This window comes from Oncorhynchus mykiss, chromosome 3, assembly GCF_057628025.1.
Source record: "Oncorhynchus mykiss isolate SJ-2025 chromosome 3, ASM5762802v1, whole genome shotgun sequence".
NCBI classification, from domain to species: Eukaryota; Metazoa; Chordata; class Actinopteri; order Salmoniformes; family Salmonidae; genus Oncorhynchus; species Oncorhynchus mykiss.
Genome location: NC_143024.1, coordinates 51,406,164 through 51,550,342, shown reverse-complemented (window position 1 = coordinate 51,550,342; position 144,179 = coordinate 51,406,164). Strand labels below are relative to the sequence as shown.

Sequence of the window (144,179 nt, the reverse complement as noted above, 5' to 3'; positions counted from 1 at the left end):
GGAATATGAACATATAAATACATGGATGAGCGATGACCGAGCGGCACATGCAAAATGCAATAGATGGTATAAAATACAGTATATACATATGAGATGAGTATGTAAGATATGCAAACATGATGTGGTATCCCAGGAGGTCTAACCTGGGTAGAGGGGAGGTACGTGATGCAACGTTGTCTCCCTCTGCTGGGAGTACACGAGCTGGGCACCCCCAACACGGATGGCTCAAAGTGGAGGTAATTAGGAGAAAGTGCCAACCAGCCGTGGAGGCCACATAAATGGAGCACTGTGGCACACCGTGAGAGAAAACCGTGAGGGACCGACACAGAGCCAAAGCTGAGAAGAAGGACTGAGCCAAACCTATGTGATTTTCTTTGTTATGTTTATTTTATGGTCTAGTAAAGTTGTGTTTGCTGACAAAAACCTCCCTGTCTCTGTGTTAATCTCTGCAAGCTCAACCCAACACCCCAAGGGTTACCACAATTATTAAAGTGACTAGTGATGCATTTATTAAAGTGGCCAATTATTTCCAGTCTGTGTATGTAGTCAGCAGCTTCTCTGTGTTAGTGATGGCTGTTTAACAGTCTGGCTTCGGCATTGAGATAGAAGCTGTTTTTCAGTCTCTCGCTCCCAGCTTTGATGCACCTGTGCTGACCTCGCCTCCTGGATGTTAACGAGATGAACAGGCAGTGGCTCGGGTGGTTGTTGTCCTTGATGATCGTTTTGGCCTTCCTGTGATATCAGGTGCTGTAGGTGTCCTGGGGGGCAGGTAGTTTTCCCCCGGTGATGCGTTGTTCAGACCGCACTTGCGGTGCAGTTGCCATACCAGGCGGTGATACAGCCCGACAGGATGCTCCCAGTTGTGCATCTCTAAAAGTTTGTGAGGGTTTTAGGTGATAGGCCAAATATCTTTGCGCCTTCTTCACCACACTGTCTGTGTGGGTGGACCATTTCAGTTTGTCTGTGATGTGTACGCCGAAGAACTTAAAACCTTTCCACCTTCTCCACTCCCTTTCCCTTCAATGTGGATAGGGGGGTGCTCCCTCTGCTGTTTCCTGAAGTCCATGATCATGTCCTTTGTTTTGTTTTGTTGACCTGGGGTGAGAGGTTGTTTCCTGACACCACACTCCGAGGGCCCTCACCTCCTCCCTGTAGGCTGTCTCCTTGTTGTTGGTAATCAAGACTACTACTGTTGTGTCATCTGAAAACTTGATTGAGTTGATTGAGTTGGAGATGATTGAGTTGGAGGTGTGCATGACCACGCAGTCTAGGGTGAACAGGAGGGGGCTGAGCATGCACCCTTGTGGGGCCCCAGTGTTGAGCATCAGTGAAGTGGAGATGTTTCCTACCTTCACCCCCTGGGGGCAGCCCGTCAGAAAGTCCAGGACCCAATTGCACAGGGTGGGGTTGAGACCCAAGGCCTCAAGCTTAATGATGAGCTTGTAGGGTACTATGGTTATAGCTGTAGTCAATGAACAGCTTTCTTACATAGGTATTCCTCTTGTACAGATGGGATAGGGCAGTGTGCAGTGTGATGGCGATTGCATCTTCTGTGGACCTATTGGAGCGATATGCAAATTGAAGTTGGTCTAGGGTGGCAGGTAAGACTAGTCTCTCAAAGCACTTCATGACAGAAGTGAGTGCTACGAGGCGATAGTAATTTAGTTCAGTTATCTTTGCCTTCTTGGGTACTGAGACAATGGTGGCCATCTTCAAGCATGTGGGGACAACAGACCGGGTTAGGGAGAGATTGAATATGTTCGTAAACACACCAGCCAGCTGGTCTGCGCATGCTCTGAGGATGTGCCTAGGGAAATCAACCAGCCTTGCGAGGGTTAACACGTTTAAATGTCTTCCTCCTGTCAGCCACGGAGAAGGAAGGGGGAAGGGGCCGCAGTCCTTGGTAGCGGGCCACGTTGGTGGCACCGTTTCCTCAAAGTGGGCAAAGAATGTGTTTAGTTTGTCTGGAAGCAAGACGTCAGTGGCCGTGACATGGCTCTTTTTCTTTTTGTAGTCAGTGATTGCCTGTAGACCTTGCCACATACTGTACGTCTCGTGTCTGAGCCGTTGAATTGCGACTCGACTTTGTACCTATACCGACATTTAGTTTATTTGATTGCCTTGCGGAGAGAATAACTACACTGTTTATATTCCGCCATATTCACAGTCATCTTTCCATGGTTAAGTCACAGTCGGTACAATATCTCCAATGCACTTCCTTATGAACTCACTCACCGAGAATCCGCGTATAAATCGATGTTAATCTCTGAGGCTGCCCAGATCATTTCCCAGTCTGCGTGATCAAATCAATCTTGTGTGTGTGTGGATTCCGATATGTCAGACCAGCGTTGAATAGTTCTTGTCACGGGCACATCTTGTTTGAGTTTCTGTCTCTATGATGGTAGTAGCAAAATGTAGTCGTGGTCGGATTTGCCGAAGGGAGGGCGGGGGAGGGCCTTGTATGCATTACGGACGTTAGAGTAACAATGATCCATTGTATTGCCCTCACGAGTGCTACAATCAATATGCTGGTCGAATTTAGGTAACCTTGATCTCAAATTTGCTTTGTTAAAATCCCCAGCTACAATAAATGCAGCCTCAGGATATAATTATTTCCAATTTGCAAAAAGTCCAGTGTAGTTCCTTGAGGACCGTCGTGGTATCGCCTTGAGTGAGGATATACATGGCTGTGACCATTACCGATGAGATTTCCCTTGGAGATAATATTATCGGTCAGTTGAACAAAAGGAATGGAGTTCCGGCTGCTGCCTTTGCTGGATGACATGCCTTCAACAATCAAGTAGTTGACTTATTGTCAACTACTTGATTCACAGCAGCTCTCTTTCTCATTGGAGGTATTAGACCATTCTCCTTGTATGACTGGTGGAGAAGAGTCAGGTGTGTTCTACTGATGCTGAAAGACAAACTCCAGATACTAACGTTACACACACCTCATACATGTAAGTTAATGTTAGCTAGCAAGCCAGCCATCTAAACTCGGCTAACATTAGCTAGCTAACAGAAAGCTTTAACTTGGTCTTTTGTTTAGACATGTAATGTTAACGTTAGCTAGCTAGTTAAAAAATGAACTAAAATCCCTATCCATAGAGTAACGTAACCATCGAACTCCAGCTGGCTAGCTAACAGCAGGCTTTAACTAGCATTACAAACCAATTGTCATAGCTAGCTAAAGTTAACCAAATTAGGTTCAATGTTAGATTCTTACCCATATACATGGATGAAAGCTTCACGGCAGACTGCAGCCCCTATTATTAAATAAGATGTCCTGTGTCGTTTCAGTTTAACTTGAACAGTATGTTTGGCCCGTTGTGTCAAGTCACTCTGGTTCACACTGACCCTGTGCAATGCCATAAGAATCATCAGATCTTTCTCCCTCTCTGTCACCAATGCCATGGTTGCCTTTAGTTTGAAGATGTAATCAGGAGACATGTGTTTTATACAACAGCCTTCTGTGTTCTCTTTTCGACTCCCATTTGTCTTCAAACTCCTTATCATTTGGGGCGGCAGGTAGCCTAGTGGTTAGAGTGTTGGACGAGTAACCGAAAGGTTGCACGATCGAATCCCCGAGCTGACAAGGTAAAAATCTGTCGTTCTACCCTAGATCAAGGCAGTTAACCCACTGTCCCTAGGTCCTAATTGAAAATAATAATTTGTTCTTAACTGACTTGCCTAGTTAAATAAAGGTCAAATATATATATATTTTTTAAATCATACCAGACATTCCACAGATTTCAAAACTCTTCCATGACAGCAACACTGTTGATTGTAGCCGTTTCTTCTATATCACTGTCATCAGAAGACTCAAATGTTTTTACCTAAATCAGGGATTTCCTCGTCTGATTAATTTTCATTGTCAGCGAGAGTCAGCATGGCACGATCGTCCTACAGAAAGTAGTCCATCACAAACTTTTCCCACTGACCTTTGTTGATACTGCCTCATAAATTCAGGGCAGTAATGTTATTGAGAGCAGTAGGAACATATTTTCAGTTCTCCATGGCTAACGTTATATCTTTTGAAAAAACTGCAATAGAAAGGATTATCTACGCATTACGACCAGCTCATTTTATAGACACAAGATGCTACACCGCAGACCAATCCAAACTCATCTCTCGGCATGTCCAGCCAACTCATTATCTCAGCCAATCATGGCTAATGGGAAGGTTGCCCCGTTTTTCTGTTGCTAAACCAACTAGGCTCGTAATTTAACAATTGTATTCGTCTTTACAGATGGCATACAAGTTTGATATTAAGGCAAATTAAAGTTCACATGTTCGAGAAGGCATTTCTGCCAAAAAAAACGCATTTTGAAAATATATTTTTTACATTCAAACGGCTCTCCTGTGAAGTCGTGACTTCCGACATACGCCTATTTTTCTGAATCGGATCACATATAGATAAATATATAGCTTTGGCCCTAGCTAAGTGCAGGAGCAAACTAGCCCAACCTTTACATGATGTCAATTAAAACATTTAGAATATCAGCTCATGCCCTGAATTGACATGTAATGACTGACTCTGTTTTCTACCAGTCAACATCACCAATGACTCTCTGTTTATACCTGCCAGGGAGGAAATGGAAGAATGAGAGGGTTGGTGGAACAGACATGAGGATAAGACAATGAACCGTACTGTCTCTGATTGTATCTTTGTTAATTTTCTCACATCTTTGTATCCTTCTCACACAATTTTCAAAGAGGGGACCCAACTCTACTCATGCCTCCTCCAATAATTTATTAGGAGGAGGAAAGACGAATTAGGACTAATATCTATTTTTTGTTTTGTTATTCTGTTATTCTTTCAGGTGATCCAAGAAGACCTGTGGGTTATTCCAAACAGTCCAAGAACTGGGAAGAGAAGAGAGCGCCTGAAGAGAAGACATTCAACTTTAGAACCCGATTGGTCCAGCAGTTTGTCAAGCGGTGGGAAGATGAATGGAGTCATATACAAAGACCCAGTCTTCAAATTTGACACACCAGACCAACCTACCAACTTTAACCTTGTTGAAACTCCTGTAACCAACGAGGAGTTGGTGGAATAACTTTTCACCCTAATTGTGTAACTAACTGGCCTAATGATGTTGTGGAACGTCATCAAAAGCATGTCATGCAATCATTGGGGTTGTGTGCAATAGGACTGCTATGTAGACCACCCGGAACAGCACTATTCTCCATCTATGGGGTGTATTCAATCTGGTAAATTCATGGGAATAGAAATCAGAATGACTAGAACGGGCTTTGAACCGCTAACCCTGGTAAACTCATGGGTACATTTGCAATGGTGCCTGGTATTGTCTTGAAATCAAATATTATTGGTTGCAAATGCTTTGTAAACAACAGGTGTAGACTAACAGTGAAATGGTTACTTATGGGCCCTTCCCAACAATGCAGAGAGAAAGAAAATAGAGAAAGTAAAACACATAATAATTAAAATAGTAAATACACAACTTGGCTATATACACGGTGTACCAGTACTGAGTTGTGCAGGGGTACGAGGTAATTGAGGTAGATATGTATGTATAACTAGGAATAAAGTGACAGATAATAAACAGCAATAACAACGTATCAGTTAAGAACAAATTCTTATTCACAATGACGGCCTAGGAACAGTGGGTTAACCACCTTGTTCAGGGGCAGAATGACAGATTTTTACCTTGTCAGCTAGGGGATTCAATCTAGCAACCTTTCGGTTACTGGCTCAACGCTCTAACCACTAGGCTACCTGCCACCCCAATCATGTGATAATTGAAAAAGTTTGTGCAAAAAGGGTCAGTGCAGATAGTCCGGGTAGCTATTTGCTGAACTATTTAGCGGTCTTATGGCTTGTGGGGGAAAAGCTGTTAAGGTTCCTGGTGGTTTCAGACTTGGTGCATCAGCATCGCTTGTCGTGCATGATGCAATAATTTCCATAGTCATGTAGAATGTTCATTCAAATCATGCTAACTGATATGGCTTATGCAATGGATTGTATTTTTTGTAATGTCAGTTGAGTTGATTCAACAAATCACAGTACAGATTGATGGGTACACTCCCTGCTTTGCTCCTCTGGGTACACTCACAATGGCCGTCAGTACACTCATTATGCCATCATTGTCTTGAATGGGAACACCCGTTCTATTCAACAAGGGGATTCGATTAATCTGGCCCGGGTAAGCGTGTTTTGCACCAGATAAAAGTTTGATAGCCCTTGGAGAAATGAGTAAGATTCTGAGGGAAGATCTCAGTTGCATACTCCTTGCAACTTCTCTCCACGTGTCCTTTCTCAAAACACATTGGATGAGAAAGACAAGCCAGGATGCGAAGAGTATGCAATTGGGATCTTCCCTGTGATTCACATGCAAAAGTGATTGCTTTTGACAAAAATGCTCTACCTTTGTTCCCAATGAAAACTATTTAGAAAAATCAAACATATAATTTATGTAATAGATGTATGTTTCTGGATGATGCACCATGCTGCCTTGTTAACAACATGACCAAGTGGTGCTGCTTTGTTGACAATATGACCGCTCCTTCCTTACCGCTTTTACCTGTTCACGTCGGTGCTCAGCATAATCAAATCCGCCAATTCTGTTTCTATTACCCCACAGTTCTCAAAACTTGTACCTGGAGAGCTACCGTCCAAAATGGGTTTTCAATCTAACCCAAACCTAGTCAAGCTCACTCGTTGGGAGTGAAAACCTACAAGACAGTTGCTGTCCATGAACATGTTTGTAAATCCCTGGTCTAATGCTGAATGATAGTGTAAATGTAATTGTAAAAGGGTTTGTACAGACAATGGAAAGTCAATTTCAACGACTTTCAAGTACTTTTTCAAGCACTAATATTCAACGTGTAATTGTTGCTATTATGCAACTGTTTCTAGTCGCCACTAGATGGCAGTATATCGCCACAACCGTCATGAAAAAACCCACCTAATTTACTACTCATCATTACCTTAAAGTTCTACTCAGCAAAGTAGTTTCACTACTTATTACTACATACACGAGTGGTAAATCAGAACTTATGATGTTGACTGGTTTCCTTATATGAACTGTAACTCAGTAAAATGTTTGAAATTGTTGCATGTTGTGTTTATATAAAATCGTGTTTATGTTTAAATTGTCTTTCTATTTCAAAATATTTGGTCCCACAGGCTGTCCCAACACATAATTACATGAAAGTGAATTGTGACAGTGGTGTAAAAGGCCTTCAGATGACTGTGAAATGTTGTGTGCTATACCCATTTGAAGAGAAAAAAGTTATTAATGTGTTTGATAAGATTAAAGACTCTCTCAGGTGACCCAATTTACATTTTAGGGGACCCCACATGGGTCTCCCCGCTTACTCCAATGCTTCCTTTCTGTGTCTCCTTTGCCTCCTTCATTTCAGCCTGACTCACCACTGTCTGTCTCACTATTCTCTATAAAGAAAAAATGTTCATTATGAGAATTTATAGCAGCCTATCTTTTGATTATAGCTAGCTAATTTCAGTCAATTGCTCCTGCTGGGGTCAGGCTCTGTACAACGTTAGCTTCTAACTTAATCATTTTAGCTATCTGTCTAATAGGCAGAGCCCTTGAGATACATATCTCGCTAGACATCTGACTGAAATATCAGCGACTACCAGTTGCACACTCATTTTCAGAGAGTCGGGGGTGGAGGGGTTGTTTGGGGATGTCTGTTGACACCACAGGAATTGAGGGGTGTTAAAATAATTCCCATTGTCAGCGGCATCTCTGCAACTTGCCACTGTAAATCTGGGCTGAGGTAGTTTGTTTCACCTCTCTGCCTATGTCGTGGGTGGAGTTTCCCGTTGGACAGAGTGGTGAATGAATGCGCTGTTAACAAGGCAAATCCTGTGGAGCAGGCGAACATAACGAGCGTACATGAATCAGTCATGATTCCCCTCATTCGCAGAGGTAGGCGCGATTAGAACTCAGATCATGAAGCCTTCTTTGCGTTGATCAAAGCTGAGAACGCAATCAGTGGGTAAACGATAATTAACTAAATAAAAATGAGAGTAAACGCTATTTCAAAAATAAAAAGGTGCGTAAACAGTGTTTACGTGCGTTTACCCTCCACTAAATCCCTGGTTGGTTTTGGCAAAACCCATTCATGAACATCAATTGACTCTACATTTGCCCAGCATTTAGCTATCGATGTGACGTTTGGCAGCGCCTAATCAGTCAGTTCTGTACCTCCCTGGCTGAGTGAAAGAGTGGATGCGAGCCAGAATGCGAAACACGTGAATAAATACAATTTCTGTAACAGGTTTTCAGTCAGAGAAACAAGAAACAAAATGGTAGGAATTATGTTGCAACTTCAGCATGGACAGCGCGATAAACACTTGCTGTCCTGTGATGCCTGCTCGCTGCAACAATGAGGAGAGTCAATGTGTGCCAGTCACAGACACTTACGGTAAAATAAAAAAATACAAATGTACACAGCGTGTCCAACTGGGATTTTTGGGTTGTCTTGGACAGCACTAATAAACACACCAGTGTTGCTAACTATTCAGTGAGATCCGCTATTGGCTCCTTGATTTGTCGCTAGAAGTCGCCTTGCTGCGGATTGTGTATTAGATGGGATTTCGCTAGTGGTTGAATGGGGAATTGGGTTTGCCAGGAAAATGTTGTCTGAGATTGAAGCAGTAACCAAGGTGGGCGGGGCTTAGCAAGGGGCTAATTACAGACTGCAATTACATGTTGTTCGTTTAATGTAACTATGAATTATTACAATTAATTTATGGAACGCTGTTTGGGTCTTTCAGAGTCTAAGAAGTACACGTCAAATAACACTTTCAAGCAAGCTTGTTGACCAATCAGGACTGAATATGATTGCACGTCACATAAGAATTTAACAAATTCCCTACATTTTTTACGTAGTTATTACACATGGATTACACCATCACTCATATTTTGTGTGTCACAGCGATTCACCGAGTGATTCACATTAAATCAGTTATAAAATATCTGTAGCAAATTGAGTTACAAAACCATGATGCATCAGTCTGAGGACTAAGATGTCTTGTTGCTTTTTTTGCCCGAATTTTTTACATTTTCAACCCAAATTCTCATTACTGAAATGTGTCTGAATTAAATACTTAGTTTTTTTTTTAAAAGATACTGTATAAACTTATTTGAATAAAACAGAAAATAAATTGTCCGGGTTGGTCCCTCTGGGGGTCGAGGCAGCAGGCAGGGCACTCTGGCGTCACCCAAGGTGAGTCTGCACCACTCTCATCCAGAGTCCTCTGTTGTCCAACTGTTTGTACCTGTTTGTTTTCCTGATTTTCCCCTGCATTCCCATCATAAGGCTCTCGTCGATTTATGATCCCAATTATCCCTGTGGCTAGACCTTTCCCAGTGCACGCTCTGGATAGTCAACCATTGGGGTCCGGGCTAATCAGGGAAGCCACTATCTCCCTGGCCATGGTGATGCAGGGGAGTCACAAGGAGAGAATCAGTCTCTTTCTTATTGACTCTCCTGCGTTTCCCGTGGTACTGGGCCTTCCCTGGTTAGCTCATCATAACCCCACTATTTCATGGCAACAGAGGGCTCTCACGGGGTGGTCGTGAGAGCTCAGGGAGGTAGGTAGGGGTTTCCGTCAATGGTGGAAAGTCCAGCCCAGGTCTCCACTGTGCGCATCCCCCCTGAATATGCTGATTTGGCTCTCGCCTTCTGTATAAAGAAGGCGGCTCAATTACCACCCCATTGACGGGGGGATTGTGCGATAAATCTCCTGGTAGACGCTGCACTTCCCAGGAGTCATGTGTATCCCCTGTCGCAAGCAGAGACGGTGGCTATGAAGACATATGTCTCCGAATCCCTGCATCAGGGGTACATTCGGTCATCCACTTCACCCGTCTGCTCGAGTTTCTTTTTTGTGAAGAAGAAGGATGGAGGTTTGCGCACGTGCATTGATTATCGAGGTCTCAATCAAATTACAGTGAGGTACAGTTACCTCTTATCGCCACGGCGATTGAGTCAATGCACGGGCGCGCTTCTTCACAAAACTGGATCTCAGGAGCACATACCACCTGGTTCGTATCCGGGAGGGAGATGAGTGGAAGGCGGCGTTTATGTTCCACCTCAGGGCATTATGAGTACCTCGTCAATCCTTTGTAGACAAGATTTTCAGGGACCTGCACGTGCAGGGCGTAGTGGTGTATATTGATGACATTCTGGTATACTCCGCTACACACGCCGAGCATGTGTCCTTGGTGCGCAAGGTACTTGGATGACTGTTGGAGCATGACCTGTACATCAAGGCTGAGAAATGCCTGTTCTTTCAGCAAGCCGTCTCCCTCCTAGGGTATCGCATTTCCACATCAGGGGTGGAGATGGAGAGTGACCGCATTTCAGCTGTGCGTAATTGGCCGACTCCCACCACAGTAAAGGAGGTGCAGCGATTTTTAGGGTTTGCCAATTACTACCAGAGATTTATCCAGGGTTTTGGTCAGGTGGCTGCTCCCCTTACCTCACTGCTGAAGGGGGGTCCTGTACGTCTGCAGTGGTCAGTTGAGGCGGACAGGGCTTTTGGGCAACTAATGGCTCTGTTTAACTTGGCGCCAGTGCTGGCCCATCCTGATCCCACTTTGTCGTTCATAGTGGAGGTGGACGCGTCCGAGGCTGGGATAGGAGCGGTGCTCTCAGCTCTCCTGTACACCACCGAAGCTCCGCCCCAGTGCCTTCTTCTTGAAGAAGCTCAGCCCGGCAGAGCAAAACTATGACGTGGGGGGAGCTCCCGGTTGGCTGTAGTCAAGGCCTTGAAGGTGTGGAGACATTGGCTTGAAGGGGCTAAACACCCTTTTCTCATCTGGACTGACCACTGCAATCTGGAGTACATCTGGGCAGCGAGGAGACTGAACCCTCGCCACGCAAGGTGGGCCATGTTTTTCACCCGTTTTGTTTTCGCCCTTTCGTACAGACCAGGTTCCCAAAACGTTAAGGCAGATGCACTGTCCCGGCAGTATGACACAGAGGAGCGGTCCATGGATCCCACTCCCATACCCGCCTCTTGCTTGGTATGGGAGCTGGACACGGACATTGAGCGGGCGTTATGTGCAGAGCCCGCTCCCCCTCAGTGTCCAGCTGGGTGTCTGTACGTTCCATCTGCTGTCTGTGACCGGATGATTGGGCCCACACGTCACCCTCCTCTGGTCATCCTGGGATCGGTCTGACAGTGCACTGTCTTAGTGGGAAGTACTGGTGGCCCACTTTGGCTAAGGATGTGAGGGTTTATGTTTCCTCCTGCTCGGTGTGCGCCCAGTGTAAGGGCTCCTAGGCACCTGCCCAGAGGTAAGTTACAACCCTTACCCACAACGGCCGTGGTCGCACCTGTCGGTGGATTTCATAACCGATCTTCCACCTTCACAGGGTAACACCACGATCCTGGTCGTTGTGGATCGTTTTTCTAAGTCCTGTTGTCTCCTCCCTTTACCCGGTCTCCCTAGGAGGCCCTGTTTACTCTTCCGGCACTGTGGGGTGCCTGAGGATATAGTGTCTGATCGGGGTCCCCAGTTCACGTCGAGGGTCTGGATGGCGTTCATGGAACGTCTGGGGGTCTCGGTCAGCCTTACCTCAGGTTTTCACCCCGAGAGTAACAGGCAGGTAGAGAGAGTTAACCAGGATGTGGGTACGTTTCTGAGGTCTTATTGCCAGGACCGGCCCGGGGGAGTGGGCAGCGTAAGTGCCCTGGGCAGAGATGGCCCAGAACTCGCTCCACCACTAACCTTTCTCCCTTCCAGTGTGTGTTGGGGTATCAGCCAGTTCTGGCTCCTTGGCCTCAGAGTCAGACCGAAGCTCCTGCGGTGGATGACTGGTTCCGGCGCGCGGAGGAGACCATGTCCATCTTCAGCGCACCATGCTGCGCCAGAAAGTTGGTGCAGACTGTCACCGCAGTGAGGCCCCGGTGTTCGCACCGGGGGACCGGGTCTGGCTCTCGACCCGGAACCTGCCCCTTCGCCTGCCCTGTCGGAAGCTGGGTCCGCGGTTTGTGGGGCCATTTAAATTCCTGAGGCGAGTGAACGAGGTATTTTATAGGTTACAGCTTCCCCCCGATTACCTCATTAACCCCTCATTCCATGTGTCTCTCCTCAGGCCGGTGGTGGCTGGCCCGCTCCAGGAAGCTGAGGTGCGGGATGTTCCTCCACCCCCTATGGACATCGAGGGGGCCCCGGCGTACTCCGTTCGATCCATCCTGGATTCGAGACGTTGGGCGAGGGGCCTTCAGTACCTCGAGGACTGGGAGGGGTACGGTCCGGAGGAGAGATACTGGGTTCCGGAGGAGGATGTGTTGGACCCTTCTATGCTGCGGGATTTCCACCGTCTCCGTCTGGATCGCAGTGCACCTCGCCCTCCGGGTCGTCCCCGAGGCCGGTGTCAGCTCGCTGCTGAAGCCGCGCATCAAGGGGGGACTTCACTGCTACCAGTTACGCACCCCTTACATGAGCTCAAAACTGCACTGAAAGTAAAGGGGCTGAATAATTTTGCACGCCCAATTTTTCAGTTTTTGATTTGTTAAAAAAGTTTGAAATATCCAATAAATGTCGTTCCACTTCATGATTGTGTCCCACTTGTTGATGATTCTTCACAAAAAAATACAGTTTTTTATCTTTATGTTTGAAGCCTGAAATGTGGCAAAAGGTCGCAAAGTTCAAGGGGGCCGAATACTTTCGCAAGGCACTGTATGTATTAACTAACGCTGCAAAATGTACAAAATGTGTAAGAATATGTCAAAACAACAATATACACTGAACAAAAATATAAACGCAACATGTTAAGTGTTGGTTACAAGCATTTCGCTATACTCGCAATAACATCTGCTAAACATGTGAATGTGACCAATACAATTTGATTTGATTTGGTCCCATGTTTCATGAGCTGAAATAAAAGATCCCAGAAATGTTCCATATGCACTGAAAGCTTACTTCTCTAAAAGTGTGTGCACAAAGTTGTTTACGTCCCTGTTAGTGAGCATATCTCCTATGGTAAGATAATCCATCCACCTGACAGGTGTGGCATATCAACGGATTAAATTGCCTGATCATTACACAGGTGTACCTTGTGCTGGGGGACAATAAAAGGCCACTCTAAAATGTGACTTTTTGTCACATAGCTCAATGCCACAGATATCTCTAGTTTTGAGGGAGAGTGTGCAGTTGGCATGCTGACTGCAGGAATATCCACCAGAGCTGTTACCAGAGAATTGAATGCTCATTTCTCTACCATAAGCCACTTCCAACATCGTTTTTAGAATTTGGCAGTACATCCAACCGACTTCACAACCACAGACCAAGTGTATGGCGTTGTGTGGGCAAGCAGTTTGCTGATGTCAATGTTGTGAACAGAGTGCCCCATGGTGGTGGTGGACTTATGGTATGGGCAGGCACAAGCTACAGACAACTAACAAAATTGTATTTTATCAATGGCAATTTGAATGCACAGAAATACCGTGATGAGATCCTGAGGCACATTTTTTTAAAGGTATATGTGACCAACAGATGCATATCTGTATTCCCAGTCATGTGAAATGCATAGATTAGGGCCTAATTAATTCATTTAAATTGACTGATTTCCTTATATGAACTGTAACTCAGTAAAATCTTTGTAAATTGTTGCCAGCTCTTATATTTTTGTTCAGTATATAATATAAATTGTCCTTATTATTATTTATTGTACTACTGTTGTTTTATCTATCAGAAATAAAGAGATAAATAAGATTTCAAATAATCTATACAAGTGTGCAAAAAAGACAACAGTGTGCAAAATGTCCTTTGTCCTTTGGTTCAATCATGTCACATACAGTCATATACAGTACATCATTGGTCCAAGGCCATCATCGTCACAAGCACCTCATCAGCACAATTTCAGTAATGTTAATTTAATAAAAAATGAAATGAAGATCTTGGTCCGTCCCTCACCAGAACACGTACGTTCCATTGACCTCCAAGTCAGGGTAGCTCTGGAGGCCTAGGTCTGTTAGATGAGAAACCGGGTCAATATGAGTGGATTCTTCTTCAGCTTGTCCATCTTCCCTCTCTGCTTCTTCTTCCTCTTCCTCCTCAGTCTTTGCTGTGCTGACAATTTCTATGTCAACTGTCTCACATTCCACACTGGGCTCTATGAAAGTACTGTGCCACTGCCAACAGAGAGATAGAAAGGTAAGAGGTTAATTGAGGTACTGTAGGTCGCTACAACTCTTGTGCAACTCTGTAGAACTTAAACTCCATATGAATGGTGTTAAATAGATGTATTGTGAAGAATACCTTGTTCATACAGGTTTTATGACTGCTTTACGTATACCCCTCAAAGTAAAGGTAAGGTAAGTGTTTACCAAACTATATTATCAACTATGAATATAACTTCAGTCTGTTACCTGAAACTGGTCCATACTGAAGAGAGTTTCACAGGTGTGTTTGGGGTCTGGGATGTGAGGTAGGAAGAGTCTTCTGACCCTGTTGGCAAACAATTATTGCATTATGATTATATGTATGTATGACCTACTCAGGATCTACACAATTCCAAATTGCTCTTTAATCGTTAGCATATCATTGCAGAATAGAATAGACTTGACCACTTGCCTTTTCTGTGAGAAAGTGACTATCAGCAGGAAACAGATCAACAAAGGTAAAATGGTCACAACATAAACAATGGCATTTATCTCTGTGGCGCAGGGACCTGTTGACAGAAAGAGTATGAGTATTTGAAAAAGTCATTTTAGCCTCATTCATCAAATATACTACTGTTCCCTTATTTTGTTAATGGGCTAAACAATTGACCTATGGTTAAATGTGAGAGAGTGAGAAATAAAAGGAAAGTGAGGGGGAGAAGGAATGGAACATAGAAAGCCAAAGGCAGAAAGAATCGCTCTACCTGTCTCGGTCTCATTTCTCCAGTATCTAGTTGGTGTCCATCCACTCCAAGTCTTCAGGTCACCAAACAGACAGTCGTATCTCATCCGTATCCTGAAGTAATATCTCCTCTTCCTGTCTGGCTTGTCCACCTGGTAGGAGAACTCCTTCAGTACAACAACCTGTTCAGAATCAAACACAGTAATATACAGTGCATTCGAAAAGTATTCAGACCCCATTACTTTTTCCAAATTTTGTTAAATTACAGCCATGCACACAGTGCCTTGCAAAAGTATTCACCCCCTTGGCATTTTTCCTATTTTGTTGCATTACAGCCTGTAATTTAAATAGATTTTTATTTGGATTTCATGTAATGGACATACACAAAATAGTCCAAATTGGTGAAGTGAAATAAAATAAAATAACTTGTTTAAAACCTGTTAAGGATATGGCAGACATACGCCCCCTTTGGAGAGATTGGGTACCCCTAGTAAACTGGAAAAAAAATCTGTCAAAAATTGCTAATATATGCAAATAAAAATTATTATTGGATAGAAAACACTCTAAAGATTCTAAAACCGTTGGAATTATGTCTGTAAGTATAGCAGAACTCACAGGGCAGGCATTCTTCCAAACTAGTTTTTGTGGCCATGAAAGTTGGAGCAACTTTGACGTCATGGCCCCCACCCTTCCCAACCAGCTATGATTCTGGGGACACTTTCTATCTCTTCCGCTAGATGTCCTCTTTCATTAGAGCTTCAAATCGTTCAAATCCCGCGAGAATTGGTGCGTGCCACGAGAGAATAGGCTGTGCGTATGGGCGCGAATTGGTCGCAGCCATTCCTTTGTTTCCAGCACTCAAGAGAAGGGCAGACGATGGCCGATTGAATTGAAGTTTGTTTTGCATGTCTAAAACATCATAAAGCTTGCTTCTGCACTTAGTTTGACCTGTTTAGTCGACATATAATGTGTAATTTTGAAGTTTTGATGCGCAACAGAGGACGTTTTGGGTGCATTTCAGCTGATGTTATTAGCAGTAGCTAATACAAAGACGCAAGACTTGAAACCAAACGATGTATTGGGTAAGTATGAAGCCTTCCAGAACATTCTGAACGAAGACCATCGAAGGTAAGGGAATATTTATGCTTAAATCTGTGTTTCTGTTGACTCCAACATTACGTGGAAATGTAGCTTGGAACTGAGCGCTGTCTCAGCATATGGAATAGTGTGCGATTTCTGTAACGTTAAAAATAAATCTAACACAGCGGTTGCATAAAGAAGCAGTGTATCTTTCTAACTATATGTAGAACATGTATATTTAGTCAAAGTTTATGATGTCTATTTACGTTATCTTGCCGCGCTACATAGATTTCCTGCGGGCATTTTTGAGTAATTTCTGAAGGTGAACTCACTGTAAATGGACATTTATGGATATAAATGGCATATTATTGAAAAGAAAAAATATGTACTGTGTAATATGTCATATTACTGTCATCTGATGAAGATTTTCAAAAGGTTAGTGAGCGATTTATTTTTTAATCCTGCGTTTGTTGATTGCATGTTTTGGCTATTGAAATGAGCTGTGTCTGGTGGTGGTTTTACATATATATGTGCTATGTTTTCGCCGTAAAACATTTTAGAAATCTGACTTGCTGGCTAGATGAACAAGATGTTTATCTTTCATTCGAGCTATTGGACTTGTTAATGTGTGGAGGTTAAATATTTTTAAGAATATTTTTGCGTTCCATGCGCCACCGTTTCAGCTGAACGTGGGAGGGTTGATTCCCAATTGGGAACCAGTATCGTAGACAGGTTAAAAAAATTCTAAAAATAAAAAAGAGAAAAGAGGTGTGTGCATATGTATTCACCCCCTTTGCTATGAAGCCCCTAAATAAGATCTGGTGCAACCAATTATCATCAGAAGTCACAAAACAAATTAAATAAAGTCCACCTGTGTGCAATCTGTGTCACCTGATCTGCCACATGATCTTAGTATGTATACACCTGTTCTGAAAGTCCTAAGAGTCTGCAACACCACAAAGCAAGGGGCACCACCAAGCAAGCGGCACTATGAAGACCAAGGAGCTTTCCAAACAGGTCAGGGACATAGTAGTGGAGAAGTACAGATTAGGGTTGGGTTATAAATAAATATCCAAAACTTTGATCATCCCACGGAGCACCATTTAACCCATTAATAACAAATGTAAAGAATATGGCACCACAACAAACCTGCCAAGGAAGGGCCACCCACAAAAAATCAAGGACCAGGCAAGTAGGTCATTAATCAGAGAGGCAACAAAGAGACCAAAGATAACCCTGAAGGAGCTGCAAAGCTCCACAGCAGAGATTGGAGTGTCTGTTCATAGGACCACTTTAAGCCATACACTCCACAGAGCTGGGCTTTACGGAAGAGTGGCCAGAAAAAGCCATTGCTTTAAGAAAAAAATAAGCAAACACATTTGGTGTTTGCCAAAAGAAATGTGGGAGACTGACCAAACATAAGGGAAATGCTATGTCTGGCACAAACCCAACACCTCTCATCACCCCGAGAACACCATCCCCACAGTGAAGCATGGTGGTGGCAGCATCATGCTGTGGTGATGTTTTTCATGGGCAGGGACTGGGCAGCGCTAAATACAGGGAAATTCTTGAGGGAAACCTGTTTCAGTCTTCCAGAGATTTGAGACTGGGATGGAGGTTCACCTTCCAGCAGGACAATGACCCTAAGCATACTGCTAAAGCAACACTCGAGTGGTTTAAGGGGAAACATTTAAATGACTTGGAATGGCCTAGTCAAAGCCCAGACCTCAATCCAATTGAAAATCTGTGGTATGACATAAAGATTGCTGTACACCAGCGGAACCCATCCAACTTGAAGGAGCTGGAGCAGTTTTGACTTGAAGAATGGGCAAAAACCCCCAGTGGCTAGATGTGCCAAGCATATAGAGACATACCCCAAGAGTCTTGCGGCTGTAATTGCTGCAAAAGGTGTCTCTACAAAATATTGACTTTGCGGTGGTGGATGGTTCTGCAGGCTCAAGTTTTCTATTTTTTTGTCTTATTTCTTGTTTGTTTGACAATAAAAAATATTTAGCATCTTCTAAGTGGTAGGCATGTTGTGTAAATTAAATGATACCAACCAATCAAACTCTATTTTAATTTCGGTTTGTAAGGCAACAAAATAGGAATTATGCCAAGGGGGTGAATACTTTTGCAAGGCATTGTATTTGGGGAGTGTATGTAGTTTCTCCCATTCTTCTTTGCAGATCCTCTCAAGTTCTGTCAGCTTGAATGGGGAGCGTCGCTGCACAGCTATTTTCAAGTCTCTTAAAAGATGTTCGATCTGGTTCAAGTCCGCGCTCTGGCTGGGCTACTCAAGAACATTCAGAGACTTCTCCCGAAGCCACTCTTCTATTATCTTGGCTGTGTGCTTAGGGTCGTTGTCCTGTTGGAAGGTGAACATTTGCCCCAGTCTGAGGTCCTGAGTGCTCTGGAGCAGGTATTCATCAAGGATCTCTCTCAACTTTGCTCTGTTCATCTTTCCCTCAATCCTGACTAGTCTCCCAGTCCCAGCCACTGAAATACATTCTCACAGCATGATGCTGCCACCACCATGCTTCACCGTAAAGATGGTGCCAGATTTCCTCCAGACGTGACATTTGGCATTCAGGCAAAATAGTTCAATATTGGTTTCATCAGACCAGAGAATCTTGTTTCTCATGGTCTGAAAGTCCTTTACGTGTCTTTTGGAAAACTTCAAGCGGGCTGTCATGTGCCTTTTACTGAGGAGTGGCTTCCGTCTGGCCACTCTACAATAAATGCCAGATCGGTGGAGTGCTGCAGAGATGGTTGTCCTTCTGGAAGGTTCTCCCATATCCACAGAGAAACTCTGGATCTCTGTCAGAGTGACCATTGGGTTCTTGGTCAGCCCCCTGTCCAAGGCCCTTCACCCCCGATGGCTCAGTTTGGCCAGGCGGCCAGCTCTAGGAAGAGTCTTTGTGGTTACAAACTTATTCCATTTAAAAATGATGGAGGTCACTGTGTTCTTTGGGATATTCAATACTGCAGACGTTTTTTGCTAACCTTTCCGAGATCTGTGTCTCGACACAATCCTGTCTCCGAGCTCTACAGATAATTCCTTTCACCTCATGGCTTGGTTTTTGCTCTGACATGCACTGTCAACTGTGGGACCTTATATTGAGAGGTGTGTTCCTTTTCAAATCATGTCCAATCAATTGAATTTACCCCAGGTGGACTCCAATCAAGTTGTAGAAACATATCAAGGACGATCATGGAAACAGAATGTACTTGAGCTCAATTTTTAGTCTGAATACTTATTTAAATAAGGTTTTTCAGTTTTATGTTTAATACATTTGGGAAAATTTCTTAAAATCTGTTTTTGCATTGTCATTATGGGGTATTGTGTTTAGATTTATCAGATTATTTTTGAATAAGGTTGCAACGTAACAAAATGTGGAAAAAGTCAAGGGGTCTGAATACTTTCCGAATGCACTGTAATTCATATCTAGTATCTGTTAGTATCAATATAATCTATTTTCACATCTTTACATAAGCTGGCAATGGCAAGATATCTGAGCCTCTATATTGGATTTTTTAAAAACCCTTTGGCAGTGTGTGGGTATTTATCTTTCTGTTCGAAACTTATGCACCTGTGACTGACCGTTTATTAGGGACTGAGAAAAACGAGCAGACAGCAACCTTCTGTTTCTATGGTAGCAACCATTTTACTTTCATTAGCTATTATCCTACTATAGCTAACATGCGTCCTAAAATAGTTTCTCTCTGTAGAAACTTACCTGCCAGTCCGTGTCACAGTGGTTCCTGTATTGTAGTGTGCTCTCATAGCAGTGGTCTCCTACTACACGGTTAGGGTTCCTCCACGACACAAAGACAACATCAGAGCTGTCAGATAGGTCCAAACAAATTTTGTTTGGGTTTATAGCTGGGGAAAAAATGTTGTCGGTCACTTTTAGGGTTATATAAAAAGGTTAAGGTCCCAAATAGCTTTAATACCCTGTCAGTTTGGAAGAGGCCTCAACAGTCCAGTGTTATGGATAGGATCCGTAATAAATAATATATTAATTTAGGATATGAGAAAAAATGTATGCATTATTATGTAATTATGCTGTAGTTTGGCTATGCATTGTAAGACTTGTCATAACCATGTGTGACCCCCTAATGTCTAATTGTCATCTGGTAAGGATCCTGATAAATGGCAGCCATTTTTTATCAGTCAAAAATGCCCTTCATATAGAGACATAACATATATTATAATACATTATTAAAACACACCCAATTGTTGTTATTAAATAATTGCTTGCAAAAAAGTTAAGAAAGCCATATACAGTGCCTTCGGAAAGTATTCAGACCCCTTGACTTTTTCCACATTTTGTTAAGTTACATCCTCATTCTAAAATTGATTAAATAGTTTTTCCCCTCATCAATGTACACACAATACCCCATAATGACAAAGCAAAAACAGTTAGTTTTTTATCGGGTGTGTGCTTTTATAGAGAGCTGTGTGCTTTTTTTCATGCTCATTAAACCATTCAGTTACCACTCGTACCATGTGGATGTGGCAGTGGTGTAAAGTAACTAAGTAAAACAATGTTGAAGGGTTGTTACACATAAACGTACAACGCTTGATGTCAAATATGGACCTTCTGGATGTCTGGGTGCATGAAACAAACCCTGACATTCTGGTTCTCACAGAGACCTAGCTAAACGGCTCAATCATGGAGAACAACATTGAAATGGACATTGCAACATTTTCTATATATGTGCTACACTTGTAGCATAATGTTCCCTAAGTGTCACTATTCCCAACAGGTTTGAATGTTTGGTTATAGAGGCCTTGTTTGTATGCACTTGTTTGTAGCAGGGATTTATCACCCTCCTTCTGCACTGGCGGATGCTGTTTGGCACTATCTTGGAGTATATAAAAACTCTTCTGTCATCTACATTATTGCCTTATTCTAAAATGTACTAAATAAAAAAATCATTTTCAATCTACACACAATACAAAGCAAAAACAGGTTTATAGAAATTTTTGCAAATGTATTAAATATGAAAAACACTTATTTACATAAGTATTCAGACCCTTTGCTATGAGTCTCGAAATTGAGCTCAGGTGCATCCTGTTTTCATTGATCATCCTTGAGATATTTCTACAACTTGATTGGAATCCAGATTGAACTCTTTGGCCTGAATGCCAAGCTTCACATCTGGAGGAAACTGGCACCATCCCTACAGTGAAGCATGGTGGTGGCAGCATCATGCTGTGGGGATGTTTTTCAGCAGTAGGGACTGGGAGACTAGTCAAGATCAAGGGATAGGTGAACGGAGCAAAGTACAGAGAGGTCCGTGATGAAAACCTTCTCCAGAGCACTCAGGACCTCAGACTGGGGTGAAGATTCACCTTCCAAAAGGACCCTAAGCACACAGCCAAGACAATGCAGGAGTGGCTTCGGGATAATAAATGTCCTTGAATGGCCTTGAATGTCCTGAATGTCCTTGAGTAGCCTAGCCAGAGACCAATCAACATCTCTGAAGAGACTTGAAAACAGCTGTGCAGCTGACGCTCCCCATCCAACCTGACAGAGCTTGAGAGGATCTGCAGAGAAGAATGGGAGAAACACCCAAAATACAGGTGTGCCAAGCTAGTAACATCATTTCCAAGAAGACTTGAGGCTGAAATCGCTGCCAAGGTGCTTCAACAAAGTACAGAGTAAAGGGTCTGAATACTTATGTAAATGTGATATTTCTTTCTTTATACAGTGGGGAGAACAAGTATTTGATACACTACCGATTTTGCAGGTTTTCCTACTTACAAAGCATGTAGAGGTCTGTAATTTATATCATAGGTACACTTCAACTGTGAGAGATGGAATTTAAAACAAAAATCCAGAAAATCACATTGTATAATTTTTAAGTAATTTATTTGCATGACATAAGTATTTGATACATCAGAAAAGCAGAACTTAATATTTGGTACAGAAACCTTTGTTTGCAATTACAGAGATCATACGTTTCCTGTAGTTCTTGACCAGGTTTGCACACACTGCAGCAGGGATTTTGGCCCACTCCTCCATACAGACCTTCTCCAGATCCTTCAGGTTTTGGGGCTGTCGCTGGGCAATACAGACTTTCAGCTCCCTCCAAAGATGTTCTATTGGGTTCAGGTCTGGAGACTGACTAGGCCAACTTGAGACCTTGAGATGCTTCTTACGGAGCCACTCCTTAGTTGCCCTGGCTGTGTGTTTCGGATCGTTGTCATGCTGGAAGACCCAGCCACGACCCATCTTCAATGCTCTTACTGAGGGAAGGAGGTTGTTGACCAAGATCTCGTGATACATGGCCCCCTCCATCCTCCCCTCAATACTGTGCAGTCGTCCTGTCCCCTTTGCAGAAAAGCATCCCCAAAGAATGATGTTTCCACCTCCATGCATCACTGTTGGGATGGTGTTCTTGGGATTGTACTCATCCTTCTTCTTCCTCCAAACACAGCGAGTGGAGTTTAGATCAAAAAGCTCTATTTTTGTCTCATCAGACCACATGACCTTCTCCCATTCCACCTCTGGATCATCCAGATGGTCATTGGCAAACTTCAGACGGGCCTGGACATGCGCTGGCTTGAGCAGGGGGACCTTGTGTGCGCTGCAGGATTTTAATCCATGGCGGCGTAGTGTGTTGCTAATGGTTTTCTTTGAGACTGTGGTCCCAGATCTCTTCAGGTCATTGACCAGGTCCTGCCGTGTAGTTCTGGGCTGATCCCTCACCTTCCTCGTGATCATTGATGCCCCACGAGGTGAGATCTTGCATGGAGCCCCAGACCGAGGATGATTGACCGTCATCTTGAACTTCTTCCATTTTCAAATAATTGCGCCAACAGTTGTTGCCTTCTCACCAAGCTGCTATTGTCCTGTAGCCCATCCCAGCCTTGTGCAGGTCTACAATTTTATCCCTGATGTCCTTACATAGCTCACTGGTCTTGGCCATTGTGGAGAGGTTGGAGTCTGTTTGATTGAGTGTGTGGACAGGTGTCTTTTATACAGGTAACGAGTTCAAACAGGTGCAGGTAATACAGGTAATGAGTGGAGAACAGGAGGGCTTCTTAAAGAAAAACTAACAGGTCTGTGAGAGCCGGAATTCTTACTGGTTGGTAGGTGATCAAATACTTATGTCATGCAATAAAATGCAAATTAATTACTTAAAAATCATACAATGTGATTTTCTGGATTTTTGTTTTAGATTCCGCCTCTCACAGTTTAAGTGTACCTATGATAAAAATAACAGACCTCTACATGCTTTGTAAGTAGAAAAACCTGCAAAATCGGCAGTGTATCAAATACTTGTCCTCCCCACTGTGTATATATATATATAAATTGGCAAACATATCTAAAACCTGTTTTTGCTTTGTCATTATGGGGTATTGTGTGTAGATTGATGAGGGAAAAAATAACTATTTAATCAATTTTAGAATAAAATAACATAACAAAATGTGGGAAGAGTCAAAGGGTCTGAATAATGAGATACAATATTTAATTCTATTATAATATCTGTTTATAAACTTACCATGAAAAAGTACCATGATGATTTAGTGTCCATATAGCTGTTATATGATATTTGCACTGCTACTAAGTAAGTTCTCCAGTATTTCACCCGCTAAAACCTCCCCCCATCCCAAGTTGGGTTGTCGTCCCAGGGACAGGCAGACCACCCCTGTCCACCTGGATCCTAGGGCCTTTGAGAAATGGGGACCCATCCTTTAAAAAGAGCACACAGTGCCACTCACAGAACAGAAGCAGATTAACTGCCAACATCATTTCCAACGCCCTCCTCGATTGTATTGTATACAGTTATTTAACAAATACAGCTATACATATTTAAAAAATTGGCATATCTTAATCTATTTCCACAATTAACACAATTATTCATAATAATGTAGACAGTTCATATGAAAGAGTTGTTACCTAAAACTAGGATTGCCATTACAAAAATTACATTTTGGAAAGCAATTATTATTTTGGCGAACAACTATTGTGATTCATCCTATATCCAAACACCATTACCCCATAGCAACAGATGCGGGATACACACACCACTCATACACACTCCCCACCCTTCCCCCCAAAACGACCACAAGCTCAGATGTTCAACAGATGTTCCATCCCCAAGCTTAACTGAAGAGAAGACGATGTGGAAATGCATATACAGTTGTAGCTGTTTGGGAAGGAATGCAAAATTGAGAATGAATGGGGAGATTTGATTAACCAATGTCAAGTCCTAGCTGATGGAGCTCAGATACACCCCTAATTACAAATCATTTGCAGACTGCAAATGGACCGCAAGAAGCCCAAACAGATACAATTTTTTTTTAAACAAGTCAAAATACATTTCCATTGACTCCTCAGATACCCTACAACGTAATCAAACTATACTATTTCATACGGAAAGAATTATGTTCAATAGGAAACCGATATTAGCAGGTGCATCTTGTCTTCATCGCGCGCATACATGAATTTCCAAAAGTGTGTCCCAGTACTAAAACGAATTATTCTTACTAATTTTGGAAGAAACAAGCCTGAATCCTTGAACATAGAGTGCTGACACCCTGTGGAAGCCATAGGAATTGCATACTGGTAGGTAGATTTCATTATTTCCCATTATAGCTGTAAGAGCTGGTCTCTCAAAAACAAACATTTCCAGTTGGTTTTTCTTTGGATTTTCTCCTACCATATCTATTGTGTTATAGTCTCATATATTATTTTAATATTTCTACAAACTTCAAAGTGTTTTCTTTCCAATGGTACCAATTATATGATATATGCTTCAGGGCCTGAGCAACAAGCAGTTTACTTTGGGCATGTCAGTCAGGCGGAAATTGAGAAAAAAGGACCCTAGCCTGAAGAAGTTAACCTCTTGGTGTTAGGGGGCAGTATTTTAATTTTTGGGAAAAAAACGTTCCCGTTTTCAACGGGATATTTTGTCAGGAAAATATGCTAGAATATGCATATAATTGACAGCTTTGGATAGAAAACACTCTAACGTTTCCAAAACGGTAAAGATATTGTCTGTGAGTATAACAGAACTGATGTTGCAGGCGAAAGCCTGGGAAAAATCCAATCGGGAAGTGCCCCAGGTTTTGAAAGCGCTGCGTTCCAATGACTCCCTATTCAGCTGTGAATGTACCATCAACGAGCTTACGCTTTCTACGTATTCCCCAAGGTGTCTACAGCATTTTGACGTAGTTTTACGCATTTCTGTTGAAGAATAGCTGTAAGGCGGCCACATTGCGTAAGTGGTCACATGGTGGCTCCGAGAGAGATTCTCGTGTAAAATACAGAGGTAGCCATTACTCCAATCGGTCCTAGTGAAAAACAAATTGTCCCGACGGATATATTATCGAATAGATATTAGAAAAACACCTTGAGGATGGATTCTAAACAACGTTTGCCATGTTTCTGTCGATATTATGGAGCTAATTTGAAATATTTTTCGGCGTTGTGGTGACCGCAATTTCCGGGCGATTTCTCAGCCAAACGTGAAGAACAAACGGAGCTATTTCGCCTACAAAAATAATATTTTGGTAAAAAATTAACTTTGGCTGTCCACCTGGGAGTCTCGTGAGTGAAAACATCCGAAGTTCATCAAAGGTAATTTGATTGCTTTTCTGATTTCCGTGACAAGGTTGCCTGCTGCTAGCAAGGCATAATGCTATGCTAGGCTATGATAAACTTACACAAATGCTTGTCTAGCGTTGGCTGTAAAGCATATTTTGAAAGTCTGAGATGACAGGGTGATTAACAAAAGGCTAAGCTGTGTTCCAATATATTTCACTTGTGATTTTCATGAATAGGAACATTTTATAGGAAGATTTATGTCCGTTGCGTTATGCTAATTAGTGTCAGATGATGACAACGGTCCCGTTCACGGGATGTTCTTCACTACAGGTTAACAAAGTTTAGCGGTAGATTTTAGGATTCCTTTCTCTGCATGTTGAACAAGTGGATTACTCAAATCGATGGTGCCAACTAAACAGACGTTTTGGGATATAAAAAGGATTTTATCTAACAAAACAACATAACATGTTATAGCTGGGACCCTTTGGATGACAAATCAGAGGAAGATTTTAAAAAAGTAAGTGAATATTTAATCGCTGTTTGTGAATTTATGAAACCTGTGCCGGTGGAATAATATTTGTATGTAGGGCGCCGTCCTCAAACAATCGCATGGCATGCTTTCGCAGTAATGGCTACTGTACATCGAACTGTGCAGTTAGATTTACAAGAATTTAAGCTTTCAACCGATATAAGACACTTGTATATAACTAAATGTTTAATATCCATCATTTTTATGATTATATATTTGAATTGCTCGCCCTCCAGTTTCACCAGAAGTTGTCCCGCTAGTCCATATTATGGCAAGAACAGCTCAAATAAGCAAAGAAAAACGACAGTCCATCATTACTTTAAGACATGAAGGTCAGTAAATCCGTAAAATTTCAAGAACTTTGAAAGTTTCCTTCAAGTGCAGTCACAAAATCCATCAAGCGCTATGATGAAACTGACTCTCATGAGGACCGACACAGGATAGGAAGACCGAGTTAGCTCTGCTGCAGAGAATAAGTTCAGCCTCAGAAATTGCAGCCCAAATAAATGCTTCAGAGTTCAAGTAACAGACACATCTCAACATCAACTGTTCAGAGGAGACTACGGGAATCATGGTAGAATTGCTGCAAAGAAACCACTACTTAAGGACACCAATAATAAGCAGAGACTTGCTTGGGCCAAGAAACAGCAATGGACATTTAGACCGGTGGAAATCTGTCCTTTGGTCTGATGAGTCCAAATTTGAGATTTTTGGTTCCAACCGCTCTGTCTTTGATGAGATGCAAAGTAGGTGAACCGATGATCTCCACATGTGTGGTTCCTACGTGAAGCACGGAGGAGGAGGTGTGATGGTGTGGGGGTGCTTTGCTGGTGACACTCAGTGATTTATTATGAATTCAAGGCACACTTAACCTGCATGGCAACCACAACATTCTGCAGGGATACGCCGTCCCATCTGGTTTGCGCTTAGTGGGACTATAATTTGTTTTCAACAGGACAATGACCCAACACACCTCCAGCATGGTTAAGGTCTATTTGACCAAGAAGGAGAGTGATGGAGTGCTGCCTCAGTTGGGTTGAGATCGGGTGATTGTGGAGGCCAGGTCACATGATTCCATGTGTTATTTCATAGTTTTCTACAATGTGGAAAATAGTAAAAAATAAAGAAAAACTTTTGACTGGTACAATACACTGAGTGTACAAAACCATTAGGAATGCTCTTTCCATGACATAGACGTAGATTGACCAGGTGAATCCAGATAAAAGCTATGATCCCTTATTGATGTCACCTGTTAAATCCACTTCAAATTAGTGTAGCTGAAGGGGAGAAGACAGGATTTTTAAGCCTTGACACAATTGAGAAATGGATTTTGTATGTGTGCCATTCAGAGGGTGAATGGGAAAGACAAACGATGTAAGGGCCTTTGAATGGGGTATGGTAGTAGGTGCCAGGTGCTGCTGGGTTTTTCAACAGTTTCCCGTGTGTATCAAGAATGGTCCACCACACAAAGGACATCCAGTCAACGGCAGGCCAGTGGTCAAAAGCGGGTCATTGATGAAAGGAGGCTGACACATTGTGCAGAGAAACAGACGGGCTACAGACAGTCAACCGACAGTCCAGTACATCACTGGTGCCCAAAGACCCATAAAAGAATGTACAACTCATCGTACCTTGACTTGAATGGGTTATGGCAGCTCACAACCTTACAGATTTCCACTTTCAGCAAAAATCAATAAATTGCGGTTGCAGTGGGCTAACGAACAAAAACGTTGGACACTGGAGAATTGGAAAAACATTGCCTAGTCTGATGAATCCCGGTTCCTGCTGTTTCACGCTGATGTGAGGACTAGAGTATGGAGAAACCCACATGAGGTAGGTGCATACATCATGCCACCTGTCAACATTGCAGGCTGCTGGTGGTGGTGTGATGGTGTGGGGTGTGTTTTCATGGCACACATTGGGCCCTTGATAAAAGTTGAGCAACGTTTTGAATGCCACAGGATATCTGAAAATCATTGCCAATCAGGTGCATCCCTTCATGGCAGCAGTGTATCCATCTGCAAATGGATTGTTTTCAGCAGGATAATGCCCCATGACAGTGAATTCAGCTTAATGCAGTGACCTGCCAGGTTACCAGATCTCAATCTAATTGATAATCTGTGGGATGAGATGGAACATTTCAGAGTAGAGATCCACTACCACTAACGTAAAGGATTTTTTGATTTTTTTTCACCCAACTTTTAACCAAAATCTAAAGACATGGTGACATTTTTTTGTTGATATCATATTGAATTCATGTTAGTTGACAACTCAACCAAATGTAAATCAAAACTAGACATTGAAATGATGTCTGTGCCCAGTGGGTTGTCACTTTGTAATCATGAACCTTTAATTGTACATACCTGTCTCTGTGGCTGTGTTTGCCTTGGGATCCTAGGACTCTGCTGCTTTTGACATACATTTACAATAAGTGCAAATATTATTTGTTTTCTTTCAAATATTTTGAGCGTGTTGAGCCTTGCACGTTTGGGACTATTACATTGATTCCATTGTGCCGGGCAAGCTCAATCAAGCTCAGCAAAGATACAGTATTTGAAAGAAACTGTATGCTATTTGAGCCCAGGTATGCAATCCGCGATCATAAACGAGAGAGGGAAAGGAACTCCTAAAGAGTTTTGGAAAACAGACTTGTGTATTTTGTTTGGAGATGGTTTGCTGTGGCAACCTGATATATTTTGCAGGTAACTAATTTTGTGTTAACTACTGTGCACATTATTCCTAAAGACCATAGCTGATTCTTACCATGGCACAGTATAGAGTGGCACCAATGTGTGAATATTTACATGTAATTACATCATAAAATGCTAATTATGAACGGTAACCTGATAATTTACAGTAAAGCACCTCTTACCTTCTCTAATGGACTTTTGATGATCTAATGGTATTCTTCTTTCTTTGGTCTTCTTTGGATGGTCTTTCCTAGCTTCGGAGCAGAGCACCAGCATAGACAAGAGCCAAGCGAAGAGAGCACTGGTACACATGGCATGCTACCCTAACAAAATCTTCCTACACATACACAACACTCCACACACACACCTGCCCCCCTTACTCTGCAGATACACACTCCTGAACCCTCTGTATGCAGGCACAAACACGTGAAGGCACCTGCCCTCTACTCCTAAACAAACTCTCTGTATCCTGACCGTTAGATTCACAAACACACACTCAAAATCTGAGCTACTGTCACTAGTCCCCACAGAAGGACACAGTCTCAGCTACTGAAGTCAGTGTCAACCACATCAAGACACCTCCACCTAACTCAGAGGTGGCTCATATTCTGACGTGTGATGCCTCACCAGTCAAATGTCATATTTAATATTTCCCCATGTCTCCCACTGCCTTCCTGTAATACCAATGATGCTACAGTGTATTCCTGCTCTTCTGCCTATAAAAGGGCATCCGTACCCACACACAGGGGTCTCCCCAGATACTTGATGCCCACCTTGTTACCCCCCACCAAAGGCTGGTAGTAGGGGAAAAATGTGTTAGTGTTAGAGGTAAACAAAGGCACAATAACCTTACAGTGATTCGACGTGTGACGAGGCTCTCTTCTTCGCTTACAAATAACAGTATTAGGGGCAAAATGACCCCTCAAAATTAGGGGTCAACGGGATAGGACACAAACCATTTTGATTTTATATTGACGCTTTGATGTATCAAAGCTCCCCTAACTTCTGCTCTCAAGATTTTCAATCACATAGCTGAATGGCAAAGGTGTAGATACTGTCTGAGTTTGGTGTACAGAATATTATAATACTGCTCCAATTAATGTGATTCTTGGGTCGTCTTGCGTAAATTCACCTCAATATGAATTTTCTTGACAAAAATGTTTGCTTGTTTTCTTATCTCGTATGAGACGTGTGTGTGTGTGTGTGTGTGTGTGTGTGTGTGTGTGTGTGTGTGTGTGTGTGTGTGTGTGTGTGTGTGTGTGTGTGTGTGTGTGTGTGTGTGTGTGTGTGTGTGTGTGTGTGTGTGTGTGTGTGTGTGTGTGTGTGTGTGTGTGTGTGTGTGTGTGTGTGTGTGTGTGTGTGTGTGTGTGTTAGATGTGGTCCAGTAATCTACCTGACCTGAGCAGACTGGACAGTCCGCGAGTGAAAAGTTTGCTCTCCATCACAGCACTACTGATATGAGAGATATCGCTGTGGGAGTGACCATGGAATGTTATGGGAGGGAACCTACTGAGTAAAGTATTTGTTATTTACTTTTTGCGAATCAAATGACTGCAAGGCTTGGTCCAGGAACTTGTGGTGTGCTAGCAAAAGCATTCCCCTTGGCCTCAAAGAGAGACAAAACTACAGGTCCTACCATAGCTAGCTATGGCTTCACTGAGGAGAAGAATGACTACACCCTTTAAATCGGTGGTCGATGTGTGTTGCGCTTGTGGGGAATACTATCCCAATAAGAGTTACAAACACAATATCTTTAATGCCAAGATGTTGGACCGATATGACAGAGGTGTACAAGACAAGTGAGGGAAGGTGTTGTGGAATATGATTGGTTGGTAGATTTAGCCGATTAAACCAATTCCTATCATGGCAGGAGTTTCACAAGTCTTTCTTATTGGCTAACAAAGGCCACGTCTGACGCATTGGTCCACCAGTTTCTCCTCACAATTGGGGCGGAAGTGAGTCTAGGAACAAGATTATCGATATGCTAAGATTCCATTTTTTGTACAACCTCAAATATATATGATCGAATTCACAGCTAGGCAATTTTTTAAGAAGCTATTGATCCTCTGTGGCTAATTATAGGCATTTTCATGATGTAGTAGATAGCAGATAGCAGTAACTCTATAACTTTAGCAAATTTATTTCAATTCATCAAGGGTGCTGCAGCTCCTCCAGAACCCTTCACGCGGCTATGATTCTATAAGGAAATAAATGATGAAGTGCAACGCTGTAGAGATGAGAGTTGTAGGCTCACGTCTATCACAACATAGACAGATCATAAAAAGTGCATTTCAAATTGGTTCTGGAAAGAAGCAGTCCAAAATGGAGAGGTGCAGGATCCAGCTCAAATTAAGCACTGGGAAAAGCGCGATTGCACATTCAGGTGACACCTTCTCAGTATGGATGAGTAGTATGTTAGTATTTGTTGCTTACTGCATACGTTTTCACTAAACAGTATGTTCTAAATAGTATGTAGTAAAATGAGTACACAGTATGCAGTTTAAATAAGTAGTAGGCAAGACAGATTTCAGACACCACCACTGTGATATGGCTGCACAAGCAGATGCTACCTACAATTGTGCTCAAAGCTGTAAAATCACTAAGGCATTTTTATCCTCATTTGAATGAGTATGATAGTAATCATACATCGACATAAAAATCATCCTTATCCTCTTCAAAAATGTCTTTAAATGTTTTCAATTATGATTTTTTGTTCCATGACTGATAACACAATGCATGTTCACCCTGGCCACCCATTCTCAATCAAACCATCAACACTCGGATGGAAACCAAACAATTCCAAAGGCGCTCGTGATCAAATCAACAAGAGGACAACAATGGAAATACGTTTTTAAATGTTTTTGTGTTATCCTCAAGGAATTTTAAATGCATTGCATGTTTAGTTTTTTTGGTCAAATAAAAACATTTCCCCACAGTTTCCACAGCCACTAATTACAGTTGACTCTTTGACATGCAGGAGGCTGAGTGTGAACCGTTTATCTCCACAGCCCATCAGACAGTTCTGTGAACATCTCACCTCAGCCAGACAATAACATTACTTAGAAGCTGTCCCCAGTATTAAGAGGAGGAAGAGGGGGGAAGACAGAGATGATAGCCAAGCTCTCTTTCTCTCTTTCTCTCTCTCCCCCTCTGTAGTAATGTGGTCTGGAAATGTGCCTGTTGTGTAAATGCATGTACTTAGCATTTGACTTCTGTGCATTTAACTTCTGTTTGGTAGTGTTGAGGATATGTAGATCTGTGTTGCTGTAACAGAAACCACTACATGGTATTGCAAATTTTCAAATTTGACTTCTCTGGGGTCATCTATGGGAATTGTCTTTTTGGGCTAGATTTCAGCTAAACTGCAATACTGGAGCTAGCCTGTAGATGCAGTGGAAAGCGTGCTTCCAGACCTGAACCCTGGGGCCTTCCTTCCTGCACTTTCTATTACACACTCACTGGCTACTCTTAGTTTCCACACTGGACTGTGAATCCAAACCAAAACATACAAACAATTGTGACAATTTAAAATACCCAAAATGTTTTTCCAGTTCAGCACACCTGTCTCAAATAATAAACTAATCATAATCGTCCAAAAAGATCTCAATCAAGTTGAAAACAATTAAGAGCTAGGCTGGAACAAAAACAGCCTTGACTCCTCAGCCTTGACTCTCTACTCATGGTACTCCTGGGCTGGGCTGTGGGTTCGGGATGAGAGGCGTCAGACACTCACAGACAGAACAGGTCAACGTAGGGAGGGGAAGGAAAGCAAAGAGTCAAAGAAAGAAAACGGAGAGGATAGGTAAAGTCTTTGAATCCCGCAGACTTCCTCTCCTCCTCCACTCCTCCACTGCATGCATCCTCTGGGAAGAGATTGGAGCCTGTGGTGAGAGCAAGGTAAGACAAGGCCTGTCAGGAACAAAGCTCCAAATTCACATGATATGTTTAGCTAAAAGGGTGAAAGAGAAAATGAATCAAAGATTTGGCAAGATAAGAGACGACGGAACAATAAAGACAAGGCATTTGCCGTGGGACCGGCAGGAGATGAACATCATTTATAAGTTGTTCTCTGGGTGGGGTGGGGGTTAAAAATAGTATGGGGGTTAAGAGCAGGGGTCAGCGTATCACAGCGAGAGAGCTACTGCCTCGTCTGTTTTAACCAGCAGCATTCTGTTATCTGTGGCTGAGGGCCACCAACTTCACTTGCACTTGCACAAAAACAGATTCACAGTGCACTCCGTAGCCAACATAAATATCTACTCAACACAAACCACATAGGCTAAGTTGTCTATTTGTTTTGTGGTATGCGAAGGGTTACGAATGTTCTTGTGAATTATTTGAAAGGAAATTACATCCTGCCAGATGTAGTAAAAGAATGCTGTTCATACATGTAACTATAGATTTGAAAAGTAGAATATTGTTGCCTATTGATGTAGTTCTCCGCATACACAGTAAAATTCACCATCTTTGATAGAGATCAGATTATAATCATTGTCATGGGAACAGTGACGTCATGACAACTTGTGTTTAGTGTAATAGTTCCACAGGTGTCAACCACAACCCAGACCACAGGTTCCTCTCAGCAGACAAGACGGAGCTCGAGTTACAATATACGTCAATAAAAAAAAGAACAAAAAAAAGCCTAGAACAAGTCATATCTGTTGCTGTGTTTCCTTCCGTTATTGGGGGAGGACTTACATTTTTGGCAAAATATCCAGAAAAAAAGACTAATGATACAGTGCCTTCAGAAAGTATTCATACCGCTTAACTTATCCCCTTTTCTGACCAATCTCCACACAATACTGCATAATGACAATGTGAAAACATGTTTTTAGAAAGGTTAACAAATTAATTGAAAATTAAGTATCTAATTTACATAAGTATTCACAACACATTGCTATTGATCCTTCTTGAGATGTCACAACAACATGATTGGAGTCAACCTGTGGCCAATTCAATTGTTTGGACATTATTTACAGTATAATTGGCTCATTCATCCCCCTCCTCTCCCCTGTAACTGTTCCCCAGGTTGTTGCTGTAAATGAGAATGTGTTCTCAGTCAACCTACCTGGTAAAATAGCGGTAAAATAAAATTTGGAAGGAAACACACGTGTCTATATAAGGTCCCACAGTTGACAGTGCATGTTAGAGCAGAAACTATACTATGAAGTCCAAGGAACTGTCCATAGATCTCCAAGACAGAATTGTGATAAGGCATATATCTGGGGAAGGGTATGAATCAATTTCTAGTGTGTTGAAAGTTTCCAAGAGCAGTGGTCTCATCATTTAAAAAATATGAAACTACCCAGACTGCCTAGAGCGGACCATCTGACCAAACTGAACAACCGAGCAAGAAGGACCTTGGTCAGGGTGACCAAGTGTAACGGATGTGAAACGGCTAGCTTAGTTAGCGGTGCGCGCTAAATAGCGTTTCAATCGGTGACGTCACTTGCTCTGAGACCTTGAAGTAATGGTTCCCCTTGCTCTGCAAGGGCCGCGGCTTTTGTGGAGCGATGTGTAACGATGCTTCGTGGGTGTCAGTTGTTGATGTGTGCAGAAGGTCCCTGGTTTGCGCCCGGGTATGGGCGAGGGGACAGTCTAAAATTATACTGTTACATTGATGCTGTTGACCCGGATCACTGGTTGCTGCGGAAAAGGAGGAGGGTTAAAAGGGGGGTGAGTGTAACGGATGTGAAACGGCTAGCTTAGTTAGCGGTGCGCGCTAAATAGCTTTTCAATCGGTGACGTCACTTGCTCTGAGACCTTGAAGTAGTGGTTCCCCTTGCTCTGCAAGGGCCGCGGCTTTTGTGGAGCGATGGGTAGCGATGCTTCGTGGGTGACTGTTGTTGATGTGTGCAGAGGGTCCCTGGTTCGCACCCGGGTATGGGCGAAGGGACGGTCTAAAATTATACTGTTACACAAGAACCCAATGACCTCTCCGACAGAACTGGAGAACAGAAGGACAACAATATCTACAGCACTTTACCATTCTGGCCTTTATGGGGGAGTGGCCAGACAGAAGCCACTCCTGAGAAAAAGGCACAGAGCATAAGGCAAAATGTTCTGATGAGACAAACATTTTACTGCAAAGCACCATGTCTGGGGAAAAAAACAGGCACAGCTCATCACCCGCCTAACACCATCCCTACCATGAAGCATGGTGGGGGCAGCATCAGTGCAGCAGGGACTTGGAGACTGGTAAGGATAGAGGGAACAATGAATGGATCCAAATACAGGCAAATCCTTGATGAGAACCTGCTTCAGAGTGAAAGCAACATTAGAATGGGGCATAGATTTACATTCCAACAAGACAATGGCCCCAAGGTTACAGCCAAAGCAACACAGAACAAGAATGTGAAAGTCCGGGGCCCAGCCAAAGCCCAGACTTGAATCCCATTGAAAATCTGTGGAACGACTTGAAGATTGCTGTTCACTGCCGCTCCCCATCTAACTAACAGAACTTGAGAAAATCTGCAAAGAATGGGAGAAAATCACCAAATCCCGATGTGCAAAGCTGATACAGACATACCCATGATGACTCAAAGCTGTAATCGCCACCAAAGGTGCTTCTAAAGTATTGACTCAGGTTTGACTACTAATGTAAATGAGATATTTCTGTATTCCATTTTCAAAAAATTTAATTGTGATGTATGGGTAATTAATGTTACTATTAGGCTACATAAATAACTTAGCAGTTTCTAAGTCAAATGATGTAGGTTAGTAGAGCGTTCAATATGTGTATTGTGTGGTTAAGGCAAAATGAGTATGTGAAGCGGTACGAAAACGATAAAACATGTTCCAATTAAAGCTCTGAAAATATAAACCAATTGGCCCAAATACTGAAAGGCAACTATTTTCATTTTCCATCCTATAGTCGAAGTGACAGCAATGAATCAATGGCCAAAATAATGAGGGGTAAAACTGGTGATTATATTGAAAGCACAAAATTAAGAAATACAGTGCTTTCAGAAAGCAGTCACACCCATTGACTTTTTCCACATTGTGTTGTATTACAGCCTGAATTTAAGATCTTTTGTGTCACTGACCTTTGTCACACAATACCACAATGTCAAAGTAGAATTCTTACAAATTAATAAAAAATGAAAAGCTGAACATTTGGACTTATTGTGCAATAATAGTGTTTAACATTATTTTATGAATGACTACCTCATCTCTGTACCCCACGCATAAAATTGTTTATAAGTTCCCTCAGTCGAGCAGTGAATTTCAAACACAGGTTCAACCACAAAGACCACAGAGGTTTTCCAATGCCTCGCAAAGGGCACTTATTGGTAGAAGTAAAAAAAAATGTAAGCAGACACTGAATATTCCTTTGAGCATGGTGAAGTTATTAATTACACTTTGGATAGGGTATCATAAACCCATTCACTACAAAGATACATGCTTCTTTTCTAACTCAGTAGCCCGAAAGGAAGGAAACAGTAAAGAAATTTCATCATGAGGCCAATGGTGACTTTAGGAGTTTAATGGCTGTGTTAGGGGAAAACTGAGGATGGATCAACAGCTTGTAGTTACTCCACAATACTAACATAATTGAAAAGAAGGAAGCATGTACAGAATAAAAATATTCCAAAACATGTACAGAATAAAAATATTCCAAAACATGCACCCTGTTTGCAACAAGGCACTAAAGTAATACCGCAAAACATATGGAAAGGCAATTCTCTTTTTGTCCTGAATAGAAAGTGTTATGTTTGGGGGCAAATCCAATACTGAATACCACTCTCTATATTTTCAAGCAAAGTGGTGGCTATACCATGTTATGGGTATGCTTGTAATCGTTAATGACTGGGGAGTTTTTTAGGATAAAAATAAATAGAATGGAGCAGAGCACAGGCAAAATTCTAGAGGAAAACCTGGTACAGTTTGCTTTCCGCCAGACAATGGGAGATGAATTGAAAATCTATGGCAAGACCTGAAAATGGTTTGTTTTGAAAATAATAATGGCCGAATGTTGCACAATCCAAGTTTGGAAAGCTCTTACAGTCTTACCCACAAAGACTCACAGCTGTTATCGCTGCCAAAGGTATGTATTGTAAGCTAAAATGTATTGACTCAGGGGTGTTGAATACTTAACTAATGAAGATATATTAGTGTTTTATTTTTCATAACATTTTGACATGTTAGAATTCTTCTTCCACTTTCACATTACATAGTAGATTGTTGACAAAAAAATGACAAATCCATTTTTGTCCAAAATGTTGAAAAAGTCAAGGGGTGTGAATACTTTCTGAAGTCAAAACACACCTAACACACACAAACACACACTCCTCTCCACCACAACATGCAAGCTGGTATGATTGACAGTCACAGTGAACATGTTGCAGCGTATTGTGTGTGTGTGTGTGTGTGTGTGTGTGTGTGTGTGTGTGTGTGAATGAGTGGAGATTGGACCAAGTCTGTCTGCTGCTAGCTGAGATTGCCCCCGTGAGAGATCCAAAATAACAAGAAAGAGGCCCTCAGTGGGTCGGATGAAAGCCTGTCTCCAACCATTTCAGCACGGAAAGAAACGGAAAGTCCCCTCCTCTACTGTAGGTCTGACTAACTGACATCACACTCATCTTTAAGGAAAGGAAAGAGAGGAAATCTCTAGTTATCTGTTTGACTATGATGCGGTTTTCCCAAATACAATGTTACCTAATGAGATAATATCAAAATGAACACTCAATTCTCTCCATTTACTCTATTCTATTTTTCACATGTTCCATCCTACATGAGTGAGTGGGTGAGTGAGTGAGTGGGTGAGTGAGTGAGTGAGTGAGTGAGTGAGTGAGTGAGTGAGTGAGTGAGTGAGTGAGTGAATTGAGAAGGGCTCTAGCTATCATCTCACTTATACTCATTGTTTGCTGAAACAGTGGTCTAGTCAGTAATTATTTACAGTTGAATTCAGAAGTTTACATACACTTAGGTTGGAGTCATTAAAACTCGTTTTCAACCACTCCACAAGTTTCTTGTTAACAATCAATAGTTTTGGAAGGTTGGTTAGGACATCTACTTTGTGCAGGACACAAGTAATATTTCCAACAATTGTTTACAGACAGATTATTTCACTTATAATTCCCTCAATCACAATTCCAGTGGGTCAGAAGTTCACATACACTAAGTTGACTCTGCCTTTAAACAGCTTGGAAAATTACAGAAAATGATGTAATGGCTTTAGAAGCTTCTGATAGGCTAATTCACATCGTTTAAATCAATTTGAGGTGTACCTGTGGATGTAATGCAAGGCCTACCTTCAAACTCTATGTGCTTGACATCATGGGAAAATCAAAAGAAATCAGCCAAGACCTCAGAAAGAAAATTGTAGACCTCCACAAGTCTGGTTCATCCTTGGGAGCAATTTTCAAATGACTGAAGATACCACGTTCATCTGTACAAAAAATAAAACACACGTATAAACACCATGGGACCACGCAGCCGTCATACCGTTCAGGAAGGAGACGCGTCCATCTCCTGGAGATGAACGTACTTTGGTGCGAAAAGTGCAAATCAATCCCAGAACAACAGCAAAGGACCCTGTGAAGATGCTGGAGGAAACAGGCACAAAAGTATCTATATCCACAGTAAAACAAGTCCTATATCGACATAACCTGAAAAGCCGCTCAGCAAGGAAGAAGCCACTGCTCCAAAGCCGCCATAAAAAAGGCAGACTACGGTTTGCAACTGCACATGGGGACAAAGATCGTACTTTTGGGAGAAATGTCCTCTGGTCTGATGAAACAAAAATTGAACTGTTTGGCCATAATGACCATTGTTATGTTAAGAGGAAAAGGGGGACGCTTGCAAGCCGAAGAACACCATCCCGACCGTGAAGCACGGAGGTGGCAGCATCATGCTGTGGGGGTGCTTTGCTGCAGGAGGGACTGGTGAACTTCACAAAATAGATGGCATCATGAGGGAGGATAATTATGTGAATATATTTAAGCAACATCTCAAGACATCACTCAGGAAGTTATAGCTTGGTCGCAAATGGGTCTTCCAAATCAACAATGACCCCAAGCATACTTCCAAAGTTGTGGCAAAATGGCTTAAGGACAACAGGGTCAAGGTATTGGAGCGGCCATCACAAAGCCCTGATCTCAATCCTATATAAAATTTGTGGGCAGAACTGAAAAAGCGTGTGCGAGCAAGGAGGACTACTAACCTGACTCAGTTACACCAGCTCTGTCAGGAGGAATGGGCCAAAATTCACCCAACTTATTGTGGGAAGCTTTTGGATGGCTACACAAAACATTTGAGTTAAACAAGTTAAACATTTTAAAGGCAATGCTACCAAATACTAATTGAGTGTATGTAAACTTCTGACCCACTGGGAATGTGATGAAAGAAATAAAAGCTGAAATAAATCACTCTCTCTACAATTATTCTGACATTTCACATTCTTAAAATAAAGTGGTAATCGTAACTGAATTTTTACAAGGTTTAAATGTCAGGAATGGTGAAAAACTGAGTTTAAATGTATTCGGCTAAGGTGTATGTAAACGTCCGACTTCAACGGTAGGTGCCTTTTTGTTCCATTTTAAAGAATGATTAGACAATTTACTAATTGATTGTCTAAAAGCACACATGAATAGCAGTGATACTGTAGTTAACAAATTATTGTAAAAAACTGTTGATCATCACACATTTATTTGAATTGATAGTTTAGTCAACTCTGAAAAATAGCACAATATAGTACGACATAATAATAATTGCACAACAATTAAACAAAATGGGAGTAGACAGACAATCTCAAAATGTATATTTTTTTTAGTCCAGATCCCGAGTGGCGCAAAGGTCTAAGACATAGCATCTCAGTGCTTGAGGCGTCACTACAGACACCCTGGTTCAAATCCAGACTGTATCACAACTGGCTGTGACTCAGAGTCCCACAGGGCTGCGCACAACTGGTCCAGTGTCGTCCAGGATTGGCTGGTGTTGTAAATAACAATTTGTTCTTAACTGACATGGCTAGTTAAATTAAATAAAGAAATCAAACGCTCTGTTGCAGCTGGCTGCAACCGGGAGATGGCACACAACTGGCCCAGAGTCCGGGTTAGGGGAGGGTTTGGCCGGCAGGGATGTCCTTGTCCCATCGTGCTCTAGCAACTCCTGTGGCGGGCCAGGCGCATGCATGCTGACACAGTCGCCAGGTGTACAGCGTTTCCTCTGACACTTTGGTTCAGCTGGTTTCCAGGTTAAGCGGGCATTGTTGTCAAGAAGCAGTGCGGCTTGGCTGGATTGTGTTTCAGAGGACGCACAGCTCTCGACCTTCCCGAGTCCATATGGGAGCTGCAGCGATGGGACAAGACTGTAATTACAAATTGGATACCACAAAAAGGGATACAAATGATTTATTGTTAACCATATTTGTGTAAGAACTTGTTCCTTTTGAGGTTTACATTTTTTGCAAAGAGAAAAATAGCACTATATTGGTGAAGACATACTGTATATTGGTGTAGCTTCACATTAACTCTAAAATATCCACGTTGCTGTTTTCTTGGCCAACATTGCCCTCATGTGGGTAAACTATGGGGTGCACTAAATGCCTCACTACTCAGCAACAAAACAGGTCCATGTGTCTATCTATACTGCTCAAAAAAATAAAGGGAACACTAAAATAACACATCCTAGATCTGAATGAATGAAATATTCTTATTAAATACTTTTTTCTTTACATAGTTGAATGTGCTGACAACAAAATCACATAAAAATGTCAATGGAAATCAAATGTATCAACCCATGGAGGTCTGGATTTGGAGTGACACTCAAAATTAAAGTGGAAAACCACACTACAGGCTGATCCAACTTTGTAATGTCCTTAAAACAAGTCAAAATGAGGCTCAGTAGTGTGTGTGGCCTCCACGTGCCTGTATGACCTCCCTACAATGCCTGGGCATGCTCCTGATGAGGTGGCGGATGGTCTCCTGAGGGATCTCCTCCCAGACCTGGACTAAAGCATCCGCCAACTCCTGGACAGTCTGTGGTGCAACGTGGCGTTGGTGGATGGAGCGAGACATGATGTCCCAGATGTGCTCAATTGAATTCAGGTCTGGGGAACGGGCGGGCCAGTCCATAGCATCAATGCCTTCCTCTTGCAGGAACTGCTGACACACTCCAGTCACATGAGGTCTAGCATTGTCTTGCATTATAAGGAACCCAGGGCCAACCGCACCAGCATATGGTCTCACAAGGATCTCATCTCGGTACCTAATGGTAGTCAGGCTACCTCTGGCGAGCACATGGAGGGCTGTGCGGCCCCCCAAAGAAATGCCACCCCACACCATGACTGACCCACCGCCAAACCGGTCATGCTGGAGGATGTTGCAGGCAGCAGAACGTTCTCCACGTTCTCCAGACTCTGTCACGTCTGTCACATGTGCTCAGTGTGAACCTGCTTTCATCTGTGAAGAGCACAGGGCGCCAGTGGCGAATTTGCCAATCTTGGTGTTCTCTGGCAAATGCCAAACGTCCTGCATGGTGTTGGGCTGTAAGCACAACCCCCACTTGTGGACGTTGGGCCCTCATACCACCCTCATGGAGTCTGTTTCTGACTGTTTGAGCAGACACATACACATTTGTGGCCTGCTGGAGGTAATTTTGCAGGGCTCTGGCAGTGCTCCTCCTGCTCCTCCTTGCACAAAGGCAGAGGTAGCGGTCCTGCTGCTGGGTTGTTGCCCTCCTACGGCCTCCTCCACGTGTCCTGATGTACTGGCCTGTCTCCTGGTAGCGCCTCCATGCTCTGGACACTACACTGACAGACACAGCAAACCTTCTTGCCACAGCTCGCATTGATGTTCCATCCTGGATGAGCTGCACTACCTGAGCCACTTGTGTGGGTTGTAGACTCCGTCTCATGCTACCACTAGAGTGAAAGCACCGGCAGCATTCAAAAGTGACCAAAACATCAGCCAGGAAGCATAGGAACTGAGAAGTGGTCTGTTGTTGCCACCTGCAGAACCACTCCTTTATTGGGGGTGTCTTGCTAATTGCCTATAATTTCCACCTATTGTCTATTCCATTTGCACAACAGCATGTGAAATGTATTGTCAATCAGTGTTGCTTCCTAAGTGGACAGTTTGATTTCACAGAAGTGTGATTGACTTGGAGTTACATTGTGTTGTTTAAGTGTTCCCTTTATCTTTTTGAGCAGTGTATATACCTTAGGGATCCTATACTTGATATGGTGTACTGTAAGTACACCAAGTAAATATCAGAAAATAAAGTGTGAAATGTCATAAAAGTCCACACAAAAGTAAGTACCAGTTCCTACCAATTCAAGAGATTTTCTTCATTTATTACTATTTTATACATTGTGGAATAATAGTGAAGACATCAACGCTATGAAATAACACATATGGTATCATGTAGTAAACAAAACATGTTAAACAAATCAAAATATACTTTCTTCAAAAGTAGCCACCCTTTGCCTTGATGGCAGTTTTGCACACTCTTGGCATTCTCTCAACCAGCTTCACCTGGAATGCTTTTCCAACAGTCTTGAAGGAGTTCCCACATATGCTGTCACTTGTTGGTTGCATTTCCTTCACTCTGTGGTCCAACTCATCCCGAATGATCTCAATTGGGTTGAGGTCGGGTGATTGTGGAGGCCAGGTCATCTGATGCAGCACTCCATCACTCTCCTTCTTGGTCAAATAGCCTTTACACAGCCTGGAAGTGGGTTTTGGGTCATTGTCCTGTCAAAAAACAAATGATAGTCCCACTAAGTGCAAATCAGATGGGATTGAGTATCACTGCAGAATGCTGTGGTAGCCATGCTGGTTAAAGTGTGCCTTGAATTCTAAATAAATCACTGACAGTGTCACCAGCAAAGCACCCCCACACCATCACACCTCCTACTCCATGCTTCACGGTGGAAACCACACATGCGGAGATCATTCGTTCAACGACTCTGCGTCTCACAAAGACATGGCGGTTGGAAACAAAAATCTGAAATTTGGACTCTTCTGACCAAAGGACAGATTTCCACCGGTCTATCGTCCATTGCTCATGTTTCTTGGCTCAAACAAGTCTCTCCTTCCTATTGCTGTCCTTTAGTAGTGGTTTCTTTGCAGCAATTTGATCATGAAGGCTTGATTCGTGCAGCCTCCTCTGAACAGTAGATGTTGAGATGTGTCTGTTACTTGAACTCTGAAGTATTTATTTGGGCTGCAATTTCTGAGGCTGGAACTTATCCTATGCAGCAGAGGAAACTCTGGGTCTTCCATTCTTGTGGCGGTCCTCATGAGAGCCAGTTTCATCATAGCCCCTGATGGTTTTTGCTACTGCACGTTCAACATTTTTGACATTTTCTGGATTGACTGACCTTCATGTTTTAAAGTAATGATGGGCTGTCATTTATCTTTGCTTATTTGAGTCGTTCTTGACATAATATGGTCTTTGTCTTTTACCAAATAGGGCTAGCTTCTGTATACCAGACACAATAAGGAAAGAAATTCCACAAATTAACTTTTAACAAGGCACACCTGTCAATTGAAATGCATTCCTTCTGTGTTATTTCACAGTTTGTCTTTTCTACAATGTAGAAAATAGTCAAAATAATGAAAAACCTTGGAACGTGTCGGTGTGTCCAAACCCTTTGACTGGTACTGTATGTAATTACACATACACACTGAACAAAAATATAAACGCAACATCTAAAGTGTGGGTCCCATGTTTCATGAGCTGAAATAAAATATCCCAGAAATGTGGGCACAAAAAGCTTATTTCGCTCAAATTTTGTGCACAAATTTGGTTACATCCCTGTTGAGCATTTCTCCTTTGCCAAGATAATCCATCCACCTGACAGGTGTGGCTAGGGACAATAAAAGGAAACACTAAAATGTGCAGTTTTGTCGCACAACTCAGTTGGCATGATGACTACAAGAATGTCCATCAGAGCTGTTGCCAGATAATTGAATGTTAATTTCTCTATCATAAGCCACCTCCGGCGTTTCCAACCGGCCTCACAATCGTAGACCATCTGCAGCCAAGGATCTACACTTCTTACCTGCGGGATCGTCTGCGACCAACAACCCGGACAGCTGATAAACTGTGGGTTTGCACAACCAAATAATTTCTGCACAAACTGTCAGAAACCGCCGCCAGGAAGCTCATCTGCATGAATTTTGAACAGACTGCAGTTCGGCATTGTAACCGACTTCAGTGGGCAAATACTCACCTTCGATTGCCACTGGCACGCTGGAGAAGTGTGCTCTTCACGGATGAATGCCGGTTTGAACTGTACCAGGCAGATGATAGACCGCGTGCGTGTATGGCATTGAGTGGGCGAATGGTTTGCTGATGTCAACGTTGTAAACAGCGTGCCCCATGGTGGCGGTGGGGTTATGGTATGGGCAGGCATAAGCTACGGAAAATGAGCACAATTGCATTTTATCGATGGCAATTTAAATGCACAGAGATACCGTGACAAGATCCTGTGGCCCTTTTTTGTGCTATTCATCTGCCACCATAACCTCATGTTTTTGCATGATAATGCACGGCCCAATGTCGCAAGGATCTGTACACAATTCCTGGAAGCTGAAAAAGTCCCAGTTCTTTCATAGCCTGCACACTCATCAGACATGTCACCCAAGTTTGGGATGCTCTGAATCGACGTGTATGACAGTGGGTTCCAGTTCCTGCCAATATTCAGCAACTTCGCACTGCCATTGAAGAGGAGGGGGTCGACATTCCACAGGCCACAATCAACAGCCTGATCAACTCTATGCAAAGGTGAGTCACGCTGCATGAGGCAAATGATGGTCACATCTGATACTGATCCTTACATTTTTTGAAGCCATCTGTATTCCCATTCATGTGATATCCATAGATTTTGGCCTACTTGATGTATTTCAATTTCAATTGGAACTGTAAAATCTTTTAAATTGTTCCATGTTGCAGCTATATTGTTGTTCAGTGTACATGTATTCAAATATCTGTTTTGATGAAACAAAAAAAAATCCACAGAAACTTTGATTTCACAATTTAAGCAGTATCATGGCTTCCATGAAAGGTTGGTTTCTGCTGCTCTGCATGCATGCGCTCCTAAACCCATGTCCATACAGAAGGTGGATCCTGTCCCTCTTCTCCCCTTCAGTCTAGAACAGCATGTTGAGATACTGGAGATTCGTGTAGGTTCCACCCACCATGGTCTCTCTCTGCTATGATCAAAGCACCTCCCGGTCCAAAATACAAGGCCATTTTTTTGAGTTTGACTGGGTACTTTATCACTTTATCCAGAAACGAACCCATTCATCGTGCAGGCTTTCCAACTCAACACTTAAATGAAAGTTTCAATCAATAAACCTATCTCATATCAAATCAAATTGTATTGGTCACATACAAGTGTTTAGCAGATGTTATTGCGTGTGTAGCGAAATGCTTGCATTTCTAGCTCCGACAGTGCAGCAATATCTAACAATTTCACATATACCCAATACACACAAAAAAGTAAAGGAATGGAATTAAGAATATATAAATATATGGATTAGCAGTGTCAGAGCAGCACAGACTAAAATACAGTATATACATATATGAGTAATGCAAAATATGTAAACATTATTAAAGTGACTAGTATTCCATTTATTAAAGTGGCCAGTGATTTCGGGTCTATGTAGATAGGCAGCAGCCTCTAATGTGCTAGTGATGGCTATTTAACAGTCTGATGGCCTTGAGATAGAAGCTGTTTTTTAGCCTCTTGGTCCCATCTTTGATGCACCTGTAATGACCTCACCTTCTGGATGATAGCAGTGTGAACAGGCAGTGGCTGGGGTGGTCCTTGATCTTTTTGGCCATCCTGTGACATTGGGTGCTCAAGGTGTTCTGGAAGGTAGGCAGTTTACCCCAGGTGATGTGTTGGGCAGACCGCACCACCCTCTGGAAAGCCCTGCAGTTGCGGGCAGTGCAGTTGCCATACCTGGCAGTGATACAGCCCGACAGGATACTCTGAATTGTGCATCTGTAAAAGTTTGTGAGGGTTTTTAAGGTACCAAGCTAAATTTTTTCAGCCTCCTGAGGTGGAAGAGGCGCTATTGCGCCTTCTTCACCATACTGTCTGTGTGAACCATTTCAGTTTGTCAGTGATGTGTATGCTGAGGAACTTCAAGCTTTCAAACCTACCACTGTTGTCATCTGCAAATTGATGATTGAGTTAGAGGCGTGCGTGGCAACACAGTCATGAGTGAACAGGGAGTACAGCAGTGGGACTGAGCACACACAGGGCCCCTGTGTTGAGGCTCAATGAAGTGGAAGTGTTGTTTCCTACCTCACCACCTGGGGGCAGCCCGTCAGGAAGTCAAGAACCAGTTACACAGGGCAGGGTTCAGACCCAGGGCCTCGAGCTTAATGATGAGTTTGGAGGTGTTAAATGCTGAGCTATAGTCAATGAACAGCATTCTTATACAGGTATTCCTCTTGTCCAGATGAGATGGGGCAATGTGCAGTGTGACGGTGATTGCATCGTCTGTGGATCTATTGGGGTGGTAAGCAAATCGAAGTGGGTTTAGGGTGACAGGTAAGGAGGTGGAGGTGATATGATCCTTGACTAGTCTCTCAAAGCACTTCATGATGACAGAAGTGAGTTCTAGATAGTCATTTAGTTCAGTTACCTTTGCTTTCTTGGGTACAGGAACAATGGTGGCCATCTTGTAGCACGTGGGGACAGCAGACTGTGATAGGGAGAGATTGAATATGTCCTTAAACACACTAGCCAGCTGGTCTGCCCATGCTGTGAGGATGTGGCTAGGGGTGCCGCCTGGGCCGGTAGCCTTGCGAAGGTTAACACGCTTAAATGTCTTACTTCGGTCACGGAGGAGAGTCCAGTCCTTGGTAGCGGGCCGCGTTGGTGGCACTGGGTTTTCCTCAAAGTGGGTGAAGGAGTTTAGCTTGTCTTAGCTCATCTTAGTTTAATCAGGTGTGAGTGCTGGGCTGGAGTAAAATCCTGCACACCATAGCTTTCTGAGACCAGGATTAGGTGATCACTGCTCTACACAGTTGCATTAACATTTAATGAAATGTTAATATTACAACATTGTTATTCAAAACACGGGGACAAATCAGATTTCAGACAAGCCCCGCAAAAGCAGAAATACTGCAAACACATGGTTACAAATAGTGTACACAGAAGAGAGAAAAAAAACAACAGCTGAATTATTTCAGACAAAATATTTATTTCATTATTGAAACAATTCAGACAGGAAAATTGTCAAAAGGCAAACAACGAAGTGTTGTGGTGGTCTCAAAAGTCTCACAATGTTGGGAAAGCGGTCAGTTAATTATTGTTGGTTGTCTTTGCGGTCATCAGCTGTCATGACAGTTTTATGCTACCAGCTCTCATAGTCTCAGAATTAGAAGTTCATCCATGTTTCTCAAACGTCAAATTTAGAAGTTGTTCCAACTTTTTGAAGTGATTAAGGTCAAATTTAGGTATTAACTCTGAATTGTTATGGTTAAGTTCAGGCATTATCTCCAAATGGTTAAGGTTCGGGATAGGCTTACGCTCATCCATCATCCCCAACACCCTTAGTACAGCGTTTCCCAAACTCGGTCCTCTGGACAGCAGATTAAAATGATCAAAGCTTGATGATTAGTTTATTATTTGAGTCAGCTGTGTAGTGCTAGGGCAAAACTCGGTCCCGAGGACCGAGTTGGGGAAACCCTGGCCTACCAAAACCTACTTGAAGGTAAAGGCACTCACTGTTGCCACCAGTGGCCGGTTTCCACATCATCTCCCTGCGTCCTCAGAAATGGACGGACATCGAATACTGACTTATATCACAGGTGACCTGGCTGGCTTAATGACAGAGACTTCAAGGATTACTGTGAGATCAAAGTCAGCTGCATAGACATACCTCTGATAGTCTATATTGCAGTGTTTGAAAGAAATGCCGTCAGTGTGGTCCATTGAAATTCACAACATTGTGGTCCATTTTTATAATGAATTAAAAGTCAAATTAAACTGTCTTGGTCATTGTGGGGAACAGTAACATGTCTCACAGCCAAGGGAGGTGGCGGCTCCGTAGTCACAGAATCTATCATCCAAAATAAACCCCTAGCCCCATTTCCCCAACATTTCCTGACCCCTTTGAAGATCAACATGAAATGGATGGGTAAAAGTAATATGGAGTGAGGCCCTGTTTGAACAGTTCTAAAAAGAGTCCTTCCTTCCTACCTTTCTTGAAGTAATCGTTGATCTGACATGACAGGATGGCTGTAAGCAGTTTGCGATCAGTAAACCTTTAGTATTTAAAAACAGGGCCTCAGTGTCTATTGGTTGGGGCAAGAGCTTGATTCTAGAATGGGGAGGCATTTAATTGATTTATATTCTTTATTGGTTTCAAGGTTGTTTGTCTCCAAGTCACTCAGTGACACACAGGATGGCATCCAGGAGGTTGTGTGTGTGTTTGACTTGTGCTGCGGTGAAGCCGTGGCTCTTCAGTAGGAGACTGTATTCGGAGGCGCTCCTTTGTCTCCCCTCGGTCAAACTGAGGGCCTGAAGTAGGCCTCTGCTCGGCCCCTTCCTGTCCTCATCCAAAAAGATCTCACTCACCAGCACGCAGCAGCCTGGGACGGAGATGGCGTACACAGGATGTATGCATTCATATTTAACGTTGTGTATACAATTAGTATTTACATTAGCATGTGAAAGTCACATTCATAATATGCAATAAAGGTATTTTGAACTACGATACACAAATTGGACTAGTCAATTGGTCGTTTTTTTAATAAGGCAAAATTGTAGTATTTCTTAAAAGCAGAAACAGTCAGGTACCTAGGCTAGTCAATGATGTGTGCCCTCTGCTTTTCACTTTTGATTTGAAGAGTTTAACATGCAACTTGCACACTGTTAAAACACTACGCTGTTATAACCTTGTGGTTCATTCCGTTTAGGCTTGAGCCAACTCCTCTGTGTTCATTCAAGTTCATTAGAACTTGCCTAATAAACTTTTGCTTTTTGCACACTTTGGTGGGGGCAACATAACAGAACAAATCATCGCGTGACTCAAAGTTTACTTTGACATGATGGTTGTTATTACCAATGTTTGCGTATATGAAAGCATTTGCAATGCAAATGTCACAATCTATTTCACTGACTAAAATGTCAACACTAAGACATTTTACCGAAAGATTTTCTGTTTTTATCAGGCCTGTCGTGAGTTTTTTTTATGGGTCAGGTAATTCATCCACATAAAATTGTTGGATGGAAATGTTCATTCTGTTGCTAAATGTATGAGTAATGTATGGCATGACAACAACAGATGAGTTGGCTTTGGCACATACAGCATGGGACCAGGCTAACTCTTTACACAAGCACAAGTGATACACAAAAAAATGTCTAGCCAATGTGTGAATCATTATCCTTATCAGGGTCAGAAATCGGAATCCAAAAATAATATATTGTTTTTCACTCTTACCAGGATTGCATGCTTTCGCAATTTTACTCAGCAAAATGTGTACTTTCTCATCCGACCAGTCGTGGAGAATTCTTGCCAATATGTATACGTCTGCCTTGGGAATCTCATCTTTGAAGAAATCTCCTGTTCAGACATTAAAAAGAAAAACCATTCATTACATTTTACATGTACCCTGACAGAAAACAAATTCATGATCAAAATGGCACTTATTGCTAAATGTTTTTTTTGTTAAAACATTTTTATTATGAACACAACAAATACAAAAAAACAGAAATATACAAACAAGAGTACATAAACCTAACAGACATGGGTATTACATATCAAGATTCATTTTCAATATGTTAAATACTTTTATGGTGCGTATTGCTTTTTACATTTACTGATAATTTCAAAATAATATTTCAATTCTATCTTAAATAATGTGAAAAGGGGTTTGTTCTCTGCCCACTTCATTTTATGGACAAAGAATCTTCCATGAAAGATAAACAAATTAACACTAAAAGTTGAATCAGGATCCATATAATTTGATTCAAAATAAAACATAATATCAGAGTCTTTCAAATTAACATTAATAGTTGTTTCTTATAAAATAAAATCTTCTGACATAAGAGCAGTCCCAAAATAAATGGTCAAGAGTCTCTGGGTCACAATCACAAAATGCACATTTGTTATCAATAGCTATTTTAAATCTGTGTATAATAAAGGTCTTTACAGGGTAGATTCTATGAATGAGTGTGTATGATACTTCTTTCACCTTATTAGATATACAATATTTACCAGATAACAACAAAACTTTGTTCCTGTTCACTTGTCCTAGGGCTGCATTCCAGTACATTTTAGCAGAGGGAATAGTAACATATTGACATAGTTTCCTTATATACCTGTTATTACATTTATAGTTTAAAATGTAAATTCCTTCTAGTTGTATTGAGGCTACAAAATCCTCAACAGTTGCACTTGGAGTACTGTTATATTCTCCTAAAAGAAGAATAGCACTTTTAGGGACAGCTCTAACAACAATTTGATACTCCTCAGGAGTGAATGTAACATTGTGTGTTCTAATAAATTCTGGATAATCATATATATATATATATGATATATATATACATATACATATATACATATATATATATATATATATGATATATATATACATATACATATATACATATATATACATATATATATTTATATATATACACACATACATACATACATACACATACATACATGTATATGTACATATATATATATATATATGTACATATATATATATATATATATATATATATATATATATATATATATATATATATATATATGTACATATACATGTATGTATGTGTATGTATGTATGTATGTGTGTATATATATAAATATATATATGTATATATATGTATATATGTATATGTATATGTATATATATATATATATACACATACATACATATATACATATACATACATATATATTTATATATATACACACACATACATACATACATACATACATACACATACATACATATATATGATAATAATATTGACCAAAGCCAAAAAATCAAAGAGTCTCAAAAATAAAATAATGTTCAACTGTATCAAATGCCTTGTAAAAGTCTACAAATAAAAATAAATCTATCTTCCATAATGTGCTCATTGTAGTCTTTCAAGTCCAATATTTTACATGTACGTCTGCCCTTCATAAAAATAGACACAAGACTTTTGGAAGTCTTCATCTATGAATTTTGCAGTCTTTGACAGAGTCTAGAAAGGCAGATATGTCACTAGTAGGGCAGGCATTACTGGTATAAAGGTTACCATAGAATTCTGAAACATATTTTGAAATATCTTTGGGGTTTTCATTTTCTTTGCCATCTATGTTGAGCTTATGAATAGATGTAAATTCAGAATTCTTTCTTTCTAAATTGTAAAAGTATTTTGTATTTTTTTCACCTTCCTCCAACCATCTCTTTCTTGATCTTACAAATGCCCCTTTTGCGTTCTCTTCATACAGTCGGTCCATTTCTAGTTGTAAAGAGAATAACTGACCCTTTCCCTCTTCATCAAGGTCTTCCATAGAGATTAGAGAAAGGATTTCCTCACCAAGTTTATCTTCCCTCAATCTTTTAAGTTCAGCAATTTGTTTACCTCTCTTCATGGCTGTTTGTCTTATTTCATACTTCATTAATTCCCAATATTTCCCATAAGACTTAAATAGTTGGGCTTTCCTCCAATTGTCTTGTATAATATCTTTGGCATCCATCTTGAAATTATCATCTTCCACCAGTCTACTATTGAGTTTTCAATAACTCCGATTTGGTTTAACTTCAGATCCATTCATATTTAAAGATAAGAATATAACTTTATGATCAGTAAGAATTGATGGTTCAATTGACACCTTGACTACAGAATTATCTAATGAATTAGAAATCAACCAGAAGTCAATTCTTGACCGTCTGGACATGTCCTTGTTACTCCAAGTGAATTCCTTTTTATCAGGATATTTAGATCTCCAAATATCTACTAATCCAAGACCAAGACATAGGTTATTAAACTCAGGATTAACTATGCTGGATCTGTTAGGAGGGGGATATCTGTCATTAGATACAGAATTAAAATCTCCACCTAAGACAATTTTGATATCCTGAAATAAGGTCATCGGTAGTAAGACTCACCACTCTGGACGTTGGGTAAATTTCAAAGATATTTCAAAATATGTTTCAAAATTCTATGGTAACCTCTATACCAGTAATGCCTGTCCTACTAGTGACATATCTGCCTTTCTAGACTCTGTCAAAGACTGTGCAAAATTCATAGATGAAGACATCCAAAAGTCTTGTGATAAAATTATTTATATTAATGAAAAAAAATAAAAAAATGTATCGGCAAGTTAAAAGAGAACAAATCTCCAGCAAATGATGGCATTTCGTTGGGTATTAATTTCTTTTTCAAATTCTTGAAATAATATCCTGTTGTTTTGTTTGTTGTTGGATGCATAAATATTCCCTAATAAAAACATTTCACTGTTGAAATTTACCCAACGTCCAGAGTGGTGAGTCTTAATACTGATGACCTTCCCTTTAAATGCACCTCTTAAAATTGCTACACCCACAGAGTGGTTGTTGCCATATGATAACTAGATATGGTTACCTCATTGATTTAAAAAAAAAAAAAAATAGATCGGAAGAACAAGCATGAGTCTCTTGTAAAAAGTAAAAGTCTGCATTAAACCATTTGCAATACAGGAAAATAGCCTTACGCTTGAGTAAATTTTGAATACCCCTGACATTAATTGAACAAAGAGATAAAGACAAACTTCAACCAACAACCTTGTTATGCTAATATAAGCTTTTCCTAAGGATATGTAACTCAAAAGGATTTCCATCCCATTATTTAACCTCTCCAACAAAAAATAAATATTGGTCATAAAGTTACCAAAGTATTCTTACTCCCACAAGGGGGAGACATTGTGTAGATTTTACAATAGGCAGTTATTCACCTATAGTTAGTGTTTAGCTTACCAGTTCTCAGGTCTCATTCAAGTGTTTGTGTACATTTTTATAATAAAAGGCTGCTTTTCACCTGGTAATCAGTTTTTTGACCTGACAGTTCTGTCCGAGTTAGACTCTGGCTCTCACTCAAATGTTCTGATTTGGCCGCATTTCTTTCCCATCGATGATCACTCTTGCACCCATAGAAAAATCAGTTTTCTCTGCCTTTCGAGCTGCAGCCACCATCGGCCACAGTTTCTCTCTTGTCAGTTTGTCCGCTGAGGTCAGATCCTCCATGAACCTCAATTTTTGCTTGATGAGGAATTCACAATTCTTCGCTCGCCTCCAAAGAAGATCCCGTGTAGATCTGTTGGTGAACCGGATGATGGCCGTCCTCGGTCTCTTGTCTTGATCCTTAAGTCTTCCCAAACGATGGACGATGTCTACATTTTCCTGAAGTTTGGCTTTTGATTCAGGAATGACAGCTCCACAGATGTCAACAACTCTGCATTTGATGTCCTCACCTGCCTGCTCTGGAATTCCATGGAGCCTCAGGTTCCACCTGCGCTGGTATCTCTCCGCCTCATTCACCTTTTACTCGAGTTCAGCCACCTTCTTTTCATTTTCCTGGCAGATAACTTCCACTTTCTTCATGTCACTTTTGAGGGTTTTCACTTCTCCAAAGAAAGTCAACAGATTTTTTAATGGCCCTAATTTTCATCGTATTCTCCCTAACCATGAGCTCCAAGCCATTTGCCCTTTCATCTATCTTTGCTGTCAAAAGCATTACAATATTGTTTTGCATCAAGAAATGACATCATGACCTCATCTTTTTCCCCTGGGGCTTGACTGGAGTGCCGGGGTCGTAAGGTAAAGGCCTGAGCTGGGTACTGGAGGTGCGCAAGTTGTGAGCATTGTTGCTCACCACATTTTCATCACCCATCATCACATTTTCATCACCCATTGCAGTATTTCCCCCCAGTTACATTCTGAAGAGGAGTACCCAAAATCATACTGAAGAGGAGTACCCAAAATCATACCATCTTTTGTGGTTAATTGTCCATCTGACGATCTTTCCATTTCTTTCCTTTTGGTTCTGGTCGTGGCAGTTTCCATGTATGTTCAACAAGCTAGTTTGAGAGCTAGCTAGCTTATCAGGCTATCGAGTGTTGTTGCAAACTTTGTTTTAGAGGTGAATAACTTGCAGAAAGTAATCAATTACTTTGGTAAATAAACTAAACCATATTCATAGAGTTTCATGACCGTAGAAACAATCCAAAACAAATGATCTGCACTGACCACCATCTTGCGCGCCCAACGCTAAATGTTATTGTGCATCGACAGACCACATTACCCATGATGATAACAGTATTCTAAAATCCATTCCACCCGCTGTAAGTCATTAAACAAACCTGCTACAAACGATACTCTGTCATCTGCGTCATGTGGCCGGAAGTGACTGCTCATCTCAATGACTTCGGGTAAGTCGAACATGGTCACAGACAACCCCGGGTGTGCTTTGGCAAACTCATACGCCATGGCCCCAGTGCATCCTAGGTGAAGGAAAAAAAACACTGATGATTGGTATGGATTGATTCTGATAGGCTACACCCGATTCCCTATTTAAGGGCATACTTCTAGCCAGAGGCTTTCTAATGTAAATCACATTGAAGATAATAACGGAAGGGCCATTTGAGATTTTACTACAATATTGTAGCAACACAATGTGATGGCCATTTTAAATGGAATTGAGGTTCAGGTTACTATGACCTCACCTCCCAGGTCACAGGCCGTCTTATATTTGGAGAGGTCAAAGGCCGTCGCCACGTCTCTACCAGAAACCTTTGCGATGCTGTGCATGGCCTTCATGAATCGCAGCTTCACTTCATGTCTGCTGTAGTAGGCATCCTATAACAATGAACAACAAGGACGAAAACAAAAACAGTTACCACTCCAATACTCAGTTCTACAGTGAGAAAACAAATCATTAGGAACACTTTCCTAATATTGAGTTGCACCCCCTTTTGCCCTCATAACAGCCTCAATTTGCCAGGGCATGGACTCTACAAGATGTTGAAAGCATTCCACAGGGATGCTGGCCCATGTTGACTACAATGCTTCCCACAGTTGGCTGGATGTCCTTTGGGTGGTGGACCCTTCTTGATACACACAGGAAACTGTTGAGCGTGAAAATCCCAGCAGCGTTACAGTTCCTAACACAAACCGGTGCACCTGGCACATACTACCATACCCCATTCAAAGGCACTTAAATATTTTGTCATGCCCATTCACCATCTGATGGCACACATACACAATCCATGTCTCAATTGTCTCAAGGCTTGAAAATCCTTCTTTAAACTGTCTCCTCCCCTTCATCTACAAGGATGAAGTGGATTCAACAAATGACATCAATAAGTGATCATAGCTTTCACCTGGATTCACCTGGTCAGTCTATGTCATGGAAAGAGTAGGTGTTCTTAATGTTTGTATATTCAATTGTTTACTTATAAACAATAATACAAAACCATTCTATCTAGTGTTAACTGGAGAGCTGCATTGACTGTACATTTGAATCCCAGTTTAGTGCCTTCACACCTGATACAACTAATCAACACGTCTCCCACACCTTGACTAGCTGATTCTGCTAAGCTTGAACAAATAGCTGCCGCACTGTGGCTCCCCAGGAACAAGACTGATCTGTTGAATAATTACCAAGGTAACTGGAATGTGACATGAAACTTGAGATTGTTATTACCTGGAAAAGGTTAGAGGTTTTCCCGAAGGCCTTCTCGTGCTGGTTGGTACCCTCCCTCACAGCAGTCTCCAGGTGGGTGAAGAGAGGCCACACCAGTTCGTTACAATGCTGGATGTACCCCTGCAGAGAGAGGGGACCGTCCGACAGCAGGAAATGCCTGGACATCGCTGTGTTTGTGTACTCTAGGGAGAAATTGGCATGTCAGAAGGCATGTCATAAATCACTCCTTGACACACACAGCTTAGACGCCATGAACAATGTCTAGGAAAAAATAAAGAATATGTCTAACAGAAGGAAACAAATTATAGAGGGAGACAATGTGAGAAATTGAGACAGTATACCTTTTCCCGTTCTTTGCAGGAGTCCCAGAGAGACGCAGGCCTCCAGCAGGCGTTCGGTCCCCTTAATAGATGCTTTGATCTCCTGGGCCACATCCTCAGCCTGCAGCTCCCCTTTCTTACTGCTCCTTAACACGTCAAACACACGCAGCTTGGATGCTGTGAACAACACCTAGGATACAAAACAAAGGGAAAACGTTCAATGCGAGACTAGAGAAAGAAGAGGAGTAATAGAAAATTCCAATTCATGTTTTAACCTACCTCAAGCAAAAGTAGTTTGATTAATAAGCCTAAAATTAAACTTCCTGCAACCTCAGCTTGAACATGACTACATGAACAACATAAAACCTAGCTGTATGGGGAATTAAAACACAATAGCAAGGAACTCAATGTTTTGTTATAGTATATACAGTTGAAGACGGAAGTTTACATACACCTTAGCCAAATACATTTAAACTCAGTTTTTCACAATTCCTGACATTTAATCCTAGTAAAAAGTCCTTGTTTTAGGTCAGTTAGGATCACCACTTTATTTTAAGAATGTGAAATGTCAGAATATAGTAGAGAGAATAATTTATTTCAGCTTTAATGTCTTTCATCACATTCCCAGTCGGCCAGAAGTTTACATACTAATTGGGTGTATTTGGTAGCGTTGCCTTTCAATTGTTTAACTTGGGTCAAGCATTTTGTGTAGCTTTCCAAAAGCTCCCCACAATAAGTTGGGTGAATTTTGGCCCATTCCTCCTGACAGAGCCTGTGTAACGGAGTCAGGTTTGTAGGCCTCCTTGCTCGCACACGCTTTTTCAGGTCTGCCCACAAAGTTTCTATGGGATTGAGGTCAGGGCATTGTGATGGCCACTCCAATATCTTGACTTTGTTGTCCTTACGCCATTTTGCCACAACTTTGGAAGTATGCTTGGGGTCATTGTCCATTTGGAAGACCCATTTGCGACCAAGCTATAACTTCCTGACTGTGAAATGTTGCTTAAATATATTCACACAATTATCCTTCCTCATGATGCCATCTATTTTGTGAAGTGCACCAGTCCCTCCTGCAGCAAAGCACCCCCACAACATGATGCTGCCAACCCCGTGCTTCACGGTCGGGATGGTGTTCTTTGGCTTGCAAGCATCCCCCTTTTTCCTCCAAACAAAACAATGGTCATTATGGCCAAACAGTTCTATTTTTGTTTCATCAGACCAGAGGACATGTCTCCAAAAAGTACAATCTTTGACCCCATGTGCAGGTGCAAACCGTAGTCTGGCTTTTTATGGCGGTTTTGGAGCAGTGGCTTCTTCCTTGCTGAGCGGCCTTTCAGGTTATGTCAATATAGGACTCGTTTTACTGTGGTGATAGATACTTTTGTACCTGTATCCTCAAGCATCTTCCTTTACAAGGTCCTTTGCTGTTGTTCTGGGACTGATTTACACTTTTCGCACCAAAGTACATTCATCTCTAGGAGATTGCACTTACTGTATATAGACTTTTTTTGTTTTCTTTTTTTCTACTGTATTATTGACTGTATGTTTTGTTCATTCCATGTGTAACTCTGTTGTTGTATGTGCCAAATTGCTATGCTTTATCTTGGCCAGGTCGCAGTTGCAAATGAGAACTTGTTCTCAACTAGCCTACCTGGTTAAATAAAGGTGAAATAAATAAAAAAGGAGACAGAATGTGTCTATCAGATGCTTCTAAAGCCATGACATCATTTTCTGGAATTTTCCAAGCTGTTTAAAGGCACAGTCAACTTAGTGTATGTAAACTTCTGACCCACTGGAATTGTGGTACAGTGAATTATAAGTGAAACAATCTGTTTGTAAACAATTGTTAGAAAAATTACTTGTGTCATGCACAAAGTAGATGTCCTAACCGACTTGCCAAAACTATAGTTTGTTAACAAGAAATTTGTGGAGTGGTTGAAAAACGAGTTTTAATGACTCCAACCTAAGTGTATGTAAACTTCCGACTTCAACTGTAAATACATATCCATCCACAGGATACCTTTGAGGCTTTAAATCCATCCATGAGCTCGATCATCTTGCTCAACTTTTCCTTGCCGTCTTCTGTCTCGTGCTCCCTCACATTCTGCATCTGAATGGTGCCCCTGCTGGTCAAGTCTGGTGCTGCAGGGTCGCTGATGCCCTGGGGCTCAGCCTCCCCGTTCGCAGAGCACTTAGACAGGTTGTTGACCAACGTCCAGGGCACCTCGCCCTCTCCACACCCACTCTCCTCCTGTTTCACCTAGATGGATGGATGAATGGGATAAATTATAAATGGATTCAATTCAATTAACTTTATTGTCCATGTAACACATTAAAAACAATTAATTGAAAACACCAACACTGACATATGACAAATGAAGTGTTGTGCAATAATTGCTAAGGGCAAAAGACGTATTTCAATGCATTGACATGTGTACTGACATTATGGGCTGTACTGGCTGAAGGGATGTTTTGTCCTTGGCTGTCCGGAGGGCCGTTATGGGTTGGGCTGCTGGCGGCTGGCTCGGCTGGTGGGACCGTGTCGACAGGGCTGCCTTGGGGGCTGGTCTGGGTGCTGTTGTGTGTCAGACTGCCTGGGGGGCTGAAGATGAGACCCAGCTTCTTGCAGAACTGGTTGAGCGGGAAGCCCACCACATTCAGGAAGTCTCCGTGTACATACTCCACCAGCATACCACCCAGAGCCTGGATACCATAGCCACCAGCCTTGTCCCTGTCACACACACACATACAGAGAGACCCAGATCCATGCATACACAAACAGAGACACAACAAACACACACGTCTCACATAAATTGACAGACAGTGAGACACACAGAGACAGAGAGCGATAGAGAGAGGGGCCACATAGAAAGACAGGACACCAAGACACAGGGAACACACACACACACACACACACACACACACACACACACACACACACACACACACACACACACACACACACACACACACACACACAGAGGTGACAATCATGTGACGTGTCAGGCAAAACTGTGTCAGAACTGGCCACGGAGACCACACAGCAGAACATGCTTCTATGATTGAACTAAGGCTCATTGACCCTCACTTGTTTCTTTCAGGCTGAAATTATATAACAAAATCCATACCTTATCTCAATAAAGCGACACAAAATGGGCTGGTTGGCTGTATCAAAGTCCACAAAACCATGGGTTCACAAGGTTTGAATTCAGGGAAGTGACCCCAATTGCCTCTGCGAGAGGTGAGGTGAGGTTCTAAACTTAGAAAGATCTATTGGCATTACACCATAGCCAGTAATTCAAACAGAAGAAGAGAGGTGAAACTCACATGGGTTCTCCGCTATTGATGTACTCCCAGAGTAAATCATCAGACAGATCTGCAAACTTCACCTTGGTCTCCTCATAGAAGTCAATAACTTGATAATCAATCTCTTCATCTGGAAAGAACGGGACCTAGTCAGTTGTAAAACTGAATGCATTCAACTGAAATGTGTCTTCCCATTTAACCCAACCCCTCTGAATCAGAGAGGGAACCATTGAAATAAATAATGTACAACTTTAAAGCAGGCAACTTCCCAACCTACCCTTTTACCCATTTTATGTTTAAGGCATACCTTCTTTCTCATGGCAGAGAATGATCGCCACTCCGGTAAAAACACTGTGTTCTTTACCACTCAACCTGTTCAGAAACACAAAAACAAAGATAAAATGGGATAACTACGTTTTCCTATTGTTATTATTATTTTTTAAATGTACACAGAATTCTCTCAAAACCTTGAAAGCATTCGGTAGGCATCTTGCTTGTCCACTGGCTTCTCAAGAATCAGTCCATCCACTGTCTGAGAAAAGAAGACAACCAATACAGTGTAAAGGAAATAATAACCACTATGATATGAAGGATAGAAGACATTGATATAGCTGGCTTTGCTTACAACAACAGTGTCTGCTCCGATCACAATGTCTGGAGTTTTCAGGTGTTTCTAGAACAAATTAAGAAACCACAGACATTCAAAAGTATATATTTGTTTCTTCAGTGAGGAAAAAATATCAACAGACAAATATGGTAATGATATTGTAATAATAATAACAATAAGCAAAGGCTTCACTGACAAACGGCATCCTCTTGGCCACCTCCAGGGCCTTCTGCTTGGCAGTCTCCACAGCATACTCATGGGGTGTTTTGAACAGCCTCTTGTCTAACGTTTCCTTGAACCAGGATGGGACAACCTCAAATCGTAAACCCTGTGACATAAATGGAATAACAAGGCATCATCACCATCAGATACTACATGTCATTACTGTACCTTAAAGGCTCAGTTTGATTAGGCTTTAAAAAAAGTTTGCTTTCTTACTCCCTTAACGGAAGTAATCATTGAACTTTCATGACATGGATAGGTGATTGAAAATGTCCAGTATTGTAGAAACCTTGTTTTCACTTATTTATCCTATCAAAGCGGAAGAGGGTAAGGAAGGAGGCCTCGGTCTTACCACATTGGTGAGTATCTCCAGCCTCCTTGGAGATGCACTAGCCAGGACGACCAGCTTACCGGTCAGCTTGGAAATGACAGGATTCATCAACACCATGGTGACCTCCTCACTGCGCATACAAGTTAAACATTAGGCTACTAGTTCGTCTCAGTCAGCTGTTTGGTGTCAGATGCCTGTGACTTTGCCTTGAAGTAGGGTACATACCATTTGCGTCACACTTTACTGCCTACATACAATGCACGTATTCAGGTCAATATACTTTTGTAGGCTACCCCTCATTGTTCTCTTGTATCAAAAATACACTGACGTGGAATTTGTGGCAAGGGATCAAAGGGCTATCCTAGAATGAACCTATCCATTGATGCGAAATACCTTTCGCACCTATTGGCAATATTATCTTCTGACTGGTGTAGCTTTGTTGACAGCCCCGACGATCGTTCTGAACGTTAAAAAACATTGCATGCAGGTTTTGGAAACACAAGGAACATACATTTGATACCTTTAGTTTTGATATCAAAACACACCTTTATAGGGTTATGGTTAAGATTCCCACACAACCATTTGTCCATGTTACTGCACTTGTTTACAAAAAAAATACTGCTGTGTTAAAACAATGTACAGTATCTGTATATTTAACATTTGTGAAATTATTGTATTGCATTTGTGAAATTATGTAGAGCGTTTTATGTTTATAGAAGCATCCCGCAATTAAGTATCCACGTTTAGATTGAGTGTTTTATCTGCCAGAGCCATTTCCCATTTAAAAAGAAAATGTAAGGTCACTGGACAATGAGGTCGGAGTAACGTTAGGCTCCATTTAGTCCTTTATTGGGCAATCCTAGAATATGCCATGAATAGACCGAATTATTATGTTAGAAGTTAGTTGACAACTTAAAAGGGAAAGGTCTGGTTAGTGTTTGTATGGATCAGTGATAATTATTGACATGGAAAAAAGTAACGTTAATGTTACCATGTTGCACATTTCACTGCTTAGCTTGAGAAACTCTTCCTCAGATCATGCAAGTTCAGCTATTCAGTTACGACATCTCAATCCTCAAGAAATGTTTACAACATGCAGCATACAACCTTGGGCAAAGCTGCTTTTAAATTACACTTTGAAATCTTGGACGGCTAAATGAAAAAACATTACCTGCAGATCTTCCATGCGAATGAATTCCTTGTTGCGCTTACAAGAGACAACGCATGCGCAAGCATAGCGGAAGTAGAATCGAGAGATTCAGCCTTTTTGCGTGTCATCATAAAACGTAACAGAGGGCGTACATCAAGTAAGAGTAGAATGAATGGAGTTCAATGGAGATTCATGGCAATCACCCCTCATTGCACAAACAATGCGTCAGAATATGGATTATATCATTTATCTTTCTAAAACATTGTGCTGTCTTTGTCGGCTTGTAATGCTTTATTAATAGAACAGCTATGCACCTATGTTGAGCACCATAATGCCAGTATGCATAGCCCATGAGGCATTACAATGTACTCATCATGAAGAGTGTATTCATAGAAAGTGTAATGGAAATATTAAGATATTACTGAGTGGATATTATACATGTACTCCTAGTCATAAAAGAAGTGGACAAACAGAAAAATTATTAATTCAATCAAGGAACAGGAAAACCTCTATTGGATAATTTTATTTAACTTTTTTTCAAATCTCTTCATGAAAACAAACAACAAACAGAAGGAAAGTGTCTTAACCAGAATGTGATTTTACTGTCATGTGCAAAAAGTATCTAAGGCATGTTACACATATCTATAACATACTGCAGTTCAGGAATCAGCTGAATCCAACAGTTCACAATTTGGTAGAAAACCGTGCAAACAGTTTAGAAAATGTAGACTTTTAACAGCATCAAACTCAGCACCTTTAATGTTATTTTGCCTCCTTTTCATCATGACATTTAAGTGGCAGAAGTTTTTGTTGATCGTGTAACCTGACCAGGAAAAACTCTGGGCTCTAAATCCATGATGAATAATTTTGTTCTTCTTGGCTCAAGTGTGAAATACTGTTTTATAAGACAGTCCACGTCACCTTGTTTCCTAACACAAATAGCTACTGTCTATGACAACTAGAAACACGATGATGTAAGAATTGTCATAAGTCACATTATACAAGGGAACAATTGACAAAGCATATTGTTGACAACCTAAACATTTTCCTCTCTGGCTCCTATCACACACGCAAAACACTGAAACACACACGCACATATGCACACACAATTATTTGATTAATATATTCTAAAAGGTTCTACATCCAACACTGCAAATACATTTTGAATATCTTAAATATAATTCTCACTACTTCATTATTTTCATTGTGATAAAATCTATAGACTTTCTTTGAAAAACATCCCAGTCAAATGGAATCACTAAAAAGGCTTATAAATATGATCTCACTTGCTGAGATATTCCTTAGTAGACAGACACATAGGGGAAATTTACAGGACACAGATACATTTTAGCCCTGGACTAGAAAACTTCTCCGTTGACCATGCTTTTTTATTCCAAGACTCTGAGTAATCTGTGTCCGGGAAACTGGCTTGTAATGTGCTGCCTCAGGTACACTCTCATTAAAACAATGACACAATGTCTCATGTGGAATATACAAAATATAACTATAACATATATATAAATAACTGTTATCAGGCAGTGGTTTCTGAAATGAGTGAATGTTCCAGACGTGTAAACACCACGGATTAACTATCCTGTCATGAAACAACTGTACATATAGGGTAAAAAAAACAAAAAAACATAATTAAGGAAGGTCATTATTGTGCTATTGTACCCAAGGGTGAACCAAGATGGGAATAACACACAGGCAAGAAACAAACAACTTCCTATAACTTCAGTCCCATCATGCTTAGAGAACATTCTATTGTGATGCACAGTATACAACCAAATGGGAACACAATGAAAATGTTCCCATTATGTTCTGGGAATGTTTGATTTTTGTTACCCTCCTCCTCCTGTCAGGGCAGGCCAATCTTACAAGCCTTTCACATTATTTGCACAAAGGTTTTGATGCAGAAGTGTCGGAAAGTTCAAATGATGTGACCTGTGAGTGCAGCTCCATCAACCCCATAGCCTTGCGCATGCTTGTTGTTTAGTAATGCACAAGCCTACAATCTGGCAGGCCAATACGCATAAAGAATGTGAAAGGCCTATCAGAGCGGACTACGGACTGGACTAATCTTCACTACTCTTTTCTGAGCCTGTTCCCATGGCAATGGCCTCATAGCAGTGATCTACCGCAACGTGTTCTGGCGACTGGCCGATGGGGAGCTCGTAACCTTTGCTCGCTGAGCCCACGCATTTGCGAGTGCCAGGCTGGTAGAGCTGCATGGCCGGTCGGTCCTGTATGGAGAGGAGGCAGGAACACGGGAGAGAAAAGCGACACAATCTGGTTCACAACAACAACAACAAGCAAAATGGCTGCTAAACTATACGAGTTGTTTTCCTTGCCACACATTGAGCCTAGTTCTGGACAAAAAAAAGCTATTTCAATGGAGATTCTACATTGAGAGCGCTTTTAATCCAGGACGAGGCTTAATCGTTGTCCGGGAAATCATCCATTAGAGGGCTATTTACAGTAAGTGAATAACGTTAAGGACAGAAAGAAAATGAAACCTGTCTAATGGAAGTTTACTTTAAGATTCTGATATTGTCAGAGTTTTGTGCCTATTCTGTACTATTCTTTCAAGATCTAAAATTTTATCATTGAGAATGGGAGTGTCTATATTAATTTATTAATTAAACGACTTTGGGTAATTGAAAAGCTCTATATAAGTCCCATATAAACTCAACAAAAAAATAAACGTACTCTCACTGTCAACTGCGTTTATTTTCAGCAAACTTAACATGTGTAAATATTTGTATGAACATAAGATTCAACAACTGATACATAAACTGAACAATTTCACAGACATTTGACTAACAGAAATTGAATAATGTGCAAATTTAAAAGTAACAGTCAGTATTTGGTGTGTCCACCAACTGCATCAAGTACTGCAGTGCATCTCGTCCTCATGGACTGCACCAGATTTGCCAGTTCTTGCTGTGAGATGTTACCCCACTCTTCCACCAAGGCACCTGCAAGTTCCCAGACATTTCTGGGGGGGAATGGCCCTAGCCCTTATCCTCTGATCAAACAGGTCCCAGACATGCTCAATGGGATTGAGATCCGGGCTCTTCGCTGGCCATGGCAGAACACCGACATTACTGTCTTGGAGGGGAAAGGAAATCACGCACAGAACGAGCAGTATGGCTGGTAGCGTTGTCATGCTGGAGGGTCATGTCAGGATGAGCCTGCAGAAAGGGTACCACATGAGGGAGGAGGATGTCTTTCCTGTAACGCACAGAGTTGAGATTGCCTGCAATAACAACAAGCTCAGTCCGATGATGCTGTGACACACCGCCCCAGACCATGACGGACCCTCCACCTCGATCCGGCTCCAGAGTACAGGCCTCGGTGTAATGCTCATTCCTTCAACAATAAACGCGAATCCGACCATCACCCCTGGTGAGACTAAACCTTGACTCGTCAGTGAAGAACACTTTTTGCCAGTCCTGTCTGGTCCAGCGACGGTGGGTTTGCGCCCATAGACAACGTTGTTGCCGTGATGTCTGGCTTACAACAGGCCTACAAGCCCTCAGTCCAGCCTCTCTCAGCCTATTGCGGACAGTCTGAGCACTGATGGAGGGATTGTGCATTCCTGGTGTAACTCGGGCAGTTGTTGTTGCCATCCTGTACCTGTCCCGCAGGTGTGATGTTCGGATGTACCGATCCTGTGCAGGTGTTGTTACACAGTCTGCCACTGCGAGGACGATCAGCTGTCTGTCCTGTCTCCTTGTAGCACTGTCTTAGGCGTCTCACAGTACAGAAATTGCAATTTATTGCCCTGGCCACATCTGCAGTCCTCATGCCTCCTTGCAGCATACCTAAGGCACATTCATGCAGATGAGCAGGGAGCCTGGACATCTTTCGTTTGATGTTTTTCAGAGTCAGTAGAAAGGCCTCTTTAGTGTCCTAAGTTTTCATAACGGTGACCTTAATTGCCTACCGTCTGTAAGCTGCTATTGTCTTAACGACCGTTCCACAGGTGCATGTTCATTAATTGTTTATGGTTCACTGAACAAGCATGGGAAACAGTGTTTAAATCCTTTACAATGAAGATCTGTGAAGTTATTTGGATTTATCTTTGAAAGACAGGGTCCTGAAAAAGGGACATTTCCTTTTTTGCTGAGTTTATTATTATTAGAGGTTCAGCACCTAAGCTGGTGAAATCCTATTGTATTTGTTGCCGTTGATTATTAGGGGTTCAAGCAGTGAAGCTGGTGAAACCATTTTTGTATTTTCCCATCATTATTATTATACCAATTCTGCAAATTTGGTGGAAAAAAAACATATTCCCGTGAGATAATAAGGCCTATGAGGAAGTCTAGTTGCATGATGGTAAATGGCCATGGGCCACACCCGCTGATGCAATGCCATTAGCCACATGGTGGCGCTACAACAAGCGATTGAAAATGCAACCTTTAAAAGGTCACACCCCTCAGCTCATAATTCGGTACATTGGTCCCTCTCCTCACAAGGAACAAATTTGCCTCATGAACCCATAAGGTCCACCATAATGGATTTTCTGCCATTTTGAATTTTGTGAAAAACACTTAAATGACATCTACTCTGGAACCACTGGACAGATATATAGCATCTATGGATCAAGGTCTCTCAACACAATATGTTCCAGGTTAGCATCTCAAACCACATGGTCGCTACTGACCAATACACATTCATATTCTAAACACTGTCAAGACTCAAAATATGCAATCACTTTGAGATTGACACAGTGGTGCTATAATGGGGACATTTATATGTCTTGTTCTGTTTGCCTCAGAGTGATACAATTTGTCATTAAATGCTCAGGGATATGAATCTAAATAACCTGTAAAGTATGGTTCAATTCGGCAGCATGGTGGTACTGTTGGACAGGAAAAATTGAATATTGGAAATATTGAAGATGTGTATCCATAGATGCTATATAACAAATTTGGTGCCGATTACTCCAGTGATTCTGGAGAAGAAGATGTTTAATATTTTTTTTCTCCAAATTACATCAAAAGCATATTGTTAGATGCTGTACTAGCAGATGCCCCAACCCCCGGCCCCCACCGATCAGACCTGGGTTTAAAAAGTATTTTGTCTTTCTTTATCTGCTTTTAATTGAGCTTGCCTGGTGCAATAAATTACTCCCAAAAGTGCAAACCCTGACCCCCCCCCCCCTCGTCGCCCATGTAGATAGCCTAGCTGTACCTTAGCTGGTAGTGGAAAGGATAGCTGACTGTACCTTGTTTGGCAGAGCCCCTCCTATCTGGTGTGGCCCCTCTGACTGGGACGTCCCTCTGTCCTGATGGGCTAACACAGACTGACAGACACAAGCCTGGATCAATAGGAGTAACATGTAGATATGTAATGTTCTTATGTGTGGTGCATATGTACTGTAATTTTCACTGTTTTCAACACGATGTAGGATGACAGTACATACGATCAACTTATGCTGTAAATCATCTCGTGCACAATAAAGTTGTATTGAAATAAAAATGTCTCCACTGCAACAGTATAACACTGTCTTCACAGCTGACGAAACACAGACTTGGGTATACATGCTGCGTGACAAGCAGCTGGAAATGTGTTCAGTGGTTCCTCCTTTAAAAGTCGAGTCTTACTGTGGCACACCTTGTGTGCTGCCGCAGCATTCTGTGGCACTGCATTTAATTCTCAACCATTTTTTCTGTTATTGCAAGTTATTGTTAGTTTGACCACCAGAGGGCATCTTTGAGAAGCATTTGATCGTGTTCCGTATTGGCATTACCAGAGAATTTAAAACCTTTTTTGTAATAACATAGAATATGGGAATGATTTTAAGAAATTTGGCTTAATTAATTTGATTAATGTTATGGCGTTTCTATTCAGAGAAAAACGAAAAACAAAACCCTCAGGGTTTCCGTTAGGATGGAATGGAAAATACGGCTGGGAGTAGGCTCCCAACATGACGGTTGGGAGTAGGCTACAGGACTGGAGGATTCTAAATTGTTTGCCTTCCTTAGATTCCTCTTCTGACAACAGAACTTGACCAACTGCTCACCAGGCATAGCAAGGGCCGCCCGGACCGTTATGCTGTTCTGCTATTCCAAGGATGTGTAACCGAAGAGAGATACCACGAGTGGGCACAGAATGCATAGCCGCTGTAGTTCCAATATTTCTGTAAATCAGTGATATTTATTCCCATAGTAATTCATTATGGATCCATAACTAAATCAACATCTGTAATGAGTTCTCTAACTCCCCCTTGTGGTGGTCTGGAGCAATTAAGCTGTGACACTGGGTACCTCTAAGTCCCGCAGTGTAAGCTCACAACTTTTAAAGGAGAAACCACTGTATGGTGGGGTTATATTCTAAAAAAACAGAATGTATTACAAGAATGTAAAACAACCTTTGTTAACTTAAAAGTACTTAAAAGTCCAAACGAATCCAACCTTGCAACAATACTTTTTACAGTGTACGCACAGGAATAATTACACAGTAATAAAGGCACTGTAATATAAAACGTAACCTACTGTACATTACCAATGTTATTTCAATAAAAATTAACCACAAAAAGAACAACCTACCCCAACATCAGAACCTCTCTTTGCTCACCTTGTCGCTCACCTTGTTCCGGGTGCGGTCCTTCCTGCTAGCGCCAATGCCCTCCCTGTCCTCCTTACCCACCTTGTCACCCGTACTGGGGCAGTAGGAGTAGGAGCCGTGGTGGTGGCCATCTTTCTTGGCCCGGTCCTGGCAGTAGCCTTTGCCCCACTTGGTCTCCTCCTTGCGCCGTATAAACTTGTCAAACTCATAGTGGTGGCGCTGTCGTTTCCTCTCCTCGTCTCTTCCTCTGTGGTCTTTGTCTCTCTGCCTGCGGCCGTGTTCTCCCTTATCGCTCTCCATCTGACCCCTAGTGGCAGAAAAGGGAAGAACAGTTAGAATGGTTATCACACTGGAGGGTTGTGGTATCAGTTTAAGACCTTGGCCCTGAATAGAAACATTTGTTTTGTAAAGGTAAGGTTGTAGGTGGGTCATGGACAAAGTTGGCATCCCACTGTGAAAAGGAAGTTTCGCTCAAAGTAAAAGGCTCTCTCAACAAGTCCTTGATTTGGACGAAAAAAATTAATACGAGCACGTCGTGTATTTTCTGTGGGTTTTTTCCACCCCTTTTCTCTCCCCAATTTTGTGGTATCTAATTGGTAGTTGTTACAGTCCTGTCTCATCGCTGCAACTCCGTACGGACTCGGGAGAGGCGAAGGTCGAGAGCCATGCGTTCTCCGAAACACAACCCAACCAAGCCACACTGCTTCTTGACACAATGCCCATCCAGAAGCCAGCCGCACCAATGTGTCAGAGGAAACACCGTACACCTGGCCACCGTGTCAGCGTGCACTGCGCCCGGCCCGCCACAGGAGTCGCTAGTGGGCGATGAGACAAGGATATTCCTGCCGGCCAAACCCTCCCTAACCCGGCCGACGCTGGGCCAATTGTGCGCCGCCCCACGGGCCTCCCGGTCGGAGCCGGCTGCGACAGAGCCTGGACTCGAACCAGAGCCTGGACTCGAATCTCTAATGGCACCACTGCGCCACTCGGGAGGCCCATGTCTCAAGCCTTAAGGAAGGTGGAGAGATGACGAGAAACAAATTCTGTATACAGTTTTATCTGAATGATTTGAATGATTTTTGACCTGTCCCCAAATAAATATAATTGTTTCAGAGTTTGTTTTGATATTTCAACCTGTGTCTCCTGATCGCTTCTGGTGTGGGTGAACAAAATCAACGTGACCAGTTTGGTCAGCATGTAAGTTAGACATTAATTAAATGCTTACTTACAGACCCTTCCCAACAATTCAGAGAGAAAATAGAGAGAGAAAAATAGAAAAAAGATAAATAATAAAAAAGTACTAACATGTAATAATACACAATGAGTAATGATAACTTGGCTATATATATATATATATATGGGGTACCAGTACCGAGTCTATGTGCAGGGGCATAATAATATATTAATGAATCATTCGTATAGCATATATATATATTTTTTTTTATAGACCTACTAAAGTGAATCTAGGCGATCACCTGTTCGATAAGCAACCCTAAAAGACAGACAAAATCCGTCGGAGTTTACCCTAATCAATAAGTGGTTGCACAGATTTAGATAAAGCACTCAAGTTAAAATGAAGTGTCAAAATAACCACACACTGCTTTAAAAAAAAATGGCTGATCATTAGGCTATGGAAAGGTTGAATGCATGTGTTATTTTCTAATGGTTGTCAATTTCATCTTCATATAGCCTATATCAACGCTGTCTCTATATCTCCCACTTAAAACTTTCCTAATCAATTTTAATGATAGGCTTCATTGATTGAGCACTACTCTATAACGTAGACTAGTTTTTGATACCCAACAGAAATTATTTTGAAGTTAATGGAGAAATGTGATTTGCTTATGTGTCTGAGTAAGATGCACTGCAGGAGGCTTTGATTTATGGGTCCTTTTCAGTGGGTGGGCGGGTGGGTGCATGTGTAGGCTATGAGTTTGTTAATTCTTTATGTCCATTCACATAGTTTAATAAAATAGACCTAGCTTGTCTGGACTTCATCTCTTTAATCAGATAGAAAGAAAACTGTAGGTAGCAAGCATCATGACGGTCAGCATATTTTGTGTGAGAGAAATGACGACAAGTGCCAGTTGCGTTCCCTCTCTTATTAAATGTGCCACTGAATGAAACGTAGCCAATAATATCATATTGAGTCATGATCCATCCTATAGATGAATAGCCTATCCTAATATTTTCAGTCGTATATTGTTTTTCCAGTAGTGTATTATTTTTCTCATTACTGCATCCTCTCCAGCTACTATGAACAGCATATTAGTACTGAGAATGACCACAGCAGCATTGGTGATATTATACGAATTGTTTGGAAAAGTGGAAGGAAATATGCATCAGATTTTATGTGAATGGTTTAGTGCGTCAAAATCTGAATCTGTATTTTTGGTGAATTCGGATGAAAAGATTGCTATGCAGTTGGTGAGAAAAGGGCTTAAGGCATAGAAAACGTCCCACCACTAGCTAACTCCAATTTTGGTTTGTTATAACTGAGAGAAAAAAGAAAAGAAAAAAACTCAGTTATCTACATGAATAGTTCACTTAAAAAAGGTACTTACTTGTCCTTGGCTTCCTTGAACTTCATTTGTCCACTGGGTTTGTCCCACTTGGCCCTCTCCGTATCCCCACTGTCCCCTTTGTCCTTGAGTCTGTCAGAGTCCATGTCATCGTCCCGGTCACTCTTCTTTAGGAGCTGAGGCAAGCCCAAAACACACTTACTACCCAAAAACTACGAACACTTATTAGCAAAACACAGTAACGAACTATCTGTTCTTTCTTTAAGCCTTAAATGGCCAGTTGCTACATACATTTTTTGACTTATAAATGATATTTGATTCTTGAAAAATCCATTAAAAATGCCTCATGAGCTGAATTCAACTCTTCTACCCAATCAGAACCCAAAATACAGTTGAAGTCAGAAGTTTACATACACCTTAGACAAATACATTTAAACGCAGCTTCACAATTCCTGACATTTAAGTAGAAATTCCCTGTCTTACATCAGTTACGATCACCACTTTATTTTAAGAATGTGAAATGTCAGAATAATAGTAGAGAGAAGGATTTATTGCAGCTATTATTTCTTTCATCACATTCCCAGTGGGTCAGAAGTTTACATACACTCAATTAGTATTTGGTAGCATTGCCTTTAAATTGTTTAACTTGGGTCAAACGTTTCGGGGGGGCCTTCCACAAGCTTTTTGGCCCATTCCTCCTGACAGAGCTTGTGTGGCTGAGTCAGGTTTGTTCGCACACGCTTTTTCAGTTCTGCCCACAAATGTTCTATAGGATTGAGATCAGGGCTTTGTGATGGCCACTCCAATACCTTGACCGGGTTGTCCTTAAGCCATTTTGCCACAGCTTTGGAAGTATGCTTGGGGTCATTGTTGATTTGGAAGACCCATTTGCGACCAAGCTTTAACTTCCTGACTGCTGTCTTGAGATGTTGCTTCAATATATCCACATAATTATCCTCCCTCATGATGCCATCTATTTTGTGAAGTTCACCAGTCCCTCCTGCAGCAAAGCACCCCCACAACATGATGCTGCCACCTCCGTGCTTCACGGTCGGGATGGTGTTCTTCGGCTTGCAAGCCTCCCCCTTTTACTTCCAAACATAACGATGGTCATTATGGCCAAACAGTTCTATTTTTGTTTCATTAGACCAGAGGCATTTCTCCAAAAAGTATGAACTTTGTCCCCATGTGCAGTTGCAAACCGTAGTCTGCCTTTTCTATGGCGGTTTTGGAGCAGTGGCTTCTTCCTTGCTGAGCGGCCTTTCAGGTTAAGTTGATTTAGGACTCGTTTTACTGGGAATATAGATAGTTTTGTACCCGTTTCCTCCAGCATCTTCACAAGGTCCTTTGCTGCTGTTCTAGGATTGATATGCACTTTTCGCACCAGAGTACATTTATTTCTAGGAGACAGAACGCGTCTCCTTCCTGAGCGGTACGACGGCTGCGTGGTTCCATGGTGTTTATACTTTCGTACTATTGTTTGTACAGATGAACATGGTACCTTCAGGCATTTGGAAATTGCTCCCAAGGATGAACCAGACCTGTGGAGGTCTACAGTCTTTTTTCTGAGGTCTTGGCTGATTTATTTTGATTTTCCCATGATGTCAAGCAAAGTGGCACCGAGTTTGAATGTAGGCCTTGAAATAAATCCACAGGTACACCTCCAATTGGCTCAAATGACATCAATTAGCCTATCAGAAGCTTCTAAAGCCATTATATCATTTTCTGGAATTTTCCAAGCTGTTTAAAGGCACAGTCAATTTAGTGTATTTAAACTTCTGACCCACTGGAATTGTGATACAGTGAATTATAAGTGAAATAATCTGTCTGTAAACAATTGTTGGAAAAATTACTTGTGTTATGCACAAAGTAGATGTCCTAACTGACTTGCCAAAACTATAGTTTGTTAATTAACAAGAAATTTGTGGAGTGGTTGAAAAACAGGTCTCAATGACTCCAACCTAAGTGTATGTAAACTTCCGACTTCAACTGTATATGTTTGTTTTACTCCAATGTTTGTAAACAACGTAAATGTAAACAAACAGTATATAGAATCAAAATATGGCTAAAACTCACATTTTGGTCATCCTTAGAACTATAAATTTGAGAGTGATTACATTTCTCCAGCCCCATCCCACAGTTTTTTACCGAAACCGGCTGGGAGGGCGATTTGTTATTATTTTTACTGCTGATTGCAGCTTTAACTCTAGGTCCCAAGTTTACTAACTAACTAATACTTAAAACGAACAAAACCCAGCACACAAAGGGCTTCCTAAACTCTTGAATTTAGTGAATGTGCATATACTACTCAAAATGAACTAGTGACCACCTTTATCTTGATCTCCTTCTCCGACAGCTTCTTCAGTTTATCCGCCTCCTTGCGTTTGCGTCTCTCCTCCTCCCTCCGCTTCCTTTTCTCCTCCTCCCTCTGGCGTTTCTTCTCCATCTCCCTGCGTCGACGCTCCTCTCTCTTTTCCTCTCTTATCCTCTGCAGAAAAATGGCATCTCATAGTGAGAGTTAATCTACAGTGGTTCCTAAATTAAAAGTTTTGAGTTTATGCTGTAGAGCACGGAGGTAGATTGTGGTATAGTGTGGTACTTTGCATCACTGCAAGGGGGAGCTAGAACACTGATTATGCATTTGGGTTCGGAGTAAAGCGCTGGTACCCAGGTGCTAATGTGTCTCTCTTCTCACTGAATGATGTGCATTGATGAATGGGTGATAGAAACTGATAATTGCGTCTTGAAAGACAAACAAAAAATGTAATGTTATATTCCATTATAGTCTTAAAATATATATGTGTTGACTCCTAAATTAATAAATTGATGGTGCAGCCATATAGCCTCGGCTACTAAGCAGGGGTAAATAAAACATGCTATTCTGTTATTTTGAAATACATTGTCATAGTATCATATCAATAGACCCTTGACGCCGAGTTGATTTCTATTTTTAGACTTGTATCAAACAGGTGAACAATCTTTTTTACCATTTGGAACAGTGTAAACAAAAATAATTTATAAAGAATGTTTTATCTGTTCTAAGATGAAAAACATTTGCGTTTATTCGTGAATGCAATTCCTTTAGCCAACATGTTGCGGTTTATTTATTGTTTACTTAGTCAAGGCTCCCTTTGATTTGATGAATTAAGGTCACTAATTAGTAAAGAATTCCCCTCACATGGTTGTCTAGGTCTTATTTGAAAGGAAAAACCCCAAACCTGCCGACACTAGGCCCTCCATGGAATGAGTTTAACACCCCTGATCTACAGTATTTGTTCATCAACATCTTAATGTCAATAAAATAATGATTAAAAAAAAGTATGTTTTAAAATGCAGATGTTTATTTCAACTGCATTTGAACTCAATTTAAGTTGCACTTCCACTCCATGACCATGGGTAATATGTTGCCGAGATGATCAATGTATTTACTGCATTGTTGTATTGTAAGTTTCTCGAGCCAAAACGTCTTCTTGAGCCAAAACGCTTGTAGGCTTGGTAGAATTATGGATGAATGTTTTCAGTTGATAAAAAGTTAGAGTTAGATATACTGTAGGCCTATCCAGCTGTAGGTGACACTTTACCCTTTGGAACCACACAATTACCAGGTGAAGAGTAGGCCGTTTGCCTGCCTCAACGGCGAGTGTGGCCTCTTTGAAGCGATAGAGGAAATCAACAACATCCCTCTTTCACAATAGCTGTTATCTGCAGTTTTGTGCTGGGAACTGTCCCACTCTGTGATCAATAGCTCCCTCTCCACAAGCACCCACTCTTTGTTTATATTAATGGACTGTAGGCACAAGTATCCTTTTTTTCCCTCTCTCTCGCTCAACTCCAGGACCACCCGCCAACTGATTTTTGGGCTGATGAGATAGCTCTTTAATTTTATTCATGGTAATTCACAACGAAGCTGTATTTTTGCAAACCTCTATAGTGTGAGAGGAGAGACTCTGACAGAAACATTCACACCACCAATAACTCGGCAAGGTGTTAAAACCCCAATTTGTGACACAGTTTAGGCTACCGCTAAATTCTGCGGTCAGTCATCTGAGCGAGGATAGGAGCGAGCGAAGTGTGCCTATTGATTTTGACCTTCTGAATGAATAGATTTATGGAATGTTACCGAATAGATAACAATAGAAATAAACATCTGGTGGCATCTCGATTTACAGAATATCCCTCCCTCATTTACACAACAAATATACAAAAGTATCCCAATTAGCGGGAGAGATAGGGGCATCTTGTCACATAGTGCTGAAGTTTATAATGGCTGTCAGTCAAAACCCATACAGTGCTGTGAATAAGAGAACCTTCTACAACTAAAATTATCGTAAATAAAGGCCAGGATATAATGGAACGAGTCACATATGAATAGAAACAATCAGATTTCGGCCTATAACCATCCAAATATTTCATTCTTCCTATAAGTCTACAAAGAAAAAAAAAAAAAATATATATATATATATATATATATATATATATATATAAATAAAATTCAATTATAATCATGAAGTGTATTCACCAATTGGATGTCATGGTGATCTTAAAAGGAGCATTTAACGGCAAGCACTGTAAAAGGTGCTGCATGGTCAATCCGACATCTGCATTGGCCACACAGCATTTACTGTGATGTGGCCTCTGCAGAAGTTAGAGCAAACATACTTTTGGAAGTTTTGGTATTTATTAGGATCCCCATTAGCTGCTGCAAAAGCATCAGCTAGTCTTCCTGAGTTCCACATGAAACATAACATAATACAGAACATTATTAATTGTCAAGGAAGTGAGTTTGTACAGGACCTCCCACCCTCACCTACCGTCAACCAATTACAGTGCCTTGCGAAAGTATTCGGCCCCCTTGAACTTTGCGACCTTTTGCCACATTTCAGGCTTCAAACATAAAGATAGAAAACTGTATTTTTTTGTGAAGAATCAACAACAAGTGGGACACAATCATGAAGTGGAACAACATTTATTGGATATTTCAAACTTTTTTAACAAATCAAAAACTGAAAAATTGGGCGTGCAAAATTATTCAGCCCCTTTACTTTCAGTGCAGCAAACTCTCTCCAGAAGTTCAGTGAGGATCTCTGAATGATCCAATGTTGACCTAAATGACTAATGATGATAAATACAATCCACCTGTGTGTAATCAAGTCTCCGTATAAATGCACCTGCACTGTGATAGTCTCAGAGGTCCGTTAAAAGCGCAGAGAGCATCATGAAGAACAAGGAACACACCAGGCAGGTCCGAGATACTGTTGTGAAGAAGTTTAAAGCCGGATTTGGATACAAAAAGATTTCCCAAGCTTTAAACATCCCAATGAGCACTGTGCAAGCGATAATATTGAAATGGAAGGAGTATCAGACCACTGCAAATCTACCAAGACCTGGCCGTCCCTCTAAACGTTCAGCTCATACAAGGAGAAGACTGATCAGAGATGCAGCCAAGAGGCCCATGATCACTCTGGATGAACTGCAGAGATCTACAGCTGAGGTGGGAGACTCTGTCCATAGGACAACAATCAGTCGTATATTGCACAAATCTGGCCTTTATGGAAGACTGGCTAGAAGAAAGACATTTCTTAAAGATATCCATAAAAAGTGTCGTTTAAAGTTTGCCACAAGCCACCTGGGAGACACACCAAACATGTGGAAGAAGGTGCTCTGGTCAGATGAAACCAAAATTGAACTTTTTGGCAACAATGCAAAACGTTATGTTTGGCGTAAAAGCAACACAGCTGAACACACCATCCCCACTGTCAAACATGGTGGTGGCAGCATCATGGTTTGGGCCTGCTTTTCTTCAGCAGGGACAGGGAAGATGGTTAAAATTGATGGGAAGATGGATGGAGCCAAATACAGGACCATTCTGGAAGAAAACCTGATGGAGTCTGCAAAAGACCTGAGACTGGGACAGAGATTTGTCTTCCAACAAGACAATGATCCAAAACATAAAGCAAAATCTACAATGGAATGGTTCAATAATAAACATATCCAGGTGTTAGAATGGCCAAGTCAAAGTCCAGACCTGAATCCAATTGAGAATCTGTGGAAAGAACTGAAAACTGCTGTTCACAAATGCTCTCCATCCAACCTCACTGAGCTCGAGCTGTTTTGCAAGGAAGAATGGGAAAACATTTCAGTCTCTCGATGTGCAAAACTGATAGACATACCCCAAGCGACTTACAGCTGTAATCGCAGCAAAAGGTGGCGCTACAAAGTATTAACTTAAGGGGGCTGAATAATTTTGCACGCCCAATTTTTCAGTTTTTGATTTGTTAAAGTTTGAAATATCCAATAAATGTCATTCCACTTCATGATTGTGTCCCACTTGTTGTTGATTCTTCACAAAAAAATACAGTTTTATATCTTTATGTTTGAAGCCTGAAATGTGGCAAAAGGTCGCAAAGTTCAAGGGGGCCGAATACTTTCGCAAGGCACTGTATGTCAATGCGGAGCTATACAGAGCCCTCCGTATTGTTACAAAATTTGAGAGGTGCACAGCCATGTGGTACGGAGCTCAATTTGGCCTCTCTATGACTCCGGAGACTCCGTAATTGCGTCACACCATCCATACGGCGGCTTCGACCACATTTTCAGATCAAGCATAATTTGGCTTTACCGTGGTATAACGCAACTTTTAATTGAGGAACCACTGTATGTCTGGATAAGAGTCCACAATGGACAACTATAAACACATTATTTTTCACTGTTACATTGCTCTTACCTGCTTCTCAAGTTTCTTATTCTTGATGTACTCCAGAAGAGGTGTTGTTCTTTTGGCTGAAATTAAATCACATATAATGCAAAGTCAGATTTGATTGAATGCCTGACTCATTGGTTGACTGATTGATCCTAGTACCTATGAGTTCCCTTGTCTTGGCCTCTATCTCTCCCAGCAGGGTTTCAGGGTTGGCCATTGACTTCTCCTCATCACAGGAGTAGTTCTCCAGAAACCGACAGTACTCTGGGTCTGCGAGGGGAGAAGGATTAGGATGAGTCAAGAAGAGGGATGAGGTCCATCAGTCACATTGTTACCAAGGATGTGGTGGTAAAGAATAAGGGGGGTAAAATATAGGGTTAAAGCATCAGATGACAGGAGGTGATGTTATCAAAGCTAAATACGCTAATTTGGTGTAATAGGTGTGTATCTCTATTCAGAAAATAGAAAGGTTTGTTATCTGCATTTATGTGCGTTTATCCTTCACTACATCCCAGATTTTTTTTATTTGCGTTATTTATCAGATGCTGGATAAATGCATAAAGTACAATGAGGGGGCTGAAACCCCATATACTATAAATGTAAAGGGTAGCATGGGTTCCAATCTGTGTTTGCCAGTCCCGACATGTTTTGACATTGAATGCAGAAACAATCAGGCATCCAGGCTATATGTCTGAATAGTTTCTAAAAAAGTCACAGGTCCAGCACCCACCTTCTTCAATGCTTCCGGCTTTGGCATCTTTCTTTTTGAGTTTCTTCTTGGATACTTTCTGAAAGGGTGCAAACTCTACCACAGCTGGGTACTCCTGGCCTGAGCAAATATTGACATGGAGACAGATCATCATTAGACAACACCTGACACAATGATCAAACCATTACCATGGCATCTGGGGTTGTGAAAACCTCCTGTCTCATGACAGATTTAGAGCCTACACACACACAATAAAACACCACAAAAAAAAGAAGCATCACAAGAAAACACTGAACGTTGACCATTGAGGATGTGTTTAATTGCATTATATATATCCAGCAGCACTATACTTCTACCCACTATTTACAGTGCCTTCAGAAAGTATTCAGACCGCTTGACTTTTTCCACAATTTGTTAAATTACAGCCTTATTCTAAAATTGATAAAATAGTTTTCCCCCTCTCAATCTACACACAAAACCTCATAATGACAAAGTAAAACCAGGTTTAGAAATGTTTGCCAATTTGTAAAACAAAAAAACTGAAATATCACATTTACATAAGTATTCAGACCCTTTACTCAGCACTTTATTGAAGCACGTTTGGCAGTGATTACAGCCTTGAGTCTTCTTGGGTATGACACTATAAGCTTGGCACACCTGTATTTGGAGAGTTTCTCCCATTCTTCTCCGCAGAACCTCTCAAGCTCTGTCAGGTTGGCTGGGGAGTGTTGCTGCACAGCTATTTTCAGGTCTCTCCAGAGATGTTCGATCGGGTTCAAGTCCGGGCTCTGGCTGGGCCACTCAAGGACATTCAGAGACTTGTCCCGAAGCCACTCCTGCCTTGTCTTGGCTGTTTACTTAGGGGCGTTGAACCTTCGCCCCAGTCTGATGACATGAGCGCTCTGGAGCAGGTTTTCATCAAGGATCTCTGTACTCTGCTCTGTTCATCTTTGCCTCGATCCTGACTTGTCTCCCAGTCCCTGTCGCTGAAAAACATCCCCACAGCATGATGCTGCCACCGCCATGCTTCACCATAGGGATGGTGCCAGGTTTCCTCCAGACATAATGCTTGGCAATCAGGCCAAAGAGTTCAAGTTTGGTTTCATCAGACCAGAGAATCTTGTTTCTCATGGTCTGAGAGTCTTTAGGTGCTTTTTTTTTCCAAGTGGGCTGTCATGTGCCTTTTACTGAGGTTTGGCTTCTGTCTGGCCACTCTACCATAAAGGCCTGATTTGTGGAGTGCTGCAGAGATTGCTGTCCTTCTGGAAGGTTCTCCCATCTCCACAGATGAACTCGAGAGCTCTGTCATCGGGTTCTTGTACACCTTGACCAAGGCCCTTCTCCCCCGAATGCTCAGTTTGGGGCAGCCAGTCCTGGTGGTTCCAAACGTCTTCCTTTTAAGAATGTTGGAGGCCACTGTGTTCTTGGGGACCTTCAATGCTGCAGAAATGTTTTGGTACCATTTCTCAGATCTGTGCCTCGACACAATCCTATCTCGGAGCTCTACGAACAATTCCTTCGACCTCATGGCTTGGTTTTTTCTCTGACATGCACTGTCAACTGTGGGACCTTACATAGACAGGTGTGTGCCTTTTTCAAATCATGTCCAATCAATTGAATTTACCACAGGTGGAGTACAATAAAGTCATAGAAACATCTAAAGGATGATGAAAGGAAACATGATTGACCTGAGTTCAATTTCGAGTCTTACAGCGAATGGTCTGAATAATCTAAATAAGGTATCAGCAAAACATTCTAAAAACCTGTTTTCACTTTGTCGTTATTGTGCGTAGATTGCTGAGGAATTATTTGTATGTAATACATTTTAGAATAAGGCTGTAAACATAACTAAATGTGGAAAAGTCAAGGGTTCCGAATACTTTCCAAAGGCACTGTATTTCTACCTACAGGACTATCTGCTCAAAAACATTGTGTAAACACTAACTACTAAGCACTAAGACATTGGTAATAGGAAATATTTAGGATAGGTTTCCCAGACATAGATTAAGCCTATTCCTGCACTAAAAAGCAAGATTGATGGAGAATCTCCAGAATAGGAAGAAGAGTGGCAGGCCCCGGTGCACAACTGAGCAAAAGGACAAGTATATTAGAGTGTCTAGTTTGAGAAACAGACGCCTCACAAGTCCTCAACTGGCAGCTTCATTAAATAGTACCCGCAAAACACCAGTCTCAACGTCAACAGTGGAGAGGCGTCCCCCGGGATGCTGGCCTTCTAGGCAGAGTTACTCTGTCCAGTGTCTGTGTTCTTTTGCCCATCTTAACCTTTTCTTTTTATTGGCCAATCTGAGATATGGCTTTTTCTTTGCAACTCTGCCTAAAAGGCCAGCATCCCGGAGTCACCATTTCTCAGAACAAGAATAGAATGACAAGTTTCAATAGAAAGGTCTTTGTTTCTGGACATTTTGAGCCTGTAATCGAACCCACAAATGCTGATGCTCCAGATACTCAACTAGTCTAAAGAAAGACAGTTTTATTGCTTCTTTAAATCAGGACACAATTTTTCAGCTTTGCTAACATAATTGCAAAAGGGTTTTCTAATGATCAATTAGCCTTTTAAAATTATAAACTTGGATTAGCTAACACAACGTGCCATTGGAACACAGGAGTGAAGGTTGCTGATAACGGGCCTCTGTAAGCCTATGTAGATTTTCAGCTACAATAGTAATTTACAACATTCATAATGTCTACACTGTATTTCTGATCAAATTGTTGTTATTTTAATGGGCAAAAATGTTTTGCTTTTCTTTCATAAACAAGGACATTTCTAAGTGACCCCAAACTTTTGAATGGTAGTGTACATAAAAAAATATACCTTTGTTATCAATGAAAACATAGCCATCAAAGCGGTCTCTGAAGAGCAGGATGTCCTCTGGGTTTTTGAAGTTGATGTAAGCTCTGGAGAACAAGTGTGGGTAGAGGCTGCATGGAATTAACAGGTTGTTTTAGAAAGCCATTCCATCAAGAGCAGCCCATCTAAAATGTGGAGTTAAAAGAGTGATGATGACATTATCTGATACACCCTGATTTTAGGTGGTAACCTAATGATTAGATTACTGTGCTAGTGTTTTAGCTTTGTTTTGGCAAGATCATTTAGAATTAATTCATTCAGGCTGAATCGGCATTAACAGCAAAGGCGGTATGGACTTCACAAACCAAGGTTTGGTGAAGCCAATTGTTTAATATCTGTGGGTAATGTCAATATCATGATGTTGGCATCACCCGATGCAGATCTGAGAAAAACAATGATCTGTGCAGGCACCCTGTCCCAACACATGGAGTATCCTACTAAATATTCACCTTTGATCTGCAGGGAAGAACTCAAAGTAGTCAAAGGATGGAAGAGGACTGAGCTGTTCTTCCAGCTGGTCCTTGGACAGGTTGGGTGGAAGTCGCCTTATTACTACCTGGAACCGAGAAGGACATACATGCACAAACACAAAATAGTGGGTTGAAATTACACTAGAATTGGCAAGACACCAAAGACATTCATGGTCACGTTAATAGTTGGATGGAATTTACTCTTAATCAATGAATTTGTACTGTGTGTCTTGGTTGTTTGATTACATACACTTCAACTACGACAGACAAAATGAGGGAAAAAAATCCAGAAAAATCACATTGTAGGATTTTTTATGAATTTATTTGCAAATTATGGTGGAAAATAAGTATTTGGTCAATAACAAAAGTATCTCAATACTTTGTTATATACCCTTTGTTGGCAATGACAGAGGTCAAATGTTTTCTCTAAGTCTTCACAAGGTTTTCACACACTGTTGCTGGTATTTTGGCCCATTCCTCCATGCAGATCTCCTCTAGAGCAGTGATGTTCTGGGGCTGTTGCTGGGCAACACGGACTTTCAACTCCCTCCAAAGATATTCAATGGGGTTGAGATCTGGAGACTGGCTAGGCCACTCCAGGACCTTGAAATGCTTCTTACGAAGCCACTCCTTCGTTGCCCGGGTGGTGTGTTTGGGATCATTGTCATGCTGAAAGACCCAGCCACGTTTCATCTTCAATGCCCTTGCTGATGGAAGGAGGTTTTCACTCAAAATCTCACGATACATGGCCCCATTCATTCTTTACACGGATCAGTCGTCCTGGTCCCTTTGCAGAAAAACAGCCCCAAAGCATGATGTTTCCACCCCCATGCTTCACAGTAGGTATGGTGTTCTTTGGATGCAACTCAGAATTCTTTGTCCTCCAAACGCGACGAGTTGAGTTTTTACCAAAAAGTTATATTTTGGTTTCATCTGACCATATGACATTCTCCCAATCTTCTTCTGGATCATCCAAATGCTCTTTAGCAAACTTCAGACGGGCCTGGACATGTACTGGCTTAAGCAGGGAGACACGTCTGGCACTGCAGGATTTGAGTCCCTGGCGGCATAGCGTGTTACTGATGGTAGGCTTTGTTACTTTGGTCCCAGCTCTCTGCAGGTCATTCACTAGGTCCCCCGTGTGCTTCTTGGATTTTTGCTCACCGTTCTTGTGATCATTTTGACCACACGGGGTGAGATCTTGCGTGGAGCCCCAGATCGAGGGAGATTATCAGTGGTCTTGTATGTCTTCCATTTCCTAATAATTGCTCCCACAGTTGATTTCTTCAAACCAAGCTGCTTACCTATTGCAGATTCAGTCTTCCCAGCCTGGTGCAGGTCTACAATTTTGTTTCTGGTGTCCTTTGACAGCTCCTTGGTCTTGGCCATAGTGGAGTTTGGAGTGTGACTATTTGAGGTTGTGGACAGGTGTCTTTTCTACTGACAACAAGTTCAAACAGGTGCCATTAATACAGGCAACGACTGGAGGACAGAGGAGCCTCTTAAAGAAGAAGTTACAGGTCTGTGAGAGCCAGAAATCTTGCTTGTTTGTAGGTGACCAAATACTTGGTAATAATTTGCAAATAAATTCATTAAAAAATCCTACAATGTGATTTTCTGGATTTTTTTTCTCATTTTGTCTGTCATAGTTGAAGTGTACCTATGATGAAAATTACAGGCCTCTCATATTTTTAAGTGGGAGAACTTGCACAATTGGTGGCTGACTAAATACTTTTTTGCCCCACTGTATGTTCATTGAATTGAGCAATGTGATGTAGGCATTCTTTGGGGCAGAAGTGCACCACCTATACCTTTGCAACTTTATCAACATAGCATAAGCTACATGCATACGATAGTACAGCAAACATACACATTACTTTGTTCAAACATAGGCCTACTACATCAGATACACTATATATACAAAAGTATGTGGACACCTCTTCAAATTAGTAGAATCGGTTATTTCGGATGGTTCCGACCTAGAATATGTGGACATCTATAAGTACCTAGGTGTCTGGCTAGACTGTAAACTCTCCTTCCAGACTCATATCAAACATCTCCAATCTAAAATCAAATCTAGAGTCGGCTTTCTATTCCGCAACAAAGCCTCCTTCACTCACGCCGCCTAGTAAAACTGACTATCCTACCGATCCTCGACTTCGGCGATGTCATCTACAAAATAGCTTCCAATACTCTACTCAGCAAACTGGATGCAGTTTATCACAGTGCCATCCGTTTTGTTACTAAAGCACCTTATACCACCCACCATTACGACCTGTATGCTCTAGTCGGCTGGCCCTCGCTACATATTCGTCGCCAGGTCATGTATAAGTCCATGTAAAGCTCCGCCTTATCTCAGTTCACTGGTCACGATGGCAACACCCACCCGTAGCACGCGCTCCAGCAGGTGTCTCTCATTGATCAGCCCTAAAGCCAACACCTCATTTGGCCGCCTTTCCTTCCAGTTCTCTGCTGCCTGTGACTGGAACGAATTGCAAAAATCGCTGAAGTTGGAGACTTTTATCTCCCTTACCAACTTTAAACATCTGCTATCTGAGCAGCTAACCGATCGCTGCAGCTGTACATAGTCCATCGGTAAATAGCCCACCCAATTTACCTACCTAATCCCCACACTGTTTTTATTTATTTACTTTTCTGCTCTTTTGCACAACAGTATCTCTACCTGCACATGACCATCTGATCATTTATCAATCCAGTGTTAATCTGCTAAATTGTAATTATTCGCCTACCTCCTCATGCCTTTTGCACACAATGTATATAGACACTTTTTTTCTTTTTTTTTCTACTGTGTTATTGACTTGTTTATTGTTTACTCCATGTGTAACTCTGTGTTGTTGTCTGTTCACACTGCTATGCTTTAACTTGGCCAGGTCGCAGTTGTAAATGAGAACTTGTTCTCAACTAGCCTACCTGGTTAAATAAAGGTGAAATAAAAAATAAAATAAATTTCAGCCACACTCGTTGCTGACAGGTGTATAAAATCAAGCACACAGCCATGCAATCTCCATAGACAAACATTGGCAGGATTATGGCCTTACTAAAGAGCTCAGTGACTTTCAACGTGGCACTGTCATCAGATGGCACCTTTTCAGTAAATCAGTCATATTTCTGCCCTGGAAATGCGTTCTATGGAGTGATGAACCACGCTTCACCATCTGGCAGTCCGATGGACGAATATGGGTTTGGCAGATACCAGGAGAACGCTACCTGCCCGAACGCATAGTGCCAACTGTAAAGTCTGGTGGAGGAGGAAAAATGGTCTGAGGCTGTATTTCATGGTTGGGCTAGGCCCCTTACTTCCAGTTACCTTCTAGATGATTCTGTGCTTCAACTTTGTGGCAACAGTTTGTGGAGGGCCCTTTCCTGGTTCAGCATGCTACCATGCACAAAGTGAGGTCCATACAGATATGTGTCGAGATTGGCGAGGAAGAACTTGACTGGCCTGCACAGAGCCCTGACCTCAACCACATCAAACACTTTTGTGATTAAATTGGTAAGCCGACTGCGAGCCAGGCCTAATCGCCCAACATCAGTGCCCGACCTCACTAATGCTCGTGGCTAAATGGAAGCAAGTCCCCACAGCAATGTTCCAACATCTAGTGGAAAGCCTTTCCAGGAGAGTGGAGGCAGTTATAGCAGCAAAGGGGGAGGAACAACTCAATTTGAATGATTTTGGAAAGAACTGTTCAACAGCAGGTGTCAACATACTTTTGGTCATGTAGTGTATGTTGTTGTTGACATATTGCATGCACCTAATGCAGATCGGTAGAAAATTTGGTAGGCGCATGGCGATGCAGTACAGAGAGCTCAATTCGGCCTCTGCGTGCCTTCCAGAGGCTCCGTAAATGCGTCACAGAGGAGAACCGACAACATTTTCGGATCAAGCATAAATTGTATCTTAGCATACCTCTCGCGTTCGCTGCCTGTGTTGCCGATTATGTTGCCTCGTCCATATCTGCGGCCGACTGTAATAACAAACACGCCATCACAGCGCTCTGCCTACCTTAGTAAATACCTCCTTCTTCTCTTCTTTCTGCTTTGAGTTGACAAAGACGGCGTCCTGTTCCCTCGGAATGTCTCTAAATTGTATCTCGACGACAATTTTCGCCCTGCCTCCGGGCATTTGGTCATTTTCAGACCTCATCTCTCTCCATCCCTCTTCCTCTCCTGTGGAAGTCACTATGTCCCCTCGCGAGAGTTCTAAACCAAGTACCGCGATTATTCAATGCCTCAGCGACGACGCTGTCCGCAAGAGCTTGTGCTGCTGTGTTGTTTATGTCGTGCGCACTTCTCATTTATCAGTTTGAGAAAATATCTATAAAAAAAATACGTTGTTAATATACAATAAGTGCGACTTCTATAGTTGATTGATTTTTTTTGTATTCACATGTTATAAACAGTCTTTACAGGTCTGAGCTGCGAATAGGACAATATTATGTTAGTAGGCTGGGATGTGTGAGGAAGTAGGTCTACTGCATCTTAATAAGATGTTTTAAGAAATACTGTGTTCATTCCCGGGAGATTATTGGCAATAAACGACAACATCAGTGAGGGAAATCAACATAAAAAAATATAATTTTGATTCCTTGTGGACCTCAGTGCGCGTCTGATGTTGCAGGGAGAGCCTACAGTTATGCCTCAATCAGACCGAAAGTGATTTGCGTTTGGTACTCCAGAAGTAGGCTACATTAATTTAAAATAGAGCCCTGCATTTTTTTTTTTTTTTTCACTAGGTAAGTCAGTTAAGAACAAACCGCGACTCTTCAGTGAAGAGCACTTTTTGCCTGTCCTGTCTGGTCCAGCGACGGTGGGTTTGTGCCCATAGGCGACGTTGTTGCCGGTAATGTCTGGTGAGGACAGGCCTACAAGCCCTCAGTCCAGCCTCTCTCAGCCTATTGCGGACAGTCTGAGCACTGATGGAGGGATTGTGCGTTCCTGATGTAACTCGGGCAGTTGTTGTTGCCATCCTGTACCTGTCCCGCAGGTGTAATGTTCGGATGTACCGATCCTGTGCAAGTGTTGTTACACGTGGTCTGCCACTGCGAGGACGATCAGCTGTCCGTCCTGTCTCCCCGTAGCGCTTTATTAGGCATCTCACAGTGCGGACATTGCAATTTATTGTCCTGGCCACATCTGCAGTCCTCATGCCTCCTTGCAGCATGCCTAAGGCATGTTCACGCAGATGAACAGGGACCCTGGGCATCTTTCTTTTGGTGTTTTTCAGTCAGTAGAAAGGCTTTTTTAGTGTCCTAAGTTTTCACAACTGTGACCGTAATTGCCTACCGTCTGTAAGCTGTTAGTGTCTTAACGACCTTTCCACAGGTGCATGTTCATTAATTGTTCATGGTTCATTGAACAAGCTTGGGAAACAGTGTTTAAACCTTTTAGAATGAAGATCTGTGAAGTTATTTGGATTTTTAAAGACAGGGTCCTGAAAAAGGGCCGTTTCTTTTTTTGCTGAGTTTAGAATAACCATCCCTTCCATCTCAGCATCTGACCTTTGAATTGTGTGTGTGACATCTTGTCTCTGCTCTCCAAAGATATGGTGTAACACAAACAGACGGACAACCCGAGAGTTGCTCTTTTCTATTACATGGCTGTGTAAGTAGGCTACAGAAAGTATTCACACCCCTGAATGGCACACAAGTATTTATTGTTTTGAAGTAGTAGGGTTTTCAAAGGCTGTGTGTTAGGTCACAAAAACTATTTGGGGGTGGTTTGTAGATGTGGAGTTATTATAGTGGGCTAGTATAGTAGGCTAACGTGAGTACCATATGTGTTTTAAGCTCAAAATGTTTGTTTGAACATTCAACATTTTTTGTGGCAGTGATTTCAGTTTTGAATGTTGAAGCCTGCATTCCGCCATTTAAATGAATGGGGATACAACAAGCTTTATAGTCTATGAAGTGGGAATGATAACAAAATCCTGTGTTGAAGCCATCTAAATTGAGCCAGTCAGCACATGTCAACGTTGTAGCTGTGGTCAGTAGTTGTGGTCAGTGGTTGTGATCAGTAGTTGTGTTTCTCAGTAGTTGTGGTCAGCTATGTGGTTGTGTTCAGTAGTAGTGGTCAGTTGTGTGGTTGTGGTCAGAAGTGATGTGCAGTAGTTGTGGTCAATAGGTGTGTGGTTGTGGTTAGTAGTTGTATTCATTCAGTAGTGGTCAGTATACAAGTACACTACTCCAGACTGGTCTGCACATTTTAAAGTTTGAATGGTGTTTCTAAGGCACCTGAAATACATTGGGATTCATGCAAATATGGTGTAGTAGTATAACACTATTTTTAATTTTTTTACAATCAACAGTACCAGTACCAATTTTTAAGTTGTTTTTGTGTTGGTAGCTTTAACAGTTTATGAGGAGTGGCATATCCAAATATTTTCCATTGGGGTCTATGGAGTTACAAAAGTATAAATGGTATCAAAAAGCTGTACAGTTGTTGGCCAAAGGTTTTGAGAATGACACAAATATTAATTTTCAAAGTTTGCTGCTTCAGTGTCTTTAGATATTTTTGACAGATGTTACAATGGAATACTGAAGTATAATTACAAGCATTTCATAAGTGTCAAAGGGTTTTATTGACAATTACATGAAGTTGATGCGAAGAGTCAATATTTTCAGTGTTGACCCTTCTTCTTCAAGACCTCTGCAATCCGCCCTGGCATGCTGTCAATTAACTTCTGGGCCACATCCTGACTGATGGCAGCCCATTCTTGCATAATCAATGCTTGGAGTTTGTCAAAATTTGTGGGTGTTTGTTTGTCCACCCGCCTCTTGAGGATTGACCACAAGTTCTCAATGGGATTAAGGTCTGGGGAGTTTCCTGGCCATGTACCCAAAATATTGATGTTTTGTTCCCCCGAGCCACTCAGTCATCACTTTTGCCTTATGGCAAGGTGCTCCATCATGCTGGAAAAGGCATTGTTCGTCACCAAACTGTTCCTGGATGGTTGGGAGAAGTTTCTCTCGAGGACCATTCTTTATTCATGGCTGTGTTCTTAGGCAAAATTGTGAGTGAGTCCACTCCCTTGGTTGAGAAGCTACCCCACACATGAATGATCTCAGGATGCTTTACTGTTGGCATGACACAGGACTGATGGTCGCGCTCACCTTGTCTTCTCCAGACAAGCTTTTTTCCCGGATACCCCAAACAATCGGAAAGGGGATTCATCAGAGAAAATTACTTTACCTCAGTCCTCAGCAGTCTGTCCCTGATGTTTTTCCTGGAGAGAAGTGGCTTCATTGCTGCACTTCTTGACACCAGGCCATCCTCAGTCTTAGCCTCACTGTGCGTGCAGATGCACTCACTCCTGCCTGCTGCCATTCCTGAGCAAGCTCTGTACTGGTGGTGCCCCGATCCCGCAGCTGAATCAACTTTAGGAGACGGTCCTGGCGCTTGCTGGACTTTCTTGGGCGCCCTGAAGCCTTCTTCACAACAATTTAACCGCTCTCCTTGAAGATCCGATAAATGGTTGATTTAGGTGCAATCTTACTGGCAGCAAAATCCTTGCCTGTGAAGCCCTTTTTGTGCAAAGCAATGATGACGGCATGCGTTTCCTTGCAGGTAACCATGGTTGACAGAGGAAGAACAATGATTCTAAGCACCACCCTCCTTTTGAAGCTTCCAGTCTTTTATTGGAACTCAATCAGCATGACAGAGTGATCTCCAGCCTTGTCCTCATCAACACTCACACCTGTGACATGATGTCAGCTGGTCCTTTTGTGGCAGGCCTGAAATGCAGTGGAAATGTTTTTTTTTTTTTTAGGATTCAGTTCATTTGCATGGCAAAGAGGGACTTTGCAATTCATCTGATCACTCTTCATATCATTCTGGAGTATATGCAAATTGCCATCATACAAACTGAGGCAGCAGTCTTTGTGAAAATTAATATTTGTGTCATTCTCAAAACGTTTGGCCACGACTGTATACAAGCAACCTATTCCAGACCACGTTTTAAAGTTTGAATGCCGTTTAAACCACATTAAGGTTTGAATTCCGTTTCTAGCTTAAACGGTGGAAGACTAGTTACGACCAGAATTTTTTTCATTCATGTCTATAGCAATTGAAATGCATTGGGATGTATACAAATATGGTTGGTAGTGTGAAAAGTATTAGTGTCAACATTTTTTTTTAAAAGCAACCAGACCAAGACTGCAATGATCACACAAAAAAAAACAGAATATAAAAAGATAAACATATGGTTTATTGTAAGTATTACCAGTATTTTCATCAAAACGCTCTTGCATTCAGCATTTTTTTTTTCTTTATTCAAAGTAAAAATCCACAGGTAGCAACACACGTTCCTGCTAGTGGGCAGGAGTAGGGGGCACAGTCAGTTACTGCTGCATTCATTCCATTCTGTTAAGCATCAGAGTACCATGTCTTTGCTTTCCCCACTGTCTTCAGACTACTCGCCTGAGGCACAAATCCAAACCAAGCCCACACCTCACATCCCCAGGTCCCTTTCAACCTCCCTTGGGAATATGAACGGATTGAAATAGTGTGAGCAATATTCATTCAGCCCAAAAAATATATATTTTACAATACGGTACTGAGCGTGACATATTTTTCCAACAAAACCAATTGGACTGAAGGTCAAATTCATGCTAAAAAGCTCTGCCTTAACCTCTTCCCCATCGCTTAGTCTATTCCAATCCCATCATTTCAAATCCCCAAGAGGGGAACACGACGAGAAACCTATAGATAAATGCCAACTGTCTGGTTGGTAATGGGTCCCGAGGCTGGGATCAGGCAACCTGCCACTACTATGATATCATCAGTGACATCACGCGCTGGTGTCGGACATCGAGGTCTCGAGCATCATGTCACTCTCGTACATGTTGCATTCCAGGGGCAGCGAGCTCCGCAGGGGCGTGTCCAACGAGGCCTTGTCCTGATTGGACTGCGGCGTCTCCAGGGCCATGATGCCGCTCTCCTCCAGAAGAACCGTGGTTCGAGCGTTACTGGGTTCCGTCGACGTGTTCAGCATCTTCATCAACCCCGGGGTGCTCAGCGTCCCACGGACTTTGTCTTTTATGTCCGTTCCTGAAAGACATATACACTATTAAATGATTTAGACACACACACATACACTATTAAATGCTTTAGACACACACACACACGCGACCAAAAGTATGTGGACACCTGCTCATTCCAAAATTATGAGCATTAACATGAAGTTGGTCTCCCCCGTCGCTGCTAGAACGGCCTCCACCCTTCTGGGAAGGCTTTCCACTAGATGTTGGAACATTGCTGTGGGTACTTGCTTCCATTCAGTCATAAGAGCATTAGTGAGGTCTACCACTGATGTTGGGCGATTAGGCCGCGCTCGCAGTCAGCGTTCCAATTTATCCCAAAGGTGGTAGATGGGGTTGAGGTCAGGGCTCTGTGCAGGCTAGTCAAGTTCTTCCACACCGATCTCGACAAACCATTTCTGTATGGACCTCACGGGCAAGGGGGCATTTTCATGCTTAAACAGGAAAGGGCCTTGGAAGCACAAAATCGTCTCAAATATCATTGTGTTGTAGCGTTAAGATTTCCCTTCACTGGAACTAAGGGGCCTAGCCCGAACCATTAAAAACAGCCCCAGACTATTATTCCTCAAACTTTACAGTTTGCATTATGCAGTTGGGCAGGTAGCGTTCTCCTGCCATCCGTCAAATCCAGATTCGTCCGTCAGCCTGTCAGATTATGAAGCGTGATTCATCACTACATAGAGAATGCGTTTCCACTGTTCCAGAGTCCAATGACGGCGAGCTTTACACCACTCCAGCCAACGCTTGGCATTGGCATGGTGATCTTAGGCTTGTGTGTGTGGCTGTTCGGCCACGGAAACCCATTTTATAAAGCTCCCGATAAACAGTTCTTGTGCTGATGTTGCTTTCAGAGGAAGTTTGGTACTCGTTAGTGAGTGTCGCAACAGAGGACAGACAATTTGTACGCGCTACACGCTTCAGCACTCGGTTGTCCCGTTCTGTGAGCTTGTGTGGCCTACATCTTTGTGGCTGAGCCGTTGTTGCTCCTAGACGTTTCCACTACACAATATCATAACTTACAGTTGACCGGGGCAGCTCTAGCAGGGCAGAAATTTGACTAACTGATTTGTTGGCATATGACAACAACAACTATGACAGTGCCATGTTGAAAGTCACTGAGCTCTTCAGTAAGGCCATTCTACTGCCAATGTTTGTCTATGGCAATTGCAAGGCTTTGTGCTCGATTTTATACACCTATCAGCAACGGGTGTGGCTGAAATAGCCGAATCCACCAATTTTGAAGGGGTTTCCACATACTTTTGTGTGTGTATATAGGTATTGTATCAAGCCGGCTTGACACCGTAACAACGTCAGGACTGGTGGTCTCCTAGTTTTCCGCTGTTCTTTTAGCATGTTAAGAAATAAGAAATCCAGCGCTAACCTGCAGGTGCACGTTAAGTTCTGCCTGTTCGCTGCAATCCACCCATAATGTTTACCATTAAAACAACGTATACATTCCAGACTGAAATTATTATGCATATTCCCATTGTACATCTGTCATTATGGTGTTGACTCATTTTAAAATTACTAATATTTTCTGATACATTTTTATAGAAAATACACTCATCCAACTACTATTCATTCTTCTTCTTGTTTGTTAGAATTAAACCTTTTACAGTGGATCACTGACTTGCAGGGTCTTTCTAACAGATGACACAGGGGCTCGGGTCGCAATCCCAGTGCATAATGCACATAGTATCCAAAAGTGTCCCTCAGAAAAAGCGACATTATTTCTTATTCGCCGGCAAGGCACACACTGGCAACAAGACTCAGAAAAAGCAAAAAAGAAACGCAAAATCAACAGTACTTAAATGTCTTGTAAGTCATTGATGTTTACAGGCAAAAATATAACAAATGCATCCACAAATGATTGTCGCAAATCTGTTTTAGCGTGGGTTGCAAAGGAAGTCATTTTACCTATGTAGGAAGTTTTACCTATGTAGGCATCCGTATCGCCAATGTACATCTCAATGCAGTGGCCGAGCATCGTCACAGAAAACGTGTCATCTCGCTTAAGACCGAGTGCCTGTCAGAAAAAGAAGCAAAAAAACTCACATCAATTGCTGTAATAACATTGAAATGCACTGCAATATTTATTCAACGTGTCACACAGGTTCTGTGTCTATGGATTTAAAATGTAAATAAAACGGACAAAAAAAATAAACAGTACTGTGTGGAAGTAGTCGATGGCGCTCTCGAAGTCTCCCATGAGGCTGTGCACATATCCGATAGCGGAGTAGGTTGACGCGTGCTGGGGGATGAGAACCAAGGCCTGGCGGTGGTACTCCAACGCCTGGACATACTTCCTATTGGAGGACAGAACAAAACAACCAATTGGACAGTTCTCTAATGACCAGAGCCAAATAAAGAGTTCTGCCTGGGTTGGGTGGGTTCAGAGAGCCAAAAAAAGGATGTAACCAAACAATACCTTCCCTATCAGAACTAGGTAAAAAAAAAAGTATTTGTTTTATTTTTGATATTGTTCCATAGTTGCCATGGCGCCTAGTGACAGCCTTGGTAATTTAATCTTGCAAACTTAATCCTTAGAACAGCAATTAGAAGTCTAAATAATAAATATGCTGAGTGATAGAGCTGGAGAAATGTAAGCACTCAAATTCATAGACAGAGCTATGGATACCAATAATGGAAGGACTGACCAATAATGTTTTACAAGTTATAGTTTAAACCATGTTGAGGCTTTCTAGTGTTGCTTGTTTAGTTTTACATTTATTCACAAACAATGGAGTGAAACAAGCATGTATTTTGGGTTCTGATGGGGTACAACAGCTGACAGCTTGGTAGCAAATGGATCTTCCAAATAGATAATGACTCCAAGCATACTTCCAAAGTTGTGGCAAAATGGCTTAAGGACAACAAAGTCAAGGTGGTGGTTGAAGATATCCCTCTAGTGGTGTGGGGGCTGTGCTTTGGCAAAGTGGGTGGGGTTATTCCTGCCTGTTTGGCCCTGTCCGGGGGTATCGTCAGACAGGGCCACAGTGTCTCCCGATCCCTCCTGTCTCAGCCTCCAGTATTTATGCTGCAGTAGTTTGTGTCGGGGTGCTAGGATCAGTCTGTTATATCTGGAGTATTTCTCCTGTCTTATCCGGTGTCCTGTGTGAATGTAAGTATGTTCTCTCTAATTCGCTCTTTCCTCTCTTTTTCTTTCTTTCTTTCTCTCTCTCTCTCTGAGGACCTGAGCACCAGGACCATGCCTCAGGACTACCAGGCCTGATGACTCCCTGCTGTCCCCAGTCCACCTGGCCGTGCTGCTGCTCCAGTTTCAACTGTTCTGCCTGTGGCTGTGGAAACCTGATCTGTTCACCGGACGTGTTACCTGTCCCAGACCTGCGGTTTTCAACTCTCAGATTTTCTCTACCGCTCCTGCTGTCTCTAGAATGATCGGCTATGAAAAGCCAACTGACATTTACTCCTGAGGTGCTGACCTGCTGCACCCTCGACAACCACTGATTATTATTATTATTATTATTATTATTTATTATTATTTGACCCTGTTGGTTATCTATGAACATTTGAACATCTTGGCCATGTTCTGTTATAATCTCCACCCGGCACAGCCAGAAGAGGACTGGCCACCCCTCATAGCCGGGTTCCTCTCTAGGTTCTGGCCTTCCTAGGGAGTTTTTCCTAGCCACCGTGCTTCTACACCTGCATTGCTTGTTTGGGGTTTTAGGCTGAGTTTCTGTACAGCACTTTGAGATTTCAGCTAATGTTTAGAAGGGCTTTATAAATACATTTGATTGACTGAAGGTATTGGAGTGACCATCACAAAGCCGTGACCTCAATCCTATAGAAAATTTATGGGAAGAACTAAAAAAGTGTGTGCGAGCAAGGAGGCCTACAAACCTGACTCAGTTACACCAGCTCTGTCAGGAGGAATGGGCCAAAATTAACCAAACTTATTGTGTGAAGCTTGTGGAAGGCTACCCGAAACATTTGACCCAAGTTAAACAATTTAAAAGGCAATGCTACCAAATACTAATTGAGTGTATGTAAACTTCTGACCCACTGGGAATGTGATGTAAGAAATAAAAGCTGAAATAAACCATTCTCTCTACTATTATTCTGACATTTCACATTCTTAAAATAAAGTGGTGATCCTAACTGACCTAAGACAAGGAATTTTTACATGGATTTGGCTAAGATGTATGTCAACTTCTGACTTCAACTGTAGTTGTTTGGATTTAAATATCAGCTCCAATCCTCCTAGGATCCTAGGGTGACAAATAGCCTAGCGGTTAGAGTATTGGGCTAGTAACTGAAAGCTTTGAATATCCAAACTGACAAGGAAAATATTTTTTTGCTCCAGGGGCTCTGTATTACTATGGCTGACCTTGTAACACAACACATTTCACTGCACAAATCCAGTGTTATTATATATATATATATATTAAAAAAAAGGTTTATCATCATCTTGTCTCCCATCTACAGGACCAAAGGCTGGACCAAAAGATACAGAAATGGGACCAAAGGCTGGAACTATCATTCACTACACCCAAGGATTCCTCAGATGTTTTGGAACATTTGAAAAGAAAACCTGTGCAGGAAACTGAAGAAAAGCCTATACAGGATCCTCCAGAAAAAAATGCAGACCGCAAGGATAATGGGGTGGTAGACTAAAGAACAAACCTATTGTAAGTCTATTGTATACACTGCCCAGTTCAATACAACACAGTACATCATGCACACCGGAGGTGGATGATAAAGGACACTGGACAGTTCTGCATGCTGTGCCTCAGGCAACTTCCAAAGTAAGTCAACTGGGGCTTTTAAATGCAAGATCCCATAAACAAAGGCTTACTACTGAATGACATCATTGCTGATAGAGGTCTTGGTCTCGGTCTCACAGACTTGGCATCAGCCCAAATGAGCATGGTATTCATACCCCTTTGACTTTTTACATTTTTTGTTATAACCTGAATTTAAAAAATATTAAATTGAGTGTCACTGGCGCACCCATAATGTAAAAGTGGAATTGTTTTGACATTTTTACAAATGAATAAAAAATGTAAAACTGAAATGTTGAGTCAAGTATTCAACCCCTTTGTTATGACAAGCCTAAATAAAGTTATTTTGAATGGACTCACGGTGTGTGCGAGTGTTTAACATGATTTTTGAATGACTACCTCGTACAGATAACTGTAAGGTCCCCCAGTCGAGCAGTGAATTTCTAACAAAGACTCAACCACAAAGATCAGGGAGGTTTTCCAATTTTTTAAGCAGACACTGAATATCACTTTGAGCATGGTATTAATTACACTTTGGATAGTGTATCCTAAACCCATTCACTACAAAGACACAGGCATCTTTCCTAACTCAGCTGCAGGAGAGGAAGGAAACCATCCGGGGATTTCACCATGAGGCCAATGGTGACTTTAGAACAGTTAGAGTTGAACGGCTGTGATAGGAGGAAACTGAGGACGGATCAATAACATTGTAGTTACTCCACAATACTAACCCAAATGACAGAATACATTTTTTTTATTGCAAAACTGCAAAATTTTGCAATTGCAAAATTGCTAAATATGTGGTCAAAGAAATGAACAATTTCCTGAATACAAAGTGTTATGTTTGGGGCAAATCTAACATCACCGAGTACCACTCTTCATATTTTCAAACATGGTTGTGGCTGCATCGTGTTATGGATATGCTTGTCATCTGCAAGGGAGTTTTTTTAAGCTAAAAAGAAAGAGGAAAACCTGGTTCAGTCTGCATTCCAACAGACACTGGGAGAAATTCACCTTTCAGCAGAATAACCTAAAATACAAGGCCAACTATACACTGGAGTTGCTTACCAAGAAGACTGAATGTTCCTGAGTGGCCTAGCTACAGTTTTTATTTAAAAATCTACGGCAAAACTTCAATTTCTGTCTAGCAATGATCAACAACCAACTTGACAGATTTTTTTGAAAGAATGTGCAAATATTGTACAAACTAGGCGTTCAAGGCTATTAGAGATTTACCCAGAAAGACTCTCAGCTGTAATCGCTGCAAAAGATGATTCTACCATGTATTGGCTCAGGGGAATACTTATGTAAATACGATATTTCTGTATCTCATTTTCAATACATTTGCAAACATGTATAAAACATTCACTTTGTCATTATGGGTTGTGTAGATGTGAGAAAAATATATTTAATCCATTTTGAATTCATGATGCAACAACAAAATGTGGAGTAAGTCAAGGGGTATGAATACTTTCTGAAGGCACTATGTTTTACAAAATGTTTACAAATGAATTAAAAATGAAAATCTGAAATGTCTTCAGTCATATTCAAACACTTGGTTATGGCAAGCCTAAATAGTTTCAGGAGTATTTTTTTTTTTATTGCATAACAATTTACATAACAGTAAGTTGCATGCAGACAATGAATAGGCAATGTTTTTGCTGGTGATATCTGGTTGAGGACCTGCCTTTACAACGGGCCTACAAGCCCTCAGTCCAGCCTCTTTCAGCCAATTGCGGGTAGTATGAGCAGTGATGGAGGGATTGTGCATTCCTGGTGTAACTCAGGCAGTTGTTGCCATCCTGTACCGGTCCTGCAGGTGTGATGTTTGGATGTACCAATCCCGTGCAGGTGTTGTTACACATGGTCTGCCACTAAGAGGATGATCAGCTGTCCGCCCTGTAGCACCGTCTTAGGCGCCTCACAGTACGGACATTGCAATTTATTGCCCTGGTCACATCTGCAGTCCTCCTGCCTCCTTGCAGCATGCCTAAGGCACATTCACGCAGATGAGCAGTCAGTAGAAAGGCCTCTATAGTGTCCTACGTTTTCATAACTGTCTCAACGACCTTTCCACAGGAGCATGTTCATTAATTGTTTATTGAACAAGCATGAGAAACAGTGTTAAAACCATTTATTACAATAAAGATCTGTGAAGTTATTTGGATTTTTACGAATTATCTTTGAAAGACAGGGTCCTGAAAAAGGGACGAGTTTATAAGTACCAGTCAAAGGTGGTCACACCAAGTCATTCAAGGGTTTTTCTTTATTTTTTTTACTCATTGTAAAATAATATTTAAGATGTCAAAACTATAAAATAGCACATATGGAATCACTTAGTAAACAAAAAATATATTTATATACGAGATTCTTCAAAGTTGCCACCCTTCAGCCTTGCACACTCCTAGCATTCTCTCAACCGACTTCATGACTGTCAATCACAACATTCTAATTGGCAGACTCAACAGCCTTGGTTTCTCAATTGATTGCCTCGCCTGGTTCACCAACTACTTATCTGATAGAGTTCAGTGTGTCAAATCGGAGGGCCTGTTGTCCGGACCTCTGGCGGTCTCTATGGGGGTGCCACAGGGTTCAATTCTGACTCAATGACTCTTCTCTGTATATATCAATGATGTTGCTCTTGCTGCTCGTGATTCTCTGATCCACCTCTACGCAGATGACACCATTCTGTATACATCTGGCCATTCTTTGGACACTGTTAACTAACCTCCAGATGAGCTTCAATGCCATACAACACTCCTTCCGTGGCCTCCAACTGCTCTTAAATGCAAGCTCTTCAACTGATCGCTGCCCGCACCTACTCTGGACGGTTCTGTCTTAGGTATTTTAAGTTGTCCACATATTCTAGGTGTCTGGTTAGACTGTAAACTCTCCTTCCAGACTCACATTAAACATCTCCAATCCAAAATTAAATCTAGAATTGGCTTCCTATTTCGCAACAAAGCATTCTTCTCTCACGCTGCCAAACATACCATCCTACCGATCCTCGACTTCAGCGATGTCATTTACAAAATAGCCTCCAACACTTTACTCAACAAATTGGATGCAGTCTATCACAGTGCCATCAATTTTGTCACCCAAGCCCCATATACTACCCACCACTGCGACCTGTACGTTCACGTTGGCTGGCCCTCGTTTCATACTCGTCGCAAAACCCACTGGATCCTGGTCATCTACAAGTCTCTGCTAGGTAAAGCCCCGCCTTATCTCAGCTCACTAGTCACCATAGCAGCATCCATCTGTAGCTCGCGCTCCAGAAAGTATATATCTCACTGTTCACCCCCAAAGCCAATTCTTCCTTTGGCCGCCTCTGCTGCCAATGACTGGAACAAACTACAAAAAAAATAAAAATAAAATAAAATCACTAAATCTGGAGACTTAAGTCCCTCACTAGCTTTAAGCACAAGCGGTCAGAGCAGCTCACAGATCACTGCTCCTGTACATAGTTCATCTCTAAATAGCCTATCCAAGCTACCTCATCCCCATACTGTATTTATTCATTCAACTTGCTCCTTTGCACCCCAGTATCTCTACTTGCACATTCATCTTCTGCACATTCTACCATTCCAGTGTTTAATTGCTATATTGTAATTACTTCGCCACCATGACCTATTTATTGCCTTTGCCGCTCTTATCCTACTTAATTTGCACATGCTGTATATATACTTTTTTTTCTACTGTATTATTGATTGTATGTTTGTTTATTCCATGTGTGTTGCTGTGTGTCGAACTGCTTTGCTTTATCTTGGCCAGGTCTAGCCTACCTGGTTAAATAAAAGGTGGAAAAAGCAATTAAATTAACAGGTGCGCCTTGTTAAAAGTACATTTGTGGAATTTCTTTCCTTCTTAATGCGGTTGAGCCCATCAGTTGTGTTGTGACAAGGTAGGGGGGGTTATACAGACGATAACACTATTTGGTAAAATACCAAGTCCATATTATGGCAAGAACAGCTCAAATAAGCAAAGAGAAATGACAGTCAGTCTTTAATTTTAAAAGACATGAAGGTCAGTCAATCCAGAACATTTCAAGTTTCTTCCAAGTGCATTCGCAAAAACCATCAAGCACTACGATGAAACTGGCTCTCATGAGGACCGCCACAGGAAAGGAAGACCCAGAGTTACCTCTGGGTTCATTAGAGTTACCAGCCTCATCACATCTCAACAACTGTTCAGAGTAGACTGTGTGAATCAGGCCTTCAAGGTCAAATTACTGCAAAGAACCCACTACTAAAAGAACACCAATAATGAGAAGAGACTTGCTTAGGCCAAGCAACAAGGTCAATGGACATTAGACCGGTCAAAATCTGTCCTTTGGTCTGAGGAGTCCAAATTTGAGATTTTTGATTCCAACCGCCATGTCTTTGTGAGACGCAGAATAGATGATCTCCGAACGGGTGGTTCCCACCGTGAAGCATGGAGGTGTGATGGTGCCTTGCTGGTGCCTTGCTGGTGACAAGGTCAGTGATTTATTTAGAATTCAAGGCATGCATAACCAGCATGGCTACCACAGCATTTTGCAGCGATACACCATCCTATCTGGTTTGCGCTTCGTGGGACTATTATTTGTTTTTCAACAGGAAAATGACCCAACACACACCTCCAGGCTGTGTAAGGGCTATTTGACCAATAAGGAGAGTGATGGAGTGCTTCATCAGATGACCTGGCCTCCACAAGCACCCAACCTCAACCCAATTGAGATGATTGGGACCGCAGATTGAAGGAAAAGCAGCCAACAAGTGCTCAGCATATGTGGGAACACCTTCAAGAAGGATGGAAAAGCAGTCCAGGTGAAGCTGGTTGAGAGAATGCCAAGAGTGTGCAAAGCTGTCATCAAAGACAAAGGGTGGATACTTTGAAGAATCTCAAATATATTTTGATTTGTTGGACACTTCTGGTTACTACATGATTCCATGTATTATTTCATAGTTTGGTCTTCACTATTATTTTACAATGTAGAAAATATTACAAATAAAATCCCCTGAATGTGTCAAAACGTTATTTTATTTTTACTGTTTGGACCCGAATAAACACTTATGCGGCCAGTCCAATACTTTTCTATTTAGAAAAAGCTACACACTCCATTCCTGGTAAACTGCCTGCAGGACATCAATGCGTGGATGTAGTTGAGTTTATTTATTTTTCTTTTTTTTAAAAAAACCTTTATTAACTAGGCAAGTAAGTTATGAACAAATTCTTATTATTTTCAATGACGGCCTAGGAACAGTGGGTTAACTGCCTTGTTCAGGGGCAGAACGGCAGATTTTTACCTTGGCAGCTCTGGGATTCGATCTTGCAACCTTTCGGTTACTGGCCCACCGCTCTAACCACTAGACTAAACTGCAAAAAGACAGATTGGCACTCACACCATCATAAATATCAGCAGCTACAGCCTCAATAGTGATGGTGTCAAGATCCTCCCCTTCAGTGAGGTTTGCAACCTGGGTGTGATATGACAGTATGCTCTCGTTTGAGGCCCACATCCAGTGTGACCAAAGTCTCAATTTCCATCTACAGAACATTGCCAGGTTACGACCTATACTATCACAACCTTAGGCTGATCGACTCATCCACGCCTTTATTTCATCCCGTCTGGACTATTGTAAAACGCCCTGTTTGTTGGCGCATCTGCCAAGTGCATAAACAAGCTACACTACAGTTCATTCAGAAAGTATTCAGACCCCTTCCCTTTCTCAACATTTGTTTACAGCGTTATTCTAAAACGGATTAAATAAAACATCTCAATCTCCACACAATACCCATAATGACAAAGTGAAAACAAGTTTAGAAACTATTGCAAATGTATTAACAAATAAACAGAAATACCTTATTTACATAAGCATTCAGACCCTTTGATATGAAACTCGAAATTGAGCTCCGGTATATTCTGTTTCCATTGATCACCCTTGAGATGTTTCTACAACTTTATTTGAGTCCACCTGTGGTAAATTCAATTGATTGCCTTTCCAAAATCATGTCCACACACTTGTCTATAAAAAAAATGGTCCCCCCCTTGACAGTGCATTTCAGAGCAAAACCAAGCCATGAGGTCGATGGAATTGTTTGTAGAGCTCCGAGACAGGATTGTGTCGAAGCACAGATCTAGAGAAAGGTACCATAACATTTCTGCAGCACTGAAAGTCCCAAGAACACAGTGGCCTCCATCATTCTTAAATGGAAGAAGTTTGGAACAACCTAGACTCTTCCTAGAGCTGGCCGCCTGGCCAAACTGAGCTTTAAGGGAAGAAGGGCCTTGGTCAGGATGGTGACCAAGAACCCAATGGTCACTGACAGAGCTCCAGAGTTCCTCTGTGAAGATGGGAGAACCTTCCAGAAGGACAACTATCTCTGTAGCAATTCACAATGGAAGCCACTCCTCAGCAAAAGCCACAACAGCCCACTTGGAGTTTGATTGAACCCTTTGGCCTGAATGACAAACGTCACGTCTAGAGGAAACCTGGCACCGTCCCTACGGTGAAGCATGATGGTGGCAGCATCATGCTGTGGGGATGTTTTTCAGCGGCATGGACTTGGAGACTAGTCAAGAGAGGGAGTGATGAACGGAGAAAGTAGAGAGAGGTCCTTGAAGTCCTAAGTGCTCTGCAGCAGGTTATCAGACTTGGGTGACGGTTCACTTTCGAACAGGACAATGACCCAAGAACACAGCGAAGACAACGCAGGAGCCTTTTAAAATTATAAACTTGGATTAGCCAACACAACGTGCCATTGGAACACAGGAGTGATTGTTGCTGATAATGGGCCTCTGTACTCCTATGTAGATATTCCATTAAAAATCTGCCGTTTCTAGCTACAATAGACATTTAGGACATTAACAATGTCTACACTGTATTTCTGATCAATTTGATATTTTAATGGACAAAAAAAAAATGCTTTTCTTTCAAAACCTGGACATTTCTAAGTGACCCCAAACTTTTGAACAGAAGTATATATACAAAAAAAGAATAATTTGCACCTTGGGTGTGAGAAGTGATTTCCAAATAAATTAATTATTAATATTATAATTATTAGCAGTTCTTGATTGAGATTGGCACAATGGAACCAATTGAATAGTCCCAAAACTGCAAACCCTGCCTCTCACTCCACTCAGGTTCAATTAATGGCTCAATATTTTACCATAATCAAATTCACCACATAGGAAAACATCCCATCATCTCTTGAACAAATCAATTACGGAACCATGTGCATGTTGTTTGCAGGGCTTTACCAACTGATTAATTCAATAGATCAGTGAACACTGCAATCCTGTTAAGAAGCCTTCATTAAAATAAAAACACGCATTAACTGCAAGGTGTGGATTTCCAAAGGTGCCCCTTTAGATATGAAGTACCCAAACATTTTCAAAACAGCCACTTGCACTGCAAAGCCTCTCTAGATCTGCTTAGTGGCTACTATGCATTATTCATCAACAGATCTGTGCATTAATACTCAATGATTCCTACTTATACAGAAGGACTGGAGAAGAGCAAATGCGTGTCTTTGAAAATAGTGCGAGGAGAAAGAAAAAAAAAGAGAGATACAGTAAGTTAGGGATCATCAACTAGATTCAGCCGCAGGCCGATTTTATTTTTCAGCGGATGGTCTGGGGACCAGAACATAATTACAAATCATTTGTAGACTGCCAATTGACTGTAAGAAGCCTAAACAGATGTGTTTGAATAAATCAATAATTTCAAGCCTTGCTTACATTTCTCTCCATTATGAATGGGAAAATATTTCTTACATTTAAAATCAGTTTGAACGGATTTCCTGGTGATTCTACAGTATTCCATTTCCAACAAAGACCCATTTCTTCTTTCTTTTTTTCCCTTTCATCACCTCAGACTCTCCTCCTGAAATACCACTCAGGAAAATGTTTGGATCCCTGTCCTTTAACAATGCTTTATCAGGTACCTGGGAGACAGAGAAATGCCTGCCTGTCTAACTACCTAATCCTGAACTTATAAGCGAGATGAGAACAAGGACAGGACAACAATGATGTCATAGGAGATACAGAGATACTGCATATGCCAGTCAGAACTTCCATTCTGTTCAGTTCCATCCCCTCAAAAGGGGTGTGTCACAAGCCAACTAGAAATATTCTGGATTAGTTTAGGCTAACTAGTTTCAGTTAACGCCACATTCCAGTTCACAAAGGTGGATATTTATCCAACAGCTTCCACTAATTCAAACCAGGCTTGTAACTGCGTGTGCATGTCGCACATGGAAAACCCAGAGTCCAACAGTTACCCTAGTAATTTACCTGGCTAAAAGGTGTTGACCCCTTCATGACAATAGTTATCCCAAGTTGAATTCTGCTTCGTGACATACCCCTCTGGTGTCCTGATGAGTAAATACTTGCGGAGGATCTTTATACTCACTTCAGTTTTCGACATACGTGACCCAGGTTGTTCAGGAGTGGCTCCCACTTGTCCACTGTTACCTGGAAGAAAACACAACTTTCACTAAAAGAGGAATTTTTGCATTGAAAATAAAACACACAGCTACTACACTGGCTGCCAGTTCTTCTTAAGAAGTTAAGAATGGCGTATGACATGGTACATGTGGGGCTAGAGTTAGTCGAGTCAAATGATCAGCTACCTCATTCCCAATGGCTTTGATCTTGTCCATTGCGTCCAGGAACAACTTCTCGGCTGTTTTCCAGCTGAAAATGGCAGAATTGAGCACAATCAAACCCAACACATGAACAAATAAAAAAAATAAGGCTTAAGTACCCTTTCACACACACTATCGTGTCAACCCGAACCATACGGTGCCAGCACAGATTTTTTCTTTACAAATGGTCCTTTCCGGCACGGTTCCAGCAACTATGATGGAGGCGTGGCCAGGTGCAGCTAAACCTCAATAAATAGACAGAATCCATGTTTATCGTCACAACCCAAACCGAATCATTCGTGGCCCTACCTGTGGGTTTAAACCCATCGTTAGGAGAACACTCTTCTAACCCATTTGCTAATGGCTATGATGAGAGCCCTCAAGTGTGTATGTGTGCATGTGGGGGTATTGCAGAGTTTGTTAAACGTATTTCCATGACATAGACTGACCAGGTGAACGCTTTGATCCTTTTAATGTCACTTGTTAAATCCACTTCATAAATCAGTGATGAAGGGAAGGAGACAGTTTAAAGAAAGATTTTTAAGCCTTGAAACAATTGAGACACGGATTGCAGGTGTGTGCCCTTCAGAGAGTGAATGGGCAAGACAAAATATTTAAGGTGTCTTTGAACACAGTATGGTAGTAGGTGCCCAGGTGCACCGGTTTGAGTGTGTCAAGAACTGCAACACAGCTGTGTTTTTCACGCTCAACAGATTCCTGTGTGTCCCAAGAATGGTCCACCACCCAAAGGACATCCAGCCAACTTGACACAAATGTGGTAAGCATTGGAGTCAACAAGGGCCAGCATCCCTGTGGACTGCTTTCGACACCATGTAGAGTCCATGCCCGACAAATTGAGGCTGTTCTGAGGGTAACAGGGATAGAAACTCAATATTAGGGAGGTGTTCCTAATGCTTTGTACACTCAGTGTAGTATGTGAGCACGTGAGGGTATTACAGTGTATGCTATATATCCTCTTGGGTGTACGTGTGTGAGTATGCACATATGTACGTTTTCCCAATGTGTGGGTGTTTGCATACACATTATCTCTATGTATTTGTGTGTGTGACTCACTCTCCATTCTGAAAGGCCACAACGGCCACCTCATGCATGACAAAGGGGTCTTCTGGTGCTATGCTCAGGGCCTGGCTGAAGAAGCGCTCGGCCAGTTTAGAGTTATTTGTAAGACCGTACTCCAGCCCTATGTACAACATGGGGAGATGACATCTGGACAAGAGAGATGAGAGCAAGGGTTAGGGGTCAAGTCTAATGGGCAAGGTTGTGAAGGTACATGCTATTATATATTTGTTATGATACTGTACATTACATGTTTTCAATGACTAAGGCACACCTGCTTTTAGCAAGATACATCTTTGAACAGACGCTAACAAATGTGTTCATGTTCAATATTGCTTTTCAGCACGTGACAGACCTGTTCTGTGGATGTGTGGTGTTGTGTCTGGGTACAATAACAGTACATACCCCTTCATCAGTTGAGCAGCAGTGAAGTAGGCAGCCATGGCCTGGTCGTGTTCACTCTCCACTGCAAACGAGTGACCGTAGGCGATCCATGCCGGACCGTACGTCCGCTCCAGAGTGGTCGCCTTGCTGTGGGAGGGAGCATAAGGAACATAGTGTAAATAAGAGAGATATTCTAGTCTGAGTGAATGATAATCAATGATGTTTTTTTTATAATACTTTGAAATTTGTAGATTTGATTCAGCAGCAAGTGAATCAAAATATTTTAATTTACAATATCAATGTCTGACTGCTGAATATAAAATACACTTGGTGATAAGAAAAACATGATATCTGGTACCTGAGATATCTACGCGCGTGTTCATTTTTGTGACCAACCATTAGATAGTAGCATCCCACAGCAAACCAAGAGACCTGGATGAAAACAACGTTTACCATTTGTCTAATAGTCAAAAAATAAAATACACACAAAAGAAAACATACCGTACCAATCAGAGCTTGGATATGTGGAATGGCAAGATGGGGGTGGGGGTGTATTCATAGCAGAGCAGGCAACACTTTGCACTATATAGGGCAGGGATTATACTTACTGGGTTGTTGGGATACAAGTCCACAAGCCTGTGCGAAAGGTAAAACAGTTCTGTGGTAGTAAAAAGAGGAGAATCATGGTACACATTCAGATGTTAAATGTATCTTTCACTTGTATGAATAACCAAACTTAAGAGCTTCAACGGTCTTACCATTTGCTTTGCTGAGTTCCACCAGTGTTCCTATATGAACAGGTAGACAGTTGGCATGGAATGGGTCTTTCACCATCACCCTTGAAGAAACACAAAACATTCACGTTTTACAGACAAGACCAAATGATATGTGTGAAATGTATATCCTTTTTACACAACTGAGCCGAGCCGAGAATATTCCACTAACAAACCTATACGAATATCACAACAAGTTAAGATTGGCCAGTTAACGCTTGCAGACTGCCAACAAATCTCAATTTGTAGTAAAAAGGTTAAGGTGGGCCAGCGGTTAGTTACCAAACTTACATGGAAGTGAGTTTGTAGCACATTTTGAAGTCACAGTTGTAATAATGCCTCTCAGCAAGGGAGACCACCACGTCCAAATTGTCCTGGAGACCGTTGACCATCTCTGGGACCACCATATCACTGGGTTTGTTATACTGAGGGAAGGAAAGAGGAAAGGATGGATGGAGAAAAAAAAGTGGAGAAAGGGAGGGGGAAACAAATGTGAAATTGGAACAAAAGCACCATCAACTCTAATTTGAGACAAATGACCACGTAACTTTAGTAAAATCAGAGAGAACATTTCTGGGTTGTTGTTATCGGCATTGTTAGGGGCAACTGTAGACAACCAATATTAACCAAATATGAGTGATTGTAATATTTAGAAAATAATCATATGGTTCATTCTGTAGGGCAAAATCCAAAGTGACATGATGACCTGTGTATTCCAACAAAGAAACACAACATAGTGATCAACATAGCACATGACAAATGTAAAATACTGAAACTTAACATAGGAATCTGAACTCAACTGATGTCCTGACATGGAGGATAACAGTGGACGTACCTTCTTCAATTTATTCTCAAACAGGAAGTGAAGTAATTTGTCTTCTTCCTCTGTGCACTGTTGGCTCAAAGGAAGCAAGTCCAGGAAGTCCTTTTCTACAAACACAAAAATGACAAAAGGTCTTCAAAATAAGGGGTTTGGGGAAAAATATAATACATTTACCCTACAGACACATCTATAAACCATTAATGGCATAAAACAAACATACCTATATTTCAGGGATGCAAACTGGTAAGGGCCCAAAAAGGGGCACAGAAACACACACAAAATCTGTATATATTATCAGAGTGGGGTTGTCACAATACCAACATTTTACTAACAATGTGATACCAGGCCAAGGCCCATGGGGGCCCAAGAAGCAAAAAAAAAGTTATCAATAAAAAATAAAAAAATATATAAATCACACACAAATGCCCAAAAGTTTTAGAACACCCTCATTTTTCCAGTTTTGAAATTTAAGCAGTTCAAGTCCAATGAATAACCTGAAATGGTACAAAGATAAGCAGTAAGCTGCCAGAGGTTAATACATTTTAAAAAGTTTAGGTTACAGAAAAACAATGTACAGCTGTTCTGCAGCAATTGAAGTAAATTAAGCCTTGAAAGTTGATGCTAACAATTCCTACAGGTGTCCCAACTTTTGTTGACTACTTACAAAACCTATGTCTGTATAAAAGCAGTGTTGGAACAGACTGTGTTCCTACTAGTGGTCGACCGATTATGATTTTTCAACGCCGATACCGATTATTGGAGGACCAAAAAAGACGTTACCGATTAAAATCGGCCAATTTTTTAAATTTATTTGTAATAATGACAATTACAAGAATACTGAATGAACTCTTATTTTAACTTAATATAATACATACAAAAAAATCAATTTATCCTCAAATAAACAATGAAACATGTTCAACTTTGTTTAAATAATGCAACAAAAAAAAAGTGTTGGAGAAGAAAGTAAAAGTGCAATATGTGCCATGTAAGAAAGCTAACGTTTAAGTTCCTTGCTCAGAACATGAGAACATATGAAAGCTGGTGGTTCCTTTTAAAATTAGTCTTCAATATTCCCAGGTAAGAAGTTTTAGGTTGTAGTTATTATAGGATATATAGGACTATTTCTCTATACGATTTGTCTTTCATATACCTTTGACTATTGGATGTTCTTATAGGCACTTTAGTATTGCCAGTGTAACAGTATAAGCTTCCGTCCCTCACCTCGCCCCTACCTGGGCTCGAACCAGGAACACAACAGCAGCCACCCTGGAAGCAGCGTTACCCATGCAGGGCAAGGGGAACAACTACTCCAAGTCTCAGAGCAAGTGACATTTGAAGCATTGCGAAGAGCTGCTGGCAAAACGCACTAAAGTGCTGTTTGAATGAGTGCTTACGAGCCTGCTGGTGCCTACCATCGCTCAGTCAGACTGCTCTATCAAATCATACTTAATTATAACATAACACACAGAAATACGAACCTTAGGTCATTAATTTGGTCGAATCCGGAAACAATAAACGGTTTGTTTTCGAAATTATAGTTTCAGTGAAATACGGAACCGGTCCGTATTTTATCTAATGGATGGCATCCCTAAGTCTAAATATTGCTGTTACATTGCACAACCTTCAATGTCATAATTACGTAAAATTCTGGCAAATTAGTTCGCAATGAGCCAGGCAGCCCAAACTGTTGCATATACCCTGACTCTGCGTGCAATGAACACAAGAGAAGTGACAATTTCACCTGGTTAAGATTGCCTGCTAACCTTTCTTTTAGCTAAAAATGCAGGTTTAAAAATATATACTTCCGTGTAAGAAAGGCATTGATGTTTATGGTTAGGTACACGTTGGAGCAACTAGTCCTTTTTCGCGAATGCACACCGTATCGATTATATGCAACGCAGGACACGCTAGATAAACTAGTAATATCATCAACCATGTGTAGTTATAACTAGTGATTATGATTGATTGATTGTTTTTTATAAGATAAGTTCAATGCTAGCTAGCAACTTACCTTGGCTTCTTACTACATTCGCTTAACAGGCAGGCTCCTCATGAGGCAGGTGGTTAGAGCGTTGGACTAGTTAACTGTAAGGTTGCAAGATTGAATCCCTGAGCTGACAAGGTAAAAGTCTGTCGTTTTGCCCCTGAACAAGGCAGTTAACCCACCGTTCCTAGGCCGTCATTGAAAATAAGAATGTGTTCTTAATGGACTTGCCTCGTTAAATAAAGTTGTTAAAAAAAATCTAATTAAAAAAATAAGGCAAAATCGGCATCCAAAAATACTTATTTTTGATTGTTAAGAAAACTTGAAAATCGGCCCTAATTAAATCGCCCATTCCGATTAATCGGTCGACCTCTAGTTACTACATACACCCTCTTAAGCATTATTTGGACAGTATTGTTTGAGATTTAACAGCTTGCATGATAGGTGGCTCACAGTGCAACAGCTTCAAGCACAGCTTAACACTGGTCGAAGCAAGCAACTGTATTTACATTTATTTAACTAGGCAAGTCGGTTACAGAACCTCTTAAGGATCCGGCCCTTTTCCCCCAATTTTTTGCTTAAAATGAAATACCAAAATCTAACTGCCTATAGCTAAGGCCCTGAAGTAATGATATGCATATTCGTGGTACCATTTGAAAGAAAAAAAACTTTGTGGAAATGTAAAAGGAATGTAGGAGAATATAACAATAGATCTGGCAAAAGATAAGAAAAAAAACACATTATTTTGTATTTTTTTTGTACCATCATCTTTGAAATGCAAGAGAAAGGCCATAATGTATTATTCCAGCCCAGGTGAAATTTTGATTTTGGCCACTAGATGGCAGTATGTGCAACGTTTAAGACTGATCCAATGAACCATTGCATTTCTGTTAATTTTTGTCTCAAGACTGCCCAAATGTTCCTAATTAATAACTTTTCATGTTCAAAATTATGTACTCTCCAACAATAGCATGGTATTCATTCACTGTAATAGCTACTGTAAATTGGACAGTGCAGTTAGATTAACAAGAATTTAAGCTTTCTGCCAATATCAGATATGTCTATGTCCTGGGAAATTCTCTTGTTACTTAGAACTTCATGCTAATCGCATTAGCCTACATTTGCTCAACCGTCCCTAGGACGGGACACCGATCCCGAAGAAGTTTTAAGAACAAATTCAACCCAGCCAAACCTCAACTACGCTGGGCCAATTGTGCAAAGCACTATGGGACTCCAATCACGGCCGATTGTGATACAGCCTGGCATCGAACCAGGGTCTGTAGTGACACCTCTAGCACTGAGATGCAGTGCCTTAGGGCTCCCGAGTGGCGCAGCTGTCTTAGTCTCAACTGTGAAGAGAAGACTTCGAGCTGCAAGTTTGACAGGTCAAGTTGCAGTAAGGAAGCCATTGCTAAGATGGCAAAATAAGAAAAAGAGGCTTGCCTGGGCCATGATGCACTGCCAGTGGACTACTGAAGACTGGACGGTGTTCTGGAACTATTAATCAAAATCTTTGGTTCATCATGCAGGGTTTTTGCACGCCATATTGTGGGCGAAAGGATGGTTCCACATGGAGGAGGAAGCGTGGATCCAGAGTCGGTGACTGGCACAGAGTGGGTGGCACCCAGAACCAAAATGTCTAACACATCATTTTGCAGCACCATGCAATGCCCTCTGGTGTACGCCTAGTTGTCAGGGGTTCATCCTACAGCAAGATAATGCACCAAAACATACCTCCAGGCTGTCAGAACTACCTTAGAAGAAAATAACAACATGGTAGGCTTCAAATCATGGAATAGCCAGCACAGTCTCCGGATTTAAACCCCATCGAGCTAGCGGTTTTTTTTTCTGACAGATCTACACGATTCCAGTGGAGGACCTACATTTTGAGATCAAAACTGCAAATATCTCCAAAAAGGGACAAGTTCGCATCCCTGTACATTACTTCTGATGCACACGTGCAAAAAACGTTACTCTTATTTTTTGATTCGACAGTCCCCTTAAGTCTGTTTCTGTTCCAAGTCTTGCTCTGGCCTCACCTTCCTGAGCAGTCAGCATGTGGTGGGACGTTAGAAGGTCGAAGGCTTCAAAGCAGTACACATCCAGTTTCAAGGCCTCTTTGTAGCTGGACGTGGCCAGAGGCCGGTTGTCCATGGCATCATAGATCTTCCCCCGCAACAGGCAGATGGAACTGTTGATCTGAAAAAGAAAGACGTTAAAGGGACCACAAGGGGTCAGAACCACTAAAGCAGCATCAGTCGGAAAACTCGAGAGGACTCTGACATTCAAAAAAAGACCCACACATGAGTTTTGTATGAATATGGCAGGTGATGTGGCTACCGGATGAATGACAGGACCCCTTTAATAATATGATGGTGAGAATGACAAAAGGACATTATTATAGCTTAGAAAGGAACAAAATCATAAAAATTCAGCCAAAGGGTCTTTGACATGGCAACATGGTATTCAATCTCTGCCTCAGTCACCTACAGTACAGTATCTAACTAGTTAACCTGTAATCACAACACCATAAATATGAAGAGACTGGAAAATCCCATTGAAAGACCACAAACGTGGTATTACAGGGCCACAAAAATACATGGGACCCTATTATGTCAAAGCTGAGACTCACAGAGGCAGGGGTCATCTCCCAGTCTGACTCTTGTATCCTGTTCTCCTCTTTGACACTCCGGTCCAGCAGCTTCTTGCTGGTTGGCTCCTCCATGTCCAGGATGTCTAAGGCCTGCTGGAACTCTTTGGCAGCATACTGCACAAGTCACAAACACTAGGTTAGTGCTTCCAATGTCGCAGCTCAGTTAAGAGTATGGTGTTGGGAAATTGAGGGTTGTGGGTTTTTGTACCTGAATGTAAAAATATTCAAGAGATAAAGTGCTTTAAAGTTGACCCATTTTGCATACCATGAGACATTAACGGTTGAGATTGATACCATTTAAAAGCATACAAAACAGGGTTGTGAAACCATTTTCTTTCTAGAATTTTTCTATACATTTTTTGATTATCCAAAAATGTGTAAACCCCAATGCATGTTGTAGCTTAGATTATTTTACATCTGAGGTTTGTTGTGCCCGCCATCGGTTGAGACATAACAGGCTATTGAATACAGGGTGTCATGTTTTGGCTGATAAATGTACAACCATTTTAAATTTTAAACGATACCACAAAGACACTTGGAGGTCCACACATCAGAGAATGTTGATTTGAATAGGAATCTGTTGTTTTACTGTTTTACTGTTCATTGGAAACCTATTGAAATCATAGAAATAGATAATAGAATAGACATAACCATTTAAGTTGACATTGGACGGAAAGTGGACCGGTGGCCAGAATTTAAAATGTCACTTAAAATGTACATTTTTCAATAAGAGACACAGGAAAGGAATGCGTATTTGGTTGATAATTAATCCATGAGGTGCTCTTTGATCATGGGATGAAATACTACAGAACAAAGTTGATGCTGCATAGTATTTTTTTTATTCCTGCTATGCATAAGCTGGAAAACAATAAAGGCTTTCTCATTTAGCCACTACATGAGAGTGCCTTGATTACTTCTGGAAGTTTGTTTGCACAAAGGCTTTTCCAGCATTATTTACTATCCAGCATCAACTTATTTTTGTTCTATTCAAGTTCAGTAAAATTGCAGTGATCTGAAGGGATAGGTCCATTCTATTCATTATATTTCTATGATAAAAATAACATGAGCATGTTGTGTCTCAACCAATGGCGGCACAACATAAAAACCTCTGATGATGTAAAATAGGGTCTAAGCTATAACATACGAGAATATGAAAAAAATCTTAGTTTACGCAATTTTAGATCCTTTGCGGTAATTGTTAAAATACACTTTAATAAATTAGAAAATAGTTAGACAACTGTGTGTAAGGTTTCAAATAATATCAAAGTCAAATGTTTATGTTTTTCAGCAATGAAGACATGTCTCACAATATGGTGGGGTATGCAAAATGCATCAACTTTGAACACCTTTATCTTCTAAATGTTTTGGCATAAAGGTCCAAGAAGTCACGTTCTGACCACTCATTTCATGGGCAAACATGTTTGAAAAGAAAATATATGTTTAAATCAAAAGGGATACTGTAGAAAAGTAATTGAATTTAAGTGGATTGACCCTTGGGATCGTGGAGTTTGAACAGGTATATTTCATCACAAGAAGTAGCCTAAGATTAATACTCACGTGGCACCTAGCAGCAAGATATTGACAAGCGCCATACAACTGAAATGAAAGATAAATATTAGGAACAAGCTGACTGACAACAATTTTTCAGATTGGAGGTCGACCGATTGTGATTTTTTTCAACGCCGATATCGATTATTGGAGGACCAAAAAACCCAAAATAAAGGAAAATTACTACAATACTGAATGAACACTTATTTTAACTTAATACAGCAATAAAATCAATTTAGCCTCAAGTAAATAATTAAACATGTTCAATTTGGTTTAAATAATGCAAAAACAAAGTGTTGGAGAAGAAAGTAAAAGTTACTTGCTCAAAACATGAGAACATATGAAAGCTGGTGGTTCCTTTTAACATGAGTCTTCAATATTCCCAACTTTTAGGTAGTAATTATTATAGGAATTATAGGACTATTTCCCTCTATACCATTTGTATTTCATTAACCTTTGACGATTGGATGTTCTTATAGGCACTTTAGTATCGTCAGTGTAACAGTATAGACTCTGTCCCTCTCCTCGCTCCTCCCTGGGCTCGAACCAGCAACACAACAACAACAGCCACCATCGAAGCAGCGTTACCCATGCAGAGCAAGGGGATCAACTACTAGAAGGCTCAGAGTGAGTGACGTTTGAAACGCTATTAGCGCGCGCTAACTAGCTAGCCATTTCACTTCGGTTACACCAGCCTCATCTCGGGAGTTGATAGGCTTGAAGTCATAAACAGCACAATGAAGAGCTGCTGGCAAAACGCACTAAAGTGCTGTTTGAATGAATGTTTACGCGCCTGCTTCTGCCTACCACCGCTCAGTCAGATACTTGTATGCTCAGTCAGATTATATGCAACGCAGGACACGCTAGATAATATCTAGTAATATCGTCAACCATGTGTAGTTAACTAGTGATTATGATTGTTTTTTATAAGATAAGTTTAATGCTAACTAGCAACTTACCTTGGCTTACTGCATTCGCGTAACAGGCAGTAACCTTGTAGAGTGCAACGAGAGAGAGGCAGGTCGTTATTGCGTTGGACTAGTTAACTATAAGGTTGCAAGATTGGAGCCCCCGAGCTGACAAGGTGAAAATCTGTCGTTTTGCCCCTGAACAAGGCAGTTAACCGACTGTTCCTAGGTCGTTATTGAAAATAAGAATGTGTTCTTAACTGACTTGCCTAGTTAAATAAAAGGTATAAAAATAAAAGTAAAAATAATAATAAATATTTTTTTTTTTTTTTTATTAAAAAAAAGGCAAATTGGCACCCAAAAATACCGATTTCCGATGGTTATGAAAACTTGAAATTGGCCCTAATTAATCGGCCATTCCGATTAATCGGTCGAGCTCTAGTTCAGATCACCAAGGACATGCCGCACACCCAGTACAATGCTTCTTCTATCAAAAATATCAAAGGCATACTCTGGATGGCACAAAGAAATGAAAGCTACATAGAAGAGTAACGTATAGACTGGACAGACTCATAATGACAAGTCAGAATATGCAGAGTATCCAACATGTCATTAGTCCTTCTGCATGCTAGTGCATGAGGGCCCCTCAGTGAGACGTGTAGAACAGGGAGGCACCCAAACTACCTGCATGCCCAATTGCAACAAATTGGGGGAAGCCAACCAGGTGGTCTTACCTTATCTAGTTTACGTGAGCGGAGGGCATGGGAGGCTCTATGGTACTGAGAGGTGAGGTAAAGGCACTGTGCTAGCCAGTAGATATCCTGGGGGTCTTCTGCAAGGACAGGAAAAAGGCATCACCTCCGTTAGATACCCTACCAACTAACATTTTATACTAACTAGCCAGATGAACACAAAACATTTGTTACATCTCATCAATCAGAAAGATCACTCACCATGTGACAGGGATGCAATCTTATCTGCCCAAAATAGAGCACTTTGATACTGTTGCTGCAAACAAAACAGACAGGGAAGGCAGCATGAAACCAAACATTCTGAATGTGTTTACTACAAGTATGAAACTGACACTGTCAGGGGCTGTCAACACTCACTGAAACAAGTTAGCTAGCCCTGATATAATGTTGCTAACCTCCAAGTACATTGTAGCTAGCTCAAGCCACTGACTTAGTAGCAAGCACAAGCAGGGTGGCTAACTAGCTACTAGCTAATTCATAAAAGGTAATGTTAATTGACTGATATCTCAGAACAAAACATATTAGATCTCCCAAACCTGTGTTAAGCTCAGACCTTATTTTCAGCATTTATCCCAAACCCCCATAGGAATAGCCAAACGAACCAGAGGTTACTCATTTCCGTTTTTTAGGACTACAACACAGATCGAACAATGAGCCGCATAAATCTGAAGCATCCGGTTGGCATTTCCACTCACCACCAAATATGGTGATGGCAGGAAGCCCAGTGGCTGGCAGTTTGGTGAAAATGGAGCGAGATGGATTTTGTCCAACATTCTGCACATTTTATCATTGATTAAACATTTGATCTCAGTACAGTTTCCTGTTCTCCAAACTAGAATGTTACAAAGAGTGTGGACTACGTTTTGTAGACTTTACCAAACACATTTTGTAAATTGCGTTGTTTAGAAGTACTATGGCGAATTGAGTTATTGCACACCCTCGCTTGGCGTTCCTTAACGCAAATAAATGCTAGAAAGCGCCAGTAGGACCTCGCTATGCCCACTATGATTAATTTACACCTGTTGGAAATCCAGGTAAATATTGGGTTACTTTCTCTTTTTTTATCGACAACAAGTTGGCAAGTTCTATTTACATTATGCTATCGCAAATATAACCTTACACAGCTGGATAACGTTCCTGTAGACTTGTCATTCTGAACAGTACCTAGCCCATTTACTTAGCTAGCAGGAGCAATACATTTTTTCCAATCTGACAGCGGTAACCTAATTTAGCTATCTAACGTTAGCTACCTCGATTCTTATCAAGACCTAGTCTAGGTAGCTACATTTCTTACCTGATCAATGTAGTGTCGTACACGTTTTCGAAGTCTGTCGAGATTCATTGTAATTGTCCAAATGCTTTTTACAAATCAAAGCGTATCATTATCATGTGAAAATGTACTCCCTAGTAGTAGCTAGCTACGCGGCTTCTTCTGCAGCAGCAGTGTCACTTAAACTCCGCAAGGAAACTCGGGCCTTTGATTAAGGGTTCCGGTCATTTCACAGAAAATAAAATGCTATGAATAGTTTAATTGCGGCGGAGAACATTTGACAATAGTTAACTACATGATAGATATAGCCAATTAAAATGTGTATTTATATTTGTAGAAAATGAGGCGAAACCCTTATCTGTATTATAACTACAGGTAAAGAAAAATGTTCACCCACTTGTAATGTTATTGTTTTTGTGCATCTCTGAGTGATGTCCTATCGAAGGTATATGAGTTAAATAGATATACAGTAATTATTTCATATTTAAAGTGCTCAGGATGTAAAGGAAATTAACGATTCATTTTTTAAAAACTTTTTCCTGACAAATAAGTGCAGTCTTTTTTTCAGCATAACACCGATATGAATTCAAGTTGTAAACCTTTTCAAACTAACTTCTTCAAGCATTAACCAGACAATCTGTATATTTCTCAGTTCACCATGTAACAATTCACTCCGCTCCCCGTTCAGTGATGATGCTGTCCAAAATGGTGATTATTGAAGCCATTCCCGATTTGCCCTCCAAGGGTTCGGCAATTACCCATTAGCTGAAGAGGTCAATCATGGTTAGGGCATATTGGTTACCAGCTTGTTAGAGTCGCGGTTCTCTTTTCATGCCTGTAACTTCGATAGGATGCCCGCGTTTTCATGTTTCATGTATCGACCTTATAGAATGTGAAAACATGGTACATTAGATATAACTAAGGCAAACATTCATCTTAATTTATAATAACTGCAATAGCACCGTTTTTTTTTTAATTGTTGTTTGGGTCCTGGATGCTGATTGGTTGATAGTAGGGAGTTATAGCGCCACAATCTCCATATATTCCGTGGGTAATGCCTGTTAACAATTAAATTAAATGTATCAATTTGCAGCCAGTGTCCCACAGCCCATCCAGTCAATTTATAAACTTAATATCCCCTGAAAAAAAGGTGTCTAGACAATATTTCTTCCACATGCTACCAGCCTAGCATTTGGTTTGGTACAGCAGCGGTTAATATAAACCTTGATGTGTGCCTATCCAACCTATGCAAAACGTTGCTGTTTTTTGTTAGTCATCTCCACAGTGCCATGCAGAAATGAACGTCACGAGACTGACAGCTTCTCTGAACCCGGAAAAATAATTTATCAGGAATCATTATTATAGTGGATATAGTCTGAGAATTGGCAATATAAACATTGTTAAACAAATGAAATTAATGCAGTTTGCTGTTATTTCAACTGCTTGATGTGATTGTGTTACGCTGTAAACACGGAATTCCCGCGATATGGGAGAAGTAACGTTAGCGTGTGATTACTTGTGAGTGAGGAAGATAGAAAGTTAGCACTTACCTAGTAGATCGTTTCCTTCAGCAGATGTTCCCAGGTACTGTTTTCAGATAGCAGTCTTGAACAAATATATGTGCTATCATCGAAAAAGTAGAGCCAAGTCTTTGCAATTGCAAAAAACCTCCTCACATCAACCCTCAGCACTTAGACGCGCGAGTCCGGATTGGCAAAATGTAGCAAATGCACACACCCACAGGTGGGGCTCATTTTTAGCAACAAAAAAAAATATTGTAAACATTTTTCTGCTCTCTTGCGATGCAATGCAACTAGGTTGCAGGCAATGTTTTGGTGGTGACACACCTTGATAAAGTGACCAGATTTGAGAGAAAAAATTAAATGGGGTCCATTTTGTTTAAAGAGATTCTCTGGAAATGTTGTATACTTTTTAGCCATGCAGTACTTCTGAAAGTAGCACTCATGACCAGAAGTGGTCCACGAAAATTGCATACTATGTCACATATGTGCAGATATGTGCAAAAAAATAATAATAATCTCACCCATCGACACACAATAACCCTTAATGACAAAGTGAAAACATAATTGTTAGTTAGTTGTTTATCATTGCTAGATAGCCATTTAAGTCATTTAAGTCTTACCATAGATTTTCAAGCCGATTTAATAAAATATGTTAACTAGGCCACTCAGGAACATTCAATATCGTCTTGGTAAGCAACTCCAGTTTATACATTTGGCCTTGTGCATTGGGTTTTTGTCTGGCTGAAAGGTGAATTTGTTTCCCAGTGTCCATTGGAAAGCAGCCAGAACCAGGTTTGCTCTAAGATTTAGCCAGAGCTTAGGTCTATTCAGTTTATTTTTATCCTAAACAATACTCTCTAGTACTTGCTAATGACAAGCATACCCATCACATGATGCAGCCACCACCATGCTTAAATTTGTTGTACTTAGTGATGTGTAATGTTGGATTTGCCCCAAACATAATGCTTTGTATTCAAGACAAAGTTAATTTATTTTCCACATTTTCTGCAGTTTCACTATAGTGCCTTGTTAAAAATAGGATGTATGTTTTGGATATTTTTATTCTGTAAAGGCTTCCTTCATTTCACTCTGTTATTTAGATTAGTATTGTGGATTAACTACAATGTTGTTGATCCTGCCTCAGTTTTTTCCTATCACAGCCATTAAACTCCGTAACTGTTTTAAAGTCACTATTGAGGGAATCCCTGAGCGGTTTACATCCTCTCCGTCAACTGAGTTAGGAAGGCTGCATGTCTTTTTGTAGTGACTGGGTGTATTGATACACCATACAAAGTGTAATGCATAACTTCACCATGCTCAAAGGGATATTCAAAATCAGCTTTTATTTTTATTTTTACCCATCGAGCAATAGGTGCCCTTCTTTGAGAGGCATTGGAAAACCTCCCTGGTCTTCGTGGTTGAATCTGTGTTTAACATTCACTGCTCGACTGAGGGCACTTACAGATAATTGTATGTGTGGGGTAGAGGGATGAGGTAGTCATTCAAAAATCCTGTTAAACACTATTATTGCACACAGAGTGAGACTATGCAATTTATGTGACTTGTTAAGCACATTTTTAATCCTGAACTTATTTAAGCTTGCCATAGCAAAGGGGTAGAATACCTATTGATTCAAAACGTTTCAGCTTTAAATTTGTAAAAACTTTTTTTTTTAACTAAATTCCACTTTTCCACTTTGACATTATAGGGTATATTACCAGTGACACATCTCATTTTTAATTCAGGCTGTACCTGTATAAATTGCTTAATAAAGGAAACCCTGAAACATTCAACAAACAAAAATTGACTAGTGGTTCTAAAAGGTCATGAAATTAACTTAAAAATTATATACATGTATAATATACCAACTTTGAAAGCACCAGCTACAACTATTGTAAAAAAAATAAACATGTGTCATTGACATTACAATTTTGGAAGCTTAGCCATAGAATTCCATGTAGTGGGGCAGCTATGTTTTTGGATTGTAACTTTGGTGATAGAGGCAGCACATTTTACACACACAGCTAGAACAAGGTTTTAAAAAGATTTGTAGATACAGGGCAGTCACATAATTCATGTATTAACCCCACAGAAGCCTTTTTCTAATATGGCAGCCAAACACCTCAATGGCATCTTAAATATCTTAAAATGTTCATAGTGATGTAGGATACTCAACCAAATGAGCCAGGTGTGTCAGATACACACTACCAGTCAAAAGTTTGTACACACCTACTCATTCAAGGGTTTTACTTTATTTTTTACTATTTTCTACATTGTAGAATAATAGTGAAGACATCAAAACTATGAAGAACACATATGGAATCATATAGTAACCAAAGAAGTGTTTAACAAATCAAAATATATTTAAGATGAGATTCTTCAAAGTAGTCACCCTTTGACTTGATGACAGCTTTAAACACTCTTGGCATTCTCTCAACCAGCTTCATGAAGTAGTCACATTAAATGCATTTCAATTAACAGGTGTCCCATGTTAAAAGTTAATTTGTGGAATTTCTTTCCATCTTAATCCGTTTGAGCCAATCAGTTGTGTTGTGACGAGGTTGGGGTGGTATACAGAACGAGGTTGGGGTGGTATACAGAAGATAGCCCTATTTGGTAAAATACCAAGTCCACCAAGGCAAGAACAGCTCAAATAAGCAAAGAGAAATGACAGTCCATCATTATTTTTAGACATGAAGGTCTGTCAATTCGGGAAAATGTGAAGTACTATGAAAGTTTCATCAGGTGCAGGTGCAAAAACCATCAAACACTATGTTGAAACTGGCTCTCATGAGGACCGCCACAGGAAATAATCAGCCAGACTTACCTCTGCTGCAGAGGATAAGTTCATTAGAGTTAACTGCACCTCAGATTGCAGCCCAAATAAATGCTTCACAGACACATCTCAACATCAACTGTTCAGAGGAGGCTGCATGAATCAGGCCTTCGTGGTCGAACTGCTGCAAAGAAACCACTACTAAAGGACACCAATAAGAAGAAGAGACTCATTTGGGTGAAGAAACACTAGCAATGGACATTAGACCAGTGGAAATCTGTCCTTTGATCAAATTTACAGTTTTTGGTTCTAACTGCCGTGTCTTAGTGAGACGCAGAGTAGGTGAACAGATAAACTCTGCGTGTGTGGGTCCCACCGTAAAGCATGGAGGAGAAGGTGTGATGATGTTTTGCTGGTGACTGTCAGTGATTTATTTAGAATTCAAGGCACACTTAACCAGCATGGCTGCCACAGCATTCTGCAGCGATACGCCATCCTATCTGGTTTGCACTTAGTCCCACTATCATTTGTTTTTCAACAGGACAATGACCCAACACACCTCCAGGCTGTTTAAGGGCTATTTGACCAAGAAGGAGAGTGATGGAGTACTGCATCAAATGACCTGGCCTCCACAATCACCCGACCTCAACCCAATTGAGATAGTGTGGAATGAGTTGGCCTGCAAAGTTATGGAAAAGTAGCCAACAAGTGCTCAGCATTCCAGGTGAAGTTGGTTGAGAGAATGCCAAGTGTGCAAAGCTGTCAACAAGGCAAAGGGTGGCTACTTTGAAGAATCTAAAATATATTTGGTTTGTTAACTACATGATTCCATATGTGTTATTACAGTTTATGTCTTCACTATTATTCTACAATGTAGAAAATAGTCAAAATAAAGAAAAACTCTTGAATTAGTAAGTGTGTCCAAACTTTTGAATGGTACTGTACAAAGATGTTAAATTATTCACAGAACTTTGGTTAGAATGTGCCCAAAAAGCTGTCAGAATCATCAAGGGGCTGCATAACCTCATGACACAGAGAGGTGCTTACTGTGAGACAGCTTTAGGTACTTTGACACATTTCCAAAATGTTCCCCTTTGACAATGTCTTAACCAATTTCAGGTTGTTATACATTGGTGTTGATATTAAAACAGTAGTTAGCTAACTAACATATTAATACCGTTTACAATTAAAGTTGTTATACAGCTGTACATTGGTGTCGATGAAACATATGTTTTGTATTCTACCTGGTGATAATAGGCTGCATTTGACTTGACCATAGAAATCTAAACCAAAAGATGAACAAATACTGTGGTTTTAGTTGTGCACATGTGGTAGCCTAATTTCATCTCCATGTGAAGTTATGGAAGGCTGCTAATGTCTTTAAAAAAAGGTCAATTTTGTTCTAGCCCAGCTCGTTCACAGGCAACAGTCTTATGATATAATCACTGACGCTTTCCTCTGATTGAACCTTTGTTTTGACAACTATTTATTGTGTAGCTAACATGCATTGTGCATTGATTTCGCATAAAGGTGGCAAAGGCATCTGATCCCAAGACAAGAAGTTATAAATTCCTTTAATACTACAAGCCAGTAATATATTTTCAAATAACATCTGGAGACATTGCAAATGTAAATAATCTACCAAATATTCAAATTACTTTACCCCTTCTTAATGTCCTTGTGCTTACACCTATTCTCAGTCTTTGACTTGGGAGTCAGGTCTGTTAGATGTGCTTAGTGTGTCAGGTGTGTGAGGGGGTTCAGGTATTGGGGGACTTTCAGATGTAGGACCTTTGTTTGGTGTGTCAGATGACTTAGGTGTTTCCTACAGGCCCGCCTCCTCTTCCTGTTGATCAGGTTCTTCCTCACACTCCCCTTTTGCCATTGTGAGTGATGCTGCTGTGTGAGCTCTGTTCCGCATGAAGACTGTCCTTTTCTTCAGTCTCAGTGTTGCTGCTCTTCATTACTGGCCTGGCCTTGTCCCTATAGGATTGGCCTCAAATTATATGCATATTTTAAAAAGGTCCAATGCAGTCGTTTTTATCTGAATATCAAATAATTTATGGGTAACAATATTGTATTTTTTAATATTTCTTTCTCTCAAAAATAAACATAAATAGCTTCTTAGCAAAAAGCAATTTCTAAAGCAAGATTTTTGCTAGGACTGTCTGGGCGTAAAACTGAAAACTATCTGTTATTGGCAGAGGGGTTTGGAACTCTTTCTTATTGATCTATTTACAAATTGATCACCTGGTGGTGCCACCAGGCCTGCAAAAACTCCATCCCACCAAAACAGGCAAAAATTTCAGCCAGTCTTTTCAAACAGCTCGTACACTAAAAGGGCATTATCATAATTTCACAATTGAACAGTATTATTCCAATCTCATAGTGTGGAACTACATATAAAACATAGGAACATCACATTTTTGACTGCACTGGGGCTTTAATATACATTTCAATAATGTGTTATGTTTTGAGTAAGATCTGCCAATCGCCTGTAAGTGATGCACAGAACTCACCTTTTAGTCACTAACTCTTCGTGGATATCGTGCAATGCTCTCCATGAGCTTGATTGTCTTGAGCCAGTCCTCATGCCAGTCCTTAATGCTGTAGTGAGGCTGGCACTGGGTCAGACGAAGAAGGATCAACTGGTTATCTTTGGTGATACGGAGCAACTCCTGCTGTTGCATCTCTCTGCAGAGACTACCATTCCAAGGGAAAAAAAAGGTTTTCTATTGTGTGTAGGCCATTGAGTTGAGGTACAGTAGGATGCTAAGTTTATGAACATGGACATTTTCGGACCTGGTGAAGCCTCCCTGAATTTAAGCATACTACTGCCTCTACCAAAAGGTCTAGACCATTGTGGCACATTTAATGTGCTTGCCCTGTGCAAGCTGAGTGGGTCCACACCTGGTTTAGCTGCAATGGTGTACTGTACTTAAGTATTTTTGTTGCGGTATCTGTACTTTAGTATTTATATATGACAACTTTTACTTGACTACATTCCTAAAGAAAATATGGTACTTTTTACTCCATACATTTTCCCTGACACCCACATGTACTCGTTACATTTTGAATGCTTAGCAGGACAGAAAAATGCACAGAACATCCCTACTTCCTCTGATTCTCGGACACACTAAACACACATGCTTCGTTTATGAATGATGTTTGGTTATTGGAGGGTACCCCTAGCTTTCCATACATAAAAAAAAGAAAATGGTGCCGTCTTGGTTGCTTAAAGGACAATTCCACCCCAAAACAATATTTTGGTATTTGTTTCATTTCATTAGTCCATTGTTGACATATTTCCTAAATATGTTACTTTCAAAATACAGATATCATCCCCGTATGATGCATTTTGACTAGCAAAACTTTTTTTGACTATGTCAGCAATAAACTAATGAAACAAATACCAAAATCATTTTTGGGTGGAGTTTTCCTTTAACATAAGGTATTTCAAATTATTTATACTTTTACTTCCGATACTTAAGTATATTTAAAACCAAATATCTTTTAGATTTTTACTCAAGTAGTATTTTACTGGGTGACTTTTACAGTCATTTTCTATTACGGCATCTTTACTTTTCTCAAGTATGACAATTGGTTATTTTTTCTACCACTGTTTAGCTGTTACCAATTAATATTGGTGTCAGTAGTGGGATTTAAAGCCACACCCCTGAAGAGACTGGAGGTAAACACTATACCTTTTGTTTTCATAGTCGTTCCTGTTGTCGATGCGACCAGTAGTCCTCATAATGTGAGATATTTTCTCAAGCAGCATATTGTTTTCCCTCTGAATTTTGGACATGCTTTGCTCCTGAAACTTATTAAGGAAATATTAAGAAAGACAAAAACAAGTAAAGCCAACCAAAACAGCAACAACAAAATACAAGGTAACAACTGCTAAGGTTGCAATATGCAACTCAGAATGTTCAAGGAAAGCCTGGGACAGACGCATTGGTAAGCTTTCTCAAAAGACACATTTGCCAGCTCAAAAGTTCAGAAAAAGGACTCTTCGCTGGATACATGGTGAAATGACACGACTTAGAGATCCTTTATCACCTTTTGTTTCTTCATTTTGAGGGCAAGGTGACCATAGGTTTTAGGTGCAGTTGTGTCGATGGTGGGTTTCGCTGATTTGACCTTGACAAAAAAACGACAGTAAAGGTCAACAACACTGGACATGTTTACTCAGCTTGTTTTGTTGGAAGCACAAAAAAGGACAATTGATGACTCAGGAATATGACAATACTTTGAAAAACAACAGCTAATAACAATGTTAAATTAATATTGTCAATATGTTAAGGATACCTCCAACATTGTTGATAGCCTTTGATTTTAGCATCAAAGCAGCTTTTGCTTACCTTTCTCAGATGCATTTCATAGGAGGCCTTGTCCCACTTCTGCTGCAGGTATTTGTTTCCATTGAGAAGCAGTGGCTGGTACAACAGGTGTTGCATGGCTGCAGTACTTGCACTATTGGTCCCAGTCTACCTCCAGTCAACCTAAGAATTGTCCTACACTGTTACCCCTGCCCTGTGGCCTTCTCTATCTACTGCATATGGAGCTCGCTCGGAGAGATGCAGTCTGTTTTTAGTCTGTTTCCTACAACTTCTGTTAGCTAGTAGAACCACTGTCAACTGCCAAGTACTGTCAACTTACTGTAACCTTCCTCCAGCACAGCACTGCCAGATGCCCCACACACAGCCTTCTCTGCTTTGCTAAAGTCTAGCCACTGCATACACAGCTCAGACAGACTGCAGTCTGTTTTCAGTCATACCCAGGTTGCCATGACAGCAACGGCATAGAGTGGAGATGAATGAATGTCTTCAAACACTCTAATTGCTTAACAAGTTCCACAAAGGGAGGGCGAGGCATTAGCGGATGAGATAAATGGTGTGTCGAGAACCTGTTGAAAGAGTGAGAATATAAACGTCTTCTTGAGCCTTGAGAAGTGATTCTCCACAAAAATTGGTTTTTATTTATCTTAATTTCAAATCTTCTATTAAATGGTTATGATATAATACAGAAAGTATAAAAATCCTACTCTGTCTGTGGGCAGAAATGCATCGTGGTCTATCTATATTTCTCCCTAAAATAGAGACGGTCCTTTTTAGTGTTATGACCTTGGATTCAGACCCGAACAGCCAACATATCTATCGTTTGAAATACTTGAAGTGTGCTTGATTTTGCTTGTCAGGTACAATGGAACCAATGGAATAGTGCAAAAACTGCATTTATACTCAAGTATTTCAAATATTGGAGATATATATATTATATATATTATTCAACCAATTTCTGCTTGGCTTTTCTGTGTCGTGCAAGTATGCAGCAAGTGGGCTGCCAGCAAGGCCAAGATATTACCAGTTTAATGTCATAACATCTTTCAACACCAAAATTTGAATTTTCAGAATGTTCACTTTGAAGTTATTGTTACGGACCCATTTTTAAACTCACTCTTATAAATCAAAACAAGACTGCATCGTTTTCATGTAGTTTTCTACTGAAGAGCAACAATTAATACCCTTAGTAACAGTTACCTGGAAACTAAACATTGCACCAACACTCCCCAGTAAACAAAGCCAATTTACAAAAGCCTCCCAGGGAGATATTGATGTCATAAATCACAGATCAAATCTTGATTTTAAACTTAACTTTACTGCTTTAGACTTCTAATTAAGGGGCAATATCTGGCCAAAACACATGGCATTATTTTAAAATAAAATAATTGTGGTGAAGTGGTGCATTTATGGAAACACTTTCTATGAAGGCCATATGCATAATGCCAGCAATTATGAAGCACTATGTTGCTGTATATTATAAGTGATTATGATTTTTATGCAGAATTATAAGTCTTTACGTGCGTCTATATAGCTCTGCTTTTACTGCATGATTACTCTAAAGTGCATTATGAGTACATGTATAATGTATTATGCATATAGGCTTCATAGAAAGTTTTACCGAAATGGTAAATGGGCTGATGCTCTGATTTCTGAATGTAGACATTGCTAAAACATTTCATTAAGGCTCAGAAATTAGCTGTCATGAATGGACTTTTACAGCACAGCACCTCCACCTGCCTGTCAAAAGTGGAACTTTGTACTGTTCTTTAGATGAAAATCTGTCAAACCAGAGCCAAATATGAATACATTTATTTATTTGACAAATGTAAAATACAGAGAGTTGTCTCAGCCGAATACAATAATACACACATTCAAAACACGAAGTCAACAGACTTATTTCCATTGGCGCTGTTTAAAACAACTTCAGTTCACTGGCATGGCATAAAAGTTACTTTAAAATATCATGAAAGTGAAAATATACTTGAGCATTAGAAATATAAAAGTCAACCACAAGTGTGTATCAGATGTATAATTTAAATAATGGATGTATAACATAAAATACTAGTGATATGACATTGTCATGTCAGAAGTTTCACCAGGTCACTTTGTAGATGCTCAGTGAACATATCAAAAAGATGAGGGATATCCCTTGAGATTCTCCTCCACAGCTAAACATTTGGGCACGCCAAGGAAAATGTTTGAAAACATTTTACAACAGGAAGCGAAAATTTACATTTCTTATTAGAAGTCTAGGACACCCACCAGGGCCAATTAATTATCCCTCCATCGCAGCATTACACTGCTGAAGGAGCCCTCATTAATGAATTATGCGCAGTAAAATGTTTCCCATCTAATTTGTTGCTTAGTTGTGTAGAGGGATGGGTTCTGTCTGTTTCTTCCCAACCTGGAACACAAACTCCAGTAACCTCTGCACAATAAGACAACATATTCCAGAGGCGCTGCCAATACCACAGACCATGAAAAGCCAATTCACAACCTTGTATAATACAGGTGGGCAGTTATCTGTTTGTGGGTCTCCCTCTATCTTGCTCTGTCCTTCCCTCTCCTTATTTCTTTAAAGACCTATTATACACAGCAGAGTTCTATGTGCTCTTTGATGAAGATATTTCCATCAGCAGCACAAATCACACAGCAGTTGTTTGTTTTCTTGGCCCCGACACAGAGATTCTTCTGCATAGCGACTTAACAACACAGCAGTTAAATATGATTACACCCAGACAGCCATCTACAGTATCAGGTATACAGGTCCTTAAGACAAGCAGCTAGAATCTGATTGTCATGTCAGCCTGGTTACTTATTGAAACCTTATGTTTTTCTTACGCAAATTGAGTCTTTGTATAACAGGTTAGATAAAGTAATTAGTTTGATTATTTTGCATGTTTTCATGTCCATGTTCTGAGGATGATGGGAAATGCCTTCAAAACCAGCCACTAGTGGTAACAGTGAGCTCTATTACCATCATGTAGACTTCAGTTTTGTTAAAAAACACTGTGGATTGGGGTGGCAGATAGGTGTAATCCCATGACTCCAGATCTGAATGTCCAATGTTCAATCTTAGTTGTAGACACACTTTTTATTTTTTGGTTTTAACTGTTATCTCAAACCTTAACCCTTAACTTAACCATTCAGAATGAATGCAGAAACGTAATGTTTTAACCCTATCCAAAACCTTAACCATTAACATCAAAATGTTACTTTTGCAGAAGTCAACCCAGGGTTTTTAAAAACACTTCAAAATTTGACGTTCGGAGAAATAAAAACTTAGCAAAAAAATAAACGTCCCTTTTTCAGGACCCTGTCTTTCAAAGATTCTTCGTAAAAATCCAAATAGCTTCTCAGATCTTTATTGTAAAGGGTTTAAACACAGTTTCCCATGCTTGCTCAATGAACCATTAACAATGAATGAACATGCACCTGTGGAACGGTCATTAAGACACTAACAGCTTACAGACCGTAGGCAAGCTTACAATTGGCTCATTCATCCCCCTCCTTTCCCCTGAAGCTATTCCCCAGGACGTTGCTGTAAATGAGAATGTGTTCTCAGTCAACTTACCTGGTAAAATAACAGCAAAATAAAAAAAATTAAGGTCACAGTTATGAAAACTTAGGACACTAAAGAGGCCTTTCTACTGACTCTAAAAAACACCAAAAGAAAGATGCCCAGGGTCCCTGCTCATCTGCGTGAACATGCCTTAGGAGGCATGAGGACTGCAGATGTGGCCAGGGCAATAAATTGCCATGTCCGTACTGTGAGATGCCTAAGACAGTACTACAGGGAGACAAAACGGACAGCTGATTGTCCTCGCAGTGGTAGACCACGTGTAACAACACCTGCACAGGATCGGTACATCTGAACATCACACCTGCGGGACAGGTACAGGATGGCAACAACAACTGCCCGAGTTACACCAAGAACACACAATCCCTCAGACTGACCGCAATAGGCTTGTAGGCTGGACTGAGGGCTTGTAGGCCTGTCCTCACCAGACATCACCGGCAACAACGTCGCCTATGGGCACAAACCCACCGTCGCTGGACCAGACAGGACTGGCAAAAAGTGCTCTTCACAGATGCGTTGTCTCACCAGGGGTGATGGTCAGATTCGCGTTCATTGTCAAAGGAATGAGCATTACATTACAGAGTCCTGTACTCTGGAGCGGGATCAATTTGGAGGTGGAGGGTCCTTCATGGTCTAGGCGGTGTGTCACAGCACAATCGGACTGAGCTTGTTGTCATTGCAGGCAATCTCAACGCTGTGCGTTACAGGGAAGACATCCTCCTCCTTCATGTGGTACCCTTCCTGCAGAGTCATCCTGACATGACCTTCCAGCATGACAATGCCACCAGCCATACTGCTCGTTCTGTGCGTGACATCTGGGACCTGTTGGATCGGAGGGTGAGAGTTAGGGCCATTCCCCCCAGAAAGGTCTGGGAACTTGGAGGTGCCTTGGTGGAAGAGTGGGGTAACATCTCACAGCAAGAACTGGCAAATATGGTGCAGTCCGTGAGGAGGAGATGCACTGCAGTACTTAATACAATTGGTGGCCCCACCAGATACTGACTGTTACTTTTGATTTTGACTATTGATTTTGATTATTCCATTTCTGTTAGTCAAATTTCTGTGGAACTGGTTCAGGTTATGTCTCAGTTGTTGAATCTTATGTTCATACAAATATTTACACATGTTAAGTTTGCTGAAAATAAACGCAGTTGACAATGAGATGACACTTCTTTTTTTGCTGAGTTTATATATATATATGTATATATATATATATATATATATATATGTGTATATATATATATATATATATATATATATATATATATATATATATATATATATATATATGTGTATATATACATATATATATATATATGTGTATATATACATATACATATATATATATATATATATACACACAGTGTATACAGTTGAAGTCGGAAGTTTACATACACCTTAGCCAAATACATTTAAACTCAGTTTTTCACAATTCCTGAAATTTAATCCTAGTAAAAATCCCATGTTTTAGGTCAGTTAGGATCACCACTTTATTTTAAGAATGTGAAATGTCAGAATAATAGTAGAGAGATTTATTTATTTCAGCTTGCATTTCTTTCATCACATTCCCAGTGGGTCAGAAGTTTACATACACTCAATTAGTTTTTGGTAGCATTGCCTTTAAATTGTTAAACTTGGGTCAAACATTATGGGTAGCCTTCCAAAAGCTTCCCACAATAAGTTGGGTGAATTTTGGCCTATTCCTCCTGACGGAGCTGGTGTAACGGAGTCAGGTTTGTAGTCCTTCTTGCTCGCACATGCTTTTTCAGTTCTGCCCACACATTTTCTATAGAATTGAGGTCAGGGCTTTGTGATGGCCACTCAAATACCTTGCCTTTGTTGTCCTTAATGAAGCCATTTTGCCACAACTTTGGAAGTATGCTTGGGGTCGTTGTCCATTTGGAAGATTTGGGGCACTTTTGGGGAACATTTGCGACCAAGTTTTAACTTCCTGACTGATGTCTTGAGATTTTGCTTCAATATATCCACATAATTTTCCTGCCTCATGATGCCATCTATTTTGTGAAGTGCACCAGTCTAACATGATGCTGCTACCCCCGTGATTCACGGTTGGGATGGTGTTCTTCGGCTTGCAAGCCTCCCCATTTTCCTCCCAACATAATGACGGCCAAACAGTTCTATTTTTTTTTCATCAGACCAGGGGACATTTCTCCAAAGAGTACGATCTTTGTCCCCATGTGCAGTTGCAAACCATAGTCTGGCTTTTTAATGGCGGTTTTGGAGCAGTGGCTTCTTCCTTGCTGGGCAGGCTTTCAGGTTATGTCAATATAGGACTCGTTTTACTGTGGATAGATACTTTTGTACCCGTTTCCTCCAGCATCTTCACCAGGTCCTTTGCTGTTGTTCTGGGATTGATATGCACTTTCCGCACCAAAGTACGTTCATCTCTAGAAGACAGAACGCATCTCCTTCCTGAGCGGTATGATGGCGGCGTGGTCCCTTGGTGTTTATACTTGCGTTCTATTGTTTGTACAGATGAACGTGGTACCTTCAGGCGTTTGGAAATTGCTCCCAAGGATGAACCAGGCTTGTGGAGGTCTACAATTATTTTCTGAGGTCTTGGCTGATTTTATTTAATTTTCCCATGATGTCAAGCAAAAAGGCACTGAGTTTGAAGGTAGGCCTTGAAATACATCCACAGGTACACCTCCAATTGACTCAAATGTTGTCAATTAGCCTATCAGAAGCTTCTAAAGCCATGACATACTTTTCTGGAATTTTCCAACCTGTTTAAAAGCACAGTCAACTTAGTGTATGTAAACTTCTGACCCACTGGAATTGTGATACAGTGAATTATAAGTGAAATAATCTGTCTGTAAACAATTGTTGGAAAAATGACTTGTGTCATGTACAAAGTAGATGTCCTAACTAACTTGCCAAAACTATAGTTTGTTAACAAGACATTTGTGGAGTGGTTGAAAATATATCAAGAAGCTGATTGTACACCATGATCCTTACACAGGTGCACCTTGTGCTGGGGACAAATAAAGGCCACTCTAAAATGTGCCGTTTTGTCACACAACACAATGCTACAGATCTTTCAAGTTTTAAGGGAGCGGGCAATTTGCCATGCGGCTGCTGGAGTGTCTACCAAAGCTGTTGCCAGAGAATAGAATTTTAATTTCTCTACCATAAACCGCCTCCAACGTTGTTTTAGAAAATTTGGCAGTACGTCCAATAAGCCTCACAACCGCAGACCACGTGCAACCACGCCAGCCCAGGACCTCGACATCCAGTTTCTTCACCAGCGGGATCATCTGAGACCAGCCACCCAGACAGCTGATGACACTGTGGATTTGCACAACTGAAGAATTTCTGCACAAACTGTCAGAAACCATCTCAGGGAAGCTCATCTGCATACTCGCCGTCCTCACCATGGTCTTGACCTCCTGACTGCATTTTGGGTCGTAACCGACTTCAGTGGGAAAATGCTCACCTTCGATGTCCGCTGGCACGCTGGAGAAGTTTGCTCTTCACGGATGAATCCCGGTTTCAACTGTACTGGGCAGATAGCGAGCGGTTTGGTGATGTCATCGCTGTAAACAGCGAGTGCCCCATGGTGGCGGTGGGGTAATGGTATGGGCAGGCATAAGCTACAGACAACAAACACAATTGCATTTTATCTTTGGCAATTTGAATGCAGAGATACCGTGACGAGACCCTGAGACCCATTCATCCACCGCCATCACCTCATGTTTCAGCATGATAATGCACGGCGATATCGGAGATACACTGTCAAAACATTGGAGGTAGAACGGGTAGGTTAATTACCTGAGAAAGGTAGAAACAATGTAAAAATATTTTTGCAACGTTTCCACAGCCAGTCAGTTGCACAACATTGGGATCTATAAGGCATAGATTTGAGTTCTTCTTCTACAGCGGTAGCTATACAGTACTGGATTTATTGTTGTTACTATCTAACTTACATGTATGTTTTGCTTTCTCTCACAGTCCTGTCAAATTACCACTGTACAGCTGTTATGGTGATCAGGATTGACTTTAATTCAGTTAGTTCAGTAAAATGATAATAAATGGGAGATTTGAATTAAATGATTCACCCCAGCCCTGGTGGTGACTATACAAAATACTCTTCATACAGGGAGAAGATGGAGTTTAGTTCAGTCGAAAAGCAAGTGGTTTGTTTTGTTCAATGGCACCTTGTAGAGGTCGACCGATTATGATTTTTCAACGCAGATACCGATTATTGGAGGACTAAAAAAAGCCGATACCGATGAATCGGCCGATTTAAAAAAAAATTATAATAATAATAAAATAAATTGTATTTATCTATTTGTAAAAATGACAATTACAACAATACTGAATGAACACTTTTATTTTAACTTAATATAATACATCAATAAAATCCATTTAGCCTCAAATAAATAATGAAACATCTTCAATTTGGTTTATGATAATGCAAAAAGAAAGTATTGGAGAAGAAAGTGAAAGTGCAATATGTGCCATGTAAAAAAGATAGCGTTTAAGTTCCTTGCTATTCTTTCAGTGAAATGCGTAACCGTTCTGTATTTTATCTAACGGGTGGCATCCCTAAGTCTAAATATTGCTGTTACATTGCACAACCTTCAATGTTATGTCATAATTACATACAATTCTGGCAACGAGCCAGGCGGCCCAAACTGTTGCATATACCCTGACTCTACGTGCAACGCAAGAGAAGTGACACAATTTCACCTGGTTAATATTGCCTGCTAACCTGGATTTCTTTTAGATAAATATGCAGGTTTAAAAATATGTACTGATTGATGTATTGATTTTAAGAAAGGCATTGATGTTTATGGTTAGGTACACGTTTGGAGTCCTTTTTTGTGAATGCGCACCGCATCGATTATATGCAAGGCAGGACACGCTAGATAAACTAGTAATATCATCAACCATGTGTAACTAGTGATAACTAGTGATTATGATTGATTGATTGATTGTTTTTTATAAGATAAGTTTAATGCTAGCTAGCAACTTACCTTGACTTCTTACTGCATTCGCGTAACAGGCAGGCTCCTCATGGAGTGCAATGTAAGGCAGGTGGTTAGAGCGTTGGACAAGTTAACCGTATGGTTGCAAGATTGAATCTCCGAGCAGACAAGGTAAAAATCTGTCGTTCTGCCCCTGAACAAGGCAGGTAACCCACCGTTCCTAGCCCGTCATTGAAAATAAGAATGTGTTCTTAACTGACTTGCCTAGTTAAATAAAGGTGTAATATATACACTAGTCAAAAAAATTAAGGGAACAGTAAAATAACACATCCTAGATCTGAATGAAATATTTTTATTAAATACTTTTTTTCTTTACATAGTTGAATGTGCTAACAACAAAATCACACACAAATGATCAATGGAAATCAAATTTATCAACCCATGGAGGTCTGGATTTGGAGTCACAAAATTAAAGTGGAAAACCACACTACAGGCTGATCCAACTTTGATGTAATGTCCTTAAAACAAGTCAAAATGAGGCTCAGTAGTGTGTGTGGCCTCCACGTGCCTGTATGACCTCCCTACAACGCCTGGTCATGCTCCTGATGGTCTCCTGAGGGATCTCCTCCCAGACCTGGACTAAAGCATCCGCCAACTCCTGGACAGTCTGTGGTGCAACGTGGCGTTGGTGGATGGAGCGAGACATGATGTCCCAGATGTGCTCAATTGGATTCAGGTCTGGGGAACGGGCGGGCCAGTCCATAGCATCAATGCCTTTCTCTTGTAGGAACTGCTGACACACTCCAGCCACATGAGGTATAGCATTGTCTTGCATTAGGAGGAACCCAGGGTTAACCGCACCAGCATATGGTCTCACAAGGGGTCTGAGGATCTCATCTCGGTACCTAATGGCAGTCAGGCTACCTCTGGCGAGCACATGGAGGTCTGTGCGGCCCCCCAAAGAAATGCCACCCCACACCATGACTGACCCACCGCCAAACCGGTCATGCTGGAGGATGTTGCAGGCAGCAGAACGTTCTCCACGGCGTCTCCAGACTGTCACGTCTGTCACATGTGCTCAGTGTGAACCTGCTTTCATCTGTGAAGAGCACAGGGCGCCAGTGGTGAATTTGCCAATCTTGGTGTTCTCTGGCAAATGCCAAACGTCCTGCACGGTGTTGAGCTGTAAGCACAACCCCCACCTGTGGATGTCGGGCCCTCATACCACCCTCATGGAGTCTGTTTCTGACCGTTTGAGCAGACACATGCACATTTGTGGCCTGCTGGAGGTCATTTTGCAGGGCTCTGGCAGTGCTCCTCCTACTCTTCCTTGCACAAAGGCTGAGGTAGCGGTCCTGCTGCTGGGTTGTTGCCCTCCTACGGCCTCCTCCACGTCTCCTGATGTACTGGCCTGTCTCCTGGTAGTGCCTCCATGCTCTGGACACTACGCTGACAGACACAGCAAACCTTCTTGCCACAGCTCGCATTGATGCGCCATCCTGGATGAGCTGCACTACCTGAGCCACTTGTGTGGGTTGTAGACTCCGTCTCATGCTACCACTAGAGTGAAAGCACCGGCAGCATTCAAAAGTGACCAAAACATCAGCCAGGGAGCATAGGAACTGAGAAGTGGTTTGTAGTCACCACCTGCAGAACCACTCCTTTATTGGGGGTGTCTTGCTAAAATGTATTGTCAATCAGTGTTGCTTCCTAAGTGGACAGTTTGATTTCACAGAAGTGTGATTGACTTGGAGTTACATTGTGTTGTTTAAGTATTCCCTTTATTTTTTTGAGCAGTATATATATATATATATATATATATATATATATATATATATATATATATATATATATATATATATATATATATATATATGACAAATCTGTGTCCAATAATGCCGATTTACAATTGTTATGAAAACTTGAAATCAGCCCTAATTAATCGGCTATTCCGATTAATCGGTCAAACTCTAATTAGGATCAAGAATCGTTACCCCTACCCGATGTCCGCCGCCTTGGAGTTGGCCATAGGAGCCCAATTCTTCACCAAACTGGACCTCTGCAACGCTTAAAATCTGGTGAGAATCAGGGAGGGAGATGAGTGGAAAACTGCCTTTAACACCCCCAGAGGTCACTGAGTATTTAGTCATGACCTTCAGAATATGGAACTCACCGGCAGTGGCCTGATGGACTGCTAACGTGAAAGTATGTAGAAAATACCATTTAGATTCATTAAGACAAATACATAAACAAATTGGGGGGGGGGAATAAATAATAAATCTGTGTCCGTTTTTTAGTGACATTGTTTTCAACCCATTACACATGCACAATCGTACATGTGCATTTTAAAGCATTATTAAGATCCTTGAGTGTTGAACTGCAGGGGCGTTTGGTGGCCTGCTTGTCAGGGACACACATCTCCTGTTGGCTGGTCAGCTTCGCTCTGTCCTCTGCTGAATCACCCATCCTATCCAGTCAGATACACAAAAAACAGATACATTTCACGTGAACACGGGAAGTGTTCCAAAAATATGTTTTCATGTAATCTTATGTGAAGATAATGTGATAACATTTAAAGCAACACGTGATTACATTAAACTACACATGTGAAAATGTGATCACGTTGTGTTCTAAAACATGTTTTCACATGATTTCACATAAAGTGTAAGTTGGAATCATGTGGTCTTTCTGTCAGGGCAGGAATATAAGATGCATTTTGATGTTATGTTTGATGTTACATGATCTTGAACATTCAATGTTCTTTGAGGTTCTTCCATGTTCCTTTCTATGTATTTTCCATTTTACCTTCCCTCAGTCCTTTTCACTTTCCTTGGCAAAAATCAAATCAAATGTATTTATATAGCCCTTCTTACATCAGCTGATACAGTGCCTTGCGAAAGTATTCAGCCCCCTTGAACTTTGCTACCTTTTGCCACATTTCAGGCTTCAAACATAAAGATATAAAACTGTATTTTTTTGTGAAGAATCAACAACAAGTGGGACACAATCATGAAGTGGAACGACATTTATTGGATATTTCAAACTTTTTTAACAAATCAAAAACTGAAAAATTGGGCGTGCAAAATTATTCAGCCCCCTTAAGTTAATACTTTGTAGCGCCACCTTTTGCTGCGATTACAGCTGTAAGTCGCTTGGGGTATGTCTCTATCAGTTTTGCACATCGAGAGACTGACATTTTTTCCCATTCCTCCTTGCAAAACAGCTCGAGCTCAGTGAGGTTGGATGGAGAGCATTTGTGAACAGCAGTTTTCAGTTATTTCCACAGATTCTCGATTGGATTCAGGTCTGGACTTTGACTTGGCCATTCTAACACCTGGATATGTTTATTTTTGAACCATTCCATTGCTTTATGTTTTGGATCATTGTCTTGTTGGAAGACAAATCTCCGTCCCAGTCTCAGGTCTTTTGCAGACTACATCAGGTTTTCTTCCAGAATGGTCCTGTATTTGGCTCCATCCATCTTCCCATCAATTTTAACCATCTTCCCTGTCCCTGCTGAAGAAAAGCAGGCCCAAACCATGATGCTGCCACCACCATGTTTGACAGTAGGGATGGTGTGTTCAGCTGTGTTGCTTTTACGCCAAACATAACGTTTTGCATTGTTGCCAAAAAGTTCAATTTTGGTTTCATCTGACCAGAGCACCTTCTTCCACATGTTTGGTGTGTCTCCCAGGTGGCTTGTGGCAAACTTTAAACAACACTTTATGGATATCTTTAAGAAATGTCTTTCTTCTTGCCACTCTTCCATAAAGGCCAGATTTGTGCAATATAGGACTGATTGTTGTCCTATGGACAGAGTCTCCCACCTCAGCTGTAGATCTCTGCAGTTCATCCAGAGTGATCATGGGGCTCTTGGCTGCATCTCTGATCAGTCTTCTCCTTGTTTGAGCTGAAAGTTTAGAGGGACGGCCAGGTCTTGGTAGATTTGCAGTGGTCTGATACTCCTTCCATTTCAATATTATCGCTTGCACAGTGCTCCTTGGGATGTTTAAAGCTTGGGAAATCTTTTTGTATCCAAATCCGGCTTTAAACTTCTTCACAACAGTATCTCGGACCTGCCTGGTGTGTTCCTTGTTCTTCATGATGCTCTCTGCGCTTTTAACGGACCTCTGAGACTATCACAGTGCAGGTGCATTTATACGGAGACTTGATTACACACAGGTGGATTGTATTTATCATCATTAGTCATTTAGGTCAACATTGGATCATTCAGAGATCCTCACTGAACTTCTGGAGAGAGTTTGCTGCACTGAAAGTAAAGGGGCTGAATAATTTTGCACGCCCAATTTTTCAGTTTTTGATTTGTTAAAAAAGTTTGAAATATCCAATAAATGTCGTTCCACTTCATGATTGTGTCCACTTGTTGTTGATTCTTCACAAAAAAATACAGTTTTATATCTTTATGTTTGAAGCCTGAAATGTGGCAAAAGGTCGCAAAGTTCAAGGGGACCAAATACTTTCGCAAGGCACTGTATGTACATCAGGACCAAATCAGAAAAAAAATAGGCAGGAGCAAGCCGATGTAATGCTAGCAGTAAAACCTTGAAATCAGCCCTTGCCTTAACAGGAAGCCAGTGTAGGTAGGCTAGCACTGGAATAATATGATAATTTTTGGGGGTTCTAGTCAGGATTCTAGCAGCCGTATTTAGCACTAACTGAAGTTTATTTAGTGCTTTATCCGGGTAGCCGGAAAGTAGAGCATTGCAGTAGTCTAACCTAGAAGTAACAAAAGCATGGATTAATTTTTCTGCATCAATTTTGGACAGAAAATGTCTGATCTTTGCATTGTTACGCAGATGGAAAAAAGCTGTCCTTGAAACAATCTTGATATGTTCGTCAAAAGAGAGATCCGGGTCCAGAGTAACGCCGAGGTCCTTTACAGTTTTATTTGAGACGACTGTACAACCATCGATTAATTGTCAGATTCAACAGAAGATCGCTTTGTTTCTTGGGACCTTGAACAAGCATCTGTTTTGTCCAAGTTTAAAAGTAGAATGTTTACAGCCATCCACTTCCCAGCGAGGGAAATTTTGGGGCTTCACCATGTTTTCTTGAAATGTACAGCTGTGTGTCATCTGCATAGCAGTGAAAGTTAACATTATGTTTTCTAATGACATCCCCAAGAGGTAAAATATATAGTGAAAACAATAGTGGTCCTAAAACGGAACCTTGAGGAACACCGACATTTACAGTTGATTTGTCAGAGGACAAACCATTCACAGAGACAAACGGATATCTTTCCGACAGATAAGATCTAAACCAGGCCAGAACTTGTCCGTGTAGACCAATTTGGGTTTCCAATCTCTCCAAAAAAATGTGGTGATCGATGGCATCAAAAGCAGCACTAAGGTCAAGGAGCATGAGGACAGATGCAGAGCCTCGGTCTGACGCCATTACAAGGTCATTTACCACCTTCACAAGTGCAGTCTCAGTGCTATGATGGGGTCTAAAACCAGACTGAAGCATTTCATATACATTGTTTGCCTTCAGGAAGGCAGTGAGTTACTGCGCAACAGCTTTTTATAAAAAATGTTGTGAGGAACGAGAGATTAGATATAGGCCGATAGTTTTAAAAATATTTTCTGGGTCAAGGTTTGGCTTTTTCAAGAGAGGCTTTATTACTGCCACTTTTAGTGAGTTTGGTATACATCCGGTGGATAGAGAGCCGTTTATTATGTTCAACATAGGAGGGGCAAGCACAGGAAGCAGCTCTTTCAGTAATTTAGTTGGAATAGGGTCCAGTATGCAGCTTGAGGGTTTAGAGGCCATGATTATTTTCATCATTGTGTTAAGAGATACAGTACTAAAACACTTGAGCGTCTCCCTTGATCCTAGGTCCTGGTAGAGTTGTGCAGACTCAGGACAACTGAGCTTTGGAGGAATATGCAGATTTAATGAGGCGTCCGTAATTTGCTTTCTAATGATCATGATTTTTTCCTCAAAAAGTTCATGAATTTATTACTGCTGAAGTGAAAGTCATCCTCCCTTGGGGAATGCTGCTTTTTTGTTAGCTTTGCAACAGTATCAAAAATAAATTTCAGATTGTTCTTATTTTCCTCAAATAGGTTGGAAAAATAGGATGATCGAGCAGCACTCTTCGATACTGCACGGTACTGTCTTTCTAAGCTAGTTGGAAGACTTCCAGTTTGGTGTGGCGCCAGTTCCGTTCCAATTTTCTGGAAGCTTGCTTCAGAGCTCAGGTATTTTCTGTATACCAGAGAGCTAGTTTCTTATGACAAATGTTTTTAAGGGTGCAACTGCATCTAGGGTATTGCGCAAGGTTAAACTCTTTAGGGATAGGGGGCAGCATTGGGAAGTTTGGATAAAAAGCGTGCCCAGAGTAAACTGCCTGTTTCTCAGGCCCAGAAGCTAGAATATGCATATAATAGATTTGGATAGAAAACACTCTAAAGTTTCCAAAACTGTTAAAATATTGTCTGGGAGTAAAACTGAAGTCATATGGCAGGTCGAAAACCTGAGAAAAATCCAACCAGGAAGTGGGAATTCTGAGGTTTGTCGTTTTCAAGTGAATGCCTATCGAATATCCAGTGTCTGTGGGGTCAGATTGCACTTCCTAAGGCTTCCACTAGATGTCAACAGTCTTTAGAATGTTGTTTCAGGCTTCTATTGTGAAAGGGGAGTGAATAAGACCACTCTTAAATAGGTGGCTCAGCTGAAAGCCATGAGTTGAGTATCGCGTGTCGCCATGAGCGCGAGCTCCGTTCCCTTTCCTTTCTAATGAAAACAGTATTGTCCGGTTAAAACATTATTGAATATTTATGATAAAAACACCCTAAGGATTGATTAGAAACACCGTTTGACATGTTTCTATGACCTCAAATGGAACTTTTTTTACTTTTCGTCTAGACTTTGTGCCCGCACTTTGTGCATTTGAATTACTGGACTAAACGCGCAAACAAAAAATAGGTTTTTGGACATAAAGATGAACTTTATCGAACAAAACAAACATTTATTGTCTAACATGTAGACCTGGGAGTGCCATCAGATGAAGATCATCAAAGGTAAGTGATTCATTTTAACGCTATTTCTGACTTTTGTGACACCTCTCCTTGGCTGGAAAATAGCAAAGTTTATAGGCAACTTTTGAAATATTTTGTAGTGACGTTGCATTTTTTGTAAGCTGTTTTTTTTTGGATCAAACGCGCTTTATAAATGGACATTTTGGATATATATGGACGGAATTAAATCAAACAAAAAGGACCAATTGTGATGTTTATGGGAGTGCCAACATATTGGAGTGCCAACAAAAGACGCTCGTCAAAGGTAATGCATGTTTTATATTTTATTTCAGCGTTTTGTGTAGCGCCTGCAGGGTTGAAATATGCTAATTGAAATGCATTCCAGGTGACTACACCATGAAAAGGTTTGAGAGAATGCCAAGAGTGGGCAAAGCGGTCATCAAGGAAAAGGATGGTAACTTCAAAGAATCTCAAATATATTTTGATTTGTTTGACACTTTTTTGCTTACGACATGATTCCAATTGTGCTATTTCATAGTTTTGATCTCTTCACTATTATTCTAAAATGTAAAAAATTGTAAAATAAAGAAAAACCCATAAATGAGTAGGTGTGTCCAGACTTTTGACTGGTACTGTATATATTGTGATATTGCAAATATGGTATACATATACATTGTCCAATCAACATCCACACATTGATTTCATTCTTCGGGTCTTAATTCAAACTCAAACTCACTTGGAATAAACTGCTCATTCAGTGTCTTGTTGTGTGTGAGAGATTAGCATTAATGTGTGTGTGGTCAAGTTTGGACGGTCGTACATATGCAAATAGCCGAGATTGTATATATATGTATAATTGAAACTGACTTTACAACTCACTGTACAGCTTTAGTGTGTGTGCGTCATAGGTACAACTGTAAGCAATGCCGTTCTCAAATGTCTGTTTAATGTGAGAAACAAAATGAAGAACACCTGTTAGACCATTACAATGCGGACTGTCAGGCATTTTCACTATTACCAACAAGATAATGAAGTGATACGTGCCATGGAGACTTATAACGGACACTTTCCTAACACCAAAAGTCCCCACGCTGAGCGATTTTGTTTACTACACTATTATGCATACAATCCAAGTCATATGTTTACTGTCATTCATACTCTTATTTTTAACTGAACATCTTTGCAAAAGTGTTCATTGTGTCAATTCAGAGCTCAGAAATATTGGAATAATGTGCTTAAGGGGACTGACACTCAAGGCGCACAACAGGATAACACAACAACCACATTTTTAATTGACATGTAATGTAGTGCATTGGTGTCTAGATCCCTGTTGGGTGGCAAAGTGTCACAAGAATCCTGTGGGGAGAGAAAACAAGAGAATACATTAAATTAATGGGTGTTAACTAATCAGGGTTCAACAAAGCACATCAAGTCCTCAATTCCTTCAAAAGAGAGAGAGAAGGAGAAAGGAGTGTGGTCCCTGCAGTAGGACTACATGCTGGCCATGAGGTTCTCCAAGTGGTACTCCAGGAGGCTGGAGAGCTCAGTGACCAGAGACTCTGGGTTAAAGTACCAGGCCAGCTGCTGGCCAAACATGTCATCTAGCAGAGCCTTCAGCCCGCCCTGAAGAGAACACCACACAACACATAGAAAATGGCTCTGAGTTACTAGCTTATCAAGAGGAGAGACAATTAGAAATACTCCCCCGAAAATGGCATTGGAACCTGGTTAACCATGAAAAATAAAAAGGAAGTACACTAAGAATATGGAAGTAAACAGGACCTCTTGACTCTTACATTGAGCAGCAGCAGGTATCTGTCAGCCTCTGGCTCCATGTTGGCAGCAGTGGGCAGGAAGGAGTACAGGGGAGCGTACAGACACTCCACGAACCCACCAGGGTGCTAAAGGAAACAAAGGAGGGGAAAAGAGGAGAGAATAGAAGAGAAGAGGAATTTAAGTGAAACTGCTAATAGAGAGATATCAAAACATGTACCAGTGAGATGCTACTTACCACCACCAGGGACTTCTGAGCTGTCATCATCCCAAACAACACCAGCTCAAAGAGGACATCTATCATGTTCACATGATGGATCTAGGACAAGAAAACACGTTGTGAATACTGTGATGTATAAAATACATGCATGTGGAAGAACTCAGTGAGACTTGAAAGAGTTAATGAACTCACCTTTGCCTCAGCCAGCTCCCTTTCAATGTCATTCCGCTTGGAGGGGTCACTCAGGTAGTCCACAAAGTCATTATAGGTACGGATGAACTTGGCCTCGTCCTATGACAAAGAAAGGAGCATCTTAGTGAACAGAACACATTTCCCCTCAGGGACGCTCTCTTTCCCTTGAAAGAGAATGAGTTTGTGAGTTACCATGTGGTTGGCCTGAACCAGTGTGCCCAGGAGGACTTTTCCCGCCACAAACAGATGGTTCCTGCTCAGAGTGGAACCAAGCAGGGTCTAGGAAAGAGGGAAGAGTTAGGGTGAGACATCTTCCTCTATGAGACAGAACAAGAAGTCACAGAGAGAAAAAGAAAAGTGGGTCCACTCACAGTGAAGGCCTGGCGCAGGGAGACGAGCCTCAGGGCGATGTCCTCCATTCTCTTGGTGGTAAGGTGAAAGGGAGGGAATGGAGCATGTCAACCATTAGAGTCAAATAGGGGATAAGAGCATTATGACCACTATCCTTCAGCATCTGACAAGCCCAGACTACACAGACATTTAGAGGAACTCACTTTAGCAGAGGAACCTCCCTCTCCTCAGGCAGCAGGTCCTCCTCCCAGCCCTACGACAACAAAACAAGCATTCAAAATCAGTGACCAGTGCAATGACATAACACACAATCGGTCAATGGAAGGATCTTAATGCTCCTAGTCAATAGTATGTGTGTGTAACATCTGACCTCATAGCAGTTGTGGCCCTCAGGCTCTGGGTCAGTGAACTGCTGAGTGGTGGGCGTAGAGAAGGAGGCAGCCTCCGACCACGCTGAAGAGAGAAGCCCGTCCAGCCCCATGTGGAGAGTGGCATACACCACTGAGACATCAGTCTGCTGATCAAAACACACACAACACACCTGTTTACCACACACACGTTATTAGAAAACACACCAAATCTAATGCAAAAATGCCCAGTAATGTCTAGTCTATATACATAGGAAATAGTTTATTTACCTGGTAGCAGCCAAGTGTCATGTCCACAGACGTCTCGTGGCGGAGGTGAGACGCATAGTGGGTCACCCTGCCAGCCACACGCTGACAGAGAGAGAATATGTGTTAAGGCCAAATGGAATAAGTGAAGAAAAGACTAATCTAATACTATTTCAGTAGTATTTACGTTTTACCTGGATCCAAGTGATGACTGCACTTTGGTGGCACAGTAGAGGATGCCCTCCGGACTAAGCCTGGCTGTCTCCTTGGAGATGGCCCACATCAGTTGAGTCTCCAGGCCTCCCACCCGTCTCACGTGGTGCATCCTCACCACCACCTGCTGTTGAGATAAACAACAAGACAACATCAACAAAACCACTTCAGCAATTGCTGTGACACATTTCTATCAAGATCAAATGACTAACAATGTAGATTAGGATTAGGTAGTTACAAAGACACATACCTGGGATCCCCCACAGATGTAGGTGATGATGAGGCTGATGAACTGGAAAGTTCTCCAAGCTTTAACCACCGGACCGGCATTGTTCTGCACATTTCAATACATTCATGTTGGAAACAGTAAACATTGTAACCGTGATGTGACTGTGTGTGTGTGTGTGTGTGTGGGGGGGGGGGGGGGGGGGGGGGGGGGGGGGGTCTCTTACCCTGATCACAACAGGCCCACAGTACAGGGGGCTGAACCTAATTGGAATCAACTGCCAATTGCCAGTGGCCTCCTAAAGCAGAAAGCAGACAAGATATTTGTTTCATGTCAAAGGGACACAACTTGAATATCTGGGATATTTTTCAAACACAAATCCCCAAACTTTCAGAAAATTGTACCTCAAGGATAGTCTGCACATCTGGCACATCCTCAAGGATGATAGCAGCATTCTGGACATCAAGGAGGACTGGCAGCTGTGGAACATCTGGCACATCATCTAATGGCACATCCAACTGGACCTCATCCAGGACAGTTGTTTCTAAAATGAGGAACATTGGAATATAAAATAAACTATTGTTAGGACATAAAACGTAGAAAGATTGCTAATACTAGATGGCTAGGTAGCAAAAATCGATCGCTTAGCAACAGTT

The 144,179-nt window shown here is 41.3% G+C and overlaps 5 protein-coding genes and 3 long non-coding RNA genes across 32 annotated transcripts in view; 1 reads left to right on the top strand and 7 right to left on the bottom strand.

The window, feature by feature from the left end:
* Positions 1-8,695: 8,695 nt before the first annotated feature.
* Positions 8,696-14,456, bottom strand: LOC149984581 (uncharacterized). Its single transcript, XR_016494688.1, has 2 exons — positions 14,378-14,456; positions 8,696-14,140 (listed from the first exon to the last, which is right to left on the bottom strand). It is a non-coding gene; the product is annotated as an uncharacterized LOC149984581 (long non-coding RNA).
* A 32,408-nt stretch (positions 14,457-46,864) lies between these two features.
* On the bottom strand, positions 46,865-61,445 carry asmtl (acetylserotonin O-methyltransferase like). 6 transcript variants are annotated; one of them, XM_090229506.1, is made up of 16 exons: positions 61,331-61,412; positions 60,553-60,619; positions 60,181-60,289; positions 59,803-59,934; positions 59,625-59,672; positions 59,467-59,531; positions 59,307-59,371; positions 59,021-59,129; positions 58,136-58,424; positions 57,714-57,953; positions 55,715-55,883; positions 55,374-55,555; positions 54,394-54,526; positions 54,031-54,171; positions 49,129-49,251; positions 46,865-48,277 (listed from the first exon to the last, which is right to left on the bottom strand). In XM_090229506.1, exons 3-16 carry the CDS (start codon positions 60,274-60,276, stop codon positions 48,072-48,074), a joined length of 1,998 nt encoding a protein of 665 aa, XP_090085632.1. In that variant the 5' UTR covers positions 60,277-60,289; positions 60,553-60,619; positions 61,331-61,412; the 3' UTR covers positions 46,865-48,071. The 6 variants fall into 6 exon arrangements, with proteins under 6 accessions (XP_090085632.1, XP_036829987.2, XP_090085631.1 ...); XM_036974092.2 differs by having other exon boundaries at positions 58,136-58,496; positions 60,562-60,619; positions 61,331-61,406; XM_090229505.1 differs by having other exon boundaries at positions 60,562-60,619; positions 61,331-61,406.
* A 371-nt stretch (positions 61,446-61,816) lies between these two features.
* On the bottom strand, positions 61,817-85,444 carry LOC110519965 (regulator of nonsense transcripts 3A). 7 transcript variants are annotated; one of them, XM_021596885.3, is made up of 11 exons: positions 85,180-85,444; positions 81,135-81,241; positions 80,650-80,756; positions 77,838-77,936; positions 77,267-77,377; positions 77,132-77,187; positions 72,737-72,895; positions 70,450-70,583; positions 67,895-68,192; positions 66,543-66,635; positions 61,817-63,552 (listed from the first exon to the last, which is right to left on the bottom strand). In XM_021596885.3, exons 1-11 carry the CDS (start codon positions 85,318-85,320, stop codon positions 63,385-63,387), a joined length of 1,473 nt encoding a protein of 490 aa, XP_021452560.1. In that variant the 5' UTR covers positions 85,321-85,444; the 3' UTR covers positions 61,817-63,384. The 7 variants fall into 7 exon arrangements, with proteins under 7 accessions (XP_021452560.1, XP_021452561.1, XP_090085635.1 ...); XM_021596886.3 differs by having other exon boundaries at positions 66,543-66,620; XM_090229509.1 differs by having other exon boundaries at positions 66,543-66,620; positions 67,907-68,192.
* Positions 85,445-89,358: 3,914 nt separating this feature from the next.
* Positions 89,359-117,520, bottom strand: cdc16 (cell division cycle 16 homolog (S. cerevisiae)). 9 transcript variants are annotated; one of them, XM_036974086.2, is made up of 18 exons: positions 117,310-117,520; positions 114,691-114,745; positions 114,472-114,569; positions 112,839-112,877; positions 111,261-111,395; positions 110,668-110,827; positions 106,657-106,751; positions 106,113-106,246; positions 105,807-105,886; positions 105,657-105,706; positions 105,407-105,480; positions 105,070-105,195; positions 104,662-104,814; positions 103,573-103,636; positions 103,353-103,414; positions 92,382-92,517; positions 92,129-92,237; positions 89,359-90,221 (listed from the first exon to the last, which is right to left on the bottom strand). In XM_036974086.2, exons 5-18 carry the CDS (start codon positions 111,351-111,353, stop codon positions 89,962-89,964), a joined length of 1,596 nt encoding a protein of 531 aa, XP_036829981.1. In that variant the 5' UTR covers positions 111,354-111,395; positions 112,839-112,877; positions 114,472-114,569; positions 114,691-114,745; positions 117,310-117,520; the 3' UTR covers positions 89,359-89,961. The 9 variants fall into 9 exon arrangements, with proteins under 9 accessions (XP_036829981.1, XP_090085633.1, XP_036829980.1 ...); XM_090229507.1 differs by having other exon boundaries at positions 92,147-92,237; positions 117,310-117,490; XM_036974085.2 differs by lacking the exon at positions 117,310-117,520 and adding an exon at positions 116,417-116,817.
* LOC149984580 (uncharacterized) lies at positions 115,213-121,266 on the top strand. The gene is made up of 2 exons (XR_016494687.1): positions 115,213-115,523; positions 120,600-121,266. It is a non-coding gene; the product is annotated as an uncharacterized LOC149984580 (long non-coding RNA).
* On the bottom strand, positions 118,841-124,855 carry cfap97d2 (CFAP97 domain containing 2). Of its 5 annotated transcripts, none has more exons than XM_021596879.3 (5): positions 124,423-124,850; positions 124,121-124,201; positions 123,763-123,881; positions 122,578-122,761; positions 118,841-122,041 (listed from the first exon to the last, which is right to left on the bottom strand). In XM_021596879.3, exons 1-4 carry the CDS (start codon positions 124,516-124,518, stop codon positions 122,581-122,583), a joined length of 477 nt encoding a protein of 158 aa, XP_021452554.3. In that variant the 5' UTR covers positions 124,519-124,850; the 3' UTR covers positions 118,841-122,041; positions 122,578-122,580. The 5 variants fall into 5 exon arrangements, with proteins under 5 accessions (XP_021452554.3, XP_021452556.3, XP_021452552.3 ...); XM_021596881.3 differs by having other exon boundaries at positions 123,763-123,875; XM_021596877.3 differs by having other exon boundaries at positions 121,825-122,041; positions 122,578-122,682.
* Positions 124,856-140,858: 16,003 nt separating this feature from the next.
* On the bottom strand, positions 140,859-143,687 carry LOC149984579 (uncharacterized). 2 transcript variants are annotated; one of them, XM_090229503.1, is made up of 11 exons: positions 143,548-143,632; positions 143,279-143,424; positions 143,109-143,189; positions 142,841-142,987; positions 142,674-142,723; positions 142,491-142,541; positions 142,312-142,398; positions 142,120-142,218; positions 141,946-142,026; positions 141,731-141,835; positions 140,859-141,290 (listed from the first exon to the last, which is right to left on the bottom strand). In XM_090229503.1, the coding sequence occupies exons 6-11, from the start codon at positions 142,536-142,538 to the stop codon at positions 141,186-141,188; spliced, it is 525 nt and encodes a 174-aa protein (XP_090085629.1). In that variant the 5' UTR covers positions 142,539-142,541; positions 142,674-142,723; positions 142,841-142,987; positions 143,109-143,189; positions 143,279-143,424; positions 143,548-143,632; the 3' UTR covers positions 140,859-141,185. The 2 variants fall into 2 exon arrangements, with proteins under 2 accessions (XP_090085629.1, XP_090085630.1); XM_090229504.1 differs by lacking the exon at positions 140,859-141,290 and having other exon boundaries at positions 141,630-141,835; positions 142,491-142,560; positions 143,548-143,687.
* Positions 143,688-143,749: 62 nt separating this feature from the next.
* The window catches only part of LOC149984578 (uncharacterized), an 845-nt gene continuing 415 nt past the window's right edge, over positions 143,750-144,179 (bottom strand). The window contains exons 2-3 of the long non-coding RNA XR_016494686.1: positions 143,928-144,067; positions 143,750-143,821 (exon numbers count right to left, since the gene is read on the bottom strand). This is a non-coding gene — a long non-coding RNA (uncharacterized LOC149984578). The remainder of the gene's footprint in view (positions 143,822-143,927; positions 144,068-144,179) is intronic.

Coding starts and splice junctions, on each gene's coding strand:
- asmtl (XM_036974091.2), bottom strand. CDS start 61,440: ATGATGACACGCAAAAAGGCTGAATCTCTCGATTCTACTTCCGCTATG. Junction 58,497..59,020: donor ATCAATAGCGGAGAACCCAT/GTGAGTTTCACC, acceptor AATTTATGTGAG/ACGTGTGTGTTTGTTGTGTC. Junction 55,884..57,713: donor ATGGATTTAAAGCCTCAAAG/GTATCCTGTGGA, acceptor TTTGTATCCTAG/GTGTTGTTCACAGCATCCAA.
- LOC110519965 (XM_021596885.3), bottom strand. CDS start 85,320: ATGAGGTCTGAAAATGACCAAATGCCCGGAGGCAGGGCGAAAATTGTC. Junction 81,242..85,179: donor AGAAGGAGGTATTTACTAAG/GTAGGCAGAGCG, acceptor TCTCGGTTCCAG/GTAGTAATAAGGCGACTTCC. Junction 66,636..67,894: donor GGAACAAGGTGAGCGACAAG/GTGAGCAAAGAG, acceptor CTATTGATCCAG/GCTTGTGTCTGTCAGTCTGT.
- cdc16 (XM_036974081.2), bottom strand. CDS start 115,105: ATGAGTAACCTCTGGTTCGTTTGGCTATTCCTATGGGGGTTTGGGATA. Junction 103,637..104,661: donor GTGGCCTTTCAGAATGGAGA/GTGAGTCACACA, acceptor TGCCATTTTCAG/CTGGAAAACAGCCGAGAAGT. Junction 92,238..92,381: donor CCATCGACTACTTCCACACA/GTACTGTTTATT, acceptor TTTTTCTGACAG/GCACTCGGTCTTAAGCGAGA.
- cfap97d2 (XM_021596877.3), bottom strand. CDS start 124,518: ATGCAACACCTGTTGTACCAGCCACTGCTTCTCAATGGAAACAAATAC. Junction 122,683..123,762: donor AACGACTATGAAAACAAAAG/GTATAGTGTTTA, acceptor CGTCTGACCCAG/TGCCAGCCTCACTACAGCAT. Junction 122,042..122,577: donor GAAGAGTTAGTGACTAAAAG/GTGAGTTCTGTG, acceptor CCAATCCTATAG/GGACAAGGCCAGGCCAGTAA.
- LOC149984579 (XM_090229504.1), bottom strand. CDS start 143,129: ATGACACTTGGCTGCTACCAG. Junction 142,561..142,673: donor AGGGAGGTTCCTCTGCTAAA/GTGAGTTCCTCT, acceptor TCCATTCCCTCC/CTTTCACCTTACCACCAAGA. Junction 142,399..142,490: donor CCCTGCGCCAGGCCTTCACT/GTGAGTGGACCC, acceptor CCTCTTTCCTAG/ACCCTGCTTGGTTCCACTCT.